We start from the raw sequence: 144179 nt of genomic DNA, 5'->3' as shown, positions 1-144179 counted from the left end.
TTGTTCATTGTCTTCGCTCCTCTCCTTATCCTTACTTTGTCCTCTATGGAGTAAACTAGTGATACATTTTTTATAAGATTTTGTATAATATTCTTTATAGTATCTATTTACTTGTATTCATCATATGTGTATTTTTTTTGGTACTTTATTGATGAAGGGACAATACTAACTTTGTCTTATTTTTTCGTATTTACAGACTACAACTATTAACATCATGTTTGAAGAACACTCTCCAATATACTGCGTTGATGTTCAGAATATATTAATGTTTCTTTGCTGCTCTGCTGTCTTCCTTTGATGTGTTTTGGTACTGATTCTTTTATATGTGCTTGATATGTATTTACATTTCTATGTGTTATTTTATTCATTTATAGCAGATGGAGTTTGAGATACACTACCGTTCAAAAGTTTGGGGTCACCCAGACAATTTTGTGTTTTCCATGAAAACTCACACTTATATTTATCAAATGAGTTGCAAAATGACTAGAAAATATAGTCAAGACATTGACAAGGTTAGAAATAATGATTTTTATTTGAAATAATAATTTTCTCCTTCAAACTTTGCTTTCGTCAAAGAATGCTCCATTTGCAGCAATTACAGCATTGCAGACCTTTGGCATTCTAGCTGTTAATTTGCTGAGGTAATCGGGAGAAATTTCACCCCATGCTTCCAGAAGGCCCTCCCACAAGTTGGATTGCTTGATGGGCACTTCTTGCGGACCATACGGTCAAGCTGCTCCCACAACAGCTCTATGGGGTTGAGATCTGGTGACTGCGCTGGCCACTCCATTACAGATAGAATACCAGCTGCCTGCTTCTTCCCTAAATAGTTCTTGCATAATTTGGAGGTGTGCTTTGGGTCATTGTCCTGTTGTAGGATGAAATTGGCTCCAATCAAGCGCTGTCCACAGGGTATGGCATGGCGTTGCAAAATGGAGTGATAGCTTTCCTTATTCAAAATCCCTTTTACCTTGTACAAATCTCCCACTTTACCAGCACCAAAGCAACCCCAGACCATCACATTACCTCCACCATGCTTGACAGATGGCGTCAGGCACTCTTCCAGCATCTTTTCAGTTGTTCTGCGTCTCACAAATGTTCTTCTGTGTGATCCAAAAACCTCAAACTTCGACTCGTCTGTCCATAACACTTTTTTCCAATCTTCCTCTGTCCAATGTCTGTGTGCTATTGCCCATATTAATCTTTTCCTTTTATTAGCCAGTCTCAGATATGGCTTTTTCTTTGCCACTCTGCCCTGAAGGCCAGCATCCCGGAGTCGCCTCTTCATTGTAGACGTTGGCACTGGCATTTTGCAGGTTCCTTTTAATGAAGCTGCCAGTTGAGGACCTGTGAGGCGTCTATTTCTCAAATTAGAGACTCTAATGTACTGGTCTTGTTGCTCAGTTGTGCAGCGGGGCCTCCCACTTCTCTTTCTACTCTGGTTAGAGCCTGTGTGAGCTGTCCTCTGAAGGGAGTAGTATACACCGTTGTAGGAAATCTTCCGTTTCTTGGCAATTTCTCGCATGGAATAGCCTTCATTTCTAAGAACAAGAATAGACTGTCGAGTTTCACATGAAAGCTCTCTTTTTCTAGCCATTTTGAAAGTTTAATCGAACCCACAAATGTAATGCTCCAGATTCTCAACTAGCTCAAAGGAAGGTCAGTTTTATAGCTCCTCTAAACAGCAAAACTGTTTACAGCGGTGCTAATATAATTGCACAAGGGTTTTCAAGTGTTTTCTAATCATCCATTAGCCTTCTAATACAGTTAGCAAACACAATGTACAATTAGAACACTGGAGTGATGGTTGCTGGAAATGGGCCTCTATACACCTATGTAGATATTGCATTAAAAACCAGACGTTTGCAGCTAGAATAGTCATTTAGCACATTCACAATATATAGAGTGTATTTCTGATTAATTTAATGTTATCTTCATTGAAAAAAAACTGTGCTTTTCTTTCAAAAATAAGGAACTTCTAAGTGACCCTAAACTTTTGAACGGTAGTGTATATACATTGAACTTTCACAACAGTGTGCTTTTAATTTTAACTTATTTATATGTACAGCAGATACTGTAGGTCCGCTACACGGTTGGGGTTTTAGTGGGATGTGCCTTGTTCACTTTGTGTATTTTGGCATATCAACAAACCCGGACTGGGGGTCTTTTTGACCACGGAAGTGTGGACATAGTCCCTTTGATCCACGTGTGGACCATGATTAAGTTTTGCTGAATCTAGTGATTCTAAACTCGCACATTATTTATTTATACCATTTGTCTTTATATCTCCACCACCTGCTTGTCTTTGAATACGTAGTTGGAAAATATTTTTTCCGCTAATCTTGGGATCATCTGGACACATCTTATGCAAAGACTGTTCTACAAGGCAAGATGCACGGAAGTTTGTTCGTTTCGTCTTTGCTTGGCGGTTTTCTAGCAATAGGATGCCGCACTTACCTAGTCTAATGATGTTCAGTCCTTACCTTGAATACCGTACGTAACTTCCGGTTATTTTGTTGCATGGCTACATGTACACTTCCGGTGTGCGGTTGAAGCATGCGCACTAGAGATTCACAAATGCTGGACTCAGCACGAAGCACTAACCCATTAATGGGTGTTTCTGATTACGCTTACCATCAAGTGACGTTGATTAGTGAGTGTTCGCACAGCTCCTCCTTTGATACAGCTGTGGAATATTCGATTAAATTCTAATTACATATATGTTGTATTTTATGTTTTAATGTCGATATTTTTAAGATTACGCACTTGTAACTTTTGCACTGTTGTATAAATTTTTCCCTTTTTTGATACCTTTACCTATGTACAATAATGTTTTTTGCACTATGTGTAGTGTTTTAATTAATACTAATGAGACTGATGATGTCAGAGCACTTCTGTTATTTATACCCTTGCTTGAGAAAGGTCCTATTGCAGGACAGAAACGTTGCACCTTTGTTTGATGTGGATTGAATAAACTTCACAATTTTGCTTATTGGAGTGCTGCAAGACTTTCTATATCTGTACTTAGTCCAAGGATCGGGACTACTTGCTGGACACCCAGATATACATACAATTCCTTCCTAAAGTGAGTGCTGCTGTTTTTCTTCGTTGTATATATATATATATATATATATATATATATATATATATATATACAGTGGCGGATTAAGAAGACCATGGGCCCTGGGCTGTTACCCAAACTTGGGCCCCCCTTCTCCACCGCCACTCTGCCGCGCCGTAACTATTGCTAACACTACCTTTTTGCACAGGGCTGTGTCCCTACATGCTGACAGTATCACACTGTGCAGGGACACATCCTCCTGACAAGGGGATTGGTAACACCAATATGTCTATCAGTCCTGGACTGCACAAAGATGTTATGTGGAATACAAGGATTTCCTATAATAAACATGTCAAGAGAGGGGACAGATTCTCTACAAATCCAGTGACTCACAGGTGACGACGTCTCAGATGCTAGTAGTTTTTTTTCCTCTTTTCTTCTCCATCCGGTACAGAGCTCATGACGACTTCTCCTGGCCATGACCCATTTCTGCAGCCCTTAAATATAATATCACCATGCACTGCGCCCCTGTAAAGTAAAGCACGACATACACAGTGCCCCCTGTAGATAGTGCCAACCCCCCATGTAGACAGCGCCACACACACACACACACACACACACACACACACACACACACACACACACACCTGTAGATAGCGCCACACACACACACACCTGTAGATAGCGCCACACACACACACACACACCTGTAGATAGCGCCACACACACACACACACACCTGTAGATAGCACCACACACACAAACACACACCTGTAGATAGAGCCACACACACACCTGTAGACAGGGGCGTAGCTAGGAAAGACTGGGCCCCATAGCAAACTTTTGACTGGGGTCCCCCCTCCCCTGGGTGTCACACAACCCCCCCTTGTAGATAGTGCCTTTTTATAGCCCCCCCTGTAGATAACGCCATACAGCCCCCCTGTAGATAGCGCCATAAATCCCCCTGTAGATAACGCCATACAGCCCCCCTGTAGATAACGCCATACAGACCCCCCTGTAGATAACGCTATACAGCCCCCCCCCTGTAGATAACTCCATACAGCCCCCTTTGTAGATATCTACAGAGGGGGCTGTATGGCGTTATCTACAGGGGGGACTCTGTATGGTGTTCTCTACAGGGGGGTCTGTATGGCGTTATCTACAGGGGGATGTATGGCGCTATCTACAGGGGGGCTGTATGGCGTTATCTACAGGGGGGCTATATGGCGTTCCCTACAGGGGGGGCTGTATGGCGTTCTCCACAGTGGGGGCTGTATGGCGTTCTCTACAGGGGGGCTGTATGGTGTTATCTACAGAGGGGGCTGTATGGCGCTAACGCCATACAGCCCCCCCTGTAGGGAACGCCATACAGCCCCCCCCCTGTAGGGACCGCCATAAAGCCCCCCCTGTAGGGAACGCCATACAGCGTCGCCCCTCCCAAAAAAATGCGACCTACAGTGTGTCCTACGAAAGACATGTATCCCCTCTCCACAGCATAGGGGATACATGTGTTATCGCTGGCAGCGATAGGGAGAACGGGGGACTGAAAGTCTCCCGAAGTTCTCCATGACTAACCTCTGACGTCCGGCGTCTGCGCAGCTCAATAAAAATTAAAGGAGCGCTGGTCACGCATGCGCACAAGCGCGACCGGAGCTCCATTAATTTCTACGGAGCTGCCGACACAGACGCTGGAAGTCCGAGGTTTGTGATGAGAACTTCAGGGGACTTTCAGTAATTCCCTGCTCTGCCGTAGTCGTGTTCAGTGGCGTCGTGCTGTAGCAGCCATAGCGGCTGCTAGCGGAGCCTCCAGCCATGGTGGGGGCCCGCGCCCCTGAATATAACTGTATCACGCACTGTAAAGTAAAGCACGACATACACAGTGCCCCCTGTAGATAGCGCCAACCCCCCATGTAGACAGCGACACACACACACACACCTGTAGATAGCGACACACACACACACACACACACCTGTAGATAGCACCACACACACACACACACACACACCTGTAGATAGAGCCACACACACACCTGTAGACAGGGGCGTAGCTAGGAGAGACTGGGCCCCATAGCAAACTTTTGACTGGGGCCCCCCCTCCCCTGGGTGTCACATGACCCCCCCTTGTAGATAGTGCCTTTTTATAGCCCCCCTGTAGATAACGCAATACAGCCCCCCTGTAGATAGCGCCATACATCCACCTGTAGATAACGCCATACAGCCCCCCTGTAGATGACGCCATACAGACCCCCCTGTAGATAACGCCATACAGCCCCCCCTGTAGATAACTCCATACAGCCCCCTTTGTAGATATCTACAGAGGGGGCTGTATGGCGTTATCTACAGGGGGGACTCTGTATGGCGTTCTCTACAGGGGGGTCTGTATGAAGTTATCTACAGGGGGATGTATGGCGCTATCTACAGGGGGGCTGTATGGCGTTATCTACAGGGGGGCTGTATGGCGTTCCCTACAGGGGGGCTGTATGGCTTTCTCCACAGTGGGGGCTGTATGGCGTTATCTACAGAGGGGGCTGTATGGCGTTATCTACAGAGGGGGCTGTATGGCGTTATCTACAGAGGGGGCTGTATGGCGTTATCTACAGGGGGCTGTATGGCGTTCTCTACAGGGGGGGCTGTATGGTGTTATCTACAGAGGGGGCTGTATGGCGCTAACGCCATACAGCCCCCCCTGTAGAGAACGCCATACAGCCCCCCCCTGTAGAGAATGCTATACAGCCCCCCCTGTAGGGAACGCCATACAGCCCCCCCCTGTAGGGACCGCCATACAGCCCCCCCCCCTGTAGGGAACGCCATACAGCATCCCCCCTCCCAAAAAAATGCGACCTACAGTGTGTCCTACAAAAGACATGTATCCCCTCACACACAACTCCCTATAGGGAGAGCGTCACACAGCCCCCTATAGATAGAGCCACACAGCACTCCCCCTTGTATATAGTGCCACAGAGCGCTCCCTTCCTTATATATAGTGCCACACAGCGCCCCCCTCTTGTATATAGTGCTACACAGCGTCGCTACACTGCAGCCCTGGGATGACATTTTATCCCATATGACTGCTGCAGCCTGTGATTGGCCTGTGATTGGCTGCAGTGGTTACATGGGGTGAAACGTCAATCCAAGTAGGCCGGCCCGGCCGAAGAAACAGAATTCTGGGAAAGTATAAGATTTTAATTTTTTCTAAATGGTGTTTTACATAACATTTGTTATTTGTTGCGGGCTTTACCTCCCCATTGAATTAAATGGGGAAAACCCGAAACAAATGAGCAGCGTTTACGCAAATACAATTGACATGCTGCGGAATAAAAAACCGCACCGCAGGTGTAAGGGTATGTTCACACGTAGTCAACAAAAACGTCTGAAAATCCAGAGCTGTTTTCAAGGGAAAACAGACCCTGCTTTTCAGACGTTTTTTTACCAACTCGCATTTTTCGCGGCGTTTTCACGCCGTTTTCGCGGCGTTTTTTACGTCCGTTTTTGGAGCTGTTTTCATTGGAGTCTATGAGAAAACAGCTCCAAAAACGTCCAAAGAAGTGTCCTGCACCTCTTTTTACGAGGCGTAATTTTACGCGTCGTAATTGCCGTACGACGCGTAAAATTACGCGTCGTGTGGACAATACAGCGTTCTACCCATAGAAAGTAATGGGCAGATGTTTGACGACGTATTTGAGACGTATTTCCAGACGTAAAACGAGGCAAAATACGCCTCGTATACGTCTGAAATTTGGCTGTGTGAACATACCCTAAAGGATCTGCCAGACACAGCTTCTGTGTCGACGCCCGTGGGTAATCAGTCTGCACCTGCTCCTAAGTCTGAGAGAGTGACACGATCTTCTACCAGTCAGGCTGGGAGGCTGAGGAGTGGGAGAGCCTATCACAGCCTGGCCAGACGCAGCTAGCTCCCGCCCTCTGTCTATTTATACCTGCATTTCCTGCTCCTCCTTTGCCTGTGATTCTTTTCTGTTTCCTGGCTCTGCTGCTCCTGCTATGATTTATTGATCTTGCTTCATTTTTAACCCTGGCTTTACTGACTACGCTCCTGCTCTGCGTTTGGTACCTCGTACACTCCTGGTTTGACTCGGCTCGTTCACTTCTCTTGTTGCTCACTGTGTTGCCGTGGGCAACTGCCCCATTTCCCTTAGCTCCTGTGTACCCTTGTCTGTTTGTCTGTCATGCACATATTGAGCGTAGGGACCGTCGCCCAGTTGTACGCCGTCGCCTAGGACGGGCCGTGCAAGTAGGCAGGGACTGAGTGGCGGGTAGATTAGGGCTCACCTGTCTGTCTCCCTACCCCGTCATTACAGTAGGTCAATTTCTGAGCTTTTTTTCACCACTTATCATTTACGCAGTGTGTGATGAGAATTGTTCACATCTAATCTACTCTGCTGCTACGGTTTTAGGACTTGTCCACACTTAACGGAAGTGCTGCGTATTTTCCGCCCGGAAAATATGCAGAATACAGTAGCAGCAAAGTGAGTGAAATTTACCAAATCTCATCCAGACGCTGCGTAAAATTTCCGACCAGACATTTTGTCCTGCGGTGCGTATTTCTCGTACTGCAGCATGTCAATTCCTGCTGCAGAAAGTGGACAGAATTGCTGCGTTTTTTGAGAGGAGACGTCACCATCTCCCAACATTGAGAAAAACGCAGCAAAATACGCACCATTTTCTGCAGCAAAAATGCAGGAAATGGTGCTTTTTTTCTGTAGCGGAATTTCTTGCTGAAATACATATATTATATATACACACACATACATACCATACACACACTATATATATATATATATATATATATATATATATATACACACACATATACATACACACACTATATATATATATACACATATATATACACACACTATATATATATATATATATATATACACACACACACACACACACTATATACATACATACATACATACATACACATGTACACATCACAGACACACATGAGTATGCACATTATACACATATAAAGTACACATTGTAAACACACATGCACTTACCTTTTATGTAGGATATGCGTTCAGCAGGTTGATGTGGTGGGAGCCTTCACTGCAGCTCTTCTCCTGTTCACAGCCCGACACAGAGCCCGCCGACAGTCTCCCCTCCCCCATGTCCCGACTGCTGGCGGGAGGAGGAGAGATGTGTAGAGCAGGGAAGGAGGGCTGGAGGGGGGAGCTTCTAAAGCAGCAGAGGGAGTTTCAGCACAGATCACGGCTGCTAAGTAGGAGCGAAGCTCCCCTCGCCTCATGACAGGTGCGGTCCTGGCACCGGGGCTCCCTCCGGTGCTAGCGACGCAACTGGGCATGAGGGGGTTCGGGCGGCCATGGGCCCCCTGGGAGCATTGGGCCCCGGGAGGCCGCCCGAACCGCCCTAATGATAATCCGCCACTGTATATATACATATATATATATATATATATATATATATATGTTTTTTTATGTTTTGCAGCCTTTGCACAATAAAATCACAAATCACTTGTTTGTAAAATAAAAAAAAAATTGTGTCACCATATTCTGAGAGCCATAACTTTTTTATTTTTCAGTCAAAAAAGCTGTGCAAGAGCTTGTTTTCTGCGTGACGGGTTGTAGTTTTTATTGGTACTATTTTGGGGCACATGTGACTTTTTGATCACTTTTTATGCTATATTTTTGGGAGGGGTGGTTACCAAAAAATAGTGATTCTGGCATTGTTTTTTGCTTATTTTATCGTTTGGGTCGTTACGAACGCGGTGATCTCAAATATGTATACTGTTTTTTAATGTTTTCATTTTTTTCCTATAAGGCGCCTCCTGAGGATTACGTAGTGAAACGTGCGTCGAGGCGCAGTACATTTGCAGAAACCACTGTGTTATACTGATCAAGTAAGTTGCACACTAACTGACCCCTGTTCATAGCTGAAAAGCACTATTTGCTGTACTTGACTTATTTGTGATGCTTTATTTTGATTTTCGATAATCCATACTGATGTCATTACCCTTGATACTCATAGTCTGTGTTTGGAAACAATGTTTTTTACGTCTTTATAACACATGTAGCTTTACTTTTTGAAACAGACCATTGGTATTGTTTATCATTATCACAACATTTGAGACATATCATTTCCTTTCCCCATTTTTTGATATTTTTTGCATCAACTAGGATTTATCTGCTGGACTTTAGTCTTGTTTTATTTATCCTACATACTAACTGCGATTGTGTACCTTGTTTATTGTTGACTTCCTATTTTGATACATTCTTTTATATTTATATACATATTTGAAATTCTGTTGCTGCTTTTAAAGAAATTGAAATAAATTCTTTTATATATGCAAACTGCTTTCATGGTCTCTATGCTCCCATTTGGGTCTTTTTTGGTTGAATATATATTGGGGAGTTGGAACCACCATAACATGTGTTATGGATTCTATATGAGTATTTGGTGCTAGATAAGTAGCACCAAAAAAAAAGCCTCGTAGCTCCCGCTTTTTAAAAGATTTTCGATTGATTTTTCTCCGGATCAATAATGCAGGCAACTAAACAGTGTAAGGTCTCTTTAAGGGTATGTTCACACGACCTATTTTCAGACATAATTCAGGCGCTTTACGCCTCCAATTACGCCTGAAAAGACGGCTCCAATACGTCTGCAAACATCTGCCCATTGCTTGTAATAGGTCTTACGATGTTCTGTGCAGACGAGGTGTAATTTTATGCGTCGCTGTCAAAAGACGGCGCATAAAATTACGCCCGCGTCAAAGAAGTGCAGGACACTTCTTGGGACGTTTTTGGAGGCGTTTTGTATTGACTCCAATGAAGTACAGCTCCAATTACGTCCGTAAAAGACACCGGAAAAAAACGCGAGTACTTGCAAAAACGTCTGAAATTCAGGAGCTGTATTTTGCGTTGTCGTGTGAACATACCCTAACACGGCAGTATGTTGGTCAGTATTTTGCATCAATATTTGTAAGACAAAACCTGGAGAGGGCCCAAAACAAGGAAGAGGTACAAATTTTTCTATTGTACTGTACATTTTCTGTTTATTTTCCATTCCTGGTTTTCGCCTACAAATTATGATACAAAATACTGAGCAAAATACTGCCGAGTTTTTTGCAAGCGGATAATCTGCCTCAAAATTCAGTTTGGAATTTTGAGTCAGATTTACTCTGCTTGCACGCCGATTTTCATGGCGTCTTTCGCCCACGGCCATTGAGTGCCGCGGGCAAAAAACGCCACGAAATACGCTTTCTCTGCCTCTCATTGATGTCAATGGGAGGTCAGAGACGTAAACATCCGAAACGCCATGTCGCGGGAAAAAAACATCTCCGCCTCCCATTGAAATCAATGGGGGGCATTTTCAGCCATTTTTTGAAACGTTTTCCGACTCAAAAAACTTGTAAAAAAACTCAGTGTGAACTGGACCTCAAAGCATCCTAAAGAGGCTTATATACCTAATACATTTCTTTTACCAGTTTATTGTGGTGTTTGGGTGTTTTTTTGTGCTGATTAGGTATTTTGACCGGCTAAAGTCAATAGTTGATATAAGGCTTGGATTTAGAGGAACAGCTGCATTTTTCCACATCCAGAATCTAGAGAGATAATATCTGGGAATGCAAGCAGATGTTATAGTCTCTAGAAACGACTCAGAGAAATATGTTTCTGCCTGCGTCAGGTTTTAAAGACAGCAGGTATGGCTTTTCCATTCCCTGAGATGCAGTTAAATAGCATTGGGAATGCGCAGCATCTGCACCCGAGAACGGTAGCAAGAGATAACAAGCTTACATGTAAACAGATCTGACATAGCTGTGATATCAGATTTAAAAGCCTTCTCTGAGATTTTCTAGGTTGAAAAAAAAAGAGAATGGTTCATATCATACCTATGAGTGGAAAAGAAAAAAAACAGAGGAATGTTTTCATAAAGGCTTATTTCTATGTTACATTTTTATTATACCACCCATTAACAATAACCGGCTATCAAAAAAGTTACAACCATAAATGCGAATGATCATTACCATCATTTTCATTATTACAATCTTTGGTGCCAGTGGGGAGGAGTTTTCTCGCAGTCCAGTGTCATTGTTTCTTTCGAGCCGTGCGCTAGGCACCTATAGCTATTGTAAATGTAAACCTACCAGCATTTACAAATCATGTGACCGATAACAATGATTTTTATGGTGGAACGATCCAACAATATCAACGATAGTTTTATCATTGACACTGGGCCGTTACGATCACTTGGAAACGAGTGACTCTTTATAATGTTTGGCCGCATAGGAATGGTTTTGTTTGCTTTTCCATCTAACTAGTAATATGGCAACTAGGATAAGTTGGAGGATCATTGTTTCAGGACGACCATTTACATGTTATAATTAAATAAAATAAAAGCAATAGGTTTTATGTATGGTAGATCAACTCTCACCAAAGATATCTTTTAGCATTATTATTTTGTGCATTTACACTGGACAATTATCATTATATGGGTATGTTCACACGGAAACGCAAAATACGTCTGAAATTACGGAGCTGATTTCAGGCGAAAACAGCTCCTGAATTTCAGAAGTTTTTGAATCTACTTGTGTTTTTCGCGGCGTCTTTTACGGATGTAATTGGAGCTGTTCTTCATTGGAGTCAATGAAAAACGGCTCCAAAAACATCCCAAGAAGTGTCATGCACTTCTTTGACGCAGGCGTAATTTTACGCGCCGTCTTTTGACAGCGATGTGTAAAATTACACCTCGTCTGAACAGAACATCGTAAGACCCATTGCAAGCAATGGGCAGATGTTTTCAGACGTATTGGAGCCGTCTTTTCAGGCGTAATTCGAGGCGTAAAACGCCTGAATTACATCTGAAAATAGGTCGTGTGCACATACCCTAACGGTGTCTAAGTCATTCGAATTTTTATTGCTACATAAGGCTGTATTCACAAATGACCTTTGTATCCTGTAAGGCTGGATTCACACGAGCTCATTACGTCCGTAATGGACGGAACGTATTTCGGCCGCAAGTCCCGGACCGAACACACTGCAGGGAGCCGAGCTCCTAGCATCATACTTATGTACGATGCTAGGAGTCCCTGCCTCGCTGCCGGACAACTGTCCCGTACTGTAATCATGTTTTCAGTACGGGACAGTTGTCCGGCAGCGAGGCAGGGACTCCTAACATCGTACATAACTATGATGCTAGGAGCCCGGCTCCCTGCAGTGTGTTCCGTCCGGGATTAGCGGCCGAAATACGTCCGTCAATTACGGACGTAACATGGTCGTGTGAACCCAGCCTTGCTGTTAGGCTGGGTTCACACGACCTATTTTCAGGCGTAATGGAGGCGTTTTACGCCTCGAATTATGCCTGAAAACCCGGCTCCAATACATCGGCAAACATCTGCCCATTCATTTCAATGGGTTTGCCGATGTACTGTGCCGACGACCTGTAATTTCATGCGTCGCTGTCAAAAAACGGCGCGTAAAATAACAGCCTCGTCAAAGAAGTGCAGGACACTTCTTGCGACGTATTTGGAGCCGTTTTTCATTGAATCCAATGAAGAACAGCTCCAAATTACGGCCGTAATGGACGCCCCGCAAAACGTGAGTACGAGCAATTACGTCTGAAATTCAGGAGCTGTTTTCTACTGAAAACAGCTCCGTAATTTCAGACGTAAATGCAGTTATCGTGTGCACATACCCTTACAGATATGCATCAAAAGCAATGGCATGCATGAATACAGTATATGGATGGATTCACGTGCGTCAAATTTTGTTGTATAAATTTCTGCGGCTGAAAATCAGTTCCATTCGGGCTTGTCCACACACAACGGAATTGCTGCAGAAAATTTCTGCAGCAATTCCGTTGAAAAACGCAGGCATTCTGTTGCGGCATATACGCACCATTTCCTGCGGTTTTTATGTCAGAAAATGGTGCGTATTTTGCTCCGTATTTCAAAATGCAAGGAGATAGAGACATCTGAAAAACGCAGCAATTCTGGACACTTTCCGCATCAGGAATTGACATGCTGCAGTCCGAAAAATACACACCGAAGGTCAGTTTCTGCTCACGCAGCATGTGGATGAGATTTGTTAAATCTCATCCACTATGCTGCTACTGTATTCTGCTGCGTTTTTTCGATCCGAAATTCCAGCCGGCAAAAACGTGGCAATTCCGCAGCGTGTGGACGAGCCCTACATCTGAATGTGGTTGCTTTTGCACCAAGTGCATGGATTTGTACAAGTCCCATTCAGATGAATTTTCAGTCCCAGAAATTTCTGCAACAAAATCCGCCGCTTGTGAATCCACCCTATAGATGCTTTTACATGGCCCAATACCGGGCAGAAAAACGATCGCCGATTGATGATACATAGTGGTGGATTATCATTAGGGCAGTTCGGGCGGCTGCCCCCGGGCCCAAGGCTCCCGGGGGAGGCTTATGGCCGGCCAAACCGCACGGGCCCCCTCATGCCCGGTGGCGTCGCTAGCACCGGAGGGGGCCCCGGTGCTAGCGGCAGCCACATTCATTTGTAATACTATAAGCTGCAGCAGGTCACATTCAGCTTGCAGCCTATAAGGCGCTGGGAAGACTGCCTGCGCAAGCCGGCGTGATGAGGTACTGCATCATGCCGGTCTGCGCATGCGTCTAGTCCGGAGGATTCACACATCTCCAGCTGGAGCGACCGCCACTGGGTAAGGTAAGTAAACTTTATATATTTTTTTAGGTGGGGACTATCGCTGTGTATATATTCAAGGATCGGGGGGATTGCTCCGCTACACTATATACAAGGGAGAGTGCTGGGTGGTCCTATATACAAGGGGGAAGGATAGCACGGTGTGGGCCGGTATACAAAGGGGGGGAAGAGCTTTGTGGCACTATATACACAGGGGGGAATGCTGTGTGGCACTATATACAAAGGGGGGAGCGCTGAGTACACTATATACAAATGGGGAGCGCTGTGTGACACTATATACAAAGGGGGAGCGCTGTGTGACACTATATACAAAGGGGGAGGGCTGTGTAGCACTATATACAAGGGGGGGCTGTGTAGCGCTCTCCACAGCGGTATGTGTGTGGCGCTCTTTATAGGGGGGGCTTTTTGCCGCTATTTATAAGAGGGGGAGGGCTGTGTGGTGCTCTCTACAGGGGGGGCTGTATGGCACTATCTATAGGGGGCTGTGTGTAACGCTCTCTACGGGAGGATGTGTGATATCTACTGTGTGTGGCGCTATCTATGGGGGTGTGTAATATCTACAGGGGTTGTTTGTGCCACTATATACAGGGGGCTGTGTGTGGCACTATGTTCAGGGGGCTGTGTGTATGTGGTGTTTTACAGTGTGTGGTATTATTATATTCAGGCACGCAGTGTTTGGTGCTATTATATTTAGGGGAACAGTATGTGGCACTATGATAACTTTATTTTCATTTATAGGTGTGGAAATGTTGGAAAAGTGAGGAGCCGAAGACATCTGAGTGGCAAATTCTGCAGAAATTAGTCATGGCCGGGAGAAGCCGTCATGAGCTCTGGACCGGATGGAGAAGAAAATAGGTAAAAAAACTACTAGAATCTGAGACGTCGTCACCTGTGAGTCACTAGATTTATAGAGAATCTGTCCCCTCTCCTGACATGTTTATTATAGGAAATCCTTGTATTTCATAAAAAGTCTTTCCAGGACTGATAGACAATTCCCCTTGTCAGGAAGATGTGTCCCAGCAGTGTGATACTGTCAGGATGTAGGGACACAGCCCTGTGACAAGGGGAATTGTAACACCCATTTGTTAATGCCTGCCCAAAAAGGTAGTGTTAAAAATAGTTACGGCGCGGAAGGGCGGCGGTGCGGAGGCCCAAGTTTGGGTAACAGCCCAGGACCTATGGTCTACTTAATCCGCCACTGACGATACAGCATGTCGATTGGCGCACGTTGTCTCTATTTGGAAGGAGCAACGATTGCAATGTATCACATCATGTCAGCCGCTGTTTACACAGGGAGATATGCGGCTGACTAGCGACTATTTTTTGCTGATCTGATCAGCTGATAAATAAGAACTGTTCTCATTTTTTCTCATTCATTAGCTGATTATAGCCCTGTTTACACATATGAACGCTTGTTTGTCTGATCGTTGGCCTGTGTAAAAGGGCCTTATGAGTGCTTGCTGATAATAAACCACAATTTACACATTTGTTTTCACTTATGAATGAATAAGTCAGAATAGAGGGCTTCACACAAGATTCTAGTCAGCATATTTCACTGACTACGGCCTGATTCACACGAACGTGTTAAACGTCCGTGGGACGGCCGTTGAAACAGCGGCCGTCCCACGGACGTATGTAATTAAATGTGGCCGTTCACACAGTCATTGTTTCAACGGACCGTGTGAAGAGTCCGTGCGAAAATAGCAATTAGACCTACCGGTAATTGTATTTCCAGGAATCCATCATGTCAGCACTACAGGAGGTTGCCCTCTTGACCTCTGTAGGGACAGGAAGACAGAGAGGTTAAAAGGCCCCTCCCACCACCCACTTGCCAGTGTTTTTCAATTACTACACCAGGATGGATGCAACCCTATTTTATTTCTAGGGACAATAACTGACATGTTAAATGCACAAATCAGAATTCAATAAGGGAGGGGATTGAGAGCCTCACACAAAACGCTAGCCTGTACCTAGATCAGGTTCTTAGGCCGTTCGTTGTGTCCCTGCCATCCTATGTGAGGGACACAATGGATGTGCTGAGGAAGCTTGAGGGTATACGCTGCGATGGTGAGACTCTATTGGCATCTCTAGACGTTGAGTCCCTATATAGCTCCATTCCACATAGTCAGGGGTGTAGAGCTATTGAACACTTCCTGATGGACAAAGGGATACAATACCAGGCCCACAATAAATTTGTGATTGAACTACTTAGGTTTGTCCTAGAACACAACTTCTTTTTATTTGATCAGAAGATCTACCATCAACTCAGAGGAGTGGCCATGGGTAGTCCATGTGCACCCACCTTTGCCAACCTATATCTGGGTTGGTGGGAAAAAGAGGTTGTGTTCAGTGATTTGATGGACCAATGGTCATCATCTATCTTGCTCTGGCTGAGATTCATAGATGATGTCCTTATCCTGTGGACAGGGACCAGGGAGGAATTAAAGGAATTTGTGGAGATCTTGAATGCCAATGAATTAGGTCTTTTCTTTACATCTGAGATTCAAGACACTAGGATCACCTTTCTGGACATTACGATCTCTAAGACGGAAATGGGGATTCTGGAGACCAATATGTATCGCAAGGAGACGGCGACCAATAGCCTACTACGGTGGGAAAGCTGGCACCCATCTAACCTAAAGAGAGGGATACCAAAGGGCCAATATCTCAGGGCACGGAGGAATTGCTCTACCATTACCGATTTTAGGATATCCGCACGTGATCTAGAGAACAGATTTAGACGTAGGGGATACCCCAGGGATGTGTTGAGAGGGGCATATCAGAATGCACTTGGGTGCAATAGAGATGACCTGCTTAACCCGAAACCGAAGGAAACGAATGAAGAACAAATTAGGGTCATTGGTACTTTTGACTCGGCCAACAGAGAGGTCAGGGAAGTGCTCAAACGCTTCTGGGGCATTCTTAAGGCAGATCCAGATGTGGGGGCCCTTGTTGGGGACGCCCCGCTCATTACCTATAGAAGGGGACGCATTTACAACCGATGACACCGTGTAGTACCTGGCTGGCTAACAGTACCAAAGGGACATACAGATGTGGAACATGCAAAGCATGTGTGTCCATATTATGTAGCAAGAATTTCACGAGCACCCAAACTGGTAAAACCTTTGACAACAGGTCATTCATAAACTGCAAAACAAAGGGCATTGTTTATTTGATTACCTGTAAGTGTGGCCTACAATATGTGGGTAAGACAAAAAAGGGAATTTAGGAGAAGGATTCGGGACCACATTGGGGATGTCAGAAGGAAAGTGGACACCCCGGTATCAAGACACGTGTGGTCCTGCCATGACGGGGATGCTACTGCCCTTGTTTTCCAGGGAATAGAACATGTGAGACCCCTCCTGAGAGGTGGGGACTTGGATAAGAAGATATTACAAAAAGAGGCAGAATGGATATTTAGAATGCAGACAATTAACCCTCATGGCATTAACGAACAAATCTCTTATTCTTGTTTCCTTTAATCACATTTTGTGACCCTATGGCTTGCTGTGTCATTTAGGGAGTCTTCCATATAGACCAGGTAAATATATGCCACTCCTGGGTATATTTTTGGACTAATCGGCCCTTGTCCTCCATGTACACTATGCGTTTTTTTTTTACGCGTTTTTTCTCCGCGTTCTAGCTCTCCCGGCTCTTCTGACCCAGTATACTCCTACATCTGACATTGATACCACTTGAGTATGTCACTAATTGATGTTTCCTGTGTATCACTGGTCAGTGGGCGCGAGATGTGCTTGTGCGTGCGATCTGCTAAAAAGGAAAAATTGGGACGGGTTGATTAACACTTTGGATCGCATCTCCCATACCTTATAACTAACATACTTTTTCGGCGATGCTATATACGCTGTCTGAATGTATCTGTGATCCCTGGCTGACGGTTGGGATAAAAGGACACTAACTGTGACACGTCCGAGAGTGTAGTCTCCTACCGAGACGGCTCTCATGAGGACTTACCTCTCCCAATGTACCCACACGGCCTTGTTCTTTCACACTGCCGTGTGCTACACTAACTGTATCCATATGTGTATTGCTGTCGACTGACAGTTCAGGAGCCGCGTCTAGCGTCCCCTAGTTACTATGGACGCGTTCGGCGTTCAGGAACCCTCACTGGTTGCTAGGTCCGCGGGTGAGCCGCCTCCGGCACGTCACAGGTTGCCGTGTTTGATGCGGATTGGTTGCTTCCCCCGGGGACGACCTTTTGAGGGCGGGCTCTCAGCCTTTTAAACCATGGGTCTTTTCGGCACGTGTACGGCCAGTGTATTAGAGCCGTGCATGCGCCTGGAGGCTAACAATCAGCACATGAACAGTGCTATCCAGTGCTGTAACATTACAACTATTGAAACACTTTAGAATTTAACTACAATTTATATCTATGAATCCCTGAGGAAACATCACCTTAAGTGTGATGAGGAAACGCGTAGGATCTATATAGATAGTGATTTTTGGCAAGGATATAGCGGAATTTATACTATTAGCAGGAGAATTGTTATTTAGGGGTGAGATACATCATTCACTCTGAACCATTTTCTCCTGTCGCAAATCGCTTGCTTATGCCTGGTCTGGTATCAGTGGCTGGTTGAGCCACAATTTTATAAATACAATTAATAAACTTTACTTTTTAATCGTTCTTTCAGGCGGTGAACTATATTTACAATATTGGAACGACATTTATTATCAATTTTTCAGTGAATCTACGGAATATAATGGTGCTGTCATGATGGATTCCTGGAAATACAATTACCGGTAGGTCTAATTGCTATTTTCCAGTACATCCCTCATGACAGCACTACAGGAGCAATACCAGATTATAATGCTCAGGGCGGGACTATGGATTGGAGGACTTTCCGTCCAAAACTTAAATCCGTATCGGACAGCACATCGAGTCTATAATGTTTGTAAAACGTATGATGGCTTGACCAAGTGGCAGCTCTGCAGATTTGGTCCATAGAGGCTTCTCTTCTTTCTGCCCAGGATGCCGAAACTGCCCTCGTTGAATGGGCTCTGATGCCTTGTGGGGCAGATAGTCCTTGGGACTTGTAGGCTTCTTGTATGGTGGTTTTTACCCATCTCGCTAGAGAGCCTTTTGAGGCTTTCTTTCCTCTATTCTTTCCCCCAAATAGGACAAATAGATTTTTATCTTGTCTCCAGGTGGAGGTTCTATCCAGATACTGAAGAATTGTTCGCCTGACATCCAGGCAATGGAATTTTTCTTCTTGTTGGTCTTTTGGATCTGGATAAAAGGAAGGTAGAATTATTTCTTGTTCTCTATGGAAAGCGGTAGATACCTTTGGAATAAATGAGGGATCCAGCTTTAGGATGATCTTATCCTCTTGTACTTTTAGGTACGGTTCTATGATTGACAGAGATTGGATTTCTCCAATCCTTCTTGCTGAAGTAATAGCGACTAAGAATGCAGCTTTTAGAGTTAAAAAATGCATACTAATTTCGTCGAGCGGCTAAAAGGGGGGCTCACAAAGAGTCGTTAACACCACATTCAAATCCCAGGTAGGAACTGATTTCTTTAGGGAAGGTTTCCGTTTAGAGACCGCTTGTGTAAAGGATCTGCCAGGCACTACGTCTGGGTATACTCCCAGGATTAATCAGTCGACACCTGAGGCCAGACCTCTGAGACTGACACCTGCTCCCACCAATCAGGAAGGCAGGCTCAGGAGTGGGAGAGCCTATCGCGGCCTGGTCAGTCAGAGTTAGCTCCGCCCCCTGTCCATTTATACCTGCCGTTTTCTCTTCCTCCTTGCTTGTTATTCTTCTTGGATTCCTGGCCCCACTGCTGCCTTGCTCCAGCCTGCTTCTGCCGTGCTTCTGCCTTGCTTCAGTTCCGTTTATCCTGCGTTGCTCTGCCCCTGGCTTGCTTCTGCTCCGTGCTCCCGTTTGTATACTCCACTACTTCCTGATCCTGACTGGCTCATTCACCGCTCCGTTTCCTCGCGGCGTTCCGTGGGCTACTGTATTCCCTTGCGTGTTCCCTGTTTGTACTCCCTTGCACTTAGACAGCGTAGGGACCGCCGCCAAGTTGTACCCCGTCGCCTAGGGCGGGTCGTTGCAAGTAGGCAGGGACAGGGCGGTGGGTAGATTAGGGCTCACTTGTTCCCTTCACCTCCTTCCTGCCATTACATAATAACAAGCCCTTACCTAGTCTACCATTTCTTCTACGCTGACGCTATCATGGACCCCCTTGAGACCCTAACCCAGCAGATGCAGGGCCTCTCCCTACAGGTCCAGGCCCTGGCTCAGAGGGTCAATCAGTCTGACGCTGCCTTTGTAGTACCCCTCACCTCACCTTTAGAACCCAACCTCAAGTTACCTGACTGGTTCTCAGGGGACCGTAAGACTTTTCTCTCCTTCCGGGAGAGTTGCAGACTTTATTTCCGCCTAAGACCTCACTCCTCAGGTTCCGAGAACCAGCGGGTGGGTATCATTATATCCCGACTCCAGGAAGGGCCCCAAGAGTGGGCCTTCTCCTTGGCTCCTGACGCCCCTGAACTTTCCTCCGTTGATTGGTTTTTCTCTGCCCTCGGTCTCATTTACGACGAGACTGACAGGACTGCCTTAGCCGAGAGTCAGCTGGTGACCTTACGTCAGGGTAGGAGACCTGTTGAGGAATACTGTGCTGATTTTAGAAAGTGGTGCGTAGCTTCTCGGTGGAACGACCCGGCCCTAAAGTGCCAGTTTAGGTTAGGATTATCTGACGCCCTGAAGGATCTGCTGGTTAGCTACCCCTCTTCTGACTCCCTAGACCAGGTTATGGCCCTAGCAGTACGACTTGACCGACGTCTCAGGGAACGTCAGCTTGAACGTTTCAATGTTTTCCCCTCTAACTGCCCTGCGATTCCCCCCGAGGTCCCTTCTCCTCGCTCTTCCACGGAGGACTCGGAGGTACCTATGCAACTCGGGGCCTCCATGTCCCCTCGACAACATAGAGAGTTTCGCAGGAAGAATGGTCTCTGCTTCTATTGTGGGGACGACAAGCATCTACTGAACACCTGTCCCAGGTGCTAGAATAAGCAGCCGGAAAACTTCCGCGCCTAAGTGATCATCGGGGAGGTCACTTGGGCGCACAGGTATTTCCCGTTAATACTAAACGCAATAAGATTTTGCTTCCCTTTCAGGTCTCGTTTGCTGGCCGGTCTGCCACTGGCAGTGCCTTCGTGGATTCGGGCTCATCTGCTAATATCATGTCTGTGGAATTTGCTATGTCTCTAAAGATGCCTTTTATTGATTTACCTTATCCTATCCCGGTAGTGGGTATCGACTCCACTCCTCTTGCTAATGGTTATTTTACTCAGCATACTCCTGTTTTTGAACTCCGTGTTGGCTCCATGCATTTGGAGCAGTGCTCTGTACTGGTGATGCAGGGATTATCGTCCGATCTGGTATTAGGTCTTCCCTGGTTGCAGCTGCATAATCCCACGTTTGATTGGAATACTGGGGATCTCACCAAATGGGGTAGTGAATGCCTGATGTCATGTCTTTCGGTTAACTCTATTTCTCCCCGGGAGGAGGTAAACACGCTTCCTGAGTTTGTTCAGGACTTCGCTGATGTGTTTTCTAAGGAGGCCTCCGAGGTGTTGCCCCCTCATAGAGATTACGATTGCGCCATCGATTTGGTGCCTGATGCCAAGCTTCCTAAGGGGAGGATATTTAATCTTTCATGTCCTGAACGTAAAGCTATGAGGGAGTATATCCAAGAATGCCTGGCCAAGGGTTTCATTCGCCCCTCGACTTCTCCTGTAGGTGCTGGCTTCTTCTTCGTGGGGAAGAAGGATGGTGGTCTTAGGCCGTGCATTGATTATCGGAACTTGAATAAGGTCACAGTAAGGAACCAGTATCCCCTGCCTTTGATTCCGGATCTTTTTAATCAGGTTCAGGGGGCCCAATGGTTCTCTAAGTTCGATCTACGGGGGGCATATAACCTTATCCGCATCAAAGAGGGGGATGAGTGGAAAACTGCGTTCAACACGCCCGAAGGTCATTTCGAATACCTAGTCATGCCCTTTGGGTTGTGTAATGCCCCTGCCGTCTTCCAGAATTTTATTAATGAAATTCTGAGAGATTACCTGGGTCATTTTCTTGTAGTGTACCTTGATGACATACTGGTGTTTTCCAAGGACTGGTCCTCGCACGTGGAGCATGTCAGGAAGGTCCTCCAGGTCCTTCGGGAAAATAATCTGTTTGCGAAGACCGAAAAATGTGTGTTTGGGGTACAGGAGATACCATTTTTAGGTCAAATCCTCACTCCTCATGAATTCCGCATGGACCCTGCCAAGGTTCAGGCTGTGGCGGAATGGGTCCAACCTGCCTCCCTGAAGGCGCTACAGTGTATTTTGGGGTTCGGTAACTATTACAGGAGATTTATTGCCAACTTCTCGGTCGTCGCTAAGCCTCTTACGGACCTCACTCGCAAGTGTGCTGATGTCCTCCATTGGCCCCCTGAGGCCGTCCAGGCTTTTGAGACCCTCAAGAAGTGCTTTATCTCGGCCCCCGTGCTGGTTCAGCCCAACCAAAGGGAGCCATTTATTGTGGAGGTTGACGCGTCCGAGGTGGGAGTGGGGGCCGTCTTGTCCCAGGGTACCAGCTCCCTCACCCATCTCCGCCCCTGTGCTTAATTCTCTAGGAAGTTTTCGCCCACGGAGTGTAACTATGATATTGGCAACCGCGAACTTTTAGCCATTAAATGGGCTTTTGAAGAGTGGCGTCACTTCTTGGAGGGGGCCAGACACCAGGTAACGGTCCTTACTGACCACAAGAATCTGGTTTTCCTAGAATCTGCCCGGAGGCTTAATCCTAGACAAGCTCGTTGGGCACTATTCTTTACCAGATTTAATTTCTTGGTTACCTATAGGGCTGGGTCCAAAAATATTAAGGCTGATGCACTGTCACGTAGTTTCATGGCTAATCCTCCTTCTGAGAAGGATCCTGCTTGTATTTTACCCCCTGGTATAATTGTTTCTGCCACTTATTCTGACTTAGCCTCTGACATCGCGGCTGATGAAGGTTCAGCTCCCGGGAACCTCCCTGGGGACAAACTGTTTGTCCCCCTGCAATACCGGCTAAGGGTACTCAGGGAAAACCATGACTCCGCTCTATCTTTTCATCCTGGCATCTTGGGTACCAAACTCCTCATTACCAGAAACTATTGGTGGCCTGGGTTGCCTAAAGACGTTAGGGCTTACGTCGCCGCTTGTGAGGTCTGTGCTAGGTCCAAGACCCCTAGGTCCCGACCTGCGGGCTTACTACGTTCCTTGCCCATTCCCCAGAGACCTTGGACCCATATCTCCATGGATTTTATCACCGATTTGCCTCCATCTCAAGTCGGTGGTGTGGGTGGTAGTAGACCGCTTCAGCAAGAAACTACCTAACGCCAAGACGTTAGCTTCTTTGTTTGTGAAACACATTCTGCGTCTCCATGGGGCCCCAGTCAATATCGTTTCGGACAGAGGGGTACAATTTGTTTCCTTATTTTGGAGAGCTTTTTGTAAAAAGTTGGAGATTGATCTATCCTTCTCCTCCGCCTTCCATCCCGAAACTAATGGCCAAACGGAAAGGACTAACCAATCCCTGGAACAATATTTAAGGTGTTTCATTTCTGACTGTCAATTTGATTGGGTCTCATTCCTTCCCCTCGCCGAATTTTCCCTGAATAACCGGGTCAGTAACTCGTCAGGGGTCTCCCCGTTTTTCTGTAATTTCGGGTTTAATCCTAGGTTCTCCTCCGTTTCCCCTGGTTGTTCCAATAATCCCGAGGTAGAGGACATTCATCGGGAACTGTGCACAGTCTGGGCCCAGGTTCAGAAGAACCTAGAGGCGTCCCAGAGCGTACAAAAGATTCAGGCTGATTGTAGACGTTCTGCTAACCCCCGGTTTGTCGTCGGGGATCCGGTGTGGTTGTCGTCGAGGAACTTGCGCCTTAAGGTCCCGTCCAGGAAGTTTGCTCCCCGATTTATTGGACCTTATAAGGTCATTGAAGTCCTCAACCCTGTATCCTTCCGTCTGGAGCTGCCCCCATCCTTTCGCATACACGACGTCTTCCATGCCTCCCTCCTGAAACGCTGCTCCCCGTCCTGGTCCCCCTCGAGGAAACCTCCTGTTCCCGTTCTCACCCCTGAGGGGGTGGAATTCGAGGTGGCCAAGATTGTGGACAGTAGGATGATCCAGGGCTCCCTCCAGTACCTGGTCCATTGGAGAGGATACGGGCCGGAGGAGAGGACTTGGGTACCTGCTCGAGATGTTCACGCTGGGGTATTGATCAGGAGGTTCCACCTTCTCTTCCCCACTAAACCGGGTCCTCTTAGTAAGGGTCCGGTGGCCCCTCATAAAAGGGGGAGTACTGTAAAGGATCTGCCAGGCACTACGTCTGGGTATACTCCCTGGATTAATCAGTCGACACCTGAGGCCAGACCTCTGAGACTGACACCTGCTCCCACCAATCAGGGTGGCAGGCTCAGGAGTGGGAGAGCCTATCGCGGCCTGGTCAGTCAGAGTTAGCTCCGCCCCCTGTCCATTTATACCTGCCGTTTTCTCTTCCTCCTTGCTAGTTATTCTTCTTGGATTCCTGGCCCCACTGCTGCCTTGCTCCAGCCTGCTTCTGCCGTGCTTCTGCCTTGCTTCAGTTCCGTTTATCCTGCGTTGCTCTGCCCCTGGCTTGCTTCTGCTCCGTGCTCCCGTTTGTATACTCCACTACTTCCTGATCCTGACTGGCTCATTCACCGCTCCGTTTCCTCGCGGCGTTCCGTGGGCTACTGTATTCCCTTGCGTGTTCCCTGTTTGTACTCCCTTGCACTTAGACAGCGTAGGGACCGCCGCCAAGTTGTACCCCGTCGCCTAGGGCGGGTCGTTGCAAGTAGGCAGGGACAGGGCGATGGGTAGATTAGGGCTCACTTGTTCCCTTCACCTCCTTCCTGCCATTACAGCTTGAGTGAATCTTCTGATCCACCGATGTTCAGCCAGGGGAGTATTAAAAAAATTACCTAAGGCTGAAATCTGTACCTTTAAGGTACTAGGGCTAAGTCCTTTTTTGAATCCCGATTGTAAAAAATCTAGGATTTTTGCAATGTTGGGAGAAAAGGGATCTGGTCCTGGGATTCCATGCCAGGAACAGAATTTCTTCCAAATCTTTTGATAGATTTTAGAGGTAACTTCTTTATGACTTGATAAGATAGTTGAAATTACCTCGTCTGACAGACCGTGGTTCCTCAAGATCTGCCTTTCAGGATCCAGGCTGACAATTTCAGAGTCTCTATTCCCTGGAAGAATAAGGGACCCTGGGAGAGAAGATTCTCCTTGACTGGGAGCATGATAGGATCTTCCAACGCTAGGTATTGTACGATTGGAAACCAAGTTCTTTTCGGCCAATAGGGAAGAATAATGATGAGCTTTGTCAAATCTTCCTGGATTTTTCTTAACACCATTGGTATTAGAGGAAACGGAGGAAAGGCATAGGCCAGATCCATGTCCCAGGGTTGGGACAATGCATCTACTCCCAATGGGTTGTCTCTGAGATTTAGGGAGAAGAATGTCTCTACCTGAGTGTTTTTCCTCGTGGCAAACAGGTCTATTTGTGGATAACACCAATTTCGGGTTAGGGACCGAAAGACTTCCTTGTTTAGGGACCATTCTCCCGGGTCTACTTTTTCCCGACTCAGGAAATCTGCTGATAGGTTCTCTGAGCCTTTTAGGTGGACTGCCGTGACTGATAGGACGTTTTCTTCTGCCCAACTGAAAATTTGTGCAGAGAGGCCCTGAAGAAGAGTGTGTCTTGTTCCCCCTTGATGGCGAAGAAAGGACACTGCTGTCGTGTTGTCCGATAAAATTCTTATATGCTTCCCTTTTATGGTGGGTGAAGCTTTTATAAGTGTCTCCCATACAGCTCTTAGTTCTTTGAAGTTTGAAGACATCGTCTTCATTTGACCAGTCCATGTGCCCTGAAAGTGTTGGTCTTGGATTACTGACCCCTAGCCGTGTTTGCTGGCATCTGTGGTAATCACTACATAAGGAGAAGTTCTCCAGGGGACTCCCTTGTCTATGTTTGTGCAGAGCCACCACAGGAGAGATGATTTCACAGTCTCGGAAATTTGAATTTTTAAATTCAGGGAATTTTGTTTTAGATCCCACCGGGACAAGATCAGATTCTGTAAGGGTCTGGAGTGAAATTGGCTCCATGGAATAGATTGGATGCAAGACGTCATCATTCCCAACATCCGCATACATTCCCTTATGGAACAGGTGTCTTTCCCCCAAAATTTTCTTACTTCTGCCAGTAGGAGTATTTGTTTCTCTCTTGGGAGGAAGGAATGTTGAAGGGAGGAGTCTAGCAGTACTCCTAAGAAGACCTTCTGTTTCTGGGGAGGAAGACTCGACTTCTGAAAGTTGATTATCCATCCCAATTCTTGTAGTAGGGAAAGAACCTGTGACCGATGACTGACTAAGATAGCCGGAGTATCTGCTGTCAACAAGAAGTCGTCTAGATATGGGATAATTACTATACCTTGACTTCTTATGAATGCCATGATCTCTGCCATAATTTTTGTAAAAATTCTGGGGGCGGAGGAAAGGCCGAAGGGGAGGCAGACAAACTGGAAGTGGAGAATGGAAGGACCGTCCTGAATTGCGAATCTGAGGAATCTCTGGTACGCGGGGTGGATAGGAACGTGATAATACGCATCCTTTAAATCGATTGTACACATTGATGCCTCTTCCCTTATTAGAGGAATAGTCGATCTGATAGACTCCATCTTGAATTTCCGATAATTCACCCATTTGTTTAGGAACTTCAGGTTGATTATTGTCCTGTAGGAACCGTTTGGTTTTTTGACCAAGAAGATTTTCGAATAGTGGCCCTTGCATATCTCGTTGTGGGGAACTGGGGAAATGGCTCTCAATCTGAGTCGTTTCTGGACGTCCTGGGTAAGTATCTGATGAAGATCTTTTACTTGGTACTGGGTTATTAGGAATTTCTCTGGAGGAATGGAGGAAAATTCTATTTTGTATCCTTCTTCTATTATCTTTAGAACCCAGGGGTTCTGGGTTATTCTCGACCATTCGGGATAAAATTGTAGGAGTCTTCCCCCCACACTCTTGGCGTCATTGCTTTGAGGGCTGGAATGAATTATTTGGGTTAAGGAGATATCCTCGACCCCTTTTCCCTTTGGGGTAACTCCAGCGACCGGACTTCCCTTTCCCGCTGAAGTTCTGTGAAGTAGGATCCCTCTGTTGGCGAAATCTTCCAAATTGAGGGGGTTTTTTTTGGTTTCTCTTCAGGAAACCCCTTTTTCCTATCTGTTGCACTCTCCAGTATGTTATCAAGGAGTGGACCGAACATCAGAGACCCTGTAAATGGGATAGAACACAACTTGTTTTTGGACTTAGTATCTCCTGACCACATTTTGAGCAATAATGCTCTTCTAGCAGCATTTGAGAGAGCCCCATTCCTGGCAGCAAATCTAATAGATTCTGCTGAAGCGTCTACCAAGAATCCGGTTGCCATTTTTAGTAAGGGTAGAGATTCTAATAGATCTTGTCGTGATGTCTTCATCATCAAATGGGTCTCTAGCTGGTTTAGCCATATAAACATTGCTCTTGCTACTGATGTGGCCACGATATTAGTTGAGTTCAAGGCAGAGGAAGATTCCCACACTCTTTTTAGTAGTCCGTCTGCCTTTCGGTCCATGGCGTCCCTCAACTGAGAGGAATCTTCAAAGGGGATTGCGTTTTTTTTAGCAACCCTGGCGACTGGGACATCTACTTTTGGGATTTCATCCCAAGGCTTAGTGTCCTCTGGATCAAAGAGAAGTCTGTTCTTAAAATCTCTTGAAATGAAGAGCCTTTTTTCTGAATCTTCCCATTCAGTTGTCACCATTCTCTTAAGATTTTCGTTTACCGGAAAAACCCTTGTTTTCTTTCCCGTTAGACCTCCAAACATCTCATCCTGGATGGTATGTGGTTGGTCTTCTTCGGGAATATCCATAGTTTCCCGTATTGCTTGAATTAAGGTATCCGACATCTCGGAAGAGAAGAAATTTTTTTTCTCTTGAGTGGAAGAAGTTGAAGGTAAGAGTTCGTCTCTTTCTTCTAACTCATCTTCCGATAGGTAATAGCACTCCTGTTCAGAGTCCGACCCCTGAGAAGGAGGCCAATATTTTTGATCCACTTCAATCCGTGGTCTTTTTGCCCGGGAGTGTGAGGGAGTTTCTTGCGGAGGGGCGAGGGAGGCTACTGACTGACCCACTTCCTCACGAATCATAGTCCTAAGTTCGGACATGAACGTTGGTTGTTCCTCCTTTAGTATTTTGGCAATACAATCCTGACACAATTGTTTTTTATGGGACTCTGGCAATTTTTTTGCACAAGTCGCACATTTTTTAACCTTCTTTTTATCAGTTTGTCTCTGAGAGAAATCTTTTTCCTAGAGAAAACAGAAGGTAGGTAAAGTATGGTGTACATACATAAGGGGTCATACCTTTCCCCAAGGGTGAGACTCACGTGATCCTGGGACATATCTGGAGTTCCATCAGGACGAGGAAGTTCCATATCGCGACAGGTAACAGGCAATGCAATATGCAAACCACAAAAAATAGATCCAAGTTAGAGTTATCAGCTCTAACTACATACCTGTGCGTGTCCCTTTAAATGCGGGCGTTTTGAATTTCCCGCCTTCCAAGATGGCCGCGGACCGGAAGTAGCCCGACGTCATATCCGGTCGGCTATTCGTCCAGCGTGTACCTGGAGTGCAGCCGCCATAGCCGGCGCTAAGGCTTGCTATGCGGTGCAGCGAGGATCCCTGCCGGTGCGTCCATGCCTATGGAGCTGCCAGTCCCCGCCTGGTCCGCGGTCCGGCCGAAGCCTGCTTGGGAAACCCCAGCCCCCACACACTACCAGAACCCTGCCTAGGATTCCTCCGGTAGGTGTCTTAGGGAGGGAGCTAAGGGACCCGTCGTATGAGGGGTGTTAGCCTGGGCTTTAGGGAGAAGAGAAGGGGGAGTGCACGGACCCCCCGATCTTGCCCCCTGCCCGAGTTTCTTTCCTGCACTAATACAGGAGCGACGCTCTCTGCTCCTGACCCTTGTGGGGACAGGAAGAACACTGGCAAGTGGGTGGTGGGAGGGGCCTTTTAACCTCTCTGTCTTCCTGTCCCTACAGAGGTCAAGAGGGCAACCTCCTGTAGTGCTGTCATGAGGGATGTACTGGAAAATAGGACATGTCTTATCTTTTCATGCATCATGCATCCCTCCATAGACTCTCAACTATGATGGATGCGTGAGCACAGATACACCTCGTACGTGAAAAACAGCAGTTTTTCACGTCCAAGATGCGCAGCGCTCATGTGAATCAGGCCTGAGGCCTGATGCACACGAACAGTGGCGTAACTACCGCTATAGCAGCCGTAGTGGCTGCTACGGGGCCCGCAGCATGAGGGGCCCCCTCCCATGGCTGTAGGCTCCGCTAGCAGCTGCTATGGCTGCTACAGCGCGACGCCACTGAAGGGGTTGTTCCTACAAAAGACATGCATCCCCTATCAACAGGATAGGGGATGCATGTGTGATCGCTGGGACGCCCAGCGATAAGGAGAACGGGGGACCGAAAGTTCCCCAAAGTTCTCCATGACAAACCTCTGACTTCCGGGGTCTGTCTGCAGCTCCATAGAAATGACTTGCGCACCAGTCGCGCTTGTGCGCATGCGTGACCAGCGCTCCTTTCATTTTTATTGAACTGCGCAGACGCCGGAAGTCCGAGGTTTGTCATGGAAGAACTTATCTCCTTATCGCTGCCAGCGATCACACATGTATCCCCTATCCTGTGGATAGGGGGTACATCTCTTTTGTAGTACAAACTATAGGCCGTTTTTTTTTTGGGGGGGGGTCTGTATGGCGTTATCTACAGGGGGGGGGTCTGTATGGCGTTATCTACAGGTGGGGTCTGCATGGCGTTATCTACAGGGGGGTCTGTATGGCGTTATCTACAGGGGGGTCTGTATGGCGTTATCTACAGGGGGGTCTGTATGGCGTTATCTACAGGGGGGTCTGTATGGCGTTATCTACAGGGGGCTGTATAGCGTTACAGGGGGGACTCTGTATGCCGTTATCTACAGGGGGTGTCTGTATGGCGTTATCTACAGGGGGTGTCTGTATGGCGTTATCTAGAGGGGGGGTCTGTATGGCGTTATCTACAGGGGGGTCTGTATGGCGTTATCTACAGGGGGGCTGTATGGCGTTATCTACAGGGGGATTTGGGGCTGTAAGACGTTATCTACAGGGTGGCTGTATGCCGTTATCTACAGGGGGCTGTATGGCGTTATCTACAGGGGGGCTGTAAGGCGTTATCTACAGGGGGCTGTGTATGGCGCTATCTACAAGGGGCTGTGTATGGTGCTATCTATAGGGGGCGCTGTGTGGTGGAATATAAAGGGTGGCACCATCTACAAGGGGGGGGTTGTGTGATACCCAGCAGAGGGGGGGCCCCAGTCAAAAGTTTGCTATGGGGCCCAGTCTTTCCTAGCTACGCCCCTGTCTACAGGTGTGTGTGTGGCTCTATCTACAGGTGTGTGCCCTTGCACACGAATGTTGTATACGTCCGTGTGCTGCTCGTGAAAACAACGGACAGCACATGGACCTATGCAACTCAATGGGGCTATTCAGACATGCGTGATTTTTCACGCAGCGTGTTTCCATTTCACGCAGCGTGTTTCCGTTGCATGAAACTCACTGCATATCCTATTTTGGTGCATTTTTGCAGATGGCATACCCATTGAAGTCAATAGGTGCGTGAAAATCACGGACGTCTTCCGTGTGCTGTCCGTGATTCAAGCACCAGTTGCTAAGGAAATGCAGAGAAAAAAAATAAAAATGTAAAAATGTGCACAACACTGATATCAAAAACGGATGCCACACGGAACACACACTGATGGCACACGGAACTGCAACGCAGGAAAAACGCTGCATTTTTGCGGACAGAAAACAAACATGTTTATGTGAATCAGACCTTATACAGGATCCGCCAACAATTTATTGTCTACTAACCCCTTCCTGTTGTAGCCATTTTTTACCTTCCTGACAGCCTCATTTTCCATATCTGACGTGTCTATTTATGTGGTAATAATTTTAGAATGCTTTCACCTTTCCAAGCAATTCTGAGATTTTTTTCTAGTGACACATTGGACTTTATGTTAGGGTAAAATTTGGACGATACATTCAGTATTTAATTGTGAAAAACACCAAAATGTAGCGAAAAATTGCAACAGTTAGCATTTACATTTTTTTTTTAATGTATCTGCTTGGAAGACAGATAGTAATACCACACAAAATACTTACTAATTAACATTTCCGATATGTCTACTTTAGATTGGCATGGTTTTTGGAACATACTTTTAGTTTTTCTAGGACAGTACAAGGCTTAAAACAGAATTTTCTTACATTTATAAAAAAATTTCAAAAGGCTATTTTTACAGGGACCAGTTCAGTTCTGATGTGGCTTTGAGTAGCCCATACTTTACAAACCCCCATAAATCATCCAATTTAAAAAACTGCACCCTCAAAGTATTCAAAACCGCATTTAGAAAGTTTCTTAACCCTCTAGCGTATGTTCACATGCAGTGTTTTCAGGCATATTTCGGGGTGTAAATAAGCTGTGAAAAACTATACTGAAGCACCGACATTGAAATCAATGGGAAAAACGGCGTTTAGTTCAGACGGGGCATTTTTAAAAGGCTGTTTTAAAAACAGCACTTACAAAAATGCTGCGTAATAAGAAGGAGCATGTCACTTCTTGAGCCGTTTTTGGAACTGTTTTTCATAGGGTGAATTGAAAAACAGATCCAAAAATAGCAATAAAAAAAAAAAAGCAGTAAAAAACATTTTCTGCCTCAAGAAAAGGCTGAAAGTCACAGGCTGGTTTCCCTTGAAAACAGCTCCGTCATTTTCAGCCATTTTTACTTGTGCGTGTGAACATAGCCTTAGGTGTTTCACAGGAATTAAAGCAAAGTTTTTTTGCAGAAATTCATGTTTAATCCATTTTTTTCTGTAACACAAAAGGTTTTACCAGAGAAATACAACAAAAAATGTATTACCCAGATTCTGCAGTTTTTAGAAATATTCCACATGTGGCCCTAGTGTGGTAATGGACTGAAGCACCGGCCTCAGAAGCAAAGGGGGCCTTTTTATTCATTAGATTATATTTTAGGCACCATGTCAGGTGTGAAGAGGTTTTTTGGTACCAAAACAAAGGAAACACCCCAAAAAACACCCCAAAAGGAATTTATCTAGGTGTGTAGTGAGCATTTTGACCCCACAGGTGCTTCAGAGATTTTATTAGAATTGGGCTGTGAAAATGAAAAAACTAAAAATTTTTCCCATAAACTGTAGCAGTTTTTAATTTCCACAAGAACTAAAGGAGAAAAAGCACCTTTACATTTGTAAAACAATTTCTCCTGAGTAAGGCGATACCCCATATGTGGTCATAAACTGCCATTTTGACATACAGCAGGGCTCAGAGCGGAAGGAGTGCCATTTGACTTTTGGAGCTGAAATTTAGCTGGAATTGTTTGCAGAGGCCATGTCGCATTTGCACAGCCCCTGAGGGGCCAAAACGCCAGAGACCCCCACAAGTGACCCCCATTTTGGGAAACTATACCCCTCAAGAAAATGATCTAGGGGTATAGTGAGCATTTTGAACCCATAGGTTTTTAGCACAAATTATTAGAAGTAGGCTGTGAAAACTAAAATCTAAATCTTTTCCAATAAAATGTAGGTTTAACTATTTTTTTTTATTATTTCCACAAGAACTAAAAGAAAAAAACACCTGAACATTGTAAAGCAATTTCTTCCGAGTACAGCAGTACCCCATATGTGGTCATAAACTCCTGTTTGGACACACGGTAGGGCTCAGAAGGGAAGAGCACCATTTGGCTTTTGGAATGGTTTCTGGGCACCATGTCGCATTTGCTGAGCCCCTGTAGTACTAGTACAGTGGAAACACCCCAAAAGTGACTCCATTTGGGAAACTACACCCCTTGAGGAATCATCTAGGGGTATAGTGAGAATTTTGACCCCAAAGGTTCTTTGCTGAATTAATTAGAATAAGGCATTGAAAATTAAAAATGTAATTTTTTTTCCAATAAGATGTAGATTTAGATAAACAGTTTTCGTTTTCACAAAGAATAAAGAAGAAAAAGCACCCCAACATTTGTAAAGCAATGTGTCCTGAGTATTGTAGTACTCTATGTGTGGTTATAAACTGATGTTTAGACATATGGGAGGTTTCCGAAGAAAATAAGTGGTATTTGACTTTTGGAGCGTAGATTTTGCTGTAATGGTTTGCAGATGCCATGTCGCATTTGCAAAACCAAAATGTACCAAAAAAAAGTGACCCCATTTTAGAAACTGCACCCCTTAAGGCAATTATCAAGGGGTGTAGTGAGCATTTAAACCCCACAGGTGTTTTTCAGAAATGAATACACAGTGGATGATAAAAAGTGAAAATACCAATTTTTCCACTAATATGCCATTTCACCGCTCAATATGTTGTGCCAATCTTGTGCCACTGAAGAATCTTAAACCATAAATTGTTAAGCGGGTTCTCCCGGCTATAGCATTGCCATACATGGGAACGTAAACTGCTGTTTTGGGCAAAATGTAGGGCTTGGAAGGGAAGGACCGCCATTTGGAGCACGGATTTTGCTTGGTAGTTTTGTTTGGAGTTTTACTGGTATTGCAGTTTATAATGTGGGGGCATATGTAATCTGTGCAGAGTACATCAGGGCATAATAAGAGGGTATAATAATGGGGTAAATAATACAATTATCCATAGATGTGTGGTATGCTGTGAAGCAATCCGGTATGTGCAGGCCAGTGTTGCACTCATAAACGGTATTCTTTCTTATCCCCCTTTTGTAACACTGCACCTTTTGGGGACTTTTTCTCCTTTGTAGTTTGGAAAATTGCGCTGGTATAATATGGGTGCCCTTGCTTCCAGCAGATGTGCTATGTCCCTTACCTTCCTAGTTCCTAAATACTAGGGCACTGAAATTGAATGAATGTGCCCTTCTGGCCTGCACATCAGGATGTTTTTTCTTCACCGCATTACTACTGAAATAACTTTTTAATTTTGATGGAGCTGTGTGAGGGCTTATTTGATATTCGTAGGTAATATTCTGTAGTAGTTTTAGTACCACAAGTACTTCTGCGGTTAAGTCCTGGTAATAAGAAACCCAGGGGGCAGAGCAGGAGCCCAGTGGCATACAGCCAAAAATTATTGTGACAACCAGGGGAAGAAACTAAAAAGGGGTCCTGTAATAATCAGGTTCTTTGTCAGGTTTGTAGCAGTCAAATGAATATATATGAAAGTGCATGTGAGAAGTGTGTATGTACCATTACCCAGTGCAATAGGGAAAACTTTGAATGTTGTAATGAGTAATAATTGATACGTTTCTAGCACACACTGCCAGCTTGTAATATTGTGTGTAAGGGTCCTTAAAAACCACCAGTTGCATGCATTGTCAGACTAACATAAGGTAGGAATCAGAACAGACTGATTTCTAGCGCGCATTTGATATTTAGGCATATAGTGTCGTAGTAGTATAACTACCTACACAAATTACAGTGAAGGACATTGGTATTGGCGCACACCCAGGGCCCCTAGAGAAATCATTACCAACATACATAGCAAACACCCAGTGCCGGCCTTAGGATAGAAGGCACCCCGTGCGAAATTATCTTTCGGCGCCCCACCTCATCATAAAAAAATACCCCATAAAAATAAGTATAGTGCTCCCACACCGTATAATGCCCCTCTTTCATACTGGATCAGTGAACGCTGGCCCGCATCTCCTCCTCACTCGGCTGTGTCCAGTAGGGTGCGCGCGCACACTCGTGCCTGTTCTTAAAGGGCCAGCGTGCGCACCTGAATTAGAGAACCAAATTAGCTCATGAGCACCCTGGACTATAAGAAGGGACCTGCCCCTTCCTGCATTGCCTGAGCGTTGTTGTCATTACTCTGTAAATGGTCCCTTAAGTGTTTTCCATCTCCCATTGTTCCCGTTCCTGCTTCCTGTATCCCGTGCTATCCTGGTCCTAGTACTGTTGAGAGTTGGAGTCGTGTTGTGCGGAATACTACATCTGCCTTGTTATACCACGCCTGGTTTCTGCCTGCTGCCAAGGTCCCATCCGAGCCTATCTTGCTACTGTCTGAAGTTACCACAGGTACACCTATCCAAACTATTGAATTTACTTGTATCCCGTTGGCCAGCTGCCATACCGTCAAGGCGGTACGGCCTGGAGGGTACACGCACAAAACCTGGCACACTTTAGTGCCCCCATACAGTATAATAATCATATTTTATAGTATATTATAACCCCTTCAAGTACACAGTATTTTGTCCTCTAATTGTGCCCACACAGTATTATGCCCCCTAAGTGCCAAACACAGTATAATATCCGCTTAGAGGTCCCCACACAGTGTAATTCCCCCCTCCCCTGGCTGCCACACACAGCACCCCCCTTGTAGATAGTGCCCCTCTGTTTGTGCCATACAGCCTCCCTGTAGACAGTGTCAAAATCCCCCACCTCCACTGTGTAGATCGTGCCATACAGCCCTCCCACCTCCCCCTTGTAGACAGTGCCTCCAAACAAACAAAAAATTGTACTCACCTAGGCGCCGTTCCCACGATGAACTGAGCTGCTCCACGACGGGATCCTTGCGTAGGCCGGCATGATCCTTTAGCCTAGTACAGAATTTCCCAACCTTTTCGGACCTGAGGCACCACTGGAAAACTAAAATTTCCTCAGGGCACTCGTACAAAAAATTGTTTCAAGAAGGACAGAAAATGGCTAAAAACAAGCACTACACTCGTAGGGTATGTTCACACAGCATTTTTTGTAAGGCCAAAAAAATCTGCCTCAAAATTCCATTAGGAATTATGAAGCAGATTTTGAATTGACAGCGTTGTTTGACTTTTTTTTTTTTTGCGTTTTTTTTAAGCCTTTGAAGCTAATGCAAAAGATGCAGGCAAAAAAGCACTAAACAGGCGCCGCAGGTATTTTCTGCCTCCTATTAATTTCAATTGGAGCTCACAGGTGGAAATCACTTGAAGACCATCAGCCTCCCACTAACAGTAAAATAAAGTGAAAAGGACACGGCGCCACATAGTGCAGATCAGATTGTAATGTGGAGGAGCAAAATAGTGAAATTGCTCACCTTAATGGTTGCAGATACTGGCAGGTATTTGCAATATAATAGAAGCTGCAGTCAATCCCAAGCGCAAACACCCTAAGGAGTTGCCATAAGTAGTAATTGCATAGAAGCAAAAAAGGGAAAATGTAGACGCTACAGAGGCAATTGTTGCTAAATTACTTCTATATACTTCTAAATTGTTGCTCTGATCATTGACCTTTCTGAGTTTTGGCGTTTTTTTGTCCCGTTGCTCTGTCTGAATTGGTCCAATTAACATAATCACATGCCTCTGTATATATACATATTCATATATATGTACATTCATGTTCTCTGTATGTTTCACCTGCCTGATGAAGACGCCAGTCCGGCGTTGAAACGCGTAGCATCTGCCTTATACCTTGCTTTTACTCAATAAACCAAACTGTTCATTTAGAACTAAGCAGCGCCTACATTTTCCCTTTTTTGCTTCTATGCATTTACTAACAGTAAAATGACCATCGGCCCCCCACTCACAGTAAAATGACCATCAGCCCCAACTCACAGTAAAATGACCATCAGCCCACCACTCACAGATTCCCCCTGTAGATAGTGCCACACAGCCCCCTTGTAGGTACTGCCACACAGCCCCCTGTAGGTAGTGCCACACAGCCGTCTTGTAGGTAGTGCCGTACAGCCCCTTGGTAGATAGTGCCACACAGCCCCCTTGTAGGTAGTACCACACAGCCCCCTTGTAGGTAGTGCCACACAGCCCCCTGGTAGGTAGTGCCACACAGACCCCTGGTAGGTAGTGCCACACAGCCCCCTGGTAGGTAGTGCCACACAGCCCCCTTGTAGGTAGTGCCACACAGCCCACAGCCCCCTTGTAGATAGCACCCCCCCCCCTTCCTGTAGATAGCACCACTGTAACTCCCTGAAGGAGCGGAATCCCCCTGGAGGCCGGGGATTCCTCTCCTGGAGCGCTCCGTTTGATGTCTCTGTCCATATATGAACAGTGACATCAGGGGCAACTCCTGAAGCGGAATCCCCATCCACAGCATTGACGCTGTGACCGGGGATTCCACTCCAGGAGAAGCCCCTGTCGTCTGTGTCCATTTATGGACAGTGATGTCACTGGCTTCTCCTGGAGTGGAATCCCCGGTCACAGAGTCGTAGAGTTGTAGATAGCAGAGCAGGAAGATACCTCCCTGCTCTGCTATAGTGGCGTGTAGCAGCCGCAGCTGTTGCTAGCGACGCCGCCGGCCATGGGGGGGCCCGGTATCGTCGCTAGCAGCCTCTATGGCTGCTACAGTGGTAGCAACGACACAGAGTGAAGAAGCGCCCGGGCGAAAAGGCGGCTGCTGAGTTTCTGGCCCGGGCGCTTCTGAAACAAGCAGAAGAAGGGAGCCACCTGCTGGAGTGATGTGCCCTGTGCAATGGCACAGGTCGCACACCCCTAAGGGCGGCCCTGCAAACCCCCAGACTACAACCCAGAGAGTAATTAGTTGAATGGGGAGGATGAGATATATGTGAACAAATAAGTGGATTGTTCAAAAATGTAGGCTGTGTGGATGTTAATAAATGGCTGTTTGTGAATAGACAGAGACAGAGTAAATAAACTCGGAATGCTGCGTGTAAGGAATTGATGATGATGACTGATGTAGATTGTGACAGGGAGGGGGGGGGGTATGTGATGTAACATGCGTGAAGTCTGATGTGGCCACAATATAGCATTGATTTTTAGATCTATATTTCATGCTCCTGTTTTTAACTTCAGTACTGTGTAAAAAAATGTTGTGTTTTGTGTATAGGGTTAAATAATTTGATTTTCCTCTCCTCTGTGTAAAGGAATGTTTCTTATCTTTGCGCATGCGCTGTTGTCCGTAAGAACATAGAGGGAGTAAAATATTACAGCAAGCTGAATTTGTTTGCATAAAAGATAAAAATATGGACTGCTGGAATGTGTGGCGCTACGCTGCATGTTCATGTGTTATGATATGATAAGATTTAATGTTTTGAAGTTAATTCAAATGAATTCAAATACAGATATTGTGAGACACGGGGTCTTGATAATGTATGTACCCCTATTGTTCCCTACACCCACATATAATTTATTGGTTTGTAGTAATTAACCCCTTCGCGCTCAGCTCAGTACTATTACGTCGTGCTGAGCGCATCGTTCGCACTCAGCTCAGTAATAGTACTGACCTGAGTTAACACGGCGCCATCTTTCCCCGGCGCGTGTTTGAGCTGTGATACCTGCTGTTTCCGACAGCAGGCTATCACAGCTCAGTGTGCAGGGACCGATCGCGGTGGTCCCTGCCGATTAACCCCTTAGAAGCCGCTTCTTAGGGATTAAGCCACAATCGACGGCCCGCTACACGATAGCGGCCGGCGATGGCTACTATGGCAACCAGAGTACTAACAATGGACTCTGGCTATGCCATCGACGGAAGCCTAGTGGGTCCTGACAAAGTCAGGACCCACTATGCTTGCTGTCAGCGAACAGCTGACCTCTAATACACTGCACTACGCATGTAGTGCAGTGTATTAGAATAGCGATCAGGGCCTCCTGCCCTCAAGTTCCCTAGTGGGACAAAGTATAAAAAAAGTGTAAAAAAGTAAAAAAAAGTTGTGTAAAAATAAGAAAATAAAAGTTTTAAAAGTGATAAAACGAAAAATCCCCCTTTTTCCCTCATCAGTCCTTTATTATTAAAATAAATATAAAAATAAACAAATAAACTATACACAATTGGTATCGCCGCGTCCGTAACGGCCTGAACTACAAAACAATGTCGTTATTTATCCCGCGCGGTGAACGCCGTAAAAGAAAATGATAATAAACCGTACCACAATCACAATTGTTTGGTCACTTCATCTCCCAAAAAATGGAATAAAAAAGATCAAAAAGTCGCATGTACCTAAAAATGGTAATGATCGAAACTACAGTTCGTTACGCAAAAAATAAGTCCTCGCACGGCTTTCCTGATGGAAAAATAAAACAGTTATGGCTCTTAGAATAAGGTAACACAAAAAATAAATTATATTTTACAAAATGTATTTTATTGTGCAAACGCCATAAGACATAAAAAAAAAACTATAAACATCTGGTATCGCCGTAATCGTATCGCCCCGCAGAATAAAGTGAATATGTCATTTATAGCGCACGGTGAACGCTGTAAAAAAAATAGAATCAAAAACAATAGTAAAATTGCTGTTTTTTAGTCACCACGCCACCTAAATATAGAATAAAAACTGATCAAAAAGCCGCATGCACCCCAAGAAAACTACAATGGATTCCTCAAGGTCTCTAGTTTCCAAAATGGGATCACTTTTGGGGGGTTTCCACTGTTTTAGCACCACAAGACCTCTTCAAACCGGACATGGTGCCTAATAAATTAAATTAATTAATTAAATGTCACCTCTACTTTGCTGCTCTAAATTCCTGTGAAACACCTAAAGGGTTCATAAACTTTCTAAATGCAGTTGTGAATACTTTGAGGGGTCTAGTTTCTGAAATGGGGTGTTTGATAGGGGTGTCTAATATATGGGCCCCTCAAAGCAACTTCAGAACTGAGCGGGAAATGAAAAAATAAATAAAAATGAAGCAATACTTCGCTTCTTACATTATACTGATAATGAGCCGTGCCCACCCCGAGATGACCCCAGTTTTGACCGTTTGTATAAACGGAGACCCTTATTAGACCGTTTCAGTGCCCGGTTTTCCCAAGCATACACCCCGAGAAGTGTATTTCTATTGATGAGTCCTTGGTACATTTTAAAGGGAGGCTTCAATTCCGCCGGTACCTGCCGAGTAAGAGGGCAAGGTATGGCGTGAAGATGTATAAGCTGTGCGAGAGTGCATGAGGGTATACCTACAAATTTAGGATATATGAAGGGAAGGACACCAGTACTCAGCCCCCAGAATGCCCCCCTTTACTGGGAGTTAATACAAAAATTGTGTGGGATTTGGTGCACCCACTGCTGGACCAGGGTTACTACCTCTACCTGGATAATTTTTATACCAGCGTCCCACTCTTCAAGTGCCTCGCTTCCAGAAGTCCTGCGGCATGCGGCACTGCTAGAAAAAATCTGAGAGGCCTCCCTAAGACTCTGCAGGGCAAACAAGAAGGGGTGAGAGCAGGGCACAATCTAGCAGCAACATATTGTGTGTCAAGTACAAGACAAAAGAGATGCCACACAAGTACCTATGTACCTGTATGAGGTACCAGTACAGAGACCCCCAAACCAGACTGCATCCTGGACTACAATAGGTACAAGGGAGGGGTGGACTTGTCAGATCAAGTCCTGAAGCCCTACAGTACTTCTGGAAGCGAGGCCACACGCATTGTACCAGGGCAACACTTTTTAGGAGAAGTTCCCCAAACTGGCAAGTAGGGAAAAAGGTGCAAAGTCTGATATAAGAGGGGGATAAGGAAGGACACAAAATACCAATGTGACGCATGTCCCGAAAAACTAGAGCTCTGTATGAAAGTGTTTTAAAATGTATCATCCATACCTTTATTTTTAATTTACCACAGTTTTACTTACCCTGATGCACTCCGCACAACTTATCCCTCCTCATCTTTCCCCTCTGAGCCCTGCCGTGTGCCCAGGCAGCTAATAACAGCCACATGTAGGGTATTGCCGTACCCGGGAGAACCCACATTACAGTTTATGGGGTGTATGTCTCCGGTGGCACATGCTGGGCACAATATATCGGACACTGACATGGCATATATATATAGAAAATTGCAAATCTCACTCTGCACCATCTGCTGCACATTATCATTTACACAGTACCTGTGGGGTCAAAATGCTCACTACACCTCTAGATTAATTCCTTAAGGGGTGTCGTTTTTAAAACGGGGTCACTTCTCGGGGGTTTCAACTGTACTGATACCTCAGGGGCTTCTGCATACATGACTTAGCACCAGAAAATCCCCAGTAGGCCACATGGTGGTCCTTTCCTTCTGAGCCCTCCCATGGGCCTAAACGGCAGTTTATCACCACAAATGGGGTATTGCCGCACTCAGGACAAATTGGGCAACAAAATTGGGTATTTTATTCCTTGTGAAAATAAGAAATTTTGAGCCAAAACTACCTCTTATTGGAAAAAAATTAATTTTTTTTAATTCACAGCCCAATTCAAATAAATTCTGTGAAAAAAACTGTGGGGTCTAAATGGTCACAACACCCATAAATAAATTCCTTGAGGGGTGTAGTTTCCAAAATGGGGTCACTTCTGCTGGGTTTCCATTGCTTTGATACCTCTGGGGCTCTGCAAATGTGACATGGCACCCGAAAACCAATCCAGCAAAATCTGGACTCCTAAGAACACATAGCGCTCCTTTCCTTCTGAGCCCTCCCATGGGCCCAAACAGCAGTTTATCACCACAAATGGGGTATTGCCGCACTCAGGACAAAACGTGCAACAAAATGGGGCATTTTGTTCCCTGTGAAAATAAGAAATTCTGATCAAAAATGACATCTTATTGGAAAAATTGTCATTCTTTTAATTTCACAGCCCAATTCAAATACGCGCTGTGAAAAAACTACGGGGTCAAAATGGTAACAACAACCATAAATGAATTCCTTGAGGGGTGCAGTTTCCAAAATGGGGTCACTTTTGGGGTATTCATACTGTTTTGGCACCTCAACACCTCTTCAAACCTGGCATGCTGCCTAAAATATATTCTAATAAAAAAGAGGCCTCAAAATGCACTACGTGCTTCTTTGCTTCTGGGGCTTGTGTTTTAATCCACGAGCGCACTAGAGCCACATGTGGGACATTTCTAAAAACTTCAGAATCTGGACAATACATGTTTAGTAGTGTTTCTCTGGTAAAACCTTCTTTGTTACACAAAAAAAATTGAATAAAATTGAAATTCAGCAAGAAAAATGAAATTTGCAAATTTCACCTCCACTTTGCTTAAATTCCTGTGAAATGCCTAAAGGGTAAAAAAAACTTTCTAAATGCTGTTTTGAATACTTTGAGGGGTCTAGTTTTTAAAATGGGGTGTTTTCTCGGGGTTTCTAATACATAGGCCCCTCAAAGCAACTTCAGAACTGAACTGGTACCTTAAAAAAAAGGCTTTTGAAATTTTCTTAAAAATATGAGAAATTGCTGTTTATGTTCTAAGCCTTGTAACGTCCAAGAAAAATAAAAGAATGTTCAAAAAACGATGCCAATCTAAAGTAGACATATGGGAAATGTGAACTAGTAACTATTTTGGGTGGTATAAACGTCTGTTTTACAAGCAGATACATTTAAATTCTGAAAAATGAAATTTTTTCAATTTTTCTCTAAATTTTGCAAGTTTTCACAAATAAACACTGAATATATCGACCAAATTTTACCACTAACATAAAGCCCAAAGTGTCACGAGAAAACAATCTCAGAATCGCTTGGATAGGTTTAAGCATTCCGACGTTATTACCGCATAAAGTGAAATATGTCAGATTTAAAAAATGGGCTCTGAAACTAGGCTACGTCCTTAAGGGGTTAATATATATTAAAATAATATGGGCAACTTACTTTTTATAACTTATGTAGGATACAGAGTTGTTTGAACAGTCTGTATACTGTCATTTTACTTTTCTTTTGTAGTTCAGGTCATTTGTGTGACACTATGGCTGAATCATTTATAGGCTGCATAACCCAAAAATGTAAAGAACAACACCCTAAAATACAGCTTAGGGTATGTTCACACGGCCTATTTACGGACGTAATTCGGGCGTTTATGCCCCGAATTACGTCTGAAAATAGCGCCTCAATAGCGCTGACAAACATCTGCCCATTGAAAGCAATGGGCAGACGTTTGTCTGTTCACACGAGGCGTATATTTACGCGCCGCTGTCAAATGACGGCGCGTAAATAGACGCCCGCGTAGAAGAAGTGAGGGTATGTTCACACGGCGGGGGTCCGTAACGGCTGAAATTACGGGGATGTTTCAGCCTGAAAACATCCCCGTAAATTCAGCCGTACCGGCATGTGCAGGCGCTTGAACGCCGCGTCAATTACGGCCGTAATTAGCGCTGCTATTCATTGGAGTCAATGAATAACGGCTCTAATTACGGCCAAAGAAGTGACAGGTCACTTCTTCTACGCGGGCGTCTATTTACGCGCCGTCATTTGACAGCGGCGCGTAAATATACGCCTCGTGTGAACAGACAAACGTCTGCCCATTGCTTTCAATGGGCAGATGTTTGTCAGCGCTATTGAGGCGCTATTTTCAGACGTAATTCGGGGCAAAAACGCCCGAATTACGTCCGTAAATAGGCCGTGTGAACATACCCTGACCTGTCACTTCTTTGGCCGTAATTGGAGCCGCTATTCATTGACTCCAATGAATAGCAGCGCTAATTACGGCCGTAATGGACGCGGCGTTCAAGCGCCTGCACATGCCGGTACGGCTGAAATTACGGGGATGTTTTCAGGCTGAAACATCCCCGTAATTTCAGCCGTTACGGACCCCCGCCGTGTGAACATACCCTAACGGTGGTAGACAGTTTTCTTGACTTTCTGTCAGTCACGTGCACTCTACAGTCAGCCTGTCCTTGGCCTTAAACGACAGATAACAGCGAACAATAGATGACATTCCACCGCACTGCTGACGAATAGAAGTTTGGCGTCTCTGAAATGTACGGCTCATAGCTGCACGTATAACACCACATAGTTCTATACACAAGAGCAAATTGTATCATGATAGATTTTGGGTTTCGTCGGGACTTTCCAGCAACAACTTTAGGCCGCGTTACCATGGAGATAGCGCTGTCAATCATCTTTTTTTATGCTTCCTACTGGTTAGAATATTTACTCATGATAGGCGGGCTTAATTGGGCGCGCGCATGCGCATACTTCCCCCTTCCCCGTCCCACAAGGGGGCGTGACTTCCCTCCTCTTGTCTCCGCCATCTTGTTTCGGTTCCCGCGGACCCCTCCCCCTTGTCTCCCGGAGCGCGTACGAAAGGTTAACGAAATTCTCCTTTTAACACGTGTATTGACTCGGACAGCGTTGTGACCGGACTCTGAACAATTGACCTCAGCGCCCCACAGGACGGAGAACTGCTGTATATCTTCCGAGGAAGCTGCACGGTGAGTGTGTCTTTTGTGTATGACGCGCTGGGGGAGGATCGGCACGGTGTTATATGATTGATAAAGTCAAAGGATGAACTTTACGGCACGATCCGGTGACAGGCCTCACTCCCCGCCTCGGGCCCCGCTCATTGGTGGAGGCCGCGGCCTGGTCGGTGTGATTGGTCGGTTAGTCCGGAAACCAACTTGTTTAGGAGGGGGACGAACAAGGGTCGGTTTGCTACATGGCGGCCGCTTATTTAATACAGTGTCAAGTATTTTTAATGGCAATAACCACAGGAGATACACGACATTGGAGTTTGTGCAGACGTGCCAGCGACCTACCAGGAGTAACATGGCTATTGTGATAGGCTGCCGTACTAATACTATACTGAGAAATATAGAGCCAGCAGCTATGTATAGCTATCATTATTCTGCTATAAGCGCGGGAATAGCGAATTCATATCAAAAGGGGCCCTCTGACTGACAAGTGTCCATTACTAATGCCTGTAGCCATTCACTACCTGTTTCTGGAGTGTCTGCATGGACTTCAGTGAGGAATAGGGACAAGTTCACAGTGTGCGTTCTATAAACCTGCCCCATGTAAACACAGAAGAATGCTGCAAGACCATAAGCGTGAGGTGAACAAATGCCAGGTGTTATGTGTTCACCCCTCTATGATATCCATATCCTTTAAGACAACAGGCGGAGACAGGGGTATTGGGGATTTCCTTGTTGTGTGACCCACAATTTGTCTGTAAAATGTTTTGAATATCTGATGTGAAAGGGAAAAAAAACCTGACTTTTTCTATATAGATCCACAAATTGCATTTTTGGATTAACTTGTCACATGCCCTTTCCAATTCTGTCAGGTCTTCTATGCTGTGTTACGTGAGGGCAGTATATGATAGAGGGGCGCCGAGCTTGAGTGTAGTTTTCTATTATTTGATGGTCTTTTTATGTATAAAGCTGTAGAGCGAGCCTGTGGGCAACATGCCAATACTGAGCCAAATATCATGCACCGTCCAAGCTTTTTACAGATGTGCCAAAAATATGCCTCAGTAGTGCACATGACCCCTTCCATAGACTCCAAGGTTAATAGACCCCAAAATGTAATTTTCAAAATTCCGATCCCAATGTACAGCAGCACTTCCCTGCACAAGCTGCAGGAATAGAGGACGATGTGACATGAATAGCCAGCAGAAAATCTGACTTCTCCTTCCCAGCTCCAATGTACTGTGCATGTCGTTGAATGCCACTGTTTATACACTGTACGAATTGGCGGCCCTCTCCTAATATCAATCAGTGGAACCCCAGAAAACTCACCAAGGGACCCTGGGGTTCCACAGAATTAAGTGTAGGAAGCAGATTTAGAGGTTATTAAAAATTGTATTAAATTTCACATCTAGTACTAACAAAGCTCTTGTATTTAAGTGGGCTCTACGCTTTAAATCCTTTTTTGTGAGAAGGGCTTCTTGATATTAAATGGATTGCAAAGTGTTCCCCTGGTGGGACAGTGACAGTAGTTTCTATTGCTGTCCTATCACTGTGACAGTGATGTCAGCAGCATTGCTGGAGTCCCTGAGCAGAGCATCAGCGATAGGAAACTCCTGATGTCACTGTCCATATATGGGCAGTGATGTCAGCAGCAGTGCTGGATTCCCTGAGCAGAGCATCAGCGATAGGAAACTCCTGATGTCACTGTCCATATATGGGCAGTGATGTCAGCAGCAGTGCTGGATTCCCTGAGCAGAGCATCAGCGATAGGAAACTCCTGATGTCACTGTCCATATATAGTCAGTGATGTCAGGGGCAGTGCTGGAGTCCCTGAGCAGAGCATCAGCGATAGGAAACTCCCGATGTCACTGTCCATATATGGGCAGTGATGTCAGCAGCAGTGCTGGATTCCCTGAGCAGAGCATCAGCGATAGGAAACTCCTGATGTCACTGTCCATATATAGGCAGTGATGTCAGGGGCAGTGCTGGAGTCCCTGAGCAGAGCATCAGCGATAGGAAACTCCTGATGTCACTGTCCATATATGGGCAGTGATGTCAGGAGCAGTGCTGGAGTCCCGGGTAGAACGCTAGCTGATGCTCTGCTCAGGGACTCCAGCGATAGGCAATGTGGCAGCTCCTTGCGGTCAAGCACTTGATAACACGCCAAAACGACAAGACTTGTGGCAACAACTCAGTGTTTGAACTGAACGATTCAGTACAGAATTAAAAATGTAAGTATATTAGTGACTTCTTTTCACAATACATATGAATTCAAAGCAATTTTTGGTCCCTGGATAACCCCTTTTAAGCATTATACAGTGTTCATTTATATCAATGGGTTGTCTGTGTCTACTAGGCCTTACACAGTTTTTTGGCACGTTCCTTGACTAGGAAACCGCGACAAAAAATGGCCAAGAACACCTCCCATTGATTTCAATGGGAAGCTGAGGCGTTTTTTCCCACAAGCAGAAAAAAACGGTTGCAGGAAAAAGCGCCATGCCCTTTGTTCAGGCGTTTCCATCTCAGTTCTCCCATTGACATCAATGGGAGGCAGAGAAAGTGTTTTTTGCAGAATTTTTTAGCACTCGGCGCTTAATGGCAGTGGTCAAAAACGCGGCAAACAGTGCAGACGGGTGAAAATCTGCCTCAAAATTCTTGAAGGAATTTTGAGGCTGATTTTTCCACCTGCAAAAAACAGTGTGAACAGGGCCTAATACAGGACCTGTCCTCCAGAGCCAGAGGAACTCTTTTTGTAATCGGTCTCCACTCTGGCCAAGAGATGAGGATCCTGAACAGGGTACCCCCTCTAATAACACAGAATTCCCTAATCCGGTATATGACAATGGGCTTTCTAAACTGGACAACCCCTTTAATTAGTTCCCAGGTTTTTGGTTGCACATGAGATGAGGAAGCTAATTATTAGTAAATGATCTCCAATGGTTGTAACGAAATGTCAACACCATTTCCTTTTTTTTTCTGGACTGAAGGTAAAATGGTTGCTGCTGAAATAAGATGTAGGGGGGTATTTATGAAGACTGGCGTCTTATATGCCTGTCCTAATAAAAAGTTAAAGTAAGATGCAAAGTTTATTAGTAGACTAACACTTTTTAAGAAACGTGTCGCATCTTTTGGCCGGCCGTGCTCCATCAATCCCCCCCCCCCCCCCCCTATCAGCGATAAAATAAAAAACACATACCCCCCCCCTCCCCAGCATGCCGTGTGGCTCATACAATGTTCGGTTGTCGAGCAGCGTTAAGGCCTAATTTACGACCCTGGACTTCTACGTTCAGTTTACTGGGAGGGGGGGGCAAGGTACGAGGCTTAGCATGGGCCTTTACCTTGCTACGCCCCACAGAGTGAAATATATGCCAGCTAGGAGCTCATGTAGATTTTGAATATAATTTACGCTAGTTTTCTGGCAAAGCCCCACCATTTTCCACATATGTGGCGAGGGTGGTACAAAAAGGCTGGAAGTCGCAAAATGTGACTTGTGACCTTCTGCGTCTTTGTAAGAAAACGGGCGTAGAAAGGTTGATAAATTCCCCCCATAGCACCTTTTTTAAGAAGTGGTGAAAAGACTGAAGAACATGTTGTATCCTGGCTCATACAAGGGGCTGCAGGGCAGTCGTGGCGAACCATCATAGTAAATTAGCCTCCTGAATATAAAGAGCCTTTAGCATACATGCTTTGATCTGATCAGGAGAAGCTACAATCTGTAACGTCAATTTGATGCCAGAAGCACTGCACCAAATAATGTGCAAAACTGCGAATGTAATCATTCAATTATTCTTGTACATTATTTCTCATAGTGACTTTCTCATGAGACATTTATGGCATATTTGTTTGATCGCTGGCACCACACCCTTTCCATGAACAGTGGGGCCAGTACCCATGGTTCCGGCGGAGAGATGGCTGTGTATTCTTGGCCTCTCCATATTGAAATACACAGGCTACTTATCTGCCGCCACTTGTAAACTACACAATTTTGAGTGTAAGCTTCCCTTTTTTTTTTTTTTTTTTTTTTTTTTTTTTTTTTACCCGATCTGCAGCAATCTTTATTTGTTTGCAGTCGTCTTAAATTTTCACCAGTCAAAGGGATTGTCTTTATGGGCATTAAGACATTGTAGAGGAGGTCCACTGCTCAGGACTTGCTGTCTGTGCCAGAACAGATAGCCGCTCTAAGAGTCGCCACTGTTCTTGCAGATCCTGCGCAGCCATGCACGGCTTACCCCGGCGATAACTGCCGATTCCTGGGTGTTAGACAACTCCCTTTTAGTCAGGGCTGGGCAAATCCCAGGTAGCCATTGTGTTTGGTCCATTGTATGTCGGCTGCATTTCCCAGACAGAACACACTGCAGGGAGCCGGGCTCTTATCGTCATAGTTACCTATGACGCTAGGAGTCCCTGCCTCGCTGCGGGAAAACGGTCCCGTACTGTAATCATGTTTTCAGTACGGGACAGTTTTCCCGCAGCGAGGCAGGGACTCTCAGCGTCATAGATCACAATGATGCTAGGAGCCCGGCTCCCTGTGTTGTAAAAAACGCACTGCAAAACTAGTTTTACCACCGTTTTGCAGTTAGCATGGGAACTGCGCTAAAAACTCATAGGTTTTGCAGTGCAGTTTTTAGCCGTGCGGCAAAAAACAAGGCAAAACCGCACTGTGTGAATGCACCCTACAACCGGGTTCTCACGGGTTGGATACACTGTGTAAAAATCATGCAGCGTATCCGACCTGGAACATACAGTACGTTCCGTCCCAAAAAACTGCACCACGCAGAAAAAAAAGTGCTCACGCTTACTCCCTCCATCTTGTCTGCACGTAGTCGGGCTTCCTATGATGAAGTTGTAGGCCATGTGACGCTGCAGCCTGTGATTGGCTGCAGCGGTCACATGGGATGAAACGTCATCCCGGGAGGCTGGACTGCAGGAAGGAAGAGGGAGTTCTGGGTGTTTATTTTTTTTCCTCTTCCGGAGTTGTGATTTTTGCGGCGTAGCCACTGCGATTATGCCGCAAAAGACGCAACACTTGGCTCTCTGTTGCGGGTTTTGCATCCCCATTGAATTCAATGGCGAAAACCCGCAATAGAAAATCAACAAAAATGGAACATGAATTGACATGCTGCGGAATTAAGTTCTGCACCGCAGGTCAATTTATTAACGTTTATGCTGCAGGTTTTTTTCCGCAGAGTGGGCATGAGGTTTTCAAGATCTCATTCACTTTGCTGCTGCGGAAATTCCGCACACCATTCCGCTAAAAGCACACAGTGTATCCGCCCTGTGTGCCGCAGGGAACTAAGTTCTAAGTTGTGGTGCATTTTTCCGGCCGGAGTGTTCGATGCGGAAAACTGCACAGAAAAAAATGGATACTTACCTTGGCGACGTCTCCCCCCATAGCATGACGCTATGCAGCCCTGAGATGCAAATTCATCCCATGTGACCGCTACAGCCGGTGATGAGGCTTGGAGGCGGAAACACAGACTTCCGTGTAAGTATGTTTTGTTTTTTTTTAGTTAGCTTTTTTTGCGGCGGAGTCGCTGCGATATTGCTGCAAAAAACGCAACATCTGCTATTTGTTGTGGGTTTTACCACCACATTGAATTCAATGGGAAAATCCCGCAAAAAAGAAGCCACATTTACACAACTACAATTGACACGCTGCAGATGAAAAATCCGCACCACATGTCGATTTCTGAGAATTTTATCCGCTCAGCATTTACGCAGAGTGTGGATCAGATTTGTTTAAATCTCATCCACTTTGCTGCTACTGTATTATACTGCGGTTTTTCCACAACTAATTCCGTTGCGGAAAATCCATAACATTTGCGCTACATGTGAATTTACTCTTAGGCCTTATTCAGACGAACGTTGTATACGTTCGTGTTGTCTGTTAAAAAAAACGGTCAGCACACGGACCTATGCTATTTAAATGGGGCTATTCAGACATCCGTGATTTTACACGCAGCATGTTTCTGTTGCGTGGAACTCACTGCATGTCCTATTCTGGTCCGTTTTGCAGACCACGTCGCCCATTGAAGTCTATCGGTGCGTGAATATCGCGGACAGCACACAGACGTCATCCGTGTGCTGTCCGTGATTCACACACCAGTTGCTAAAGAAATGCTGTGAAAATAAAAAAATATGTATGAAAAATTGTGTGTTTTTTGCGGACGGTTCGTGTCTGTCAGGCCTAGTGCTGAACTTTTGACTGCAGTTAGATAGCACTGAGTGCATGGGAAGACTGCTGAATATATTGTTACATTTAGTAAAGTCTATTGGTTGTAGTCTAATATGACCTCATAAACTTTGTCAAAAAGACTATATAGGACTCTGGCTCTTCCTCTGAGATAAGTGCAAAGCTCTTGAGAAGCCTTAGGCCTCATTCAGATGGCTGTGTTCGGTGCGTGATATATAGACTGTGTTTCGGTTGTATTTGCCAGACCACAGTTCAGGGAGACGGGCAACTAGCATCATAGTATCTGTGATGCTTTCAGTACAGGAGAGTATTCCCGCCGGAAGCCATGGACTCCTAATGAGGTTTAAGGCCTAGTTCTCACTGTGTTTTTGGCGCTGACGTGGAAACTGCGTCTAAACCAAACAACTGCCTCAAATCCCCCTCTATTGATTTCAATCAGAGGTAGGGCCGTCTTCTGCCGCTAAACCTCTATTGAAACCAATGAGAGGCTGTTTGTTTTGTAGTGTTTTTGGTAAAAAAAAAACACTCGTCTGGTTTAACCCCTTCCTGTCGTAAACAACTTTCAGATTAAAATTTTAGTTTATTCCTCCCCACCTTCCAAAAGCCATAACTTTTTTTATTTTTTTTATTTTTTTTTTAATCTTTCCGTCTATTAAGTGGTATGAGGGACAAGCTGTAGTTTTTAATACTATTTTGGGGTACATGCGACGTTTTGATCAATTTTTATTACATTTTTTGTGGGAGATGAGGTGACCAAAAAAATAGCAATTCTGGCATTTACAATTCCTTTTTTACGGCGTACACCGTGCGGGTTAAATAATGATATATTGTAATAGTTCAGACTTTTACGGATGCGGCGATGCCAATTATGTTTATTTATTATTTTACTATGCTCTAGGGGGGAAATGGGAGTTTTTTTAACTTATAATTTTTTATTTTTACTAATTTCACTTTTTTTTTTATTAGTCCCCCAGCGATTGTTGGATCGCTTGCACTATATAATACAATACTAATGTATTGCAGTATATCATCTTTCTGACATGCTTCAGAGGCAGGACTTAGTAGGAGCACAAAGATGGCGGACCTGGGGGCCTTCATTAGGCCCCCAGGCAGCCATAGCAACCATCGCCACCCCGTGATTGCTTTGTGGGGGGTGCCATGAGCTGCTAGAGGGGGTCGCCCCCTTCTTTCTAACTATTTAAATGCCGCGGTCGCTATTGACCGCGGCATTTAATGGGTTAAACGAGCGGGATCACGTTCGTTACTGTAAAGTGTTGGCTGTAACGTACAGCCAACACCCGCATCGTATGGAGTGGGTTCACTCTGTGAGCCCGTTCCATACTTCCACCTACCCGGCTATGACGTAGCCATACGTCAAAGGTCGGGAAGGGGTTGAAAAGAGTCAGTGTTAAAAAAACAAACAAAACAAATGCTGCATTTCAAAATCTATTTCTATAATCGTGGAGGAATTTTGAGTCAGATTTTATTCGGCTGGGATTTTCGCTGCGGAAAGCCGTGGTAGAAAGAAAAAAAGTTTCATATTTACTGTGGCCATTGTCAGGGTGACGTGTCCCTCCTTTGCCGTCCGGCCTCCCTGGATTACTCTGCAGCCCATGTGACCGCTGCATTTGTCACATGGGATGAAACGTCATCCCAGGAGGCTGGACTGTAGGAAGAAGCAGGGAGTTCTGGGTAAGTATGTATTTATTTTTTTTGCAGTGGATTTGCCGCGATTCCGCCGCAAAAGTCGGCTTTCTGTTGTTGGTTTTGCATCCCCATTGAATTCAGTGGGGAAAACTGGCAACAGAAAAGCAATGCAAACGCAGCATAAATTGTCGTGCTGCAGATTTAAATTCTGCACCGCAGGTCGATCTATTAACGTTTACGCTGCGTTTTGGTTTTTCCTACAGCATGGGCACGGGATTTTCAAAATCTCATCCGCTTTGCTACTACTGTAAATGTTGCGGATTCTCCACAAAGTGAATGAGATTTAGAAAATCTGATGCCCACACTGCATAAAAAAAAAAACGTAGGAAAGTTGTGTTATGCATTGTGACTTTCAATTTCGCAGCATGTCAATCTATGCCGCATGTTCTGTGCGAAGATGCTGCGTGTTGTCCATAGACTTCAATGGGGAGGAAAAACACTATTTGGTCTTATTGACACGGCTGTGTTTGGTCCATGATATATGGGCCGCATTTCCCGGACCAAACACAGTTCAGGGAGCCGGGCTCCTAGCATGAGTTATGTATGACACTAGGTGTTCCTGCCTCCCCGCGGGAATGCGGTCACACCGGATACTGTGTTCGGTCCGGGAAATACGGCCGACATGCGATCCGTACATCATGGACCGAACACAGCCATGTGAAATAAGGCTTTTGGTGCAGATTTTTGTGACTGATTTAGGCTTCGTTCACATCTGCGCTAGGGTCCCAAACCGTCGGAGCTTTCTGTCTAAACGGGACCCTGACTGACACAAATGGAAACCAAAGGTTTCCGTTTCCATCACCATTGATTTAAATAACTGATCCGGTGCCAATGGTTTCCGTCGTTTTGACGGAATAAACCCCGTAGCTAACTAAGTTATTGATTCTGTCAAAACGACGGACCCCTTGCACAACTGAGACAAACGGAAACCATTGGTACCGGATCCGTCAACATTGAAATCAATGGTGATGGAAATAGAAACCTTTGGTTTGTGTCAGTCAGGGTACTGTTCGAACGGAACCCCAGCGCAGGTGTGAACGAAGCTTTGCCAGCGTTTTTCTTAATAATTTGCTGCAGGTTTTCTGTTGCAGATAATCTGCCGCATATCCTGTGTGCAAAACATTTCTTTGAGGCAAAACAAGGTCTATGTCCTAAAATGATGTATTTTAGAGTAAATAACAGACAATGATGAATCTATAAGGAGGAATCTCTTACAAAGAGAAGTATATTGGATACATACTATGAAAAGCATTAATCCAACAGACATAAATGAAACATTCAATTTTGTAATATACCTTTTAATTCTGTCTTTTATCTATAACATAAAACCTTGTAACAAAATCTTGTAATACTCTGTGCCTTATGTTTCCTCTACACTATTGCATAGTTTTTAAATTAAATAGATATTGTTCTAATATTGTTTTAATATTATATATGCTAGAAATTCTCATTATATTAACTTAATTGTGAAATATTAGGTGAAAAAATACTACAGAAAAAAAAGCAGAAAGAGAAATGGTGACAGCACACTGCGGACACTAATGCCACCTAAACCACTAAATATAAATAAATATGCACTAAAGCGAAATCTACTTATAATAGGGAGGTTCTTAGTGCACATTTTGATCAAAAAGTGTTTGCCCACCTGCCACGACAAGGCGACCTCTGTAAGGTGGGGACCTACTCTGCATATACACCCAGAACTGGGACTAAGGTGGGATTCACACGACCGGGTCGCGTCCGAGCCCGAGTGCCGGCCGGTAAAATCGGCCATTCTGCCCGGCCGTTTTGCATAAAGTTATGCATCCGTGCCGGGCAGATCCGGACAGTGACATCAGCGGCAACTCCTGAAGGGGAATCCCCATGTGTTCGGGGATTCCGCTTCAGGAGTTTCCCCTGATGTCACTGCCCAGATATGGACAGAGACATCAAGCGCTCTGTCCGTGTGTTCGGGGATTCCGCTCCTTCAAGGAGCTAAAGTGCGTCTAGCACATAGAGCGGGGAGATACCTCCCCGCTCTGCTATAGTGGCGTCGCTACAGTAGTAGCAGCAGCTGCTGCAGCTGCTAGCGGTGCCATCAAAGGTGTCGCCGGGCCAGGGCGCTTTTAAAACAAGCAGGAGAAGGGAGCCAGCGCAGCGCTCCCTTCCACCTGCTGTACACCCCGGCCCTGCCACACCGTGTACAGCGATGCCATTCGTCAGAATGGCATCAACTCCTCCTCACATGCACTCTGCGCTGTGAGGAGGAGGAGATAGAGCGCAAGAGCCGGAAAACCCGGCCGTCACTCGGGACACATCCCGGTGATGGCCGGGTATTACCCGGCCCCATAGACTTCTATGGGGGCCGGGTACCCGGGCGAAAATAGAGCATGTCCTATTTTTTGACGGGCGGTTTTCCTGGCCGTCAAAAAATCGGTCGTGTGAATAGCCCCATTAGGGGTCTATTATTCCTAATGCAGCCGGGTGCCGGCCGATTTATGAACGGCCGGCACCCGGCCGGGAAACCCTGCCGTGTGAATGAGGCCTAAGCCTACATATATACCTGGGAATGGTAGAACCAGCATTAAACTAATTAAAATCACCCAGGGCAGAATGGGAGGAGTGCAAGATCAAAAATGGAGACAGTCACTAACCCCACATATATGGATCACATAAACACAGAAAAAGGCCATACTTACAAATGGACACAGCCAGGTCAGAAACGCTGATGAAGGACTGAGCAGGTGCTTTAAATAATAATAGCCACTCCCACTAGTCTTGAGGGGAGTGGTGTGTGTGGTGCATGGGATGTGTAGTAAGAAATAATAAATGAATAGTGTGTGTGCAAGTGTAATACTATAAGTGAAATATAGGGGGCAGTAATGAGTGAAGTGCCTCAATAGAAATAAATGGATAATGAGGTGCAAGTGTGTGAAACATGGAGGGATAGTGTGTACGTCATGAGGCACAACGTGTATAGCCAGGTAGAAGCCTATTTGTGACGCCTTGATAGTTCATAGAGCGGGCTACCCTGCTTGCTATGCCAAACAACAACACACCATGCTCTCTCTATGTTGTTGTTTGGCATAGCAAGCAGGGTAGCCCGCTCTATGAACTATCAAGGCGTCACAAATAGGCTTCTACCTGGCTATACACGTTGTGCCTCATGACGTACACACTATCCCTCCATGTTTCACACACTTGCACCTCATTATCCATTTATTTCTATTGAGGCACTTCGCTCATTACAGCCCCCTATATTTCACTCATAGTATTACACTTGCACACACACTATTCATTTATTATTTCTTACTACACATTCCATGCACCACACACCACTCCCCTCCCCTCAAGACCAGTGGAAGTGGCTATTATTATTTAACCCCTTCCCCCTGCTTGCATTCTGGGCCCTAATGTCCAAGCCATTTACATTTTTCCATTGTCACATTCGAAGAGCTGTAACTTTTTTATTTTTGCGTCGGCATAGCTGTATAAGGTCTTGTTTTTTGCGTGACGACTTGCAGTTTTTATTGGTACCATTTGAGAGTAGATGCGACTTTTTGATCACTTTTTATCACATTTTTTTTAAGTCAGGATTAACAGAAAACAGCAATTTTTCCATTGTTTTTTATTTTATTTTTTACGGCGTTCACAGTGCGGGTTAAATAATGTAACAGCTTTATAGTCGGGGTCGTTACGGACGCGGCAATACCAAATATGTGTAACTTTTTAGGCTTTATTGTAGTTTTTTTTAATAGTAAAGCATTTTGTAAGGGGAAAAGCTGGGTTTTTCATTTTTTTTGTTTCATTTTTTTATTTTTAATTAACTTTATTAAACTTTTTTACTAGTCCCACTAGGGGACTTCACTATCCTCCGATTGCTATTATAATACACTGCAATACTTTTGTATTGCAGTGTATTACTGCCTGTCCGTTTTAAAACGGACAGGCATCTGCTAGGTCATGCCTGCGGCATGATCTAGCAGGCATTCGCTCCAGGCAGACCTGGGGGTCTTTATTAGACCCCCGGCTGCCTTAGAAGACACAGACACTCGGCGATTTTATCGCCGGGTGTCAGTGAGATGAGGGAGCTCCCTCCCTCTCTCCAAAACCACTCAGATGCGGCGCTCGCTATTGCGCACCGCATCTGAAGGGTTAAACGGGTGAGATCGATACTAATATCGATCTCACCCGGCAGAGCAGGGACGCCCCCAGCCCTCAGCTGCCTCTGGCAGCTGAGAGCAGGGAGATTTCACGGCTCCCTGCTCTGTTTACTTTATTCTACAGCAGCGACGTAGAATAGCGGCGCTCTAGAATAAAGCCCACTAATGACCGCCGTAAAAAGACGTATCGGCGGTCATTAAGGGGTTAAAGCACCTGCTCATTCCTTCATCAGCGTTTCTGACCTGGCTGTGTCCATTTGTAAGTATGGCCTTTTTCTGTGTTTTCGTATATGTCCCCTTGTTTTTATCGGTTCTATATATGGATCACATAAACACAAAAAAATTTGAACAGCATATTACAACTAAATGATATAAAATGTGTATTCAGGTGCAAGAACACCTGTGACTGCAAATATACAGCAGAAAAATAAATGGCGACATAGAAATAAAAATAGATATTGTTCTAATATTATATAAGCTAGAAATTCTCAATATATTTAATAACTTAATTGTGAAATATTAGGTGAAAAAATACTATATACTTCAATATTTAGACCTCGTTCTGTATTCACATTCTATATATGGACTATTTTAAACTAATGGATTTATAGCTATATTTCTATAACAAAAAATTCTTTCCTTCTAAAAAAAAAAGAAACACAAAATTAAATTTTTCATTAATGAAACGTAACAAAGTACTATGAAGAAAAGAGTTCTTCCAAATAATCCATTTCTTAAATATTCATTGCGAAACTCAATGCTTGTTTTTAACTACATATGTTTTTAAACATTCACTCTTTTGTAAAAAGTTGTATATTACACTTGCCTTAGTCGATCACTATTTAACCCCTTCTCTCTTTAGCCACTTTTGACCTTCCTGACAGAGCCACAATTTTCAAATCTGACACATTTCACTGTGGTAATAACGTCGGAATGCTTTAAAGGGAATGTGTTGCCAGCAAAACATGTTTTGTTTTTTTTTTTGTTTTTTTTTAGTTAAACAATTAGTGTGTAGGTGATTAAACATTGTTCTAATTTTTTTATTTTTTTTTCACAAGTCAGGAAATATTATAAATTGGATTCAATTTATAATATTTCCCAGCACTGGTCACTAGATGGAGCCATTCCCAAAATTGCAGCATTGCATGTGGTAAAGCAACCACATTGCTTTATGCTGCAAAATTGGGTAAAAATCCCTCGCTCTAGTGAGCTCTCAGAATCCCCCCCCTCCTTTATCCTGGCTAGTGCCGGGAGAAACGAGGGGTTTGAACGGTCTAACCTCCTACACTGTGTCGCCATTTTTTGAGCTAACACACAGTGTAGTAGGTTTACATACAGTAGTAAACACACACTGAAACACGAACATACATAGAAATAACTTACCTGCTCCAGTCGCCGCCGCTCCCGCTCCCTCCGGTCCATCCGCTCCGTCTGCTGCCGCTGCTCCATGTGCACAAGTTCGGAAGCCGCGACCGGAAGTAGTAATCTTACTGTCCGGCCGCGACTTCCGGTCCACAGGAAAATGGCGCAGGACGGCGCGCATTTCAAATTGAACTGTGTGGGAGCGGCGCATGCGCCGTTCCCACACAGCGGCGTACACGATAGTGAATGGAACGGGCCCCGTTCGCAGTCCCTATGGGACTGGAGCTGCCGTATTCCATGTCTGTATGTGTCGTTAATCGACACATACAGAAATGGAAAAAAAAATGGCAGCCCCCATAGGGAAGAAAGTGTAAAAATAAAAAAAAAGTAACACACAAACACATTAATCCAAACGTTTTTAATAAAGCACTAACATCTTTAACATATTAAAAAAAAAAATTTGGTGACACTGTTCCTTTAACCTATCCAAGCGATTCTGAGATTGTTTTCTCGTGACACATTGGACTATATGTTACTGGCAAAATTTGCTCAATACGTTCAGTATTTAAATGTGAAAAACACAAATTGTGCAAAAATTTGAATTTTTCGATATTTAAATGTATCTGCTTGTAAGACAAGCAGTTATACCACACAAAATAGTCGCTAATTAACATCCCCCATATGTCTACATTAGACTGACATCATTTTTTTGAATATCCCTTTATTTCTCTAGGACGTCACAAGGCTTAGAACTTTAGCAGCAATTTCTCCCATTTTCAAAAAAATTTCAAAAGGCTATTTTTACAGGGGCCAGTTCAGTTGTGAAGTGGCTTTTAGGACCTAATATATTAGAAGCCTCCAAAAAGTCACCCCATTTTAAAAACTTCACCCCTCAAAGTATTCAAAACAGCATTTAAAAAGTTTCTTAATCCTTTAGACGTTTCACAGGAATTAAAGCAACGTTTTACCAGAGAAAAACAACTCAATATTTATTGCCCAGGTTCTGCAGTTTTAGGAAATATCCCACGTGTGGCACTAGTGTGCTAATGGACTGAAGCACCGACCTCAGAAGCAAAGGAGCATCTAGTGGATTTTGGGCCTCCTTTTTATTAGAATATATTTTAGGCACCATGTCGGGTTTGATGGGCTCTTGCTGTGTCAAAATAGTAGAAACCTCCCCCACAAGTGGCCCCATTTCGGAAACTACACCCCTTGAGGAAATTATCTAAGGGTATAGTTAGCATTTTGACGGCGTTTTTTTTGCAGAAAATATCGGAAGTAGGCCATGAAAATCTACATTCTTTCAAAGAAAATGTAGGTATAGCTAATTTTTTTTTTCTCATTTCCACAAGGACTAAAGGAGAAAAAGCACCACAAAATTTGTAAAGCAATTTCTCCCAAGTAAAACAATACCACACGTGTGGTAATAAACGGCTGTTTGGACACACAGCCGGGCTTAGAGGGGAAAGAGCGCCATTTGGCTTTTGGAGATCACATTTAGCAAGAATGGTTTGCGGAGGCCATGTCGCATTTGCAGAGCCCCTGAGGGGACAAAACAATGAAAACGCCCAAAAAGTGACTCCATTTTGGAAACTACGCCCCTTGAGGAATTCATCTAGGGGTGTAGTGATAATTTTGACCCCACAGGTGTTTCATATAATTTATTAGAATTGGGCAGTGAAAATAAAAACAATCCCTTTTCTTCAATAAGACGTAGCTTTAGCTCAATTTTTAATTTTCTCAACAAATAAAGGAAAAACAGAACCCCAACATTTGTAAAGCAACTTCTCTGGAGTACGGCAATACCCCATATGTGGTCATATACTGCTGTTTGGGCACATGGCAAGGAACAGAAGAGGAGTGGCATTTGGCTTTTGGAGCACAGATTTTTGCTGGATTGGTTTCTTGCCACGATGTCGCTTTCGCAAAGCCCCTAAGGTACCGGTACAGTGGAAACTACCCAAAAGGGACTCCATTTGTGATACTACACCCCTTGAGGAATTAATCTAGGGGTGTAGTGGGCATTTTGACCCAACAGCTTTTTATTTGAATTGGGCAGTGAAAATAAAAATATATATTTTTTTCCCAATAAGACATATAGCTTTAGCGCAAAATTTTTCATTTTCACAAAAAATAAAGCCAAAAAAGAACCCCAACATTTGTTAAGCAATTTCTCCCGAGTATGGCAATACCCCATATGTGGTTATAAACTAATTTTTGGGCAGACGGCAGGGCTCAGATGGGAAGGAGAGCCATTTGGCTTTCAGAGTACAGATTTTGCCGGATTGGTTTCTGGTTGCTATATAGCATTTGCAAAACACCTGTGGGACCAAAACAGTGGAAACCCCCCAAAAGTGACCCCCATTTTGGAAACTACACCCCTCAAGGTATTCACCTAGGGGTGTAGTGAGCATGTTAACCCCGCAGGTGTTTTGCATAAATTAGTGTGCACTCGATATTGCAGAGTGAAAATGGGATTTTTCAATAGATATGCCAATATGTGGTGCCCAGCTTGTGCCATCATAACAAGACGGCTCTCTAATTATTATTCTGTTTCCCGGTTTTAGAATCGCCCTACGTGGAGCCTTAATCTTTTGCCTGGACATTTGACAGGGCTCAGAAGTGAGAGAATACCATGCGAAATTGAGGCCTAATTTGGCGATTTACGCAGAATTGGTTCACAATTGCAGAGGCTCAGATGGGAAATAATAAAAGAACCCCCCAGAAGTGACCATCTTAGAAACTACACCCCTCAAGGCATTTATTAAGGAGTGTAGTGAGCATTTTCACCCCACAGGTCTTTTCCATAAATAAATGCGCTGCGTATAGTGCAAAGTAAAGATTAAAAATTTTCCCCAGATATGCCAATTCAGTGGCAAGTATGTCGTGCCCAGCTTATGCCACTGTAGACACACACCCCAAAAATTGTTAAAAGGGTTCTCCCGGGCATGGCGGTGCCATATATGTGGAAGTGAACTGCTGTTTTGGCACACTGTAGGGCTCAGATGGGTGGGAGCGCCATTTGGCTTTTGAAGCGTAAATTTTGCTTGGTAGTAGATTTGTTTGAGTATTGCTTGTGTTTCCATTTATAATGTGGGGCTACATGTAAGCCGGGCAGAGTACATCAGGGGCATAGTCAGGTGGTATAATAATGGGGTAAACCATAAAATAATCCATAGATGTGTGTTACGCTGTGAAGCAATCCTTTCTGCACATGCCGGTGTCTCGCTGACAAATGGTGTCTTTACTTATCCGCTTTTTTGGTCCTCACTCCTTTGCAGTTTGGGGAACTTTGCTCGGAAGCATTGTCCTGGTATAATACGTGCACCCTCGTTTCTAGCAGATATATTTGGGCCTTCCCCTTCCTGGTTCTCTAATTTTAGGGCCCCGATAAATCGCCTCTTGAAACAGACGAAATGTTCTTCTCTGATCTGCACATTTTCCTGACTTATGCCTTAACTAATTTTATTTTGTCATAAACGTAGTGGTATGAGGGCTGTTTTTTTGCGGGACGAGCTGTAGTTATTATTGGTACCATTTTGGGGTACATGTGACTTTTTGATCACTTTTTATCCTATTTTTTGAGAGGCAAGGTGACCAAAAAACAGCAATTCTGGCATAGTCTTTTTATACAGCGTTCACCACGCGTTATAAATTACGTGTTAACTTTAGGCCTTATTCACATGAATGTGTATTACGTCATCACGCACGTCGCACGGGCTTATGTAAGTCAATGGAGCCGTTCTGACGTACAATACTTGCCAGTGTTTCGCGCAGCACGCACCCATTGAAGTCAATGGGTGCGTGCAAATCGCGCGCGACACATGGAAGCATGGCGCGTGTTATTTGTGCTACAGTTGTTAAAGAAGTGAAGGGAAACATAAAAGCCCCTCCTTTACTGGTTCGTATCATAAAAACTGTCATAATAATGATGCTGGCTGCGCGAAAATTACGCAGTCGCGCACCATATACAGATGCCACACTAAACTTTTGCGTGCGCAAAAAACAAGGCTTGTTTTATTTGCGAGACGAGCTATAGTTGTTTTTATAGGCACCATTTTTGGATGCATGCAACTTTTTGATCACTTTTTTTGTTTTAATTTTTGTAGGGCAAAGTGACCAAAAAAAACAGAAATTCTGGCGTTCTTTTTTTTTTTTTTTTTTTTTTTTTTGACGCCATTCACCGCGTGGAATAAATAACATAATATTTTTATAGCTTAGACTGTTACGGTCGCTACGATACCAAAAATGTATGGTTTATTTATTTTTTTTCAATAATAAAGGACTTGATAAGGGAAAAAGGGCGATTTGTGTTTTATTTTATTACTTATATTTTTTACAATTTTTTTTTTTTTTTTTTTTTTTTTTTTTTTTCCCCACATTTTTTGTCACTTTACTTTAGTCCCAATAGGGGACTTAAAGGTCCAACTGTCTGATTTTTTTTTCTTTTCTAATACATTGCACTACGGATCTGCCAGTCATTCACAGACAGCAAGCAGATTAGTCTTCGCCTCCGAGCGGGGCCTAATCGGCTTCTGTAATAGCAGACAGGAGGCCATTGTTAGGTCTCCTGGTGTCCTAATAGCAGGTGCGATTGCAGAGCACAGCTGGCGATCTGCTAGCAACCACAAAGATGCAGCAATTGCATTCGATCGCTGCATCTGAGGGGTTAATGGCAGGGATCGGAGCTAGCTCCGGTTCCTGCCGTTACAGGTGGATGTCAGCTGTAACATACCGCTGATTACGCCGGCTCATCTCCTGAGCCGGCGCCATCTTGCCTGCGGCTACAGAAGCCTTTCAGGCCCCGCCTCTGGGCGGGGGTTGGACGTTTTCCGTGCTAGGCACACCGGGAGTCCAGTATTAGGCCTCCGGTTGCCATTGCAGCCACCGACACCCCGGTGATTTCATTGCTGGGGTGTCGATGAGCTGCAAACACCTTAAATGCAGCGATTGCTTTTGATGGCTGCATTTAAGGGGTTAATCGTGGGGATCGAAGCTAACTTCTGTCCCCGCCGTTACAGCAGGATGTCAGCTGTCAGATACAGCTGACATCTGGGGATGATGGCACCGACTCGGCTTCTGAGCCAGTGCCAAGCATTTGTCGAAAGTATACGACATTTTGCAGGAAACACTGGCTTTCCATGTCATATACTTACGACAAATTTGGGGACGGGGTTAAATGAGCCCTGAACGTGTCACAGGTGTTGTCTCTATCGGCGAAACCCTGGATCTAACTGGGAAGACTAAGGCCTTATTTACACGAGTGTATTTAACATCCGTGAAAATCACGCGCATCGCACGGACCTATGTAAGTCAATGGGGCCGTACAGACATTCCGTGATTTTCATGCAGCGTATGTCCGCTGTGTAAAACTCACGACATGTCCTATACTTGAGTGTTTTTCACACATCATGCACCCATTGACGTCAATGGGTGCATGATGTGTTTCACGCATCAGTTACAAAGAGATACAGAGAAATAAAATCAAAAAGTGCTTGCACGGACGTGTAAAACACATGCCTGACGCAAGGCACGCTGCTGCCAATACGCAACGAACACCGATTGGCATACAGACATGAAATGTAGGAAAAACGCTCGTTTTTGTATGCGCACAAACCGGATGCAGTCGTCTGAATGTAGCCTAAAGCTGGCCATACAAGTTAGATATCCGTTTATCCAACTGTTATTTTTCCCTGCTCTTCTGTGAACATGCGATGAGCATACATAACATTTAGTAAGCTGTCGTCAGGCGTAGGCTGCTGCTGTTGTTCTCTATGGTAAACAAAGGTTCAGATGGGTTCATATCTAACGGGCTGTCCCTAAACACATTATAATGTCTACAATCTTTTTAAAATGTATTGGATCTGGCGACTTTCTGTGATTCTGCAATGCCTGATGGGAATGGGGCAATCTGTAGGAAATTGCTACCCTCTTTGGGCAAGTGTAGTCAGAGAACTTTCCTAGCTGCCTATCAAACAAGAGGTTGAAGTTTCCCTTCCCAGTTACCGATTTACCTGTTCACATATGGCTAAAAGACGTGGCCGGTTTTATCTATTTACTTCTATGGGTAAAAACTGCAGCATATAATACCACATACACATTTTTTGGTACCACAAAGTTTAGGTGTGTGTGTGTGTGTGTGTGTGATCCAAGTAAAATTAAAGACCATCCCAACAAGAAACATTTGTCCCCATTTTAAATGATGCATCGGTGTGGCTCCCACACCAGGGTCCTAACAGATTATGAGAACAAGGGACCTGTGTCACTTATTCGCTATGTTAAAATTAACAACGGGGTGGAGAGGAAAGGGTCGGAGGTTGAGCATGCATATGAGATACTTTATTGGAGTTCTGGAAATAGCTGAGCAAGAGCTCTATTGTAACTCCCATGAACTACAATGAGGCATGCGCCTCTTCTCAGCTGTGAATTTTATTATGGTGCATGGTTGACATAGGTGTACTGTAACCAAACACCCACAAATCTGTCGTTTTGTCCACTATCCTTTGGATAAGGAGTAAATGTTTCTTGTTGGAATACACCTTTGAGGCCATGTTCATACTGCCATTGGGTTTCATGTCAGGTTTTCATTGCTTTTGGATGGGTAGAATAGCTTAGTCTTAGAAACATGAAAGACGTTTCGTGTCTTAAAGTTCACACGGCATGTTTTTCTAGAGAAATCGGCCTCTGAAATCCAGGTGTTAGCGTGTTTTCAAAGCTTTTTTTTCAATCTTGCGAGTGTTTTTGAAACCGCAAGGGGAAAGACTCAATGGGAAAAATCGGCTTTAGGGCGGATTTACACGAACGTGTGCGTTTTGCGCGCGCAAAAGGCACTTAACAGCTCCGTGTGTCATCACCATATGATGCGTGGCTGCGTGATTTTCGCTCAGCCGCCATCATTGACACTGTTTGTAAACAGAAAAGCACGTTGTGCTTTTCTGTTTTCATTAAAACTTTTCACTGCTGTTGCGCAAATCACACGCGTCCCATGGAAGTGCTTCCGTGTGCTGCACGTAATTTTCACGCACCCATTGACTTCAATGGGTACGTGATGCGTGAACAACGCAGAAATATAGGACCTGTCGTGAGTTTTACGAAGCGGACACCCGCTGCGTAAAAATCACGGACTGTCTGCACGGCCCCATAGACTAATATAGGTCTGTACGACACGCGTGAAAATCACGCGCGTTGCACGGACGTATTACACGTTCATGTAAATCCGCCCTTAAAGTGCTTCATAAAGTGACATGTCACTTTTTTATTTATCTTTTTACTTTGTATTTTTTAATTCATCATTCTTTTAATTATGCCTTGTTTGAACAAGATTTGCTTTGTTGCATATTAGGCTTCGTTCCGATCTGCGTCAGGGCTCCGTTCTGATGTTCCGTCGGAGCATTCCGTCAGAACAGGACCCTGACTAAAAGAAACGGAAACCATTGGTGTACTCGACTACTACCTGTGGTTTCCGTTTGTTTCAATCAGGGCTCCGTTCTGACGGAAAGCTGAGACGGAACGTCAGAACGGAGCCCTGACGCAGATGTGAACGAAGCCTTACTCGTCATTACTTTAGACACTATATTTCAATGATTAAACCTTAAGTGAATTTCACTCTCGCTTTTTACCTGTCAATCCCATTTAAAAAAAAAAAAACCCCCGTATTTGTTGGTCTTATGAGTAAGCCTCTAAGCTCTGGTTCCATGTGTGGTTTACGTTTTTTTTTTTTTTTTTTGTCATCCGTAAAGAACCTTTGTTCTATATATGATTTTTTTTTAAATCTTAAACTTGGTAAAGGGGGATAAAAATAAGGTATGTAAATAAAATTTGCTTTGTATTTTCAGAGTATATTTAGGTTGCTCCACTAACATTGAGTAAGCTGGCATTAGAAAAGTCTGCGGGTGAGTGGCAGAACAATGCTGCACTGGATATCACAGATTTGAATGAATGCACTCCGTTCTTTAAAGTCACTTGGTCTGACCCCTGCTTGTCTCAAGGTAACTTTAAACAGGAAGTGTTACAGTAGAGCTGACTGATAATACCAGCTGCCAATAGTGGTTGAGCAGTGCCCTGCAATAACAAGCTGGAGCAAATGGGATCAGAGTAGAGGCGGGGGCTGGTGTCATGTAGCAAGTTAGATTGAATGCCTTTGACTGTTAAAGTGGAAGGAGGCTGCAGGATTTTTCATCGGGGACTTGGGAGTTTTTCCTTTAGACAGGGGTCAGCTGAAAGACAAAGAAAATTAAAATGGCGAGGAGTTTGCAAGGAGAGCAGACTGTGTTTGGCTTTTGGATGTATATTGCACTGTCTCTTCCTTGCATGTCCTCATGCCTTTGTCCTTTCTTCTGTGGTTTTTTTTCTCTTTCCCGTGAGGGGGGAGGGATAGTGAGAGTGAAGCTGGAGGGGAAAAATGTAAGTGCTTTGCTGTGGCCTCATGAAATTTCTTGAACTAATGTGGATAGCTCTGGTAAGTTGCATAATTTTTTTTTTTTTCTGTTTTAGTGAAGTAAAGCTGTGATTTATTTTATTTTTTTTACATTTATTGATTTTTTAATTCTTATTCTGTATGAGGAATTCAAGTTTGTACAGTGTTAGAAGATGGCCCCTTACATTCCAGGCATACCTTCTGCTGCACCTCTTGCACAGTGGAGTGTGGGTTCCTCCTTTTCCCTTGTGTTGATATGCAGTGATAAGAATGCACTTGATCTATGAACTGTGTGTGGTATGCATATATGTATGATTACCTGAAACCTATACATCATTGCCGTTTTATTTCTCACATAAGGTATACGGCAGGGCACAATAGAGGAAGAAAGGAAAGCATTCTGCTAGAGAGATGTGTCCCTTACCTGGAATTATTCCCAGCTGTTAGATTGAATTGCCCAGACCACACAACTTTCTAATACACTCACATCCGTTGTTTTACAAGTAGAAGTGATAGCTTATTTGTCAGTGAGATCGATACGTTCTATTCCCCCCCCCCCCCCCCCACACTTGCCCTTGTACCTGGCAGGCAAGCAGTCGTGTTTGCATACCTTGTATCCATAAGACACTGCACATTCTTGCACATGGGTAATGGCGGTCCAATCTTCGACCTACATAAGTGAGCTTCATAGTTGGCATGAGAGGTTTGCTTTTATACTGGAGAGGTTTTCAAAAAAGTAGGAAGGTCATTGGAATGTTTGATGTGCATCAACCCATTCCAGCCCAGACACCGGGAACTCTGCGGACCATCGGGAAATAACATGGTTCGCTTTCTTGTCTACTCTCTTTTCATTTGTGTTCAGTCATTTGAGCAGTATATAATACTTTTTCTTATTATCCGGCTTTTCTCCATATTGGGCCTCTTTCTGTTTATATGACCTTGAAATTCTGCTGCTTTAGAGTTGGGAGCATCAAGGACAAACTTTCGTGTAGCACTGTAAGCGAAGTAAACGTATCATTTTCTTTTCTCTAAAATGGACATCAATGCCTTATCTGGTAAGAATGAGGGATTTTATGTCTAAAATGACTACTGAACCCCCATATTTCATGTGCCATTTAGAAGAACTAGTAAGAAAACTACAGAGTGGGCTAAGAAAGTTGGGGGGGAGGGGCAGTTTGAGGTCGTGTTTAAAACTAATTATTAGCCTTATACCACAAAGAGCATTGGTCTAATATATAATCCATTGTATTGAAATATCTTTTCACAGAAAACAATTAGTACCGCACTGTAGATGTCATTTTCTGACTAAAGTCAAGAGGACGAAAATAATGTTTGTAGTAAATGACTGTCCTTGGAAAGATTCTGATGGAGTGGTAAGATTTATGTACGTTGTAACTACAGGCTTTGGGGCCAAAGTGACAGTAACAGCACTAATAAAGGCCTCAAAGATGAATAGAATTTAGATTTCTACCTTTGTTCATAGAAGTAAATAATATTGAATAACCATAGTGGGGGGAAAAACTAGGCGCTTCTGGCATTCTAATGCCCATGGGATGTATGTGGTGGCTGATGTCTTGGAGTATGAGGGGGGGGGGGGAGATTAAATCAAACAGGGTGAATTACTATTTTTTTTTTAATTGGTGCCTTATAATGGGTGTTTGGTCCCCGTCCCCGTCCCCACGCATTAATATGCTTGTTGTGCTAGACAAACTAGCAGGTTAATGGGGGAATCCAACATCCTAATTGTCGTAGGGGGGTGGTTTTTCAGCTATTATGTTAGGCCTTTGGCTGGCTTATTTGCTGAGGGCAATTCCCACGTTCTAGGAAACCTGCTGTTAGGACAGGTGCACACAATGCAGTTTTTAATGCCTTCCAGAGGTCGATTCTGAAGGGATAAACCGTGTGAAGGCCAGGTTCCCACATAGCGTAAACGCTGCAGAATTTTCACAACGGAATTCTGTGCGGAAATTCCGTAGCATTCACAGGAACAGCAAAGTAGATGAGATTTAGTAAATCTCATACCCACACTGCGGGGAAAAAACGCAGCATAAACCGTAATAAATTGACACGTGGTGCGGATTTAAAATCCACAGCATGTCAATTTATGCTGCGTTTCCATTGCTTTTCTGTAGCCGGTTTTCCCCATTGAATTAAATGGGGATGCAAAACCTGCAATAGAAAGCCAAGTGTTGTGACTTTTGCTGTGAAATTGCCGCTTTTCTGCCACAAAAATCGTAACTCAGAAAAAATAAATAAAATACATTCTTACCCAGAACTCTCTCCTTGCTGCAGTACGACCTCCTGGGAAGACGTTTCATCCCATGTGACCGCTGCAGCCGCTCACAGGCTGCAGAGTCACATGGCCTGCAAAGCCAAATCAGGAGGCCGGACTACGTGCAGAACAAAGTTAGGCCGGATTTACACAAGCGTGTGCGTTTTGCCCATGCAAAAAATGCGGCGTATTGCGTGCGCAAAAGGCACTTAACAGCTCCGTGTGTCATCACATAGTATGTGCGGCTGCGTGATTTTCGCGCAGCCGCCATCATTATGACACTCCGTTTGGATGTTTGTAAACAGAAAAGCACGTGGTGCTTTTCTGTTTTCAAACATACTTTTGACTGCTGTTGCGCGAATCACGTGTATCCCATGGAAATGCTTCCGTGTGGTGCGCGGGATTTTCACGCACCCATTGACTTCAATGGGTGTGTGATGCGCGAACAACGCAGAAATATAGGACATATTTCGAGTTTTACGCAACGGACTGACGTTGTGCAAAAATAACGGACTGTCTGCACGGCCCCATAGACTAACATAGGTCCGTACGACACGCGTGAAAATCACGTTTGTGTAAATCCGCCCTTAGGGGGTAAGTATGATTATTTTTTTTTCCCAGTGCTACTTTCCGCAGCTGAAATTCAGTTAAAAAAAAACACATTGTGGTGCGTTTTTTCGGACGGAAGGTGCTGCGAGTTCCAGGTTGGATACGCTGCGTATTTTTTATGTAGCGTATCCGACCCGTGGTATCCCGGCCTAAGGTTTCTCTTGTGTGAATTTTTTCCTAATACCCATCTTTGCAGAAGTATATTGTTCATCCGCTTTTGAGGCCACATTCAGACAGGTGTATTGTAACGGTTTTCATCTGTCCATATTCCAAAGTAACAACCAGACCTTTCTCGTACTGTGTATTACGCGCCTAGCACGGTAATTGTACAGAGCGGGGAAGCTGTGCCTGCACCGTCCGGAACGGGTGTTGGCTGTATATTACAGCTGATACTTTGCTACAATGGCCTGGTGTTGGAGATTACTTAGATTCCGGCTGGTTAGGCTTTGTTCACATCTGCGCCAGGGCTCCGTTCCAACGGAATATCGGAGCTTTGTGTCGGAAAGGATCCCTGACTGACACAAACGGAAACCATAGGTTTCCGTTTCCATCACTATTGACTTCAGTGGTGACGGATCCGGTGCTAAAGTCAGTCAGGGTCCCGTTCCGACGGAAGGCTCTGTCGGAACGGGACCCTGGCTCGCATGTGAACGAAACCTTAACCCTTCAAACGCCACGATCAATAGTGAATTCAGCAGCTTAGTGGTTAGACAAAGGAGCGGCTCACTATCACCCCATCGGTGCCCCTGTGACGATGTATCAGGGCAGCTGGGGGACTGGTCCAAAGAAGGCCCCTCAGGTCTCATGTCTGTATGCCATTTTACATTGACAAGCATAGCACTGCAAAATTTATAAATTATTTTTTTTTAAAAATGGGCACCTAATTGGTTTCCTTGCAACCATAATGATTCGTACTATAAGGCTTTATTCAGACGAACGGGAAAAACGTGCGTGATTTGCACGCACGTTGCACGGACCTATATTAGTCTATGGGGCCGTGCAGACATGTCCGTGATTTTTACTCCGCGTGAGTCCGCTGAAAAAAAATCACGACATGTCCGTTCTTTGGGCGTTTTGCGCGAATCACGCACCCATTGAAGTCAATGGGTGTGTGAAAACCACGGGCATGTCGCACGGAAGCACTTCCGTGCGAACAGCGTGATTCGCGCAACAGCTGTCAAAAAGATGAATGTAAACAGAAGCACCACGTGCTTTTCGGTTTATAAACATACAAATGGAGAGTCATAATGATGGCGGCTGCGCGAAAAGCACGCAGCCGCGCATCATATGCTGATGCCCCACGGAGCTGTTAAGTGGCTTTTGCGCAGCCTAATCCAGCCTAAAACAAATTTTATCCTTAACGGTGAAATGTGAATTGTGGTTTTTGTTCACCCTTTGCCAAAAAAGGAATAAAAGTTAATCAATAAGTTAGATGGGCCCAAATAAGTAGCAATAAAAACTACAATTGGCCTCACAAAATATTCCTTCCAAAAGCTTTGTCAATCGTAATTAAAAAATAACTTGAAGGCCATATTCACACAGTTTTTTGCGAAAGCCACAGGCGAAACGCGCGTCGGGGCGCTCTTCTATACATCTGGGTCACACTCAATCTCCCATATATGGGTAAGTGCATCTACCGGACTTAACTTGGCTTTATGCCGTTTTTCCAAGGCGCCAATTACTTTTGAGCTGTCATAGGCCTTTTTGAGTTAGGCATATTGTACATCTTTGCACTGTTTACATTTCAAATTACTCCTGTTTGATGCACCCTATGTTGGAGCTACATTGAGCTACAGTAACTGTGCATACCATCAGTGTATTACATATATATGTACTGCTATCAATGTATACATATGTGATCCGTACTAGGATTTATTTTACATTCTCTGTTTGTCATTTAGTGTATTTTATGTTATCAATAAAGATGTTTAAATTTTTCATATGCTGATATATGTATGGACTCTTTTTTTCTCTCGTTTATCACAGTTTTTTGCAGGCAGAAAAAAAATTCTGCTTAAGGTCCTGTTCTGTTTTTTGCAGGCAGAAAAATCTGCCTGCACTCTTTTCACGTAGTTTTTCGGCCACGGACATAAAAACCGCAGCGAAAACCGCTTTCTCTGCCTCCCATTGATGTCAATGGGAGGTCAGAGACGGAAACGCCCGACGAAAGGACATGACGCTGCTTGTTTTTCCGCTCGCCGGATAAAACGCCTCCCATTGAAATTAATGGGAGGCGTTTTCGGACGTTTTTTTGGCTGTGTTTGTGTAAAAACAAAGTACCAAGAAAACTCTGTATGAACAGGGCCTAAGAATTCCTTCAGGCGTTTTCAGGCAGATTTTACACTGCCTCTACTTTTCTGCATCTTTTTTTTTTTCCCGCTTGTTTTTCACTTGCTGTCATTGAAGCCAGTTGAAGCACCGTTGGAAAAAAACGTTGCGAAAAGCGCTCAAACTAGTGCCGTGTTTTGTTTTTTTTTCTGCCTTTCATTGATTTCAATGGGAGTTGAGAGGCAGAAGCTGCGTCAAGACATTAACTTTTTTTCCCCACGAGTGGTCAATAGCAGCCCGGAAAAAAAAGCCTCTGCCTCCTATTTTGGCTGTTTCTTGGCGCTGATTCAGACGCCGTCTCCGCATCAAAATCAGTGTCAAACTGCTCCGTGTGAACTTACCCTTAGGGCCAGTTCACACAGAGTTTCTTGACGCGGAAACCGCGCCAAAAAACGGCTGAAAATGCCTCCCATTGATTTCAATGGGATGCAGAGGCGTTTGTTTTCCTGCGAGCGGAATAAACGGCTCGCGGGAAAAAGGGACATGCCCTATCTTCGGGCATTTACGCCTCTGACCTCCCATTGACATCAATGGGAGGCAGAGAAAGCGTATTCGTGAAGTTTTATGCCCGTGGCGCTCAATGGCCGCGGGTGAAAAACGCTGCGAATATCGGTGTGCAGGCAGAGGAAAATCTGCCTCAAAATTCCGTTTGGAATTTTGAGGCAGATTTTCCTCCTGCAAAAAACTCTGTGTGAACTCAGCCTATGTTCACACTGAGTATTTTGCAAAAAAACGGCCCGAAATGCCTCCCATTGATTTCAATGGGAGGCGTCGGCGTCTTTTTCCCGCGAGCAGTAAAACTGCCTCGCGGGAAAAAGAAGCGACATGCCCTATCTTCGGGCGCTTCCGCCTCTGACCTCCCATTGACTTCAATGGGAGGCAGAGAGAGCGTATTTCGCAGTGTTTTATGCCCGCGGCGATCAATGGCCGCGGGCGAAAAACTCCGCGAAAATCGGCATGCAGGGAGAGGAAAATCTGCCTCAAACTTCCAAACGGAATTTTGAGGCAGATATTCCTCCTGCAAAATACTCTGTGTGAACATAGCCTTAAAGTGTGGCGATACAAAAGCAAATCCTGCAGAATAAGGGTATGTGCACACACACTAATTACGTCCGTAATTGACGGACGTATTTCGGCCGCAAGTCCCGGACCGAACACAGTGCAGGGAGCCGGGCTCCTAGCATCATACTTATGTACGATGCTAGGAGTCCCTGCCTTGCTGCAGGACAACTGTCCCGTACTGAAAACATGATTACAATACGGGACAGTTGTCCTGCAGCGAGGCAGGGACTCCTAGCATAGTACATAAGTATGATGCTAGGAGCCCGGCTCCCTGCACTGAGTTCGGTCCGGTACTTGCGGCCGAAATACGTCCGTCAATTATGGACGTAATTAGTGTGTGTGCACATACCCTAAAGTTTACATGTCTTTTAGGGGGGATTCACACGAACGTGTATTGGGTCCGTGCGGGCCGCGTGGTTTTCACGCGCCACGCACAGACCAATACAAGTCTATGGGGCAGTACAGACAGTCCGTGCTTTTTGCGCAGCGTATTTCACATGAAGTCAATGGGTGCGTGAAAACCACGCAGGTCGCACGGAAGCACTTCCGTGCGAACCGACAAACAGCACACCAGCTGTCAAAAGGATGAATGTAAACAGAAAAGCACCACGTGCTTTACTGTATCCAAACGGAGTGTCTTTGAGATGAGCGAACCCGGACAACCGAACCGAACTTCACCGGGTTCGGCCGAACTCGTTTTGGCCGAACCCGGCAAAAAAATTTCCGGTACGCGACGTCAGGAGATAGTCACTGTCCAGGGTGCTGAAAGAGTTAAACTGTTTCAGCACCCTGGACAGTGACTTCCGATCCCAATATACATGAACGTGTAAAAAAAAAAAAGAAGTTCTGACTTACCGATAACTCCCGGCTTCTTCCTCCAGTCTGACCTCCCGGGATGACAATTCAGTCCAAGTGACAGCTCCAGCCAATCACAGGCCAAGCACAGGCTGCAGCGGTCACATGGACTGCGGCGTCATCCAGGGAGGTGGGGCCCGATGTCAAGAGAGTCGCGTCACCAAGGCAACGGCCGGGAGGGAAGTTCTCGGTAAGTACGAACTTTTTCTTTTTTTTTTTAACAGGTTTCTCGATATTGTGATCGAGGGTGCTGAAAGAGTTACTGCCGATCAGTTAACTCTTTCAGCACCCTGGACAGTGACTGACGTCGACTAGACTCATCTCTATGATGGTGGCTGAGCGAAAATCACGCAGCCGCGCATCATACACGGATGACACACGCAGCTGTCAAGTGGTTTTTGCGCGCGCAAAACACCGCCTTTTTTTGCGCGCGCAAAAACGCAACGTTCGTCTGAATCAGCCCTTATACCGCATGGTTAATGTTGCTGTACAAACAAGACTGGCACATTGTTGTTTCTTTTTCCATTAACCTGCCCCCCTTAATTTTTTTCCCCAATACATTATATGTACCCAACAATGTTTCCTTCAAAAGATACAATTTGTCACGCAAAAAAGTTCTCATGTGCCTACGTTGATGAAAAAATAAAGTTATGGCTCTTGGAATACAGTTTTGAAAAATTACTGTGCCCTTAAGGAGTTAAAAAGGTATGACCACCTTTTACAACCAGTGGCTCTGTTTTTTTTTTTTTTTTCATTGTTCTTATAGGGACCTATGCGGGGTTACTTTCCATGGTTACTGACTACAAACAAATCTGTAGTCTGATATTGCAGGTGTGTTGCATTCTTCCATCTGTTTCATCTGATTTCTGCTAACCTACAGATAGTAAAAAAAATGGCAGAGGCAGATTGAAGGCAGCCCTGGGGGCCTTCATTATGCCCCTGCGCTGTGCCATAACAACCGTCGTCGGACGGCGATGAGCTGTCGGAGGGGACCGCCCCCTCTTTTCAACGCCTCAGTTGCTGCGGTCGCAAATGATCGCAGCATTTTAAAGGTTAAACAACTAGGACCAGCGCGATTGCTGCTCCTGGCTGCTAGTCCCGGGTGTCCGCTATATTTGACAGCGGACGCCTGCAGCATATGGTGCGCGCGAGCACGCTCCAAACATCACCCCACCTCCACCCGGACAGAATGGCACGTCAGGGGGTCTGAAGGGGTTAAAATGTACCTGACCTTTCAGTACAAGCTGTCGTGTGTACATACGGAATAACACAATTTCTTGCCATTATATGACTTGCATTCTGCATTTTGTTTTTAGGTTTTGAGTTTTTGCTTTTAGCAGTTTTCCCATTTGCACTCTCCCTCGGCTAGTGGGTGGAGCCTAACTGCTATATCATCTATTCTAAACCGCATACAGAGAAGAGAACACCCTGCTCCCCAATCTCTGTGTAGCAAACCCTATTAAGCGGCAGCATGGTGATCATATAGCCGTACTGAGTAATTCAATTTTCAAGGGAAAACTGCTCCTAGTTTTCAGGCGTTTTTTTAAATCAAACTTGCGTTTTTGACGGCCATTTTTGGAGCTGTTTTTCTATAGAGTCAATGAAAAACTGCTCCAAGAAGTGACATGCACTTTTTCGCGGGCGTCTTTTTACGTGCCGTTTTTGGGAAATGGGGCGTTAAAAAAAAAATGCCCCGTTGGAACAAAATGCTGTTTTTCCCATTGAAATGGGCAGATGTTTGGAGGCGGTTTTTTCAGCCATTTTTTGGGACGTTTACGGCCTGAAAAACTCTGTGTGAACATACCCTTAGAGTTAGGGCCTGCAAAGGGGAAAACTGCTAAAAAAAATGCAGAATACAAGTCGTATAATGGCCAGAAATAGTGTTATTCAACTGATGACTGTCCATTCTGAAAAGTGAGGTACGCTTTAAAGAGGCTGTCACCAGATTTTGCAACCCCTATCTACTATTGCAGCAGATCGGCGCTGCAATGTAGATAAGAGTAACGTTTTTTTTTTAAAAAAAACGAGCATTTTTGGCCAAGTTATGACCATTTTTGTATTTATGCAAATGAGGCTTGCAAAAGTACAACTGGGCGTGTTTACAGTAAAAGTCCAACTGGGCGTGTATTATGTGTGTACATCGGGGCGTGTTTACTTCTTTTACTAGCTGGGCGTTCTGACGAGAAGTATCATCCACTTCTCTTCAGAACGCCCAGCTTCTGGCAGTGCAGACACAGCGTGTTCTCGAGAGATCACGCTGTGACGTCACTTCCTGCCCCCGGTCCTGCATCGTGTCGGACGAGCGAGGACACATCGGCACCAGAGGCTACAGTTGATTCTGCAGCAGCATCGGCGTTTGCAGGTAAGTCGATGTAGCTACTTACCTGCAAACGCTGATGCTGCTGCAGAATGAACTGGAGCCTCTGGTGCCGATGTGGCCGACACGATGCAGGACCTGGGGCAGGAAGTGAGTGACGTCACAGCGTGATCTCTCGAGAACACGCTCGCTGTGTGTCTGCACTGCCAGAAGCTGGGTGTTAACGAACAGAAGTGGATGATGCTGATTCGTCAGCATCATACACTCCCATTCCTAACGCCCAGCTAGTAAAAGAAGTAAAAACGCCCCAATGTACGCACACAATACACGCCCAGTTGTACTTTTGCAAGCCTCATTTGCATAAATACAAAAATGGTCATAACTTGGCCAAAAATGCTCGTTTTTTAAAAATAAAAACGTTACTGTAATCTACATTGCAGCGCCGATCTGCTGCAATAGCAGATAGGGGTTGCAAAATCTGGTGACAGAGCCTCTTTAAGTCCGTAATACTGCTTAAAAGTTTTCTCCATGTTTCTATCCTGAATGCCTTTTTAAGGGTTAACTGAGTAGCCATTAACCACTTCCTGAGATCCGCCCTGTGTAAATATACAATGCACGTGGAGTAGCGGAGTATGGAACGGGTTGAGCCAGCTCCATAAAACAAGCGTGTCAGCTGTATCATACAGTGTATCATACTCTTCAGTGTAACGAACGGGATCCAGCTAATTTAACCGCTTAAATTCTGTGGTCAGTAGCGACAGCTGCATTTAAGTAGTTAGAAACGGGGGCAACCGCACACCGCAACGCGATCGTGCGGTGCTGATGACTGTCCCAAGGTCTGCCATCTTTGTACTCCTATGAAGCCCTGCCTCCGGCTTCATAGGAAAGTGTCGGTATAACCATTTACTGCAATACATTAGTATTACAGTATATCATGCAAGCGACCCAACAATTGCTGGTTCAAGTCCCCTAGGAGGACTAGTAAAAAAAAAAAGTTAAATGCAGTAAAATATACCTTTTTCAATATATAAAAATATTAAGTTTAAAAGAACAAAAACCTTTTTCCCAGTTTCCTGACAAGCAGAAGGTAAAAAAACAACCTGGTATCGCCGCATCCGGGAAAGTCTGAACTAATACAATATATCCTTCTTTAGTGTGCTCGGTGAATGCCGTAAAAACAGAAACCACCCCAAAAAAATTAATATTTGAGGAACCGCTTTTTTTTTTTTTCTTTTTAACCTATTCCACCACACAAATAATTTTTCCCCAGTTTCCCACTACATTATATGTTACAATAAATGGTGCCGTGAAAATACAAGCTCTCATACGGCTATATTGATGGAAAAATAAAGTTATGGCTTTTGGAAGGTGGGGAGGAAAAAACGAACGTTAAAATCCATAAAATGGCTATGGCGGTAAGGGGTTAAGAGGGAATGCATATTTGGTACAACTGCAGTCAGTGTGACCAGCACAGGTATCCCATAGCTCTTTGCTATTAGTTATGACCTTTCCACGTGGTAAAGGTAATGGTTTTCCCTTTTTAGCTAGTAGTGAGCAATAGAAATTGTATCAAGGCTTTGCACTGTGAATTGTCTGGTCCCTGACTTACCCCTTGCAGCTCTAAGACTTTAGAGTATCTAAAACTATTTGTGTGGAGCCAAATTTAGCTTCATGCTGTCTGATTCATAACAGAAAGTACACTTGGCGTATGTCATGAGCTGTTTAAGGGTATTGTTAATACTTTAAAAAGAACACACATGATATTTTTAGAATCTGACCGGTTTTTGTGGCTTCGCAGAAATAGCGGTGGCCTGTGTTGCTCATGTACAGGCTGCCATTCAAAGAGCAGAACATAATAATCATACCTGTTTAAAATCATACACATGGTGAAATTCACAGCCCAGAATTATTCAGAGCTTTCTAATGTGTGAATTATATATATTTTTTTTATAAAAAATTAATTTGCAGGTTAATATATAATTTAGCCAAAATGGATGTGATATCACCTAGACTGGGTTCAGTGAGATGGTTTACATTGTTTCTATCGTGTAGACGGAGCTGCACCTTTTGTGTTAATCTGGACATAGAGACTTGGGGTTTTTTTTTTTTTTTTTAATTATTCCATGAAAACCATTTTTATTTTTTTTTGGGCTGTGGTCTACTGTGATTGTGCTGTCCTCTGGTGCAGGACTTCTTAGTTTTTTTTCTAATGGTGTCTCACTAGCCAGAACATGAGAAGGCCTTGGATTGATCATAGTCCATCCCAAAATATTTAAATCTTACCGCAATTCATCTTAAAATTTGTCTCCGACAGTTTGAAAAGCACTTATCATTGGACAGGTCCACACCTGTTTAACCCCTCTTCTCAGTCCTGCAGATTGAGGCTCTGTCACCACATTATAAGTGGCCTAACTTCTACATAATGTGATTGGCGCTATAATGTATATTACAGCAGTGTTTTTTATTTAGAAAAACGATCATTTTTGACGGACATTAAGAAAGTTATTAGCATAAATCTAAAATAGGTCACAACTCCAACTGGGCATTTTTTAGCTTTTGACCAAGTGGGTGTTGTAAAGAGAAGTGTATGACGCTGACCAATCCGCATCATACACTTCTCTAAATTCAAGTACTCAGCACATAGTGATCTTGCGTTGTTCACTATGTGCAGTCACATACTCACACATTAACGTTACTGAAGTGTCTTGAGAGTGAAAAGACATTGCCTCCAGCCAGTACGCGATGTCTATTCACAATCCCGACACTTCGGTAACGTTTGTGTGGGACTTAATGTCAGCAAGCGTGATCTCGCCAGATCGCGCTGTAAGGTGTAATTTACATCATGATCACGCGAGATCACGCTTGCTGTCATTAAGTCCCACACAAATGTTACTGAAGTGTCGGGATTGTGAATAGACCGTGTCCTGGCTGGAGGTGATGTCTATTCACTCTCAAGACACTTCAGTAACGTTAATGTGTGAGTAAGTGACAGCACATCGTGAGCAACGCAAGATCACTACGTGCGGAGTACATGAATGGAGAGAAGTGTATGACGCATATTGGTCAGCAACATACACTCCTCTTTACAACGCCCACGTAGTCAAAAGCTAAAAAACGCTAGTTGGGCATTAAGAAACTCATTAGCATAAATCTAATATCGGTCATAACTGATCATTTTTTCTAAATAAAAAACACTGCTGTAATCTACATTACAGCGCCGATCACATCATGTACAATATAGGCCACGTATAATGTGGTGACAGAGCCTCTTTTTAAGCCTTTTGATGAGACTTTCTTTAGAGCACTGCAGAGATACATAATGCAGCAGAACTGGACTGCAGGTTCTTAAATCTACATGTTAGCATTTCTCTGTATATTCCTAATTTGAGTTGAGTTTTTTTTTTTCTTTTGTGGTTAGCTGATCCAAGTATTCTTTCTTGTCTTTTAGATTTCAACATGTCTACTGATGGGGGGTTCAGTGCAGCAAACAGTGATGCACAGCAGAGCTTACAGTCGTTCTGGCCAAGGGTGATGGAGGATATCCGAAATCTAACAGTGGTAAGAGTTGATCTTTAAAGTAGGGAAAATAGTCAAATTTTATCTCTTCACTGTGTAGGGCTGAAATGAATGTTAGTGGAATACTTTTTGATTGTCAAAAATGATAATCTTTATATTCAATGCAGAAATTGTAAACTGCTAGAATGTCTTTCTTGGCTTATGATTGCGCAGGTAGTGTGTCTAACACATGATCTATAGGCAAACGTACATAGTATCTATATTTTGCATGCATTGTTTGGCTATGTTCACACGGAGTATTTTGGGGGAGGAATATCTGCCTCAAAGCTCCAAACGGAATTTTGAGGCAGATATTCCTCCCCCAAAATACTCCGTGTGAATAGCAATGATCGCGCCGTTTTTCGCCCGCGGCCATTGAGCGCCGCGGGCAGAAAACACGCTTTCTCCTGCCTCCCATTGAAGTCAATGGGAGGTCGGAGGCGGAAGCGCCCGAAGATAGGGCATGTCGCTTCTTTTTCCCGCGAGGCAGTTTTACTGCTCGCGGGAAAAAGACGCCGACGCCTCCCATTGAAATCAATGGGAGGCGTTCTCGGGCCGTTTCTGCCGAGTTTTGCGACGCGGTTTCCGCGTCAAAAAACTCGGCAAAAGACCCCGTGTGAACATAGCCTTTAAGTGGTGGTCTCACAAAGACATCCCCTTTTTTTAAAAGAAGATTGCTGCTTTTCCGACTTTGGCTGCCTCTAGGCTGCTCTGCTTGCTTGTAGCATTACATGCCTTCACTTTAAATGAATGGCAATCCATGTAATGCAAGGATGTGCTAGGTTGGTGAGAGCTGGAGACGATCTTATAATTAAGCTATCTGTTATGGGACGTGAGCGCGGAGCAGCGCCTCTGTCTATTTGCTTTAATAAGGCATAGGAGCATGGGTGGTTCTTGCAAGACAATCCCTTTAATTTCCCTCTAGTGCAAGGAGTCAGTGGTAAGGGTAAATGCCTTTTTAAGATCAATTTCGCTGCTAATCTCTAGTGGAAACAAAGGGTCTAACCGGTATGAATCAAATTTGTCAGTTCCTTGGTTTTCCCTGAAATTGCTGTGTACATTAGATTGTTGGTGAAACCTATTTTCTATGGCCTCCTTTTAGAGAGTATATACTTAGAAAGCACATACGCTATATGGTCACTATAGTGTTCTTAGGATACTTGTATTCTTAGTGTTGGCACTAAGCAAAGATTATCAAGAAGTATATGCATTCTGTTTGTTTGGAATCCAAAACAACCAAAATCATGACACTGGACACTAACTGTTAGGAGGCAGCCGTTCCATTTTTTTTCAAATTAAAAGTGCCACCATTTTTTTTTTTTTCCTGTTCTACAAGTAGGCTGGGCAACCGTTTTTATAGCTGCCTGAGGGATTGGTGTTCCCTGAGGAGAGAGAAACTAGATTAAGGAGGGTCTGTCGCCAGATTATTAGTGCCCTATCTCCTACATAATCTGATCGGCGCTGCGATTGTAGATAAAAGTGTTTTTTATTTTGAAAAACGATCATTTTTGACCACGCTATAAAACAATTTAGTTTTATGCTAATTACTTTCTTTAATAGACAACTGGGCGTTGTACAGATAAGTGTATGTGGCTGACCAATCAGTGACCAATCAGCGTCATACACTTCTCATTTTTCCAGCCCAGCTTCTTTCACTGCACGATCACGCTGGGCTGTGGATCACGCTGGGCTGGAACAATGAGAAGTGTATGACGCTGATTGGTCACTGATTGGTCAGCGTCATACACTTCTCTGTACAACGCCCAGTTGGTAAAAAGTAAAAACACGCCCAGTTGTCTATTAAGAAACTAATTAGCATAAATCTAAAATTGTTCATAACTTTGTCAAAAATGATCGTTTTTCTAAATAAAAACACAGTTATCTACATTACAGCGCCGATCAGATTATGTAGGAGATAAGGCACTTATAATCTGGTGACAGAGCCTCTTTAAAGTATTTAGCTGTTAGGGTATGTTCACACTTTTCCGTTTGGAATTTTGAGGCAGATTTTGATCTGCCTGCACGCCGTTTGCCACGTTTTTCGCCCACGGCCATTGAGTGCCGGTGGGCAAAACCGCCACGAAATACGCTTTCCCTGCCTCCCATTGATGTCAATGGGAGGTCAGAGATGTAAACGCCCGAAGATGGGGCATGTTGCTTTTTCCATTCGCGGAAAAAAAAATCCCCCCTCCTCCCATTGAAATCAATGGGAGGCATCTTCGGCTGTTTTTTGGCGCATTTTCCGACGCGGTATCTGCGTCAAACGTGTCAAAAGAACTGTGTGAACTGACCGTTATAGTGCATCCAGCGTTGTCCAGCATATAAACAGCTAGACTTTATAACGCGAATCATTCATCAACTTTTGGTCTAATGTCTAAGAATATGCCCGCAGGTTCGTTTATACAGGTCCGTTATCATAAACTTGTGTGTGGACCGCACTAGGTCCTGTATTTTTGACCGTGTGCTTCTGGTGTGATGTCTGGACCATTTAAGTTATGCTCATAGGGAAGAGGCTTGTTTGACAGCACTAAGCGATATTCTGATGTCTGGTATACTCTTGATAATGAGTAGATTTTCAAAATTGTCACTTAACTGGTTGCCGACACAGGACGAGTATGCTCGTCCTGAGCGGCGAGCACTTCGCGCATTAGGACGAGCATACTCGTCCTGTGTGACAGCCGTCTGCCGTCTCTGTGTGTGCAATCGAGAGCGGGGCAACGGCTGTAATACACAGCCACGGCCCCGCTCTGACAGCGGAGAGGAGAGAAACCTCTTCTCTCCGCTGTTAACCCTTTGAACGCCGCGATGACAGCTGATCGCGGCGTTCAAGGAGAGGGGACTGCACATTGATCGCGTCACAGAAAATAACTGTGACGCGATCAAAGCCAACAACTCGTATGGCCAGACAGCCCAGGGTCCAGTGAAGGACCCCAGAGCTGTCTGAACATATTTCCTGTTGTTAGGGCATACTGAGGTATGCCCTAACAACTGCCTGTGTACGATCAGTAACAGGCTAATGTACTGGCATATAGATCTATGCCAGTACATTACAGTTACAAAATAAAAATCAAAATGATAAATCCCTTTATGGGATTTAAAAAAAAAGTTACATGAATGTAAAAAAAAAATAATGATAAATAAATAAAAAGTAAATAAAATACACAAACACACATTTTTTTTATAATAAATAAACTTTTTAAAATATAAGTCCGAAAACATGAAATAATAGAGACATATTTGGTATCGCCACAACCGTAACAACCTGTACAACAAATGTATAACATTATTTATGATGATCGGTGTATGGTGTAAAAAAAATATTAAAACTGCTGCACAACTGCTTTTTTTCTGCATTTTAATCTAATTAAAAATGTATAGAAATTAAACGATAATGTATTTGTACCAAAAAATGGTACCTACATAAAGTACAACTCGTCCCGCAAAAAACAAAGTCTCATACAACTACGTCGTACAAAAAATAAAAGCGTTATGAGCGTCGGGATGCAAAGAGGGAAATGTAAAAAAAATTGCTCTGTCCTCAAGGCTAAAATTGGCTGTGTCCTTAAGGGGTTAATCTAAATCTATGAATATATGGTGTACATTTCATTTAACTTCAGTATTGCAGTGTGTCCATTGACACGTCTCAAAGCCTCAAATTACTGAAAATACAAATGTTTTGTGTTCTAACGCCTATTTTATGTTTTAACCACACAGAAAGATTTCCGTGTACAGGAACTTCCCTTGGCTCGAATTAAAAAAATCATGAAGCTTGATGAAGATGTTAAAGTGAGCTTTTCTCCCTTTATTACATTTATCTTGATCCTGAAGAAATTAGTCAGAATAAGGAAGATAACCAGTCAGATACAAAAATGTTGTGTGCAGTGCTCACCTTGTTCTTCAGGCTTTTGGTTATACAGAATTGACCTGTATGGATAAGGTTTATGCACAGAACAGATATCATTTAGAAATAGAGGCAACATGCATCTTTCTTGATTACTTGTTCATATGTTTTGTGGATCTTGCCATAGCTGTAAATATGTTGCCAGATAGAGGTACATGATTGTGAGGGGGAGAAATGATCTCCTGGGACACACATAGAAGATTTCTTTATCTATTTCTCAGTTTTAAAGGCAATGTGATGCTTGTTTGTTTTTTTTGTTTTTTTTTCCAGTTAAACAATTAGTATTGAAGTGATTACACATTGTTTTAATTTTTTTTTACATTTTTTCACAAGTCAGGTAATATTATAAATTTGATTCTAATTTCTAACATTTCCATGTGCTGGGCACTAGAGGGAGTCGTTCCCAAAATTGCAGCATGGTCACGGTGGTAAAGCAACCTCATTGATTTATGCTGCAAATTTGGGGTGGACACACACTCTCCTCTAGTGTCCTCACACAATCCCCCCTCCCTTATTCTGGCTAGTGCCAGGAGAAGGAGGGGTTTGCATCTTTAAACCTCCTACACTGTGTGCTGCCATTTTCTGAGCGACTGCACAGTGTAGGAGGATTAGATACAGTGCTCAGCAGACGGTATAACACAAACATACACGAACATAATACACACATCACATACACGAACATAATACACATATCACATACACGAACATAAATTTCCTGACTCTGCTCCTATTCCTTGCGCCTTTGCTTCCCTGAACATATGGCCAGAAGCCACGACCGGAAGTCGTCATCTTACTGTCCGGCAGTGGCTTTCGGTCCACATGAAAATGGCGCCAGATTTTGCTCTGCGAACGAGCTTCGTTTTGGTTTGTGTGGGAGTGGCACATGTGCCGTTTCCACACAGATGGCGTGCGCTTCAGAGAATGGAACGGCTCCCGTTCGCATTCTCTATGGGGTTGTATGTGCCGTATTCCATCTCTGTATGTGTCGTTAATCGACACATACAGAGATGAAAAAAAAAATGGCAGCCCCATAGAGAAGTAAAAGTAAAAACACAGTAAAAAGTAGAACATGAGAACACAAATAAATAAATAAAATTTATGTTAATATCATATTAAAAGCAATATAATAATAATAATAATAAAAAAAACATGACACCTTCCCTTTAATTGTAATATGAGGGTTATTCCCAGAATCGACAATTATCACCTATGAAAAGGACAAGGATAATTGTCTGATCGCTAGGGGCCTCACCACTGGGACCGCAACAGACAATGAGAACGGCGGTCCCGAACCCCCAGTTCCTTCTAACTGTTCGATAGCAGTGAGGAGGACATTGAATGAAGCGGCGGTCAGGCATGCACACTGTCGCTCCATTCAAAGTCTATGGGAATTACGGAACTATCTGCTGAGTATAGCATTCGGCTGTTTCAGTCCGTCCCATAGACATTGAATGGGGCAGCAGGTGCATGCTCGATCACCGCCCCGTTGAAGCTTCTCACTGGGAGGGGTGTGCAGGAAGAGGTTTTTGGGGTTCTGGATACCGGTTCTTGCGATCGGTGGGGCCCCCAGTGAGCAGACTATTATCTCCTGTGGATAGGCGATGATTATGATTTTTGGTACAAACAACCCCTTTTAAAGAGGACATTTCACTAGGTCCTACAAAGTGAACCAGCAGTCTCACCTGCTGGGGACATATCTCCGAAACAGGGGGCCGTAGAAATAAAATGAAAGCACTGCTGGAGTCCATGAGGCAGCGGTACTAAGGGGAGACTGCTGGTTCACTTTCTATGACCTAGTGACAGGTCCTCTTTAAGGGAGAAATAGTTAGGATTATTTTTTTTGTTTCTATGTTTAATTGTAAATTAATTAATTAAAATTAATTGTAGTGTGTATTTGAAATTACTTAATGGGGTTTTGTTGATTTAAAAATAGGAAATCCTAGCATTTGTAACCGTAATGCTGAGGACATACTAATGTGAAGAGAACTTTCTTTTTAATATGTGCAGATTTGGTAAAAGGGTCAGGAGCAGAGCTGTCCCATGTTTTATTGAGGGGAGAAAAATGTATACAAATTTTGTTTTTTTGTAAAAACTTTTATCATATGTTAAAAGGGGTTTTCCAGGGTTAGAAAGACATGGCTGCGTTCTTGAAAAAAAGAGCTCCACGTCCGTCCATGGGTTATGTCTGGAATTTCAGCTCAGGTTTGGCTCTGTTTTTAAATGAAAGCAGTAATGTTTTTCTAATCCTTTTAATTTTGTGATTTTAGATGATCAGCGCTGAAGCTCCAGTACTGTTTGCCAAAGCTGCCCAGATTTTTATAACGGAGTTGACTCTGCGTGCCTGGATTCACACAGAAGACAATAAAAGGAGAACATTACAGGTAAAGATGCTGTCTTACTGCCTTATGATAAAGCAATGTGGCATTAATAATTATTGTTATGATCAACTTTAATGCAAATACGAATGTGAGCATCATGTTTCAAATGATCAGAGGTGGCCACCCATTGTAGCGGTCCTATTGGTGCCTATATAAAGGCATGTCGACTTAATGATTTTATATATATATATATATATATATATATATATATATATATATCTTTGAGTGCTTTGCTATCGCACCTTTTTTTGTTTGACTGGGATATTGTACATTTATTTCTCTTGGCATAAATTTGCACTCTCAAATGACTAGACTTGATGTGTAGAAGCAGTACATATGTTACAAAAACCTTTCACTTTATTGAAGTATTTTCTTTCTGAATTGTTTGAATACTATGGCTTTGTCCATCTGCGTTGGGGGTTTCTGTTTGATCTGACTTGCGAAGGGTAACACCAGGGCCCAACGGATCCCATTAACTCATAATGGCGTCTATCTGGTTCCATTATGGTTTTCGGGGAAGAATAGCGATGCATACAGTGCTATTCTATACATCAAATCTGACAATCTGCAATGCAGTTGTGAACAGAGCCTTTAATTTTATATATTCATGGTAATCCCCATTTTATAAGTTATTTAAAAAGCATGACCTATTTCCTCCCCAGCTATTTTTTTTTCTTTACATTAAATATTTCTGGTATTTACTTAGAAATAGACTTTCTTAAAGAGGTATAGTGCAGCCACTGATGTATCATGCAGTAATCCGTTATTATTGAGAAAATGTCACGATATTGATGCAGGCGTCATTTTTTTTGCAGTTCCATTTAATCCTTCAAGGAGGCTCTGTTAATATACTTATCACCGCTTAGTAGTTTGGATTTTTGTATTTACATTTCACCCTAGAACTGCTACCAGCCATCTTATTTTTTCTTTTTGTTGTCTTAGAGGAATGACATTGCTATGGCCATCACAAAATTTGACCAGTTTGATTTCCTAATTGACATTGTTCCCCGGGATGAGCTGAAGCCTCCAAAACGGCAGGTAAGTTTCCTGCAGATGGTGAATCTGTGTACACTCCAATTTCTATATGAATTCTATACATATTACACCAGAGCTATCCACTTTGCACAGTATATTTATATTTGGACTAGGGTGCCATCATCTTCATTGGCTGCTTTAGCAAAAATGTAAGTCTTCCACACTATGAAAAGCTTTCTTAGTTTTGCATTGTGACTGTATGGAATGTATGTTCAAGCCCCCGGGAGATTTCTGTGGATCGTTGCGTATCAATAGAATTCTGTTGGAGAAACCGAAACAAGCAAATTGTGAACAAAGCCAGAATGCATCCACCTGATTTGAAGGTTAAATAAGTATATATTGTGTAGCAAGAGCTAAAAAGTTTATTAGCGAATTATATTATTGTCCAGGGAATTCATTAATTTTAAAAGTAAATGTATTAAAACATGGCTGCTATAAATATAAAATCCTGTTTTGTAGTAACATTGGGCTGTTAATTCCTCTCAGGAATACATTAAAGAAGTTCTCCGGTTCTGGACAAGATTAGCACCCTTTGTTCTAATGGAAGCTGAGAAGTTTCTGTAAAAGGGAAATGTAGATTACTTAATGTTTGCACCACTTTGTCATGAGCGGTTTCCCCTTGTCCATAAGAAAAGTAGAATTTGATTCCAAACATCAGAATTGTAACTGGAGCACAGCAATGGAGGACTTGGTGCTCCAAATGGATTACCACTGTTCTGTACTGTGAACTATGCCACATGTCTGATTTCAGCTCTGCTTAACTACGGGCAGTCTCAGCTGCTGTAAACATCCTTGACTGGAAGCTGTGAATCTATGGAAAAGGCTTTCAGTCAGATGTTTACAGCTGTTGGCTGCTACACTCCTCCCTGCCAAGGTGCGTTGATGAAATTAAGAGGGCGCCCTGATTGCTCAGTGAGTAAATTTCAGCAACCTCAGAAATTCCTTTCTATAATTATTGGGCAAACTTTCAGATCTGTAGATCTTTTAGAATGTTGTGTAAAAATTAAGCAGGACCCTAAATGGTGACAAACTTTGCATAAATTAATAGTACAAGCAAATATAAATTTGTAATATGTTTTATTAGAGAAAAATACCAGTTTTTACACTTGAGGCTCCTTAACCCATCCCCATTCACACTACCTATTCACTTACTCTGAATATACTACTTTTTCCGTCTCTAGAAGACGACTATCTGATCACTGAAGGATCAGGTTACAGCTGCCCATAGAAGTCTATCGATAGGGGGGGGAGCCTGAGCAGAGTGATAGGGAGGCAGAGACACACAGATGCTGCAGCATCTTCCTAGTAAGTGTTCGATCTCATCCCAGTGCTGGATTCACAGCTGCACTGCTCATTACTGCTATATAATACCCTCGTGTTGCTGCTGCTTTTATATATGTAATAGGAGAGAAAAGGCTCTGCTCAAGAGCTGAGTAAACTCAGAATAGGAAAGACAGACTGCCGGGAGAAAAGGAGCAGAAAAAAATGCCATATACAAGTCATACAATGGCCAGAAAGTGTTATTTTTATCGTGTACACACACATGACTGCTTGTTCTGAAAAGTCACCTGACAGGTTAGGTACGCTTTTAAGTGAATATAATTTTCTTCTTGTAAATAGTCCGTACTACTCATGTTGGTTAGCATTCATTGACAATGTCCTTCTTATAGCAGCTTGCATGTTTGTTTGGGGCTTCAGGGTGCTCTGGTTTCCTCTTATCCAATCAATAGACTTCATGGAATATAACTTCAGGGAACTTGAGATTTAAAACACAATTAAAGTTTGTATGTCAAGTTAGTCAGTCTAGGTTAGCAAGAAGTACCAGATAGGAGTGCAACTTCGGGTTCAGACTTCATAGTGCTTACTTGTGGTCTGTAACCATAAAGACACGTGTGCTTAGGAGCTGTAGATACAAAACCGTAGGTTATTTAAGATTATCTGCAAGGTTACTTAATTTTTTATTTTAGAGACGTTTGTTTTATTGCTCAATGTATGAAGATGCCTATGATGTATATTCCAGTTCTAAAACTGCTCCGGAACATGTTTGCATTCTACTGTATAAATAAGTTAGTAGTTATGTGAATTTCCTCAATTCCACCAGGGTGACAAATGATTTTCATGATTTAATAAGTCAAACGTGCTTGTTTTGCGCCAAAAAACTGGCGCACATGCATTGACAATTTATTATGTGGTTTTATACGGGTTTTACTCCTCACTAGAACGTTTTGCTTGGCCTTTTGGAATGGGTCGTTGCTTAAAATGTGCTATACTTTTTGGTGCAAAATATTGGGGTAAAGTAAGCCAACCAAGAGGTGGTGTAAGGAAGAGAAAGTGTCTAACCTGTCTCGCAAGATGCACCAAATGAATCCTACAGCGTGGACCACTGATAAATTTGGTGCATCTTCTGCCTACCTGGTCTAGTTTTAAACGGTCTAAGCCTAAGACTTTAATTTATAATGGCTCCTTCAGGCTTTTTGTTTTCTTTATGACATTTTAAACGGCATGAAAAAGTGTTTTGTAAAATGGTGCCGCGTTTTTAGTGGCGGTTTTTTATTTGGTATCATTTTGTACATGCGTTTTTTTTGTTTTTCTGGTGTTTTTGAACTCCTATCGAAGTCTATTAATCTTCCCCAATGTCCTTTGCCTATTCTTGATATGTGTATAATATTTCTGTCATTTCACACTTTTTTTGCAGTTGAAGATAATTGGTGCAAACATTGGTCTCATTCCTAGAGTACTGGTGGCATCTGTGCATTCTATTGAAGGGCAGTCTCCTCACAATGAATATACTAAACATGGCCTTCTTCTTCCTCTTCCAACACACACGAGGTTTGCTTTGCGAGTGGCATGCGTTTTCACGCACTCGCAGGCACTTACTTTTTTTTCCAATGTAATTGATGTGTAAAACACAGACCGCACATGGATGTGCGCCCGTGTCCTGTCTGATTTTCATGCATCCATTTACTTCAATGGGCGGCAAGGTGCGTGAAAACGAAGCAATATAGGACATGCAGTGAGTTTCACGCAACTGGCAGTCGCTGTTTGAAAACTCACGCTAGTCCGAATGAGCCCTAAGGGGTATAACAATTTCTAATAAAAGCATGTAAATATATTTTTAATTTGGAGTAGGGGAATTTTTCCCCTGTTGAGCCAACTCTCATCCATCTGATTGGGGTTTTTGCCTCCATCTGGATCAACACGGTAAGATTATAGGTCGGATTTGATGGACTCCTGTTTTTATTTTTTTTTTATTTTTTTTTTTAACCTTATCAACTTTGTAATTTTATTGTACCTGTGCTAAGAAATTACAATTAAAAAAAAGATTGGGGTGGGGCAACACCTTTTATAAGGGCCCCCACTGATAACTAGAATGGTCCCTCGGTTCCTTCTAACTGTGCCGCGGTTAAAGGGATTGGCGGTCTAGCATGCGCAGTGCAGCTCCATTCAAAGTCCATGTTACTGACTGAGACAGTACTGCGCTTGGCTATTTTCGTCAGCCCCATAGACATTGGAGCAGCAGGACGCATTCTAGACCGCTGCTCCAATCAAACTTCTAACTGCGGGTTCTGTGAGGAGGAACAGGGCTCAGGACCCTCCTTCTAGCGATAAGTGGGGGCCCCCGAGATCAGACATTTATCACCTATGCTGTGGATATATTGGGGCATCCCCTATAAACCAATGTTTTCTTTTTTTGTCTGCATGGTCACTGAGCACCTAGATTGTACAGTTTGCATGACACAACCCGTTGAACAAGAGCATTTTTCTGTTTTTGGATTGTGGCAGTGGTACGTCAAAACCAGCGGTTTGCTTTGCACATAAATCCATGCTCTCCTCAGGAAAGACCGCTTCTTGGTATTTGTTTTAGATACCGCTGGTGACGCAAGGCATACATGCAAAGACTAACTTCATAGTTAGTGATTATAATTGCTTTTACCCCCTTGTGAGATTATATGGTAACTTCTAGGTGCTCATTTTAAGGTATCTGGAGTTTAGCATTCTAGTAAAACAAATAATACTTTGGCTACATTTTCTTAATTTCAGCTGACGTCCGGCAGTGAGACTGACAACTATTGGTGGGGGGCATCTCTTACAACTTTCCCTTTATTTCTAAATAACCAGACGAGCTGCAATAGGAACCTTTATGAGAATTGTGTGTTTGCATGCTGTGTGAATGAGGGGAAAGGTTCAGGATGTATAAAGTCTGTCTTCTGTTGCAGTAAGCGTGTTCTATAGTTTGCTGGAAAGAAACCTGTGTGCAGGCTTTGTAAACATCCTACACTCTCAGCTGTGAATATGATGTGGCTGGGAGAAGGTTGTTTACTCCCTCTGGCATGGAATGACCCACAATGCACCTAAATGTCTGCTTATGTAAGTCAACGTGGAATTTTTACGTTTAATTGGTCCATTACATCTTTTTATTTTATTAAATTGTATTGATTAGGAGGAGGTTCGGCAAGCAGTGACTCCGGCAGAACCCGTCCAGTACTACTTTACATTGGCCCAACAACCAACAGCTCTGCAAGTCCAGGGGCAGGCAGCTGGTCAGCAGACGACTACTTCAACTACCCTCCAGCCTGGCCAGATTATTATTGCTCAACAACAACAAGGACAGGTCAGACCAATAGATGCATGTGTTTGCTTCTTCTATTACCCTTACTTATACATCGGTAAGATGTTTGGAAGCGAGACCATAGATGGCTTGAATAAAGGACGTGTTTACATGCTTTTTAAAATATTTCTGTGGAGGAAACTTTCGCTAGTTTTTGTATTTGCCTAATATGTACTAATCGGGTCCATTGTTGTATTTTCAAGAGGCCTTTGAGCGTTGCAATAGACATTTTTCCACTTTCCCCTTGCACTAGTTAGAAGTTAAGCTCTTCGTCTATCCTTGCAAAAGTGAATAGTTAGTTTTAACATCCTGTCTTTTTTATATATTTCCTGTACAGAGTGGACCTCTAACAATGCAGGTGGGAGAAGGTCAGCAAGTGCAGATTGTCCAGGCCCAACCACAAATACAAAACCAGCAAGGTCAGGGTGGAACAGGGCAAACGATGCAGGTTATGCAACAAATAATCACCAATACAGGAGAGATCCAGCAGATTCCGGTATGTATAAAAAGAAAACTAGCTACTTTTCTCATGGTTTCTTTGCCTTGATAGTTGCAGCTATTCAGTTTATTTTTCTAAGTCCTTTTGTACTCAAACTAGCAAAGGCTTTGCATGAAAGAAATACACTCAGAATGCAACAATTCCCACACCTAGATGAAGGTTAAACATGTTAACAAGAGAATAATACACCACTAGGTATTTACAATTACTCGTATTGTTAGGATACTTTTGTAAAAGTGCATAGCAGAATTTAGAAATCGTATCTCGCTAATGTTATATCATAAAAGGATGATAAACCCACATAGTTAAAGATGTTTTCCAGCTGCTAAAAATCGATGGGCTATCCTCAGGATAGGCCATCGCTGATGGGTGATGCGCTTGTATGAGGATAGGCCATAAATTTTTATCGGCTGGAAAAACCCTTTTAATTGTGAAGTTTACCATAAAAAGATTCTCATTTTATATTGACCACTAGGTGGCACAGATCTGTATTTAAGCATTGAAAACCAAAACCATGCTGATGTAAAGACTATGTAAGATGACTGCTTTCATATTTTCATGCAATTTAGTTTTGTGACTATAGGTTAGCCATACCATATTCTGTGAATGACCGGTAAAGTGTGCACTTGTTTGAATGTAAATGGAAAGCTCAGTAAAGGGGGCTGTTACTGCACATTTTAGTGAAACATCTGCACCATCTCCATGAATGGAATTCAGAAGTGTTGTGTAACCAAAAACCAGCATGTTTTCTTGTAGTTGTGTGTGTTTTTATTAGTCCATAATGCCCTGGAATTATCAGTGATGTCAGATACTGGTCCTGTATGGAATTCTATATTATCTCGGATATCTGACCATCAGCTGTTTGGAACAATGTTTCATTTCCAAAGAGAATCAGCCTGTGTCTTTGTACATAGGACAGCATTAGAGACAGAGTATGTGTGCTGAGAACATAGGACAGGACACTGAGAATCTCTGCCGCATGTGGTTTAAAGCATTCCGCTTATTTGCTCCTGATCTACAGTCACTTCTTCTTTCTTGTAGGTGCAGCTCAACACAGGGCAGCTTCAGTACATACGTCTTGCTCAACCAATGTCTGGAACACAGGTTGTGCAGGGACAGATCCAGACCTTAACAGCCAATGCACAACAGGTAATATTTTTTTCCCTCTTCACACTACTATATAAGTTGATTAGCAGCACCCAATTCAGGACAAGCCAGCATCAGTAAGGCAAAAATATGAAGGATAGGGTATATATTTTTATCACGGGGCAGTCACAATGCCTGTGGTTCCCAGATGTAGCCTCCCTTTTGAGCATGGTGAACTACTGGATATTAGTTTGCCCCAGATCGTTGGCCCACTGCCTCCAGTTGCTTGGTGATGTACAGATTCCAGAAAAAGCGAACCCTTACTTTCCGCCCACCGTCTTTGACGGCAGGTGGTGCAGGTCCCCAGCCTACAACGACGTCTTTTGGCGTCACTGTGAATCTGGCTGAGCGCTCCTGATCCTAGAGAAGTCCTACACTTCTTCTCTCCATTCATTTCCTCAGCACATAGTGATCCTGCTAGATCAGTATGTGCTGTCTTATACTGACATATTAACGGTACTGAAGTGTTTAGACAGTGAATAGACATTCCTTCCAGCCAGGACGGGATGTCTATTCACAATCCCGACACTTCGTTAACGTTTCTGTGGTACTTACAGCAGAGCAAGCGTAATCTCACTGTAACCTGTCATTTACAGCGTGATCTTGCGAGAGTACGCTTGCTCTGCTGTAAGTACCACAGAAACGTTAACGAAGTGCCGGCATTGTGAATAGACCTCGCGTCCTGTCTGAAAGGAATGTCTATTCACTGTCTAAACACTTCAGTAACGTTAATATGTCGGTATAAGGCTGGGTTTACGGACGTAATTCGGGCGTTTTAACCTCGAATTACGTCCGAAAATACGGCTCCAAAGCGCCGGGAAACATCTGCCCATTCATTTGAATGGGTTTTACAATGTACTGTGCCGACGGTCATTTTTTTTTACGCGCCGCTGTCAAAAGACGGCGTGTAAAAGACGCCCGCGTCAAAGAAGTGCCTGTCACTTCTTGGGACGTAATTGGAGCCGTTTTCCATTTACTCCATAGAAAAACAGCTCCAATTACGTCCGTAATGGACGCTGCGAAAAACGCCTGCACATGCCATTACGTCTGAAATTCAGGAGCTGTTTTCTCCTGAAAACAGCTCCGTAATTTCAGGCGTATCGTACGTGTATGTGTGAACCCAGCCTTGGACAGCACATCGTGAACAACGCAGTGTTACTATGCGCTGACTAAATGAATGGAGAGAAGTGTATGACGCTGATTGGTCACTGATTGGTCAGTGTCATACACTCCTCTGTACAACGCCCACTTGGTCAATAGTAAAAACACGCCCACTTGGTAATTAAGAAACAAATTAACATAAAGCTCAAATCGCTCCTAATGTGGCAAAAATAGATAGTTTTTCTAAATAAAAAGCACCGCTGTCACCTACATTACAGCGCCCATCTCATTATGTAGGATATAGAGCACTTATAATGTGGTGACAGTCTCTTTAAAGTTCCACTACTTATCTGTCCACTGACGTAGTTTTCCTAGAATCGTCGTACAACAAGCAAACTTAAGACATCCCACAATGTTTGTGGTTTTTTGTTTTGTTTTTTTGGACAGCAGCAGCTTTTTTCATGCTGTGCTTCCATGAACGCCATTCTTTAGTGTTTATCTAATAGTGGACAAATGACCAGAGGTTTTTCCAGTTTGTAAGGTCTTTAGTAGGTCTTTTGGTTTTTACTCTTGGGTACTTTTTCACCTTTTTTGTTTTTTAGGATTTCCCGTTGTGATCTTAACAGGACTCCTAACCGTTCATGCTTTTGTAGCCTTCTTTTTCTTTTTTTTTTTTTCTTTTCCTTTTTTACCTACATGCATTTCTGTAACATGTCTTAAAGTTCTTTGCCTCTGAAAATGGTTCACACGAACCAGTTGTTTTTTGATAACTCAATATGCTCAATAGAAGACATGAACAGTACAACTGTTTGTGTGTTAAGATTATCTGGGCAAAAGGTTACGTGCCGCATACTGATGCAGGCATGTGTGCCCCTTTTTGAATTTTGTTACTCATGGAAATTGGGCTTCTTCCAGCTGCACAGTCTTGTTAAAAGAGTCAGAGCAGGTTTTACGTGAGCCCTCATGTCAGAAGCACCCACTATCTTCTCTTTGGCAGGGCATATTTTAGGTGTCTTAAAATAAAGAGCACTGGTGACAAATACTTTTTTACATTTGAACTCTGGCTTCCAGCTCTGTAGTTTGTGGCTGTCTTAATTTTGAGGGGAAAATGATAGGAATCTGTTAAGGTATAAATTCTATGTTCATATAAAAGCAAATTGCAGGGTGTCTCCTTAGGTTGAGCGTACAGAGCACATTCACCCTCCTGATCTAGTAACTGAGCTGATGGACAAACTTCAAAAATGGCATCACTATGGTGTAACTTGTATGCACCCAAGGCCATATTTGCATAAGCATGTCCAAATTGCGTCCGCAAAAATGGGCAGTTTTTCATGCATATGGCTATTTGTGTGGTTTCCGTGGGTCATCCGTTATTCTCGTCTGTTTCTCCTCTGCTCTGCCCGTGTGCTGTCCGTATTTTTCACTCACCCATAGACGCTAATGGGCGAATCTGATCCGCAAAAACAGACCAGAGTAGGACATGCGGTAAGTTTCACGCAATGGGCACGCTCCGTGTATAAACACAGATGAGTGAATAGCTCCATTGACTTGCATTGGTCAGTGTGCTATCGGTTATTTAAATGAACCGCACATGGACGAAAAACATGTTTGTGTGAATAAGGCCTAAGACGTATTACCTCTTTGCTTATAGAGATGCTTTTTTTTCATTTTAGATTACACAAGCAGATGTGCAGCAAGGTCAACAGCAATTCAGCCAGTTTACTGATGGACAGGTAATGCCCACAATGGAATTCTAATGCTAACTTAACCACCCTTGTCCCAGTTACGGCTTCATTTAATACCTATTTTCTGTTTTCCAGCAATTATATCAGATCCAGCAAGTTACCATGCCTGCTGGTCAGGATCTCACACAGCCCTTGTTCATCCAGTCAAGCATTCAAGCAGCTGATGGACAAGCTACACAGGTCACTGCAGACTGATGAAATGACCAGGGGATGATGGGGCAATGGGAGACGGAGCGCAGGCATTCACAAACACATGCATACACTGGTGCGCGCGCTCTCTGACTTCAGTTCATCAAATGGACAAGAGTCTGCAGTTTATGCTCCATTCCTTTCAGGTTAAAGTGGAATATTTACTCCTACTGGAAATCTGTGCACAATATTGAGATCTGAAAATTACTGTAGTGTGCAATAAAGAAGGTGGACAGTTCCTAGCAGACCTGCAACAATGAACTTCAGAAGCCCAATGCACTTTTTTGCATTGTTTGTTTTTTTTTTTTTGTTTTTTTTTAATCTTGTTCACACTGTACAGTAAACACACTTGAGCAATTATTTCAAAATGCCATTAGGCTTCCACAAGGCATTCTTTCTGGAAGGGCTAGAGTGTTTATCTGCCTCTGCAAAACATATTCACAGAATATGCCCCTGTATCTCATTAGTACCCTTAATAGGTTTATTTTTGTTTTTTCTCCGCAATCCTGCCTTTTTGTAAAGTTCAATGAAAGAAAGGGCAATTTATTTAAAGCGGTACTCCCATCATCAAAGATTTCCCTTTTTAGATCGCGCAAAACATAATTTTTCAATTAGAATGAATGAAAAAAAAAATCATCAGATAGATGTTCTGGGAGGAAATCCAAAGAACACCAGGGGTCATCATAACATTTTAAAATGATTTCAATTGAGATTATATTTTGCGTAATTCTACAGAGAAATGTAATATTTACTCATGGGACAACCCCTTTGACTTCCTGTGTTGTTCAGTTCTTTGTGATTTGAAATTGGTAAATGTGAACAGAGGGTGGAATGTTATAAAAATATATATATATTTGTTTTCCTTTTTTATTTTAAGTATTGTGCTAGTCTGCATTGAATGCATGTGAAATCTTTGCACAGACAGCAATAAAGTCTCTTTTTAGATACAATTATTATTTTTTTAATTCTTAGATTTACGCAACGTAACCATCACACATACATCTAGAAAACAAGGCAGTTGATGAAGTGTATGTCCACCTTTTGACATAATAATACAGCTTAGATATAACCTGCATAAATTGAGTAAGCCCTTATTCAGATGGCCATAATTGGGTCTGAATTTTGCATCTGTATCTGGAAGCCAAAATTAGCAGTGGAACCTACACAGTGAAAGTATATTGGAAAGATTTGTACATCTGGGCTAACGTTTGTAAATACATTACTTATCTTGTACTGATCATGTCTTACGGACACCTAGTCCAAAGCTACATACGCAATCCTGCTGATTGTCATTGGAAACAGTGGAAGAGCTTGTTCGATAAGCTAGTTTAATGTAATGTAACTGTTTCTCCTATGTCCTGCACAGTGTGCCTGGTGTAAAAAAAAAACTGCATTTCCTAGAATTCAAACCACTAGAGCAAGCTCTGCTGAAATGGTGAGAAACGTCTGCTTTGGAGAAAGCAGAATTGTCTGGACTATCTTACAGGCTGTAACTCTGGATCACTACTAGATTGTAAATACATTGCATTAATTGAGTGACTCGACTTTCCATGTAGATTGATTTCTGAATATAATCTCTGAAATGGTCTTCACAGGTGGACATACACGTTGAGCATAGTATGCGGAGACCTGTGTAACCTAGGTTTAGGCCCATGGGGCAATCTGTGCATCTAGAACCACTGATGTATAACCCAGACTTTGCAGAGCCAGTTATTCCATCTTGCAGTATACAGCTGTTACCTTCTTCTTAAATGGGCAGGATGGAATACAAGAACATGGATTAAATGTAGCGCTGTCAACATCCGACACATCTGAATGTTGGCAGCGCTACATTTAATCCCTGTTTTTGCATCTCATTTCATCCTAATCTTTTTGCGGTGGTGATTCACTCCGACCGTTTTGGGGATATCTGCAGCCGACTGGACATTTTACACATCATTCTTGTCTACAGTGGGTTTGTACCTGGATTGGTACAACCTGACGAGGTGATCGACTTCACTACTGTCCTAAATTACCTGATTTATTCTGATTGGCCTGGACAATGTGGCACCGTGTGATCTTTTCTCTGAGATTTTCTTAACCCGTTAGTGACCGGCCCATAGTCTTTTTTTACGTCGGTCACTAACGGGCCTTATTCCGATGCCATAGACTTTTTACGTCACGGCATCGGAATAAGTAAACAGAGCAGGGAGCCGTCAAATCTCCCTGCTCTCAGCTGCCAGAGGCAGCTGAGGGCTGGGAGCGTCCCTGCTCTGCCGGGTGAGATCGATATTCGTATTGATCTCGCCCGTTTAACCCCTCAGATGCGGTGCTCAATAGCGAGCACCGCATCTGAGTGGTTTTGGAGAGAGGGAGGGAGCTCCCTCTCATCCCACCGACACCCGGTAATAAGATCGCCGAGTGTCTGTGTCTCCGATGGCAGCCGGGGGTCTAATAAAGGCCCCCCAGGTCTGCCTGTAGCGAATGCCTGCTAGGTCATGCCTCCGGCATGACCTAGCAGACGCCTGTCCGTTTTAAACGGACAGGCATAATACACTGCAATACAAAAGTATTGCAGTGTATTATAATAGCGATCGGAGGATCGCATAGTGAAGTCCCCTAATGGGACTAGTAAAAAAGTTTAAAAAAAAGTTTTTAATAAAGTTAATCGAAAAAATAAATAAAAAACCCACTTTTTCCCCTTACAAACTGCTTTACTATTAAAAAAACAAAATAAAGTTAGAAATTTACACATTTGGTATCGCCGCGTCCGTAACGACCCAGACTATAAAGCTATTACATTACTTAACCCGCACGGTGAACGCCGTAAAAAATTAAATAAAAAAACGACGGAACAAATGCTGTTTTCTGTGAATCCTGACTTTAAAAAAATGTGATTAAAAAGTGATCAAAAAGTTGCATCTACTCCAAAATGGTACCAATAAAAACTACAAGTCTTCCCGCAAAAAAGAAAGCCCTCATACAACTGCATCGGCGAAAAAATAAAAACGTTACGGCTCTTCAAATATGGAGACACAAAAACAAATAATTTTGAAATAAAAGTGTTTTTACTGTGTAAAAGTAGTAAAACATACAAAAACGATACAAATTTGGTATCGTTGCAATCGTAACAACCCGCTGAATAAACTTATTGTGTTATTTATACCACACGGTAAACGGTGTAGATTTAGGATGCAAAAAAGAGTGGCGAAATGTCAGATTTTTTTCTATCCCCCCCCCCCCCCCAAAAAAAAAGTTAATAAAAGTTAATCCATTAATAATATGTACCTCAAAATGGTGCTATTAAAAAATACAACTTGTCCCGCAAAAAACAAGACCTTTTACAGCTATGTCGACGCAAAAATAAAAAGGTTATAGCTCTTGGAATGCGAGGATGGAAAAACATAAAAAATAGCTTGGTCATTAAGGTCTAAAATAGGCTGGTCATTAAAGGGGTTGTCCCAAGTTGACTCAAATTTTTTTTTTTAAACATTCTAAGCAGGAAATGAATTTTAAAACATTTGCTGTTAAAAAAAAATTAAAATTCATTTCCTAAGTGCCTTTTTTTTACACTTGATAACTCAGCAAGTGCTGGTTATCTTTTCTAAAAAGGGGCGTGAGCGGCTCGATGTCAATCAAGCCGCTCCGCTCTGCAGTGTGCGCGCTCCCGATGTTGCTAGATACTGTAGTTCTAGCAGCATCGGGAGAATGTTCGTCTCAAGCGGGCATGGTAAGCCTGATTGAGACGAACTTACCGTGAATGTCAACTACCCTACACTACACTACACTACATTCACCCCGTTTCGGCAAACAACTTCTCCCCCACCCTGTCACTACATGTAATGTTTGTAGCCGCCGTACCGGTGCTGCATCAGCACCCGGCGAACAACTAAAAATATATAAAAAAAATAAACTCACCTAAGACGTTCTAACGGCGCTCTGAACGGTCCCGTCACTTGCCATCTTCCCTCTTCTTGGCGCCGCTCGCATTCATAGTAACAATGCGTTGTGGCGCAGATGACGTAATCATATCAGGCCCACGTGATTACGTCATCTGCACCCACCGCTCTGTTATTGTGAATGGGAGAAGAAAAGTGACGGGACCTTTCAGCTCTTCGTGGGAACGTCTTAGTGAGTTTATTTTTGTATGTATGTTGTCATGTATGTGTATATGTGCATGTATGTTTTCTTGTATGTATGTTGTCCTGTTTGTATGTGTATATGTGCATGTATGTATGTTTTCATGTATGTATGTATGTTGTCAGGTTTGTATGTGTATATGTGCATGTATGTTTTCATGTATGTATGTTTTCATGTAGGTATGTTTGCATGTATGTTTGTATGTATGTTTTCATGTATGTATGTTGTCATGTTTGTATGTGCATGTATGTTTGCATGTATGTAAGTTTTCATGTATGTATGTTTGCATGTATGTATATATGTACATGTTTGTATGTATGGTTGAATGCAAGTATGTATATATGTATGTTTGCATGTATGTTTGCATGTATGTATGTATGTTTGCATGTATGTTTGTATGTATGTATGTTTGCATGTATGTTTGTATGTATGTATGTTTGCATGTATGTATGTTTTCTTGTCTGTATGTATGTTTGCTTGCATGTATGTATGTTTGCTTGCATGTATGTTGTCATGTTTGTATGTGTATATGTGCATGTATGTATGTTTTCATGTATGTATGTTTGCTTGTATGTTTGTTTGCTTGTATGTATGTTTGCTTGTATGCATGTATGTTTGCTTGCATGTATGTTTGCTTGCATGTATGTATGTTTGCTTGCATGTATGTTTGTATGTATGTTTTCTTGTATGTATGTTGTCATGTTTGTATGTGTATATGTGCATGTATGTTTGCTTGTATGTATGTTTGCTTGTATGTATGTATGTATGTATGTATGCTTGTATGTATGTTTGCTTGTATGTATGTTCTCATATTTGTATGTGTATATGTGCATGTATGTTTGCATGTATGTATGTTTTCATGTATGTATGTTTTCTTGTATGTATGTTGTCATGTTTGTATGTGTGTATGTGTATATGTGCATGTATGTGTATATGTGCATGTATGTTTGCTTGTATGCATGTATGTTTGCTTGTATGTATGTATGTTTGCTTGCATGTATGTATGTTTGCTTGCATGTATGTATGTTTGTATGTATGTTTTCTTGTATGTATGTTGTCATGTTTGTATGTGTATATGTGCATGTATGTGTATGTATGTATGTTTGCTTGTATGTATGTATGTATGCTTGTATGTATGTATGTTTGCTTGTATGTATGTTGTCATATTTGTATGTGTATATGTGCATGTATGTTTGCATGTATGTATGTTTTCATGTATGTATGTTTTCTTGTATGTATGTTGTCATGTTTGTATGTGTATATGTGCATGTATGTTTGCATGTATGTATGTTTTCATGTATGTATGTTTGTATGTATGTTTTCTTGTATGTATGTTGTCATGTTTGTATGTGTATATGTGCATGTATGTTTGCATGTATGTATGTTTTCATGTATGTATGTATGTTTGTATGTTTTCTTGTATGTATGTTGTCATGTTTGTATGTGTATATGTGCATGTATGTTTGCATGTATGTATGTTTTCATGTATGTATGTTTTCTTGTATGTATGTTGTCATGTTTGTATGTGTATATGTGCATGTATGTTTGCGTGCATGTATGTTTGCATGTATGTATGCTTGCTTGTATGCTTGCTTGTATGTATGTATGCTTGCTTGTATGTATGTATGTTTGCTTGTATGTATGTATGTTTGCTTGTATGTATGTATGTTTGCTTGTATGTATGTATGTTTGCTTGTATGTATGTATGTTTGCTTGTATGTATGTATGTTTGCTTGTATGTATGTATGTTTGCTTGTATGTATGTATGTTTGCTTGTATGTATGTATGTTTGCTTGTATGTATGTATGTTTGCTTGTATGTATGTATGTTTGCTTGTATGTATGTATGTATGTTTGCTTGTATGTATGTATGTATGTTTGCTTGTACGTATGTATGTTTGCTTGTACGTATGTATGTTTGCATGTACGAATGTATGTTTGCTTGCATGTATGTATGTTTGCTTGCATGTATGTATGTTTGCTTGCATGTATGTATGTTTGCTTGCATGTATGTATGTTTGCTTGCATGTATGTATGTTTGCTTGCATGTATGTATGTTTGCTTGCATGTATGTATGTTTGCTTGCATGTATGTATGTTTGCTTGCATGTATGTTTGCTTGCATGTATGTATGTTTGCTTGCATGTATGTATGTTTGCTTGCATGTATGTATGTTTGCTTGCATGTATGTATGTTTGCTTGCTTGTATGTATGTTTGCTTGCTTGTATGTATGTTTGCTTGCTTGTATGTATGTATGTATGTTTGCTTGCTTGTATGTATGTTTGCTTGCTTGTATGTATGTATGTATGTTTGCTTGCTTGTATGTATGTATGTTTGCTTGCTTGTATGTATGTTTGCTTGCTTGTATGTATGTTTGCTTGCTTGTATGTATGTTTGCTTGCTTGTATGTATGTATGTATGTTTGCTTGCTTGTATGTATGTTTGCTTGCTTGTATGTATGTTTGCTTGCTTGTATGTATGTTTGCTTGCTTGTATGTATGTTTGCTTGCTTGTATGTATGTTTGCTTGCTTGTATGTATGTTTGCTTGCTTGTATGTATGTTTGCTTGCTTGTATGTATGTTTGCTTGCTTGTATGTATGTTTGCTTGCTTGTATGTATGTTTGCTTGCTTGTATGTATGTTTGCTTGCTTGTATGTATGTTTGCTTGCTTGCTTGTATGTTTGCTTGCTTGCTTGCTTGCTTGTATGTTTGCTTGCTTGTATGTATGTTTGTTTGTATAAATGTCTGTATGGCCATGTATGATACTGTCTGCCCTGTATCTAAGCCAACTTTGCCGCAGGCTTCTATACATGGTATAACAGTCAGTATCACACATGAAAGTGAAACTAAGCCTACGACATGTTTTATTTCATTTTTTTTTTTTATATTTTTGATTTTTTACAGGTTTGGTGTTTGGACTACGTCGGTTTCGAGGACTACTTAGATGACGCTTTTTTATTTCATCAATAAAATGGTTAATGAGGGTTGTGTTGGGGGTGCTTTATTTCAATAAAATATTTTATCTATATCTTTGTGTTTTATTTTCAAGTTTTATTACTATCACTTTAGTAATGGCCGCTGTCTGAGTGACAAGGTCCATTACTAAGGGGAGGCTTAGTGTTAGCCGGTGCAGAGGCTAACACTAAACACCATTATTACCCCGGTACCCACCACCACCAGGGGTGCCGGGAAGAGCTGGGTACGATCCAGTACCCGACCATCTATTGTGATGGTCGGGCTCCGGGGCGGCCGCAGGCTGGTATTATGAGGCTGGGAAGGGCCAAAAACAGTGGACCTTCCCACCCTTGTAATGCTAGGCTGCTGCTGCTGTGTTGTATCTGGCTGGTTATAAAAATGGGGGGGGGGACCCCACGTCATTTTTTTTTATTTTTTATTATTTATTATTTATTATTTTTTTTAATTAAAAAGACATGGGGTTCCACCCAATTTATCATAACCAGCCACATACAACACAGTGTTATTAGCCTGGGAATGTACTAAGCCAGTGGCCCCTCCCACCCGTGTAATGCCAGGCTGCTGCGGCCTTGTATATGGCTGGTTATTAAAAATGTGGACCCAACGTCTATTGTTAAATTGAAAAAAATAACGACGTGGGGGTCCCCCACATTTTTATAACCAGCCCGATACAACACAGCAGCAGCAGCCTAGCATTACAAGGGTGGGAAGGTCCACTGTTTTTGGCCCTTCCCAGCCTCATAATACCAGCCTACGGCCGCCCCAGTACCCGACCATCACAACAGATGGTCGGGTACTGGATCGTACCAAGCTCTTCCCGGCACCCCTGGTGGTGGTGGGTACCGGGGTAATAATGGGTGGTTAGTGCTAGCCTCTGCACCGGCTAACACTAAGTACCGCCTTAATAATGGACGCTGTCAATCAGCCAACTACCATTATCTAGGCACTAATAAAGTTTGAAAAAAAAAGACAAAGACAATTTTTTTTTTATTGAAATAAGAAATCCCCAACAAAACCCTCGTTAACCATTTTATTAAAATTTTCAAAAAACGTAGATCTACGCAGTAGTCCAAAGAATTGAAGACGTAGTCCAATTGGTACATCAAAATCTGCAACAACATAAAAAAAAAGTTATCAATGTGAACAATACCGATACTTATACTCACCCACACACACACACACACACAAACAACCACACACAAACATATACACAAACACATAAACACACACCCATATATTACACAAACACACACATATACACACAAACACACACATACACACAAACACATGTACACAAACACACCCATATATACACAAACACACATAAACAAACACACAAATATACATATACAAAAATACACACACAAACACACCCATATATACACAAACACACACACACACACACACACACACACACACATATACACACACAAACACATGTACACAAACACACCCAAATATACACAAACACACACACAAACATATACACAAACACACCCATATATACACAAACACACACATACACACAAACATATAAACAAACATGTACACAAACACACCCATATATACACAAACACACACATATATAAAAACACACACACATATACACAAACACACCCATATACACACATACACAAAAATATACACAAACATATACACATACACACAAATACACCCATATATACACTCACACATAAACACACACACACACACACACACATATGCACAAACACATATACACAAACACACCCATATATACACAAACACATATACACAAACACATGTACACAAACACCCAAATATACACAAACACACATACAAACATATACAGAAACACACCCATATATACACAAACACACACATATACACACACACATATACACACACACATATACACACAAACATATGTACACAAACACCCATATATACACATACACAAACCCACACATATACAAAAACACACACACACACACACACACAAACATATACACACACAAACACAAAAATATACACAAACATATACACATACACACCCATATATACACTCACACATAAACACACACACACACACACACACACACCCATATATACATACACACACACACACACACACACACATATACACACTTACCTTTAGCGGAGCGCAGACTTCTCCTTGCGACGGGTGCCTTTCCACTGCATCTTCTGCGCATGCGCCGAGAAGCGCCGAGATGCGCGTTCACGAGCAAATGACATCCTCTGCTCCGGACGCAGAGGATGTCATTACGCATGCGCGGCCACCGCTAAAGGTAAATAGCGGTGGCCGGGAACCTAGGCAACGAGCAGGATACAAAGAGGGACCGACCGCAACTTCAATCAAGAATAGCAAGAAAACGACATCGCTGGACGACGGACAGGTAATTAGAATTCTTCTTATTTTTACATGGGGGAGCTTTATAGCTCCATTTATCAACTTGGGACAACCCCTTTAAGGGGTTAAACGGGTAATAGTTTATTTTTCAAAATGCCTCTCTGAGAAGTCACTCACTCCAATAATCTTTCATGTCATCCTCTGTTTGCCTGGGTTGCATTTGAAGATGTTTACCAGCACTGTCCTATAATAAGAGCATGTTTGTTTTGTTTTTGTTTTTTTAGCTAAATCCAGAAGTAGATCCAGTAGGAACGAAAGGTTATAAAAAAAAAAAAAAAGCCTGAAGCATCTTATTTGTTTAGATTCCACTCCTGGATTTGGCTAAAAAACCTGAGCCAGAAAGTGCATCAAAACAGTGTGTGACATCCTGGACTAAAGGTCAAGCTGTCCTCACTTGGCTGTAACTTTAGGCGTGCAGGAATTTAATATGACCCTCCTTTACGCCATGCTCAAATGTCTTATCCTTTTTCTATCTGCTCATGCTCCCAAATGAGTAATTAGTATGTAAAATAAAGTGAAGAAAAATAAATTACGGTTTATTATGGACTGAAATTATTAAAAGCACAATTTTAGTATTTATATTATGATTGATTTAAAATCTCCGATAAATCAGCATGAGAGAGGATTTGGTCAAGTAGGAGAGAGAGGACCTGGCAGCAATAAGTTATCTATGATGCTAGGTGTCACTGCCTCGCTGCAGGACGGTTTTTCGCAGGGACTCCTAGTGTCCAATAACTATGACTATAGGAGCCAGGCTCCCTGCAGTGTGTTCAGTCCAGGAAATACTGCCGGCATACGGTCTGTATATCACGGACCGAACACGCTTGTGTGAATCCGGCCTTAGGCCACTGCAACACCCAGACTTTTTGTAGTGCTACTGCTTTGATTTTAACTCTTGAGCTACAGTGTCCGTCTAAATCAGGGGTCTCAAGCACGCGGGCCGCATGTGGCCCCTGGGGCTGTCATCTGCGGCCCGCGGGACACAGAGCCGCTAGTATCGGCTCTGCTCCGAGACTCTGAAATTCCCTGACATCGCTGTCCACATATGAACAGCGATGTCTGGGGCTTCCCCAGAGCCGGAGTCCCGGGCAGAGCGCTAGTACAGGCTCTGCACCGGGACTCTGTGGAATTCCCTGACATCGCTGCCCATATATGGACAGTGTGTCAGGGTCTTGCCCAGAGCGGAGCAGAGCGCTGGTGTCGGCTCTGCTCCTGGACTCTGTGGCATTCCCTGACATCGCTGTCCACATATGAACAGCGATGTCTGGGGCTTCCCCAGAGCCGGAGTCCCGGGCAGAGCGCTAGTACAGGCTCTGCTCCGGGACGATGCGGAATTCCCTGACATATCTGCCCATATATGGACAGTGTGTCAGGGTCTTCCCCCGAGCGGAGTCCCGGGCAGAGCGCTATTATCGGCTCTGTTCCGGGACTCTGGGGAAGCCTCTGACATCGACAATGGCTTCCCCAGAGCAGGAGTCCCAGTGATGTCAGGAGCACAGCTGGAGTCCCAGGAAGAGCCTACTAGCGCTCTGCCTGGGACTCCGGCACTGGGGCAGCCTCTACAGAGGGCACTGGGGCAGCCTCTACAGAGGGCCCTGGGGCAGCCTCTACAGAGGGCCCTGGGGCAGCCTCTACAGAGGGCCCTGGGGCAGCCTCTACAGAGGGCCCTGGGGCAGCCTCTACAGAGGGCACTGGCATTATCTAGGGGTGTGTTGCATTATCTACAGAGGGCACTGTGGCCTTCTCTACAGAGGGCACTGTGGCCTTCTCTACAGAGGGCACTGTGGCCTTCTCTACAGAGGGCACTGTGGCCTTCTCTACAGAGGGCACTGTGGCCTTCTCTACAGAGGGCACTGTGGCCTTCTCTACAGAGGGCACTGTGGCCTTCTCTACAGAGGGCACTGTGGCCTTCTCTACAGAGGGCACTGTGGCCTTCTCTACAGAGGGCACTGTGGCCTTCTCTACAGAGGGCACTGTGGCCTTCTCTAGGGGTGTGTTGCATTATCCACAGAGGACACTGCGGCAGCATCTAAAAAGGGGCTGCCCAATCTTGACGTGTGCTAACTGAGCCGCCAGACTGCATTTGGTGACACTTAAACTGGAAATCTGGATTGTTGAAATAAGCACGTGGAGAAATATCTCAAATTTTAAACCTAGCGGTATTATTATAGTAATATAGTGTTATAGTAGTTCAAATAACTAATTGATTAACAATAATTTTGTATTGTATCAAATTTGAAAGTAATGCGGCCCGTCAACTTCCCATTGTTTTTCAATATGCGGCCCACTTACCCGGCCGAGTTTGAGACCCCTGGTCTAAATGAATACATTGAGTTGTATGTAATCTTATAAACTGCATGTGTCATTCAAGAGTTAAAAGCTATGTAAACCTTTGAAAGTGTTTGGCCTTTTTATTTATAAAAGAAAAACATGTTTTCTGCAACTTTATAATTTTTTATTTTTTTTAAATTAAAAATTCTTTACTTTGATGCAGATATACTTTACTGTATATAGAGCAGCTGTATCCTGTACCGGTCAGGTCCGCGGGATTGACTGGTTCAGTGAAAGTGGGTCTAGCGTGTCTGTAAGACCTTATTTACACGAGCGCTGCGCATCTCGGACATGAAAAACTGCCGTTTTTTATGTCCGAGGTGCATCCGTGCTCAGCGCTGCAGGACGCAATTTCACGCATCCGCCATAGTTGAGTCTATGGAGTGATGCGTGCAAAGATAGGACATGTCCTATTTTCCCACGGACCCTTCACACGGCCTGTTGAAACAACGGCTGTGTGAACGGCCACATTGAATTACATAGGTCCATGGGACGGGCGCTGTTTCAACGACCGTCCCACGGACATTAAACACGTTCGTGTAAATAAGGCCGAACATGCAGCATCCAGCTGTTATCCCTCACATCTAAGTTCATAACAGATGTGATCGATTACAGGTGGATCCTGCGTGTCAGACATAGGCCCTACTGACACTAAACCAGTCAGTCCTTCGGATCAGACTAATTCAGGTCTTAGCGCAGGATACAGCTGCCCTGTATACAAAATACAGAGCAGCTGTAACAAAAAAGGTAAAATAGTTTTTAATAAAAAACTAATCATAAGGTTGCATAAAACACACCTGACCTTTTTTATTAAGAAAAATCTGTAGCGTTGCAAAAAGTCTGAGTAGCCCTGGCCCTATTCAACATCGTTACCTGAATCCTGTCAGCCCCTCTGCTCTGATGGCTCTAGTGTCCAATCAGGAAACAGCTAGAGCCATCACTCAGAGGGGTGGCTCTGGCAGCATTCCGTGAGGAGAACCTGATGCACTTTAACATCAAGGGGCCGCCTCCGGAGCATTTGCGAACGCGGTGCTGGGGGCATTGAAACAGTTTTCTCGGTAATGCAACTTGCATGACCGACACCACTGGCAGTTATGCTACACTCCCCACCCTGTATATAAAGCCCTTTAACATTTGTTCAATTGTTGGTATATTAACCTCTATTCACGAAGGTCATTTGAAAGGCACTTATGTCACGGCGCTGTGTCATAAGCATTGCACAGGTGTCTTGCACCGGCTAGAGCAGGTGCTGGGCTGTCTAAAGACAGCCAGGATCCTGCTGTAATTGCTGGAGTCGACGTTCACTTCGATTTAAGCTCTTAGATGCCGTGTTTGCTACTGACTGCAGCATTTAAGTGGTTCAGATGGAGGGGGCTACATGGCACCCGGGGGCCTAACAAAGGCCCCAAGGTCTGCCATCAGTTTATGCCGTTTGTGAACTGCCTCTTGCAGGACCTAGTTTTGTTCTTCTTCTCTATGCGGAAACTGTCTCAGAATCCGTGGCAACAAATCTCCGATACCACCTCCCATTGATTTCAATGGGAGACGGAAGCATGCTCTTTCCACCTCTGACCTCTCATTGAAATCAATGGGAGGCAGAGAAATCGTTTTTCGCTGTGTTTTTTGCCTGTGGCGATCAATGGTCACAAGCGAAAAACGCCACGGGCAAAATCTGTCATTCATGAAGGAATTTTTAGGCAGATTTTTCTGCCTGCTACATAACTCCTGAACAGGGCCTTACGCTGAGTCCTAATACACTGCAATGCAGAAGTATTGCAGTGTATTATAAAGCGAACAAAGTACATCATAGTGGGACAAAAAAATTAGTTTAAAGAGGCTCTGTCACCCAATTATAAGTGCCCTATCTCCTACATAATCTGATTGGTGCTGTAATGTAGATAACAGCAGTGGTTTTTATTTTGAAAAACGATCATTTTTGAGCAAGTTATGAGCAATTTTAGATTTATGCAAATTAGTTTCTTAATAGACAACTGGGCGTGTTTTTACTTTTTACCAACTAGGTGTTGTACAGAGGAGTGTATGATGCTGACCAATCGGTGATCAATCAGGAGAAGTGTATGACGCTGATTGGTCAGTGTCATACACTCCTGGAAACCTTGCTAATGGTTTCCGTTTGTCACCATTCCAGCAGGTTTCCGTTTTATCGACTGGATCAATAGCGCAGTCGACTATTTCTTTCATAATTCCCATGATCATTTTAAATTGTGGGTAATATAATGCATGAACATGTTTACCTACAGAAGTTCTGTATTCTTATGGCTAAAAGACAGGGCAGGTATATAAACATTGCATTGGGTATGACCTAAATCGTCATAGCTTTTCTTTGTTTTTCCTGTGTCCAAAGGAGTCCTACTATGCTGAACAAGGTACAATGCTAATGACAACATGAGGTGCTTTTGTCATCCTGTTAGAAAACTGGTGTCCAAGCGCTTTCCTCTTTTTGCTATAATGGCTTGACTCCTATTATGTGTTAGTTTACAGTATAAGTTCTGAACAGTAAAATTGTATACTTGTGGCTACCAATGTTTCTGAAACCTGTTGTTTCACAGTAAAGGTGGACTTAGACTTTTGATCTTTGTCGACCAGCCAAATATTTTATGTCTATAGTCACCATAAGTGATAAGTGGGGAGATTGCTCAACGATCAGTGTGACCTATGGGTATTGGCTGTGGCTGGAATGGAGTATCTTCATGCTGTAGTTGGGTAGAAAAACCTGAAATGGTCAAATTAATATACTACTTAAAAAAAAAAAAAGTGTCCCAGTGCACTGGCAAGTACCCAATGTTTAGAAGAAGTTCACAAATCCGAAGTGACATAAAGGGAAGGAAGGTTCAGCGTACAAATTAGATTGGAATATACTAGGCTGGTATGGTATACAGTTTTCTTTTTTTATTTATTCTTAACCCCTTCCCATCATAAACAACTTTCAGATTTTAATTATCGTTTTTTCCTCCCCTATTTTTTTTACTTTTCCGTTGATAGTCCTATGAGGGCTTGATTTTTGTGGGACAAGTTGTAGTTTTTCGTAGTGCCATATAATGTACTAGGGAACAGGAAAACAATTATTTGTGGGGTAGAAAATGGAAAAAAAAAGCTATTCCTCCATTGTTTTTTGCGCTTCGTTTTTATGGAATTCACTGTGCAAAAAAAAAAACAACATGTTAACTTTATTCTGCGGGTCAATATGATTACGGAGATACCACATACATATATATATATATATATATATATATATATATATATATATATATATATATATATATACATGTGCGCTGTTTTTTTTTCCATATTTTACAAGTAAAAAGCAAAGTGTAAATTTTTTTATTTTGTGTCGCCAAATTCTGAGAGCCATAACTTTTTTTATTTTTCTGTAGATTGGTATCAGGGCTTATTTTTTGCAGGATAAGCTGTAGTTTTTGATTTATAGCATTTTGGTGTACATGCGACGTTTTGATCACTTTTTATTCCATTTTTTGTGGGAGATTCTAGCGTTTACAATTTTATTTTTTTATGGCGTACACCGTGCAGGTTAAATAATGATATATTGTAATAGTTCAGACTTTTTTTGTTTTTTTTACATAGTAACAAAGTTTTGTTTTGTTTTTTTAAATTTTTTTTTTTTATTAGACCCCCAAGTGGACTTCAACCAGCGATCGTTGGATCGCTTGCAATACTAATGTATTGCAGTATATAGTCTTCCTGACAGGCTTCCATTAAGCCCTGCCGGAGGCAGGGCTTAGTAGGAGCACAAAGATGGCGGGCCTGGGGGCCCATAGCAACCGATTGCATTGCAGGGGGTGTGATGAGCTGCTAGAGGTGGGTCGCCCCCCCTTTCTAATGATTTAAATTCTGCGGTCGTTATTGACCATGGCATTTAATGGGTTAAATGCGTGGGATCCCGCTCGTTACTGTGGAGTGTCGGCTGTAACATACAGCTGACACCTGCATCATATGAAGCGGGTTCACTCCGTGAGTCTGTTCCATACTTCCCTCTACCCGGCTATGACGTATGGATACGTCAAATGTCGGAAAGGGGTTAAACTGTATAGGAAACGTGTAGCTTGCTGTACTTTACTATACAGATCTATCCCACAAAGAAACCTATCATCAAATGTTAATCTTTTATTAATAATGAGAGCCTATTTTCGACATATGCCTACATATTTACAAAGGTCGGATTTGCCATAGGAAGTTCCGACCTATGGACCTGCGGCAGAAATCCGAGGCTCATCTGTCACAATGCCTTTTATAGAGTGCTACACGGTTCCCATTGTAGATATTGCCACACATAGTGCCCTTTGAAGATAGCTGCCACAGTGTGTCCCCTGTAGACTATGCCATGCAATGCCCCTTATTGATGGTGGTCTACAGTTGCCCCTGCAGGTAGTGCCACACTCCTCTCCCTCCCTGTAGATAGGGCCCCTTAAACAAATAACCAAAAACTTTTTACTCACCTAGCCCCGTTCCTGCGATGAATGGAGCTCCACAGCAGGCCTCCTTAGCCACGGAAAGGCCTGAAGCCTATAAAACGCCAAGACTGGACCCTTGTGTAGGCCGGTGCAGCGATCCTGTCCCAGTGTCTTAGAGGCTGCAGGCCTAACATGGCATATAGCCTAGTGAATGGTAGGGAGCTGTTATCTTGCTGCTCCGTCATAGTATACAATTGTATTTGCGTGCTGAGGGCGCAGATATATATATTTGAGGCAGCAGGCGACGCCACTTGCCAGGGTGCGAACCTTGGTCCGCCAGTTGAGGCCCCCTGGAATAGAGTAATGCGTATCTTCAGATCTTGGCTAGTAATAATACACAGTATCATTGTGTCGGAGGTGAGCTTCCCATGGATCCATAGCCAGGATGCAAGAATTTGCTACCTCCGGTAGCATTCAGTATAGTTCAGTTCTTGCAATTTTTTTAACTAATTGTTGGGTTATCACTGGATTTTTTTGGGAAAAATAGCCTGCAAAGGTCCTCTAAATCTGCATTTTTCTACATTTTTCTTTAAAACTTACTAGAACTGTAGAATCTTACCAGGGCTTAAGGAATCCACACACGTTACGGAGTAATATTTCTTTGTGTAATTGCATTTGCAATGTTTTGCAGCTGCAACTAAACATGAGAAATGTTTAATGTATAGCAACTTAATTATTTGGCAAACTGGATAAAGCAAAGAGGGAATGAGGTTGGGGGTATTCCTAACAAAAAACAATTTTGGCATACCCAAGGGATGTTGTCTGGTAGATGCAGGTCCCAGCCCTAGGATCCCCACTTACCTCTAGAACGGGAGTCGTCCGTCCTCTGTCCCACCTAGTGAAAATAAATTTAAAGGTGGCCAGGCATGTTTGCCTCACTATCCCTTCATTTCTATTGGTGTTACGGAAACAAGCGGGCTTGGCTGTTTCCTTAACACCCTTGGAAATTAATTGGGAGCCACACATGTGCGGCCACCTCTCCATTTATTCTCTGCCTGGGTGCAGTGCTGGAATAGGGGGGGGGGGGTCCAGATGACCCCTCTTGAGATATGCCATACATGACGTATCTTGTGGCTATGCCATAAACGTTTACGTTAGGAATACCCCTTTAAAAATCGCCGAAGGGGGGGGGGGGGAAACAATGTGTGCCTTGGGACACAAAAACTCAAGCCTAAATTTGAAACAATGTTTTATAAAGTGTGAGAACTGAAAGTGCTCACACGACGTAAAATGAGTTACTTTTCAGCTCCTGCCATCTCGGTTTTTAGAAAAAAAATTATTTCCTATCAAATAAAATTTCCAGAGCATCTTTTCTTAGAACTCTGCATTGTGCCATTCCTGGCATTCCTCTGGATTGGCAACTGGGTGTTGTCATTCCCCTTGTTATCCCCTAGGTGCACCACGACCCAACTGTACGTCCTGTCATGGGGATGTACTGTTACTGCGCCGTTCCCCGACAGCTGACACTCTGTTGCTGATCAGCGGCTCATTTCCGCTGATTTTGTCAATTAACCCCTGAAATGCGGTGATCAATTGCAATTGCCGCATTTTAGAGGTTTATAGCACAACGGCAGACCTCACAATGAAATCGTGAGGTTTGCAGATGACTAGCATGGCGACCGGAGGCCAAGTAATGACCTCTGTGTCTGCCATGTATGGAAGCCTATCAGGACCAGGAAGTCACTGTGTCGTTCCCGATGCACACTGCCGATGACAGTGTGCATCGGGAACTGGGAGGTCAGCTGTCCGTCAATTAACCCCTCAAATGCGGCGCTCAATTGCGATCACCGCATTCAGGGGGTTTGTAGCACATCAGCGGGCCCCACGCAATTCTGGGGGTTGCTAATGCTTGTGATGGCATCCGGTGGCCAGACAACGGCCTCCGGGTCTGCCATGTATGGAAGCCTACGAGGACCAGCCTCTAGCTGGTCCTCGTAGACTTACTGTCAGAGTGACTGTGATGTCACACTGACAGTTGGAATACATTACACTACCTAGGTAGTATAATGTATTCTAGCAGCGATCAGAGCTGCAGGTAAAAAAAGAGTGTAAAAAGTAAAAAAAAATGTTTTACAAAAGTGTAAAAATAAGAATTTTTTCCTATGATAAGTCTCTTTTTATAGGAACAAAATTAAACCGTACACTTATTTGGTATCTCCGCGTTCGTAACGACCCAAACTATAAAACTATAATGTTATTTTTCCCGCACGGTGAACACCGCAAACAAAGTAAACTAAAATCATTGCCAGAATCACTATTTTTTGGTCACCACCCCTTGCAAAATATAGAATAAAAAGTGATCAAAAAGTCGCACATACCCCAAAATAGTATCAATAAAAACTACAAACCGTCCCGCAAAAAACAAGCCCTTACACCACTTTTTTGAATGAAAAATAAAAAAGTTATGGCTCTCAGAATATGACACAGAAAATTATTTATATAAACAAGTGATTTTATTGTGCGAACGCTGCAAAACATAAAATAAGATATACATATATCGCCGTAACATTTTTAGTGCATAATGAATGCCCTAAGAAATAAAGCATTTCAAATGCCAAAATCAGTTTTTTGGGCACCTTAGCACTAAATAAAATGTAATAAGTGATCCAAAAATTGTATGTACAAAAAATGGTACCGATAAAAACTACAGCTCGTCCCGCCAAAAATAAGCCCTCACGCCGCTCAATCGACCAATAAATAAAAGTTACGGCTCTCGAAATGTGTCGATACAAAGTAAATAAATATATATATATTTTATTTTTTTAACAAATAGTTTTTTCTTTGTAAAAGTAGTAAAATCTATAAACTATATACATTTGGTGTCACCGTAATCTTATTGACCCGCAGAATAAAGTTAAGTTGTCGTTTTTACCGCACGGTGAAAGCGGTAAAAAAACAATGGAGGAATCCAGTTTTTTCCAATTTCACCCCGCAAAGAATTTTTCTGTTTCCCAGTACATTATATGGTACTTTTAAATTGTGTCAATAGAAACTACAGCTCTTCCCGCAAAAAAATAAGCCCTCACACTGCTCTATTGATGTAAAAAGAAAAAAGTTATGGGAGTGAAAAACTAAAATGGAAAAGCAAAAAAGGATCAGTCCTGCAAAGGTTAATTAATTTCTAATAAAAAATAAATAAATATTACCACATTTGGGGTATTGTCATACTCTGAAAAGATTGCGTTGCAAATTTTGGGCGGCTTTTTCTCCTTTATCCCTTGTGAAAATGAAAAAATTCAACATTTTAGTGGACAAAAATGTTGGTATTCATTTTCACACTAAATTCTGCAAAAAAACCTGTGTGGTCTAAATGCTCACTATACTCCTAGAGGGGTGTAGTTTCCTAAATGTGGTCACCTTTAGGGCAGATTCAGACGAACGTTGCGTTTTTGCGCGCGCAAACCACGCGGCGTTTTGCGCGCGCAAAAAACATTTGACAGCTGCGTGTGTCATCCGTGTATGATGCGCGGCTGCATCATACACGGCTCATAGAGATGAGGCTAGTCGACGCCCGTCACTGTCCAAGGTGCTGAAAGAGCTAACTGATCGGCAGTAACTCTTTCAGCACCCTCGACAGTGAATGCCGAACACAATATACAGTAACCTGTTAAAAAAAAAAAGAAAAAGTTCGTACTAACCGAGAACTTCCCTCCCGGCCGTTGCCTTGGTGACGCGTCCTTGGTGACGCGCCTCTCGACATCGGGCCCCACCTCCCTGGATGACGCGGCAGTCCATGTGACCGCTGCAGCCTGTGCTTGGCCTGTGATTGGCTGGAGCTGTCACTTGGACTGAATTGTCATCCCGGGAGGTCAGACTGGAGGAAGAAGCCGGGAGGTCAGACTGGAGGAAGAAGCCGGGAGTTATCGGTAAGTGAGAACTTCGTTTTTTTTTTTTACAGGTTCATGTATATTGGGATCGGAAGTCACTTTCCATGGTGCTGAAACAGTTTAACTCTTTCAGCACCCTGGACAGTGACTATCTCCTGACGTCGCGTACCGGAATTTTTTTTGCCGGGTTCGGCCAAAACGAGTTCAGCCGAACCCGGTGAAGTTCGGTTCGGTTGTACGGGTTCGCTCATCTAAAAAGACACTCAGTTTGGATGTTTGGAAACAGAAAAGCACGTGGTGCTTTTCTGTTTACATTCATCCTTTTGACAGCTGGTGCGCTGTTTCAGTCGGTTCGCACGGAAGTGCTTCCGTGCGACCTGCGTGGTTTTCACGCACCCATTGACTTCAATGGGTGCGTGATACGCAGAGATATTGAACATGTCGCGTTTTTTGCGCAGCTGACAAACGCGCAAAAAGCACGGACTGTCTGTACTGCCCCATAGACTTGTATTGGTCTGTGCGTGGCGCGTGAAAACCACGCGGCCCGCACGGACCGAATACACGTTCGTGTGACTCCCCCCTTAGGGTGTTTCCACTTTTTTGTTTCTTCCAGGGTGTGGCAAACGTGACATGGCACTGAAAACCATTCCAGAATAAGTTGTGCTCCAAATGGCGCTCCTTCCCTTCTGAGCCCTGCTGTGGGTCCAAACAGCCGTTTATTACCACATATGGGATATTGCTGTAATCGTGAGAAGATGCTTTACAAATGTTGGTGCATTTTCTTCTTTATTCCTTGTAAATATTACAAACTTCTATGGTTTTTGTTGTTTTTTTCCCAGAAAAAAAGTAGATTTTCATTTTCACAGACTAAGCCCTTATTCACACGGACATGTCCCTTTTGCGCGCGCAAAAGGTCCATGTGGCATCCGCATATGGTGCGTGGCTGCGTTATTTTCGTGCAGCCGGCTTCATTATGACACTGGTTTTATGTTTACAAACAGAAAAGCACGTGGTGCTTTTCTGTTTTCATTCATTTATTTTACTACTGTAGCGCGCATCACCCGGAAGTGCTTCCGTGCGCGATTTGCACGCACCCATTGACTTCAATGGGTGCGTGCTGTGCGAAACACGGCCAAATATAGGACATGTCGTGAGTTTTTTAAATTCACCGACAGTCTGAACGGCCCCATTCCTTAACATAGGTCCGTGCGATGAGCGTGAAAATCACGTGCGTAGCATGGACGTATAACATGTTCGTGTGAATAAGGCCTAACTCCCATAAATATAGCAAAATACCTGTGGGGTCAAAATGCTAACTGTACCCCTAGATAAATTACTTGAGGGGTAGTTTTCCAACTGGTCACTTTTGGGGAGTTTCCACTGTTTTGACACCACAAGACCTCTTCAAACCTGACGACATGGTGCCTAAAAAAGAAAAGCAGACTCCAAAATCCACGAGGTGCTCTGTCGCTTCTGAGATCTGTGCTTCAGTGCACACTAGGGCCACATGTGGGTTATTTCTATAAACTACGGAACCTGGGCAATAAATATTGATTGCATTTCTCTGGTAATACCTTCTGTTACAGACAAAATGTATTACAAATGAATATCGGCAACAAAAAAAAATGAAATTTGTAAATTTCCCCTCTACTTTATTTTCTGTGAAAAGGGTTAAAAAAAAACTTTCTGAATGCTGCTTTGAATTCTTTGAGGGGGTGTAGGTTTTAAAATGGGGTGTCTTATTGGGGGATTCTAATATATAAGGCCCTCAAAACCAGTTCAGAACTAAACTGGCCCCTGTAAAAATAGCATTTTTAAATTTTCTTAAATGTGAGAAATTGCTGCTAAATTTCTAAGCCTTGTAACGGCCTAGAAAAATAAAAGGATGTTCAAAAATAACGATGCAAACATAAAGTAGACCTATGGGAAATGTTAACTAGTGACTATTTTGTGAGGTATTCGTATCTGTTTTACAAGCAGATACATTTTAAATTTAGAAAAATGCAAATTTTTGCAAATCATCTTTCAATTTTGGTGTTTTTCACTAATAAATATCGAATTTATTGACCAAATTTTTGCACTATCATAAAGTCCAATATGTCATGAGAAAACAATCTCAGAATCGCTTGGATAGGTAAAAGCATTCCTAAGTTATTACCACATAAAGTGACACATGTCTGATTTGAAAAAAATCGGCTGTGCCACAAGGCCAAAACAGGCCGTGTCCTAAAGGGGCTAAAATGGTTTGGCCCTACACAGTTTAACCTTCAGCACTGATTGAATAGTTCCAAAGTTTTTAGGGAGACATCCCTTTCCAAGGGGAATGGTAACTGCCAGTTGTTAGTCATACGTTTTCAAGAGGTGATGATATACTTCTAAGAAAAGCTGCTTCAGGGTTATTAGGGCTTATTCACATCTTGAATGTTAGAGACAACCGGTGTCTGACGAAACCCATTTACTTTAACCCCTTAAGGACACGGCCAATTTTAGCCTTGAGGACAGAGCAATTTTTTTTTAAATTCCCTCTTTGCATCCCGACGCTCATAACGCTTTTATTTTTTGTACGACGTAGTTGTGTGAGACTTTGTTTTTTGCGGGACGAGTTGTACTTTATGTACGTACCATTTTTTGGTACAAATACATTATCGTTTAATTTCTATAAATTTTTAATTAGATTAAAATGCAGAAAAAAAGCAGTTGCGCAGCAGTTTTAATATTTTTTTTTTTACACCATACACCGATCATCATAAATAATGTTATACATTTGTTGTACAGGTTGTTACGGTCGTGGCGATACCAAATATGTCTGTATTATTTAATGTTTTGGGACTTATATTTTAAAAAGTTGATTTATTATAAAATGTGTGTTTGTGTATTTTATTTACTTTTTATTTATTTACCATTATTTTTTTTTACATTCATTTAACTTTTTTTTTTTAATCCCATAAAGGGATTTATCATTTTGATTTTTATTTTGTAACTGCAATGTACTGGCATAGATCTATATGCCAGTACATTAGCCTGTTACTGATCGTACACAGGCAGTTGTTAGGGCATACCTCAGTATGCCCTAACAACAGGAAATATGTTCAGACAGCCCTGGGGTCCTTCACTGGACCCTGGGCTGTCTGGCCATATGAGTTGTGGGCTTTGATCGCGTCACAGTTATTTTCTGTGACGCGATCAATGTGCAGTCCCCTCTTTTTGAACGCCGCGATCAGCTGTCATCGCGGCGTTCAAAGGGTTAACAGCGGAGAGAAGATGTTTCTCTTCTCTCCGCTGTCAGAGCGGGGCCGTGGCTGTGTATTACAGCCGTTGCCCCGCTCTCGATCGCGCGCACAGGTACGGCTGTCACACAGGACGAGTATGCTCGTCCTAATGCGCGAAGTGCTCGCCGCTCAGGACGAGCATACTCGTCCTGTGTCGGCAACCAGTTAATGGGTTTCATCAGCTTGTCTGTGGTTTTACCAGAAACCAGAGCGCAGCGTGTTGTGCTATTGTTTTCAGTACTATTGGCTGGCTCTACCACGGAGGCCCCTAATGGAGCTTACAATGCAGATGTGAACAGGCCCTTAGTTGATGGGAAATACAAGTATTGACATTGACGAAGACCTCATTTGATTTTATGTACAACAGTCTCTGCTGTTTACAGAGAATGCTCTCCAAAACAAAAACATCCAGCTATGTTGGAAAAAAAAAAAACACAACACTGCTTGGTAATAGGTAAGGTTCTATGGGATACATATACAAGTGACCAGGTGCCAATAACTCAAATAAGTATTACTGGAATGGTATACAGTAGAGCATACATAAATGCACATCACATTGATCCTTGAAATGGATGGGCTATAGCACAAGATGAGCTACTTTTGTGAGCGGAAACTACAGGCTCCCCAAAGTTGTACAACTGAATATTGGCGAAATGCTCACTGGTCTGATGAACTCTGATTATAACTGCACCACGAAGATGGTAGGTTAAAAATGTAATGGGGGCTGTTCGTGGTGTAATTTAACAAACAAACGCCCAGGCCCCTAAGAAGATTGCTTCTGTTAGTCTTCTCACTCCGAGAGGACAATGCAGCTGCTCAATTACAACCACACAGTCCTCTACCCAGTAGCGTAGCTAAAGGCTCATGGGCGCTGGTGCAACAATTAAGCTTGGGCCTCCGCAGCCTCCCTTCACAGCTTCTGAGTTTGGTCCCTTTCACCTATGACACCTCGCCACACACCCAGTCAGGTTTCCTGGTCTCCCGATGGGATTGTCCTGTTGTAAAAAGCACTCTCTTTGTTGCAGACCCCCTAGCTGGTTCTTACCTTTCTTCCTAGGGGGTGCTCTGGAAGGTGTAAGTGTCCTCTGGAGGGAGCAACACTGTCTGGGGACGGTTACTCCCGCCTCTCCCAGTCCATCACTTCCCTCCTTGGAGGTGGTTTTGATCTCATGACACAAGACCTTCCTGTGGGGGGAGTGCGGTTCTCCCTAGGTTATACTCATTTCCCTGGTGGACCTGGTACGCATGTCCTGGCATTGGTGGCTTCCAACGCAATCTGTGCAAAACTTCCGGTCCCTTCTGGTGAGGTGACGCTTCATACGTTCCAGGAAGTGGTGGTTCTGTCAGCCCTAGTGGGGAGGAGGGGCTTCAGCTGTCCAAAGCAAAGGGCCTCCCCAGCCAATCAATGGCCTATTTAGGCCTGAACCACATGGAGCTACGGTCTCCAGCATCTCCTTCCATAATGGGAATGGTAGGAGAAGCAGCAAGATGCGCTGACTGCTAGGATGCCACAAGATCCTCCAGTCCAGTACTTGAAGAGGTGACTGGCCTATATAGGGTAAGACCAGAAACCCCCCCATTTTTTTGCTGATATTGTACCCTTGTACATATGATTAGGCCAGAGAAGGTCCCAGAAAGAAACTGAATAAAACTTGTAACAATTGCAGCCTCCTACAATAAAAAAAAACTATGCCAGAATTGCCTAGATAAAGTCATCACTGAGGAATCTACAAGTCTGGCATCAAATATTAAGGACATTGTGAGGGCAGAAGTTAGGAATTCCCTAAGAAAAAAAAGAAGGGTCGACCATCCACCTCTTCCATTCGGAGAGTTGGGGTATGTTCACACGGCGGGGGTCCGTAACGGCTGAAATTACGGGGATGTTTCAGCCTGAAAACATCCCCGTAATTTCAGCCGTACCGGCATGTGCAGGCGCTTGAACGCCGCGTCAATTACGGCCGTACTTAGCGCTGCTATTCATTGGAGTCAATGAATAACGGCTCCAATTACGGCCAAAGAAGTGACAGGTCACTTCTTTGACGCGGGCGTCTATTTACGCGCCGTCATTTGACAGCGGCGCGTAAATATACGCCTCGTGTGAACAGTGGGCAGATGTTTGTCAGCGCTATTGAGGCGCTATTTTCGGGTGTAATTCGGGGCAAAAACGCCCGATTTACGTCCGTAAATAGGCCGTGTGAACATACCCTTACGCTCTTCAGATATTACCTATGACGAAGACAGGGGGGGGGGTGTCGGGTAAGAATTTGTTCTTAGCGGAGGCTGTAGCTCAGCTCCTTTAAAACTGTAAGAGCAACAATGCACATTGATGACCCCAAAGAAGACCGTTCTATCCAGGACATAATGTTTGAAGGCTTATGGCCTAGGAAACAGAGAACTTTTCCCATCTATAAAGAACCTAACCCAAAGGGACAGGATTTAAAGGCCTCAAAGTTCCCTAAGAAGAACAAGGGCTTCCTTTTCAGGCCTAAAAAAAAGACCCCAAAAACAGAGAACACCAACAATGATGCCAGAAGATTCATGACGAAATCTCTGCAAATCAGTGGATCCTAAGAATTATAAAGTTAGGGGTATGTTCTAGAGTTCAGGCCCCTGTCCCCAGGCAGGTTCTTTCCTACAAAAGAATCTGGAAAACCAAAGAGCCTTAGGCCCTGTTCACACAGAGTTTTTTTTCAGGCAGAAAATTCTGCCTGGAAAAATCAGCTCCGGTTTTCTTGAAGTGCTTTTGCCACTTTTTTTAGGCTGTTTTTTACCTCTGTCTTTAAGGCTGGGTTCACACGACCTATTTTCAGACGTAAACGAGGCGTATTATGCCTCGTTTTACGTCTGAAAATAGGGCTACAATACGTCGGCAAACATCTGCCCATTCATTAGAATGGGTTTGCCGACGTACTGTGCAGACAACCTGTCATTTACGCGTCGTCGTTTGACAGCTGTCAAACGACAACGCGTAAAAATACAGCCTCGTCAAAAGAAGTGCAGGACACTTCTTTGGACGTTTTTGGAGCCGTTTTCTCATAGACTCCAATGAAAACAGCTTAAAAAACGCTGCGAAAACGCGAGTTGCTCAAAAAAACGTCTGAAAATCAGGGCCTGTTTTCCCTTGAAAACAGCTCCGTATTTTCAGACGTTTTTGGTCACTACGTGTGCACATACCCTAACAGGCAAAGGAAAAAAACACAAGCGGTTTTTGCCATAAAACGCAACAAAAAACGCTGCATCCGTTCACAGCGGTTTTTTCAGGCTCCCATTGTTTTCAATTGGGTTTTTGAGGCAGAAAACGCCTCAAGATAGGGATGTCGCTTTTCATGCGAGCGTTTTTTTCCGCTCGTGGGAAAAACATGCCTCCACCTACCATTGAAATTAATGGGAGGCAATTGCGGCCGTTTTTTGCCACTGGTCCGCCGCGGTTTCCGCAGCAAAAACCACGACGAAAAACTGAATCAGAAATTCTGTTACACACATATATATATATATATATATATATATATATATATATATATATATATATGTGACAGATGGGAAAGCCGTTTTTCCCATTGAAATCAATGGCCAGATGTTTGGAGGCATTCAGCCACCGTATTTTCAGCCGTTTTTCGGGGCGTTTACGTCCCGAAAAACGGCTGAAAATAGGTAGTGTGAACATACTCTCAATCTTCTCTTCAAGGACTGTGTGATGGCATCACTAGATCTGGAAAATGCATATCATCATGTTCCAATATGCAGGCCTCACCAAAAATATTAAAGCGTTTCAGTGACCCTCAACAGCGCCTTGTTCCACCTCCAGTATAGGGTCCTCCCCTTTGACATTCCACAAGTCCCAAGGGTTTTACAAAATTAATTGCAGAGATGACGTCATACATCCGGACGAGAGACGTCCTCCTAATTCCTTACCTGGACTATTTCCTAATAGTGGCAGGGTCAGCTCAGACTCTGACACGACAGAATTAATTAGTTCTTTCCTGTTAAGACTGGGATGGCACATAAATTCTAAAGAAATCAAACTTGATCCCCTCAAACAAATGTTTTTCTAGGGATTCTTCTAAAATCCTCCAGGCAGATGTCTTTTCTTCCAGAAGGGAAGATCAATCCTCTGATAGACAGTCTCAGAACTGTATTTAGACCATGCGACATCTTTCAGGAAAGCTATGTCAGTTCTGGGCCTCTTTACGTCATGCAATCCAGCAGTATTGTGGGCTCCGTTCAGATCCAGGGCTCTGCAACTGGACATTCTAGAACAGTGGTACAAGATCAGTTTCCCTCTAGATCATACGTTTCACATTTCATCTTTAGCCAGGCCTTCTCTCAGATGGTGGTTGAACAGGGAAAATCTTAGAAGGGGCATTACATGGGTAGCAACTCCTACACTCAACATAACCATGGATGCAAGTCCTTGGGGTTGGGGAGCTCACTACGACTACTTTTTCTCCAGGGCCAGTGGGATAACCAGACTTCCCAAAGGTCCTCCAACTTCAGAGAGTTGGCAGCAGTTTTTCAAGCCATGAAATACTCTATACCAGCAATTTCGGGTCAGAATATAAAAATCTATTCAGACAACACGACAGCCGTGGCATATATAAACCATCAGGGGGGGTGAAATCGATTCCACTGACGGATTTATCTTCACAGATATTTTCTCTGGCAGAGCGCCATTTGTTGACTCTCTCAGCCGTCCGCCTGAAGGGAAGGGACAACCGGGTGGCAGACTTCCTAAGCAGGAAGATGTTACACCTGTCCGAATGGTCACTAAATGCAGAGATATTTCAGAAGATAGTGTACAAATGGGGTGTATCCTGTTTGCATCCAGGGAAAACATTATGGTCAAAAGCTTATCCCTAGATCCCACAGACTACCCAACAGCAATAGATGCATTTGCCCAGTATTGGAGTCAAGAGAGGGGTTATGCCTCCCCACCCCCCTTATGTCTTCTACCAAGAGTGATAAGAAAAATAAGGGAAGACAGAGCCTCAATAATACTAATAGCCCCCTTCCGGCCGAAGGGACCCTGGTTCACGTGGTTGAGGAGAATGTCCTAGGATCAGCCTTGGATTCTTCCGACCATACCAGATCTCCTGTACCAGGGTCCAGTATTGCACACAGAAATATTAAAACTTAATCTGACAGCCTGGAAACTAAAAGGATCATTCTTAGACATAGAGGGTTCTCTGAGTCTGTCATTTTAACTCTGCTGGCCAGCAGGAAACAGGTTACCTCAGAGATGTATCAAAGAGTCTGGAGAGCATTTATAAACTTTGCGGCTATACACATAGATCCCCTAGCTAAACCAGATATCCCATTGATATTAGAACTTTTCCAGGCAGGACTGAATAAAAACCTCAAGCCAATTACCTTAAAAGTCCAGATATCCGCATTAAGTTTTTTTTCTTTGATTTTAGATTGGCGAAACGCCCCTGGGTAAGGAGATTCCTGACAGCCTCCTCTAGGCTTAAACCACAGGTTAGGTCTTCAGTTCCCCCTTGGGACTTAAATATGGTTCTCAAGGCCATGATCAATTCACCATTTGAACCACTAAACTCTATGAGGGTATGTTCACACGCAGTGTTTCCAGACGTAATTCGGGCGTTTTACACCTGTAATTACGCCTGAAAAAACGCCCCTAATACACCTACAGACATCTGCCTATTGCTTGCAATGGGTTTTACGGTGTTCTGTTCCCACGAGGTGTAACTTTACCCGTCGCTATCAAAATATGGCACGTAAAAAGACCCCTGCGAAAAAGAAGTGCATGTCACTGCTTGGGACGTTTTTGGAGCCGTTTTTCATTGACTCCATTGAAAAACAGCTCCAATAACGACCGTAAAATATGCAGCGAAAAACGTGAGTTGCTACAAAAACGTCTGAAAATCAGGAGCTGTTTTCGCCTGAAAGCAACTCCGTATTTTCCGACGTTTTTGGTCACTGCGTGTGAACATACCCTAACCCTTAAAATGTTGAAACTCAAAATGAAGTTTTTATTAGCCATTAGGTCAGCACGTAGAGTGAATGAGATACAGGCCCTCTCTGCTTTTCCTCCATATACTCTACTGTTAGAGGATAGAGTCATCATGAAAACTTTACCAGGTTTCCTTCCCAAAGTAGTATCTCCTTTTCATCAAAACCAAGAGATTATTCTCCCCTCCTTTTGTGCTTCCACTAAAAATCCAAAGTGTTTGGGTATGTTCACACGAGGGCGTCCGTAACGGCTGAAATTACGGGGATGTTTCAGCCTGAAAACATTACCGTAATTTCAGCCGTAACGGCATGTGCAGGCGCTTGTACGCCGCGTCAATTACGGGCGTAATTAGCGCTGCTATTCATTGGAGTCAATGAATAACGGCTCTAATTACGGCCAAAGAAGTGACAGGTCACTTCTTTGACGCGGGCGTCTATTTACGCGCCGTCATTTGACAGCGGCGCGTAAATATACGCCTCGTGTGAACAGACAAACGTCTGCCCATTGCTTTCAATGGGCAGATGTTTGTCAGCGCTATTGAGGCGCTATTTTCGGGCGTAATTCGGGGCAAAAACGCCCGATTTACGTCCGTAAATAGGCCGTGTGAACATACCCTTTGACTGCCTGTAATGAGATGCCTGGTCCAGTACCTAGAGGTCACTAAAGATTTCCGATCTTCTGTGAATTTGTTTATTCAGTTCCAGGGTCTTAACAAGGGATGTGCAGCCAGTAGATCTACAATAGCTAGCTGAATTAGATAAGCCATACTTTTAGCTTATGTTAAACAAAAGCTCCAGAGCTCTTTCGAGCTCACTCCACCAGGGCTGTGTCCACTTCCTGGGCCGAGAGAGCAGAAGCATCCCTGGGTCAGATATGCAAGGCTGCTAAATGGAGTTCCCCTCACACCTTCCTTAAAGAGGCTCTGTCACCAGATTTTGCAACCCCTATCTGCTATTGCAGCAGATAGGCGCTGCAATGTAGATTACAGTAACGTTTTTATTTTAAAAAAACGAGCATTTTTGGCCAAGTTATGACCATTTTTGTAGTTATGCAAATGAGGCCTGCAAAAGTCCAAGTGGGTGTGTTTAAAAGTACAAGTCCAAGTGGGTGTGTATTATGTGCGTACATCGGGGCGTTTTTAATACTTTCACTAGCTGGGCGCTCTGATGAGAAGTAACATCCTCTTCTCTTCAGAACGCCCAGCTTGTGACAGTGCAGATCTGTGACGTCACTCACAGGTCCTGCATCGTGACGGCCACATCGGCACCAGAGGCTACAGCTGATTCTGCAGCAGCATCAGCGTTTGCAGGTAAGTCGATCTTACCTGCAAACGCTGATGCTGCTGCAGAATCAGCTGTAGCCTCTGGTGCCGATGTGGCCGTCACGATGCAGGACCTGTGAGTGACGTCACAGATCTGCACTGTCACAAGCTGGGCGTTCTGAAGAGAAGAGGATGTTACTTCTCTTCACAGCGCCCAGCTAGTAAAAGTATTAAAAACGCCCCGATGTACGCACCTAATACACGCTCACTTGGACTTTTACTTTTAAACACACCCACTTGGACTTTTGCAAGCCTCATTTGCATAATTACAAAAATGGTCATAACTTGGCCAAAAATACTCGTTTTTTAAAAATAAAAACGTTACTGTAATCTACATTGCAGCGCCTATCTGCTGCAATAGCAGATAGGGGTTGCAAAATCTGGTGACAGAGCCTCTTTAAGCACTGCCGATTACAGCTGCATACAGCCTCTGACTTAGCCTTTGGTAGAAAAGTACTACAAGCTGTAGTCCCACCCTAAAATCTCGACTTCTATTGTACCTCTCCAGGGATGCTATCATAGGTGAAAGGGTAAAAGATTTATTACTTACCGGTAATCGTTTTTTCATGAACCTATGACAACACCCCTCTGTCACTCTCCCTTTTCTTGTATTATATGATTCTCATAATGAGGGGGATTGTTAGAGATTGGAATCCAGAGGGCTTCTTTTTGTAAATACTGTATATAATGGTGTGACGTAATTTCACTTGCGTGGTGCAAAATAAAAAAATTCATATAAACTTTTTTTAATCAAAAACACAAAAGTTTTCACATGTTTTTTTTTTTCACAATACATGCACACACAAGTACAAAAAAGCACAAGCAGTACAAAAGAAATACACATTAACCGCTTCCCGACCGCCCACTGTATATTCACGTCGGCGCTTGCTGGGCTCTGTGCAGCGCTGACGTGTTAAAAGCGCGATCCGGGTGTCTCAGAGTAGCGCTGACACCCGGATCGCGCTGTTAACCCCTGCCTCTGGTCCCGGAGATATGACCGGGACCTAATTGGTTCAGGTCCCGGTCATGTGATCGCAGGGAAAGTTTGTTGTAGCAACGAACTGGAAAGTTTGTTACTACAACGAACTGGAAAGTTTGTTACTACAACAAACTGGAAAGTTTGTTGCTACAACAAACTTTCCCGGGGACCGATTGCGGGTGCTGCAATCAGTTATAAGGCAGAACCGGAGGCCATACAACGGCCCCCGGGTCTGCCATGCACAGCAGCCTATGAGAACCAGCCGGAGGCAGGTCCTCATAAGCTTCCTGTCAGTGTGACTCTCAGGGTATGTGCACACGGTAGCAATCTTTTACGTCTGAAATGACAGACTGTTTTCAGGAGAAAACAGCTGCCTCGTTTCAGACGTAATTGCTCCTCCTCGCATTTTGCGAGGCTTCTCTGACAGCCGTAAATTTTGAGCTGTGCTTCATTGAGTTCAATGAAGAACGGCTCAAATTACGTCTGAAAGAAGTGTCCTGCACTTCTTTTGACGAGGCTGTATTTTTACGCGTCGTCGTTTGACAGCTGTCAAACGACGACGCGTAAATGACAGGTTGTCTGCACAGTACGCCGGCAAACCCATTCAAATGAATGGGCAGATGTTTGCCGACGTATTGTAGCCTTATTTTCAGACGTAAAACGAGGCATAATACGCCTCGTTTACGCCTGAAAATAGGTCGTGTGAACCCAGCCTCAGCGTCACACTGACAGTTTATAATACGTTACACTACCTAGGTAGTGTAATGTATTATAGCAGCGATCAGTGCTGCCAGTCTTCAAGTAAAAAGTAAAAAATAAAGTAATAAAAATGTTTTATAAAAGTGTAAAAACAAGTTATAAGAGTTACAAAAACAAAAAATGCTTTTTTTCCTATAATAAGTCTTTTATTATAGGGAAAAAATGAAAATGTTAAAAAAAAAAGTACACATATTTGGTATGACTGCGTTCACAACGACCCAAACTATAAAACGATATTATTTTTCCCGCACGGTGAACAGCGCAAAAAAAATAATTAAAAAACAATGTCAGAATCACTTTTTTTGGTCATCAACCCTCCAAAAATATATAATAAAAAGTGATCAAAAAGTCGCATGTACCCTAAAATAGTACCAATAAAACCTACAACCCGTCCCGCAAAAAACAAGCCCTTACACAGCTTTTTTGACTGAAAAAACTAATATGGTGACACAAAAAATAAATAATTTTATCGAAAAGTGATTTTATTGCGCAAATGCCACAAAACATAAAAATACTATATACATCTGGTATCGCCGTAATCGTATCAACCCGCAGAATACAGTAAAATGTCATTTATAGCGCACGGTGAAAAGTGTAAAAAAAAAAAAGACAAAAAACATTGTCAGAATTTGTTTTTTTGTCACTTTGCTTGCCATAAAAAATCTAATAAAAAGTGATAAAAAAAATCACATGTACCCTAAAATGGTACCAATGAAAACTACAGATTGTCCCACAACAAATAAGTCCTCGCACGGCTCCGGTGAAGAAAAAATAAAAAAAGTTCTGGCTCTCAGAATATAGCGACAGAAATTGTGCAGTGTTCAAAAGCGGATAAGATCGGGCGCCATTTATCAGTGCGACATTGGCCACATATCTGCGGATTATTATTTATTTACCGAATTATTATACCCTCTTATTATGTCCTGATGTACACTGCCCAATTTACACATACCCCCACATCATAAACTGAAATACCAGCAAAACCCCAAACAGAACAGTTACCAAGCAAAATCTGCGCTCCAAAAGCCCAAAGAGCCCCACAGCGTGCCCAAACACCAGCTTACGTCCACATATGTGATATTTTATATCCGGGAGAACCCGCTCAACATTGTACGAGGTATTTGTCTTCAGTGGCACAAACTGGGCACAACATATTGTGCATTAAAAGGGCATATCAGTGGAATTGTTAATTTTCACTTTGCACCATCCACTGCGCATTAACGCCTTCGCGCACCACGACTTAGCATGTCGTGGTGCGGGGGGTTATATATGGAGCGGGCTCATGCGCTGCGCCCGCTCCATATTCTGCAGGTGTCAGCTGTGTATTACAGCTGACACTCGGGACTAACGGACGGGAACAGAAATCGCGCTGTTACAGGAGCCTGTAAAATGACATTATACTTCAATACATTAGTATTGCAGTGTATTGTACCAGCGACCTAATTATCGCTCGTTACAGTCCCCTAAAGGGACTTTTGGGAGGTTTCCACTGTTTTGGTACCTCAGGGGCTTGGCAAATGCGACATGACACCCGAAAACCATTCCAGCTAAATTTGAGCTACAAAAGCCAAATATTGTTCCTTCCCTTCTGAGTCTTGCCATGGGTCCAAACAGCAGTTTATTACCACATATGGCGTATTGCTGTAATCAGGACAAATTGCTTTACAAATTTTGGGGTGATTTTTCTCCGTTATTCATTGTAAAAATTAAACATTTCTAGGTTTTTTCAGAAAAAAGTAGATTTTCATTTTCATGGCCTAATTCCACTAAATTCAGCAAAAAAACTGTGGGGTCAAAATGCTAACTATACCCCTAGAAAAATTCCTTGAGGGGCGTAGTCTACAAAATGGGGTCACTTTTGGAGGGTTTCCCCTGTTTTGGTCCCTCCAGGGCGTTGCAAACGCGACATGGCACTGAAAACCAATCCAGCAAAATCCGTGCTCCAAAATCCAAATGGTGCTCCTTCCCTTCTGAGCCTTGCTGTGGGTCCAATCAGCAGTTTATTACCACATATTGGATATTTCTGTAATTGGGAGAAGTAGCTTTACAAGTTTTGGGATGCTTTTTATTCTTTATTCCTTGCAAATATTTTTTTTTTATATTTTTCAGAAAAAAAGTAGATTTTCACTTTCACAGGCAAACTCCAATTAATATAGCAGAAGACCTGTGGGTCAAGATGCTAACTATACCCCTAGATAAATTCCTTGAGGGGTGCAGTTTCCAAAACAGTGTCACTTTTGGGGGATTGCCACTGTTTTGGCACTACAAGACCTCTTCAAACCCGACATGGTGCCTAAAATATATTCTAAAAAAAGGAGGCCACAAAATCCACTAGGTGCTCCTTTGCTTCTGAGGCCGGTATTTCAGTCCATTATCACACTAGGGCCACATGTGGGATATTTCTAAAAACTGCAGAATCTGGGCAATAAATATTGTGTTGCGTTTCTCTGGTAAAACCTTCTGTGTTACAGAAAAAAATTTATTACAAATGAATTGGAGATAAAATTTGTCAATTTCCCCTCTACATTGCTTTAATTCCTGTGAAACGCCTAAAGGGTTAAGAAACTTTCTGAATGCTGTTTTGAATACTTTGAGGGGTGCAGTTTTTAATATGGGGTGATTTATGGGGTCTATCTAGTACATAAGGCCCTCAAAGCCGCTTTAGAACTGAACTGGTCCCTGTAAAAATCGCCTTTTGAAATTTTCTTGAAAATGTGAGAAATTGCTGGTAAAGTACTAAGCCTTGTAACGTCCTAGAAAAATAAAATAATGTTCAAAAAACTATGCAAATATAAAGTAGACATATGAAATATATGTAAAATAGTAACTATTTTGTGTAGTATTACTATCTGTTTTACAAGCAGATACATTTAAAATTAGAAAAATCATAATTTTTGCAAATTTTCTCTAAATTTTGGTGTTTTTCACAAATAAGCAATGAATTTATTGACCAAATTTTTCCACTAATATAAAGTACTATATGTCACGAGAAAACAAGAATCGCTTGGATAGGCAAAAGCATTCCAGAGTTATTACCACATAAATTGACACATGTCAGATTTGAAAAAATGGGGCTGGTCCTGAAGGCCAAAATTAGCTCGGTCTTGAAAGGGTTAACAAATAACACCACCCCACCCCCTCCCCTCCAACCTAGTACACCTGGAAAAGAATCCACCCCAATCCACCAGAACAACATGTCATGTCATCAAGCAATGTGCCCCACCCAGCAGTCATAAGCGTGGTGACATCCATCAGCAGTATGTTAAACCGTAACATATGCATACTATCTCATTATATCCCTATATTTCTCCAACAATGTTCCTAAATATCCCCCTATCTCTTACTAGCTCCACAGACGCTAGACCCGAGCCATCCAGCCATAATGCCCACATCTCCTCAAATTTTTTTAAGGCACCCCGTTTCGAAAATTTAGGTTTTTCCATGGATACAAGCCAATTCACTTTGGCAACATATTCTACTCTTGTAGGAGGAAGCTCCTGAAACCATTTCTGAGCAATTAATTTCCTTGCCATGTATAGCAACCAAGCTACAGCAATTTCAAATACCTCAGAACCCATTAGATCGGTCACATAGCCCAACACACACACACACACACACACACACACACACACACACACACACACACACACACACACACACACACACACACACACACCGTCATTGTAAGATTAGCAGAGTATACCTTGCACCAATTACATAAAGGATTATCCCTCAGTACAATGTAGAATAAGAACTGAGGCATTTTATATACCCGGTGTAGAAGATACAAATGCGACAACCTATGTGCCTCACTCATAGACAATCTAGGGATATACTCCACTATCTCCTGCCATTGCCCCTATTCTATAGGACCAATATCTCTTTCCCACTTTTCTTTAACCCCAAGAGGTCTTTTAGAGTACTCTCTATCCATGATATATTTATACACCAATGAGATAAATCCCTTCGATTTTGCCGTATCACCAACAAGAGTAACAATCGGATTCGTAGTGAATGTGATTGTATCTCCTATATTGGCTTCTGTGCCCAATGCATGTCTCAGTTGTAAGTATTCAAAAAAGGAATCATTAGACAAAGCAAATTCAGATCTCAAATCGGAGAACAGTTTCAGAGCTCCCTCTTTATAAACCTGCGTCAACCAGAATATTCCCTTATATTTCCATCTCCCAAATCCTTCCAGGCTCGCAACCTCAGGTAAACAAGGGTTATTCCATAGAGGAGTGATTTGTGTATGTCCTTGAATTCCCAAAAGATCTTTTACCTTCCCCATACTCTATGTATTTGATAGAACGTGGGCAACCTCTTAGTATGTGTCTTAAATTTACCAACCTCTAAAGCAGGGGTCTCAAACTCGGCCGGGTAAGTGGGCCGCATATAGAAAAAATGAGAATTTGATACAATACAAAATTATTGTTAATCAATTAGTTATTTGAACTACTATAACACTACATTACTATAATAGTGCTAGGTTTAAAATTTGAGATATTTCTCCACGTGCTTATTTCAACAATCCAGCTTTCCAGTTTAAGTGTCGCTAAATGCAGTCTGGCAGCTCAGTTAGCACACATGTCAAGATTGGGCAGCCCCTTTTTAGATATAGCCGCAGTGCCCTCTGTGGATGCTGCCGCAGTGCCCTCTGTGGATGCTGCCGCAGTGCCCTCTGTAGATAAGGACACAGTGCCCTCTGTAGATAAGGCCACAGTGCCCTCTGTAGATAAGGCCACAGTGCCCTCTGTAGATAAGGCCACAGTGCCCTCTGTAGATAAGGCCACAGTGCCCTCTGTAGATAAGGCCACAGTGCCCTCTGTAGATAAGGCCACAGTGCCCTCTGTAGATAAGGCCACAGTGCCCTCTGTAGATAAGGCCACAGTGCCCTCTGTAGATAAGGCCACAGTGCCCTCTGTAGATAAGGCCACAGTGCCCTCTGTAGATAATGCAACACACCCCTAGATAATGCCAGTGTCCTTCAGATACTGCCACACACCCACTTGTAGATAACACCACAGTGCCCTCTGTCGAGGCTGCCACAGTGCCCTCTGTCGAGGCTGCCCCAGTGCCCTCTGTCGAGGCTGCCCCAGTGCCCTCTGTCGAGGCTGCCCCAGTGCCCTCTGTCGAGGCTGCCCCAGTGCCCTCTGTAGAGGCTGCCCCAGTGCCCTCTGTAGAGGCTGCCCCAGTGCCCTCTGTAGAGGCTGCCCCAGTGATGTCAGGGGCTTGCCCAGAGTTGGAGTCCCAGGCAGAGCGCTAGTAGGCTCTTCCTGGGACTCCAGCTGTGCTCCTGACATCACTGGGACTCCTGCTCTGGGGAAGCCCCTGACATCATTGTCGATGTATGGACAGCGATGTCAGAGGCTTCCCCGGAGCAGAGCCGACACCAGCGCTCTGCTCGGGACTCCGGCTCTGGGGAAGCCCCAGACATCGCTGTACATATGTGGACAGCGATGTCAGGGAATTCCACAGAGTCCCGGAGCAGAGCCGACAACAGCGCTCTGCTCGGGACTCCGGCTCTGGGGAAGCCCCAGACATCGCTGTTCATATGTGGACAGCGATGTCAGGGAATTCCACAGAGTCCAGGAGCAGAGCCGACACCAGCGCTCTGCTCCGCTCTGGGCAAGACCCTGACACACTGTCCATATATGGGCAGCGATGTCAGGGAATTCCACAGAGTCCCGGAACAGAGCCTGTACTAGCGCTCTGCCCGGGACTCCGGCTCTGGGGAAGCCCCAGACATCGCTGTTCATATGTGGACAGCGATGTCAGGGAATTCCAGAGTCTCGGAGCAGAGCCGATGCTAGCGGCTCTGTGTCCCGCAGGCCGCAGATGACAGCCCCAGGGGCCGCATGCGGGCCGCGTGCTTGAGACCCATGCTCTAAAGCTTCAAACAACCTCTCACACTGCGTGAAATGTCTTAGTATACTCTGCACAGAGTCTGATTCTTCCAACCCCCACCCCCTAAGGTGTTGGACCTGTGCCGCCACATAATATATCCCGGGATTAGGGGCTGCCAAACCACCATCCAACTTCCTCTCTGCAATGTGTCTAATTTTATACGTACATGCCCTTTCTTCCATATAAGATCCCTAAACAGCCGATTAACTATCAAAAAGAATCGTTGGGATATCCATACAGGTGAATTATGCAAAAAGTATAACAGCTGAGGCATCCACACCATCTTGATGAGATTGGTACGCCCTATTAATGAGATAGGTAACCCACACCAGGCCACCAGTTTATGTCTAAATTTATCAAACGGGGTCCAAATTTAGGCGTTCAAAATCAGTCAGCACTGTTGATATCTTTATTCCCAAATATTTGATAACAGTAGCACATTGCAGCGGGATATGTTCCCTATCCAACTCCACTAGAGGTTCATCTATCGGGAGCAAATCCGACTTAGTCCAATTGATGGTTAACCCAGAATATGATCCATATCATCTGATGACACCAATTGCATTATCCAAAGTATGCCCCGTGTCTCCTAAGAAGAGAAGCATGTCGTCAGCGTACAGGGCTATCCTTTCCTCTATGCTACCACGACAAAAACCCACAATCCCCGGATGTTGTCGGATACTGGGCGCAAGGGGCTCTATGGCAATTGCAAATAGTAACGGTGATAAAGGACATCCCTGTCGAGTACCCCTACCCAGCTCGAACAGTTCCGTTAAAGCACCATTCACCCGTACCCGAGCCACAGGAGCCTTATATAAGAGATGAACAGAAGCAATAAACTTCTCCCCAAACCCCATCTTCTCCAGAACTCTCCAAAGAAACTCCCACTCTATATTGTCAAAGGCCTTGGCCGCATCCAAAGAGCAGACCGCTAATTTCCCTGGATTATCCACTGGAATCTGCATGTTTAAATACAAGTATCTAAGGTTAATGGCCGTAGACTTTGCAGGCATAAAGCCAGTCTGGTCTGGATGTATCAGACTAGTGATTACCCTAGAAAGACGTACAGCCAAGGCCTTTGCAATAATTTTAACATCATCGGTAGTAGGGAGATTGGCCTAAACGAATCCGGCATAAGTGGATCTTTTCCAGGTTTCAGCAGTACGACTATTATAGCTTCTTGCATAGTGCTCAGTAGGGATCCTGATGTCAAGGCCTCTCCAAACACCGTCAATAGTTCCGGAAGCAATACATCCCCAAATTGTTTATACAATTCCACTGGTAATCCATCTAGTCCTGGCGCCTTGTTATTGGCCAAAGATGCAGCAGCATTTTGTAACTCTTCCAGAGTCAACCTGGTCTCTAAGAAATCCCTATCCTCATCTGACAGTACACAGAGACTTGTGCCAGATAGAAACTGCTGAATCTCTTCATTCGTGACAGTAATTCTAGATTTATACAAATTCTGATAAAACAGGTGAAATACCTCAAGTATCTGTGACGTTTCAGACACCAAGGCCCCTTGAGAGGTAGAAATAGATGCCACAGATGAAGACCCTTCCTTTGTTTTGATAATAGTAGCCAGCATATGGCCAGCCCTATCCCCTTCCTCAAAATGAAACTCTCTAGAAAAGTACCTTTTATTTTCTGCCTCTGTCAAAAGATGGGACTGCAGAGCCTCCCTAGCTTCCCTCCACAGTGATTCTGTCCCTACGCTCGGGCATTGAATAAATGCTGTTTCAGTTTCATCCACCCTACGTCTCAGAACTACCCCCATCTTTCTAGTTTTGAGTTTCCTCAGACTAATAAGTTTAATAAGGAACCCCCTAACTGAAGCCTTCATGGCGTTCCATACCACATTGCAAGATGCCGTACCACTATTAAATTGAAAATACACCGTAATATGCTTATTGATATTGTCTTTATTCAACAACAGGAGCCAAAATGCATTTACTTTCCACATCTGGATACCCTGTCTAGCTGAATGCGAGAAATCCGCTCTCATAAGGATACGGGAATGATCTGACAACGTTCCAGTTAAATATACTACAGACCGGATCCTAGACAAAAATGTCATTAATGAACATATAATCAATCCTAGACATGGAATTAAATGCTGCAGAATGACAGGAAAACGCCCTAATCTGGGGATATTTATTACGCCAAATATCTATTAACGAGGATTCCATTATCAGATGTCCGAACCGCGTTAGGTCATCCCTCAGCAATCGTACATCTGTATGCAATTTGTCCCAACATTCATTCATCAAGTTGTTAAAATCTCCTATCACAATTAGAGGGGGGTCCTGTAAACCTATTAGTATAGGCCAGAACTTTACTGAGAACCACTCTGGAATATGGAGGTGGCACATACACCGGAGATACAACACACTCAACACCGTAAATAGTACAATGTAGACATATGTATCTACCTTCAGTATCTATGTCATCTTCCATACAGCTAAAAGGAATCAGTTTATGAATAAGAATACAAACACCTCATGAAGACCCAGTGTGAGTAGTATGATAGGCAGGCCCAATCCATGCTCTTTTTACCATTTGTATCTTTGGTTAAATGCGTTTCCTGAAGGCTGACAATAGATGGTTTATGATTCTTAACATAGTCAAAAATGCCCCTTCTCTTAACCGGATCACCCATACCCCTAACATTCCATGATATAATCATTATTTGATCAGCCATCAGCAATACAGATTGAAAAATAATGCACATATCTATACATCCCACCTTTCCTTCCACGTCCCAATAGGAGAAATATATGATCTAGATATGCATACATAAGAAAACAATAAAGCAGTAATCCATCCCAGCTGTGCCCTACCCTCCCTTCCCCAACAAATAGTATCATCAATACCATCAAGAAAAACATATAAAATAATATGAAACCACCTGAGATAAAATCCCAGGCTAGAGCAGGAGTCCACCTTACACCCTTCAAAAGAGCAAGGTCGGTAAGGTGTCCACATAATAGAAGATGGAAATCCATCCCCACTCAGCGAAACATAGCAACTAGTAGTGAACTTTCAGCACATTAGTTCCAATGCACATAAACAATTTGCAAAAGCCAGTGACGAGTGTTCAGTTTCATCCATCATTCCCGTTGACTCCATGACCTTCTCGCCTTAATCTTTGCTCCCATCTATCCATTAATTCTAATGTCACCTTGGGAGTTTCAAAGAAGGGGGTAGAACCCATAGCCACCACACGCAGACGCGCAGGATACAGCATGGCATAAGGCATTTGAAGAACACGAAGACGACGCTTGACATCTGTAAATTTAGCTCTCCTTTTTTGAATGTCCGTAGAATAATCGGGAAAGAATGCAATCTTGCAGCCATTAACAGATATATTAGGCGTTTCTCTTGCCTTCCTCAGAATAACATCACGATCCCTGTAATGCAACAGCTTAGCTAAGACTGTCCTGGGCGGAGATCCTTCAGGCAGCAGCCTTGTTGGCACCCTGTGTGCACGTTCTACTGCATATAATGGTGACAAAGTTTCTCTGCCAAAGGTATTCAAAAGCCAGGCTTCAAAATAAGAAGTGGAATCCAGTCCCTCCACCTTCTCCAGCATTCCCACTATGCGCACATTATTCCTACGGAGTCTGTTTTCAAGGTCAACAGCCTTAGCTACCAATCCTGCAATAGTGTGGACATGGTGGCATATTTCCTGTAATGCAGACGAGAGGGCATCCTCCATATCACTCACTCTGCCTTCCACCTCTGCCGTCCGGTCAGAAATCTTTTTAACATCGTGTCTCAGAAATGTGATATCAGCGGTCACTTTCCCCATTTGTGAGACCAGCATAGAAACATTAGTGTTGCAGGTAGTAACCGCCAGCATAATATCCCTTACAGTCGGTTCTGGGGCAGAATTCAACAGGGCCTGTGCTGAAGTGCCTAATGATGGCCGCGTCAGCATGCTCCAACATGTCCGTCCCGGACCCCAGTATATCCTTGTCACAGCCTGCCTCCTTCTCCTCCTCCACACCAGTGTCGTCCGCTTCATCCACCAACATGTCAGCCACTGCCAGCACCTCTCTATCCCTGCATGCTGCAGAGGCAGACGGTCTAGCATGCCGCATCCGCAGCTCTTTCATGTTGCCTCACCTGCCTGGGAGTGTTAGATCCGGCGCCAGTGCCATTTTGAGCCATGCGTCTCCCCCTTCAAGAAGGGATTTCTTGGTGCGAGTCATCAAGCCAACTCTCCAGAGTCACCCTAGCAGTCACTATACCTTGCTGGCACTGCGGGTGAAGTCTGTGTGCATCAACCGGCTGTTATGTACAGGATAAATGTGTTCAAGCATATCGCAGAGCGGGAGCTCCTACTCCATGCGACTGCTCACATCAAGGTCCAGGCCACGCCCCTTATATAAACTTATTCTCATTCTGAGTTCTTCCTAAAGACTGGGTGTGTGGAGAGGTGTATCCTTTTTTTAATATATATACAGTGAAGGAAATAAGTATTTGATCCCTTGCTGATTTTGTAAGTTTGCCCACTGTCAAAGTCATGAACAGTCTAGAATTTTTAGGCTAGGTTAATTTTACCAGTGAGAGATAGATTATATTTTAAAAAAAAACAGAAATTCACATAGTCAAAATTATATATATTTATTTGCATTGTGCACAGAGAAATAAGTATTTGATCCCCTACCAACCATTAAGAGTTCAGCCTCCTCCAGACCAGTTACACGCTCCAAATCAACTTGGTGCCTGCATTAAAGACAGCTGTCTTACATGGTCACCTGTATAAAAGACTCCTGTCCACAGACTCAATTAATCAGTATGACTCTAACCTCTACAACATGGGCAAGACCAAAGAGCTTTCTAAGGATGTCAGGGACAAATTCATAGACCTGCACAAGGCTGGAATGGGCTACAAAACCATAAGTAAGACGCTGGGTGAGAAGGAGACAACTGTTGGTGCAATAGCAAGAAAATGGAAGACATGCAAAATGACTGTCAATCGACATCGATCTGGGGCTCCATGCAAAATCTCACCTCGTGGGGTATCCTTGATCCTGAGGAAGGTGAGAGCTCAGCTGAAAACTGCACTGGGGGAACTTGTTAATGATCTCAAGGCAGCTGGGACCACAGTCACCAAGAAAACCATTGGTAACACATTACGCCTTAATGGATTAAAATCCTGCAGTGCCCGCAAGGTCCCCCTGCTCAAGAAGGCACATGTACAGGCCCATCTGAAGTTTGCAAATGAACATCTGGATGATTCTGAGAGTGATTGGGAGAAGGTGCTGTGGTCAGATGAGACTAAAATTGAGCTCTTTGGCATTAACTCAACTCGCCGTTGTTGGAGGAAGAGAAATGCTGCCTATGACCCAAAGAACACCGTCCCCACTGTCAAGCATGGAGGTGGAAACATTATGTTTTGGGGGTGTTTCTCTGCTAAGGGCACAGGACTACTTCACCGCATCAATGGGAGAATGGATGGAGCCATGTACCGTCAAATCCTGAGTGACAACCTCCTTCCCTCCACCAGGACATTAAAAATGGCTCGTGGCTGGGTCTTCCAGCACGACAATGACCCGAAACATACAGCCAAGGCAACAAAGGAGTGCCTCAAAAAGAAGTACATTAAGGTCATGGATTGGCCTAGCCAGTCTCCAGACCTTAATCCCATCGAAAACTTATGGAGGGAGCTGAAGATCCGAGTTGCCAAGCGACAGCCTCGAAATCTTAATGATTTACAGATGATCTGCAAAGAGGAGTGGGACAAAATTCCATCTAACATGTGTGCAAACCTCATCATCCACTACAAAAAACGTCTGACTGCTGTGCTTGCCAACAAGGGTTTTGCCACCAAGTATTAAGTCTTGTTTGGCAAAGGGATCAAATACTTATTTCTCTGTGCACAATGCAAATAAATATATATAATTTTGACTATGTGATTTTCAGTTTTTTTGTTTATATAATCTATCTCTCACTGGTAAAATTAACCTAGCCTAAAAATTCTAGACTGTTCATGTCTTTGACAGTGGGCAAACTTACAAAATCAGCAAGGGATCAAATACTTATTTCCTTCACTGTATATATATAATCAGGCCTCCTGTCCAGCGAATGGGATGTCTCCCCAGGGGTGCTGTCGTAGGTTGATGAAAAACCGATTACCGGTAAGTAATCAATCTTTTTTGTGCGCCCACACAGAAATAATATCCTCTTTATGCTCCCATAAAATTATCACTGCCCTCTCGGGGGTTCTACATAGTAAAAAGTCCCCCTTTGTGCCCCCCCCCAATTTAATAATGTACCCCACAGTGGGGGGCATGGCCTAGTGGCAAATGTAGGCAGACGTGTGCGTTTGGAGCTCCTGCTGTGCCCATCCTGAAACGCCATAGAATCCGGCTGAACCGAGTGTAATTTGTATCCCTGGAGGAGAATTAGCTGAAGACAATTGTGTTGGAGTGCCCGGCAGCGATGACCCGCTCTAAAAAAACAGAAAATACCGCCGCCGAGTTTCCAAGATGGCGCCGGCGAGAGTGAGGGCCGGCATAGATGCGTCCAGATGGATACTGCAGAGAGGCTGGAGAAATTTGCCCGAACGCCTCGGGCGGGCAGCTCGGGGTCGCAGAAACAGTCTGCTGAGGGAGTAACAGCCAATGGCGCTATTCGGTGCTGGAAGAGGAGTTGGGAAGTGAGGATGACGAGGACGTGAGTGGACCCACGCTGAGACAGGCCTGTAATGGCGGTGTACAGACTACTAAAAGAAGGGGACCTTCAGTGCCATCTCTGATGGACATTTTAGCTGCTGTAAAGCAAAATTCATCTGTTCTTACTACCCTGACCTGCCAGTTGGGGGGTTTAAAGGAGGACATTTTATTACTAAGAAATGACCTTCTCAAGGTGTCAGAACGTGCTACAGCTATGGAAGTTGTCTGAAAGGGAGGATTCTATTCTGATAATATGACAGAATGTACGAATGCACTCTCAGGCAGTGACTGCGCTACAAGCAAAGGCAGATGACATGAAAAATCGCTTGCGCAGAAATAATGTACGCCTGGTGTGAGTACCGGAACAGGTGGAGGGAAATAACGGACGAGTTTTTGAAACCTGGCTGCTTGACACATTTGGCTGGGATGTGCTGAGGCCTCTCTTTGCGGTGGAGAGGGCTCACAGGATGCCTACCAGACCAGGTCCCCCGGGGAGACCACCAAGGCCGGTGCTGATAAAGATCCTGCACTACAATGACAGAGATCGGATCCTGAGGAAAGCGAGGGAACGCCAAGGTATTTCTATTAACGGAGTGAGGATATCCTTTTTTTCCGGATTTCTCCATGGAAGTCCAGAGGAAGAGGTCGCAATTCCTGGATATTAAAACGCCTGAGAGCATTGGATGTGTCTTACTCGATTATTTACCTGGCGAAACTTCGGGTGGCCACACTTGAAACCACCTCCTTCTTTGACACGCCTAGGTAGGCGGTGAGATGGCAGGACAGCAACGAGAGTCGTCTACGACCGGCAGAGGGGGAGAGAGGATGAAAGTCTTCGTGGAGAGGGAATCTGATGGAGTGATTGGCATAGTGAGACTCTAGCACAAGATGTTTGGATGCACTGTTTGCAATGATTGCTACTTCTTCAAGTAGTTTGTTATTTGTCTATGTCATATGGAAGGGGACACATTGATGTACCTGAATTGATAAAAGGTTCTTGTTATTTTTGTGCTCAATATGCTGGTTCAGAGGGTTGTGTATATTCTTATGGCAGTGGGAGCTCCTGCCAGGGGGCTAGGAGTATGCAGTTTGATAAGAGGGATGCCCTGCATGTTTGTCAAAGTGCACCTGTTTTGGCTAGGGGAGACTATATATGTCGCCCTAACCCTTCTAGAAGGGGAGGTTTACTGAGTTTGCAAGGGGGGCAGGGGTGGGAGGGAGTTTGTACAGCCCGATAGCTCAGGGACATCAAGAGATGTAGGTAGAATGTTTCTGTTTCTTCTGCTGTATGATGGGAACTGTTAACTGTTTGTCCTCGAATGTTTGGGGCTTGCGGGAATCTAGGAAACTACATGCTGTATTTGGATTCCTAAAACAACAAGATGCACTGGTGGTGGGGCTACAAGAGATTCACATGATCAGGGACTCAGTATCCCTGATGCACTGGGTATGGATTGGTCACAGTTTTCATTTGTTTCATACTAATTATTTCAGGGGGGTGAGTCTCTTGATACATAGGACCTTGCCATTTGTATGTTATTCTTCCTTCATAGACGGTGAGGGAAGATATGTGGGAGTACATTGTACAATACATCATTGGGAATGTGTCTTGGTGGTACATTATGTGCACCACCCCCCCCCCTATTCCAGTGTACCCATAAAAAAGGAGGTGTAGGATATATCAAGGTTTCCGGATGTACCGCTGCTAATGATGGGGGATTTTAATGCTATAGTGGATGGTGGGATGGATATATTCCATAGGAGCAGTGGGGGGACCAGGGGATTTAGGAGGCTCATTACAGAGATAGGTCTGCAAGATATATGGAGGGACAAGCATCCAGGATTAAGACAATATTCATGTGTATCTTCTACATATCAGTCGCTCTCCAGAATAGACTTGGTTCTTTGCTCCCCTGCAGCTGTACCTTTTGTTGAGCAGATAGAGTATTTACAGAGAGCATTGTCCGTTCACTCCCCTATATTGATAAAGGTAGCGGCAGGGGAAAGACCAGGCCGAGGTCAACGATGCTGGAAATTGAATGCATTTTGGTTTAAACTGATAGACAACAAAATGATGCTGGAACAGATACAAGAATATTTTCAGTTTAATAGGAATACAGTATGGCAGGGTACACTCTGGGATGCTCTGAAAGCTTGGATGAGGGGGGGGCGTTCATTCAAACCTTTCAGGCGATCAAAACACGGACTAGGACTAGGACGCTGGGACATAGCTTGGTGGAATGAGTGGTAGAAACAGAGCAGAAGCATGTAGAAGAGGGCACACCGGTATCCCTGAAGAATTGGATAGAAGCTCAGAAATTGTTGAGGCATTATCAATTAGAAAGGTCAGATAAGAAGCGAATGTTCCTTAAGCAGCAATATTATGAGGAGGGGGAAGCGACAGGGCGGTTACTAGCTAGAATGGCACAGGCCCAGAAGGGGCATAATTATATACATACTATAAGGGGAGGGGGAGGGCAGTTAGAGACCGACACTGAACGGATCTTGCAAGTGTTTCAGAGGTTTTATACTAATCTGTATGACTCAAAGGTACAATATACGCCGCAGCAATTGGAGGAGTACTTAGGTAGTGTGCAACTTCCTAGACTAGACCCGGAGGATCGCAATATACTGGAGGAGATTATCTCCCTGGAAGAAATTACGATGGCAATAGGATTGCTGGCCAATGACAAAGCTCCGGGACTGGACGGGATGCCGGTAGAAATATTTAAGAAATATGGGGAGGAGCTTGCACCACAGTTGCTGACCACCCTTATGGATAGCTTTGAACTGGGGAAGCCTCCGGACTCGCTATATGAGGCAACGATAGTGGTCCTGCCCAAAGAAGGGAGGTATGTACTATCTACGGAATCCTATAGACCGGTCTCTTTGTTGTTGTCGGACATTACAATTCTGGCGAAAGTGTTGGCACATAGATTATCTAAAGTAGTGAGCTTGGTAGTGCATGGGGATCAATCAGGATTAATGCCTTCAAAATCGACTGCGGTAAATCTAAGACGACTTTTTCTAAACCTGCAAATAGTCTCGGATAATCCTATAGGATGAGCCATGTTATCGCTAGATGCCGCTAAGGCATTCGATTGTGTGGAATGGGTGTATTTATGGACGGTCTTGAAGAGAATGGGTTTTGACCCTAATTATGTGAAGTGGGTACAATTGCTGTATGTCCCAACTGCTAGGATAAGGGTGAATGGAATGTTGTCTAGACAATTTTCGTTGACCAGGGGGACGTGTCAGGGATGTCCGCTATCACCGCTGCTGTTCTCTTTGGCAGTGGAACCCTGGCATGCGCGGTGCATCAACATGCTCATATACAAGGGTTAAGGTATGGCGCGGTAGAGGAACAAATAGCTCTCTATGCAGATGACATCTTGATGTTTATGACAGATGCCGAACATACCCTTCCGATAGTTATGGAGCTTATTGAAATATTTGGAAAATTCTCGGGACTGGTCATAAACTGGACAAAGTCAGCACTCTTACCAATAGACCCGGTAGATGTCTCAATTGTTGGGGGGGGGGGGGGGCTCCACTACCAGTAGTGTCGGAATTCAAATACTTGGGGAAACGGGTGACTGCTAAGGTGCGGGACTGTTTGAATCTTAATATTTTGCCATTACTATCCAGGATGAAGGTGAAAGTGGAGGCTTGGAATAAGCTTCCCCTGTCAGCTTTGGGAAGAACTAATTTAATAGAAATGATTCTCATGCCCCAGGTG

General features: G+C 43.6%; 1 protein-coding gene across 5 annotated transcripts; it reads left to right on the top strand.

Moving 5' to 3' along the window:
* The first annotated feature begins 43784 nt into the window (after positions 1 to 43784).
* On the top strand, positions 43785 to 96348 carry NFYC (nuclear transcription factor Y subunit gamma). 5 transcript variants are annotated; one of them, XM_075853175.1, is made up of 11 exons: positions 43785 to 44001; positions 67065 to 67170; positions 78689 to 78798; positions 82510 to 82581; positions 84964 to 85077; positions 86017 to 86112; positions 90551 to 90721; positions 91056 to 91214; positions 92259 to 92366; positions 95138 to 95197; positions 95285 to 96348. In XM_075853175.1, the coding sequence occupies exons 3-11, from the start codon at positions 78697 to 78699 to the stop codon at positions 95402 to 95404; spliced, it is 1002 nt and encodes a 333-aa protein (XP_075709290.1). In that variant the 5' UTR covers positions 43785 to 44001; positions 67065 to 67170; positions 78689 to 78696; the 3' UTR covers positions 95405 to 96348. The 5 variants fall into 5 exon arrangements, with proteins under 5 accessions (XP_075709290.1, XP_075709291.1, XP_075709288.1 ...); XM_075853176.1 differs by having other exon boundaries at positions 67065 to 67181; XM_075853173.1 differs by lacking the exon at positions 67065 to 67170 and having other exon boundaries at positions 43786 to 44001.
* The last annotated feature ends 47831 nt before the right edge of the window (positions 96349 to 144179 follow it).

The sequence above is a fragment of the Rhinoderma darwinii genome, chromosome 2 (assembly GCF_050947455.1).
Source record: "Rhinoderma darwinii isolate aRhiDar2 chromosome 2, aRhiDar2.hap1, whole genome shotgun sequence".
NCBI classification, from domain to species: domain Eukaryota; kingdom Metazoa; phylum Chordata; class Amphibia; order Anura; family Rhinodermatidae; genus Rhinoderma; species Rhinoderma darwinii.
Note: the sequence above shows the minus strand (reverse complement) of the source record. Positions and strands in the feature narration are given on the sequence as shown.

Bases quoted from the DNA above. Each gene is read 5' to 3' on its own strand.
- NFYC (XM_075853175.1), top strand. From the start codon at position 78,697: ATGTCTACTGATGGGGGGTTCAGTGCAGCAAACAGTGATGCACAGCAG. The intron at 78,799-82,509 runs GTAAGAGTTGAT...TTAACCACACAG, and splicing joins ATATCCGAAATCTAACAGTG to AAAGATTTCCGTGTACAGGA. The intron at 95,198-95,284 runs GTAATGCCCACA...TCTGTTTTCCAG, and splicing joins GCCAGTTTACTGATGGACAG to CAATTATATCAGATCCAGCA.